General features: G+C 46.1%; 5 protein-coding genes across 6 annotated transcripts; 2 read left to right on the top strand and 3 right to left on the bottom strand.

Annotated features, from left to right (window-relative positions):
• Positions 1-39,094: 39,094 nt before the first annotated feature.
• On the top strand, positions 39,095-93,841 carry Ser (protein serrate). The gene is made up of 6 exons (XM_076426907.1): positions 39,095-40,682; positions 59,325-59,624; positions 79,691-79,982; positions 88,023-88,641; positions 89,038-89,678; positions 89,891-93,841. Exons 1-6 carry the CDS (start codon positions 40,635-40,637, stop codon positions 91,603-91,605), a joined length of 3,615 nt encoding a protein of 1,204 aa, XP_076283022.1. The 5' UTR covers positions 39,095-40,634; the 3' UTR covers positions 91,606-93,841.
• Positions 93,842-94,898: 1,057 nt separating this feature from the next.
• On the top strand, positions 94,899-97,858 carry LOC143210234 (uncharacterized). Its single transcript, XM_076426908.1, has 4 exons — positions 94,899-96,221; positions 96,298-96,805; positions 97,003-97,416; positions 97,501-97,858. Exons 1-4 carry the CDS (start codon positions 96,009-96,011, stop codon positions 97,782-97,784), a joined length of 1,419 nt encoding a protein of 472 aa, XP_076283023.1. The 5' UTR covers positions 94,899-96,008; the 3' UTR covers positions 97,785-97,858.
• On the bottom strand, positions 97,833-98,907 carry Arl2 (ADP ribosylation factor-like 2). Its single transcript, XM_076426912.1, has 2 exons — positions 98,706-98,907; positions 97,833-98,491 (listed from the first exon to the last, which is right to left on the bottom strand). The coding sequence occupies exons 1-2, from the start codon at positions 98,768-98,770 to the stop codon at positions 98,002-98,004; spliced, it is 555 nt and encodes a 184-aa protein (XP_076283027.1). The 5' UTR covers positions 98,771-98,907; the 3' UTR covers positions 97,833-98,001.
• A 252-nt stretch (positions 98,908-99,159) lies between these two features.
• On the bottom strand, positions 99,160-100,958 carry Hspbap1 (HSPB1 associated protein 1). Of its 2 annotated transcripts, none has more exons than XM_076426909.1 (4): positions 100,562-100,958; positions 100,170-100,459; positions 99,591-99,972; positions 99,160-99,509 (listed from the first exon to the last, which is right to left on the bottom strand). In XM_076426909.1, the coding sequence occupies exons 1-4, from the start codon at positions 100,763-100,765 to the stop codon at positions 99,165-99,167; spliced, it is 1,221 nt and encodes a 406-aa protein (XP_076283024.1). In that variant the 5' UTR covers positions 100,766-100,958; the 3' UTR covers positions 99,160-99,164. The 2 variants fall into 2 exon arrangements, with proteins under 2 accessions (XP_076283024.1, XP_076283025.1); XM_076426910.1 differs by having other exon boundaries at positions 100,540-100,680.
• Positions 100,959-101,370: 412 nt separating this feature from the next.
• Rrp46 (exosome complex component Rrp46) lies at positions 101,371-102,601 on the bottom strand. Its single transcript, XM_076426911.1, has 5 exons — positions 102,251-102,601; positions 102,076-102,189; positions 101,870-101,991; positions 101,651-101,794; positions 101,371-101,574 (listed from the first exon to the last, which is right to left on the bottom strand). Exons 1-5 carry the CDS (start codon positions 102,348-102,350, stop codon positions 101,392-101,394), a joined length of 663 nt encoding a protein of 220 aa, XP_076283026.1. The 5' UTR covers positions 102,351-102,601; the 3' UTR covers positions 101,371-101,391.
• Positions 102,602-144,179: the final 41,578 nt, after the last annotated feature.

The following is a 144,179-nucleotide window of genomic DNA, read 5'->3' as shown; positions in this document are numbered from 1 at the left end:
GTTACTTAACACCTTTATCCATCCACCCCTTCAATTATACTGGGTGCTTATTTCCTTTGCACAGTAGTGTATGTTCTTCAAAAAACCATGCAAGAAGTGAGTCTTATGTGAACGATGACAAAATGATCAATGTCATAAATTTTTTTCAAAATGATGGCGCGTCTTACGCTATAACTTTTTTTTGTAATTGATTGAGCTACTTTTCACCTTACCTTTTCTGGGGAATACCCTGCATTTATGAAGATATTTACGTGCTGTGAAAAATGGGCGCAGCTTTGAAATTGACATAAGGTGACTGGTTTACGAGATCGTCTATTTCTGTGTGGTCCAGAAGAAGAGTTCTTCGTTGGGAAATTGGTCCCGGAACCCTCAATTAAGGAGAATGACTAGGAAAGAGAGTTTCTAGTGGTTCCTAATGATGTTTGTTTTCCATTTGATTCTAGTGTCGCTCTCTAGAAAAATGTCCTCTAAGAAATTACTGTTCATAATTCACAAGTGGCCAAGAGTTGAAGAACACTACAGTCCGAGACTCATTTACGGTAGCCAAGCAGACTGTGTCCGATCAATATGCCTTTCACTGCTGGAAAGAGACCCACGTTGTAGTTCACACACAGTAGCATAATTAGATTGACGGTAAGCATTCCGAGCTTTTGTACGATAAAAATACTGATAATATTAACAAATCATAAGGTAAGGTGGTTGATAGTGTTCCATTGTGCATGATAATATCTTCCAGCCATATTACAGTTGCGGATGCTCAAATCCAGCCTCTAATGCCCAAGAAAGCCTCATTCCAGGTTCGTTCCTGAACCTTTGACATTTACCGCGACCAAGAGATCTACCGCGTGACATCCTGCAGAGTATAACGATCGCTATATTAGTTCCAGCGAGAACCTCGTCTCACCAGGTTCCCTAACGTCCTCCACTCCGGAACATGGTGCAGCAGCATAGCAGTTACCTATCTCATTGTTGTGATTCCTCCATCAATAGACGCACACTAGTATCACCAATTTTCAAAAACTATGCTCCGCTTTATTCTCGATACTTCAAGGGCTGTTTTCCCCACCGAGAACATTGCACACGAGTTTAATCAAAATCAGAGATGTCCACTTGGATAACAGGACCGAGCAACACAGGACAGTAGTTCCAGAAAGCCACAATGGTCGCTCACCAGCGCCACCAATTTCGAAAAATTATGCCCTGCTCTATCCTCGATACTTCAGGGGATATTTTCTCCAAGGGGAGAATTACATGCGAGTTTAATAAAAACCAGAGATGTCCACTCGGATAACAGGGCTCAGCGACACAGGACACTGGTCAAGAAGCTCGCCGGTTCGAGAAAGAAAACAAATCAGCGATTCTTCCCGGATAGCGTCCGCGATAAGATACTGCGAAGCGTGGACCGCCGAGCATCCGACTCTGTAATTACAAAATAAGGATTTCACAGGGAGCAGCGACACGAATCTCTAATTGCTTGGTTAGGATGGAAAGAAGGCGCGGTTTTCCATGTGTGTTTATCCGGCTCGTAGGTATGGCGATCGCGTGCAGAGGGGTTACACGGTGAATCTTGGTAGACGGTTGGGCGGACACGGCGGGAAAACGGACGCAATAAAAAGCGGGAACGAACGAGCCACGCGGTCGCAGGAGCGCGGCGCGGGTCCGATCGCGGGCCTGATAACGGGCCCGGCAATGCTCGTGATAAGCGACGCCTTGATAATTAACAGCCCCGAGAAGGGAACCGGCTCCTCCCCTTACGCTGCAACGCCCATACGCGTGTTAATTGTATCGCCGTCGCTCGTTACTCGGCGCTCTGCGCCGCGGGTACGCGTGTTCTCTCGAGCGGGTACGAGCGAGCTCGTTCGTTCTCGCCGTTAGAGCCCGACGCGACAGCCAGAATAATAACGGTACACGATCCCATGGATCAGGGACGTTAAAGGATTCCAGTCGCGGCCTCAACGGGCTCCTCGTTACGAGAGCCTGGATATCTTCTCCACACGTACCGCACGACACAAACTGGGCACCAAAGCGAGCCCGGCACTGCTACTGCTGCTGCTGAAACGTAGGCGTCGATCTCTTCATTTTCACGGTGGCAGCTTCTCCCAGCCACCACGGGACCACGGCTCGGGAACCACAGCCAGTTCGTGGAATACATGAATATTGGATCTGGCCGATGCCCCCTGGAATTGCCGCAAGCGCCCGGACTGCGGAATCGAATTTGTACAGGGATGCATGGGAATTGGGAGGCTCCGAACCCCGTGAGTTGTGGCCGAGAGATGATCGCGGGGATACCGTGCGGACAGCGACAACCTGATGAATGAGAACGGCGCGACGCGACGCCAAGAGACCCTCGTTCGGACGGGTTCTACTCCTCGAATGAATATTGAAATTTCGAGATTGCATCATGTGGAAGGTGTATCGACGGCCACGTCGGCGAGCTTGTACGTTAACTGCTTGGATCGGGATCACGAGAGCGGCAGACCCTTAATCGAGAGCAAATTAAGACACGTTTAGGATGTCTCTTTAGGATTTAATAAATTATCCGTTCGATGATTACGTGTGTCATCTTGAGATATCTCGAGCTCATAACCTTCTGCATTTTAGTTTTTTCTAGCATCGGGCGGCACAGTAATCATCCGGTGAAAGATATAAAACCAACGAAAGAGTATAGACGTTGTAAAACAATGATCGAATCTTAACTCGAGCTCGAAGAAATTTTCAAACAAGAGCACCGGAAATGAACGAATAAAAATCGGTCGAAAAATCAGGTTCGTCCGAACGTGTGATACACGTGACAGAAGCCGAATGAGAAGCCCGCAAAACACTCTCACGGTTCCAACAGGAAGGGAAAGTGAAAACAAGACAGCCTCTGGTCACGTAGCCGGGAAAAAAATCCGCGTAACACAGCCGCACCGCGCGCCGGCAGGGACTCGGCGCGGCGTCTCGCACCCTCTCTCCACCGCAGGCAAGTAAATAAACGTTGTGCGTACGTCCTTTGACAGGACTCTCTCGGATCGATATATTCCATGGTGTATATTAGTCCGCCGGCTCTTAATTGATCGTATCTTGTCCGGTTTACACGTTCCGGAAGCCGAGACGTTTTTTTCGTCTCTTTCCCATCGTCTCGGCTCTCTAGCCTCCAGAGCAACCCCCTGCGGACACTTTCCACCAAAACTGGAAGCAATCACCGGGCGATCCACGGGTGTTGGACGTGGTTGCGCGCAGTTAGCGGCAGGTGTTAAAAATAACTTAATTAATGCGTTAGAGGCCGATGCGATAATTGGTCAGGCGAGCGATACGCTCGGAGGTAGAAACTATGATTAACTCGGCATCCAATTAGCTCGTATTAGGAGTAGCGATCAGTGTTAGCGTGATCGTATATACCTCCTATCTCGCTCTCTGTTTCTCTCTTTCTCCCCCCTCTCTTTTTCTTCTTCTTCTTCTTTGAGCCCTCGTTAATCCAGTCCTCGATCCTCTCCCTCTCTCCGTCTATCTCTCTTTTTCTCTTTCTCGTTAGACCGGAATTATCGGCGGATTGTTCGCGGTCCACGAATGTCCCGATAATGGCGGCGGCCATTACGTATGTATGACGGGATATCGGTCTTCGGTTTCTTGCATTCGGAAAGACCGACTGCGCCCCGAACGCCTCATTACCGTGCCACCGCGTCCCGTGACATTTTCTTTTCTTCATCGCGTTCTCGCTTTCCATCGTCGCGCAACCCTTTTTTTCGCCGCGGCGATTTGTCTCGCGATCGGCCCCGACACGCGGATGCGACCGGTAGCCAAGCTGCTTGGCCGATATCGCCGCTTGTTTCGTTGCACGGCCACCGGTAAGATGTCGGTGCGCGGACCGTACCGTGTAATTGCACAATAAATTGTTTCTTAATTGAGCGGCGAGCGTCTCGTCTCTGATTTACATCGAGCTTTCACTTCTTTCATAAATCGGCCCGATATGTGGCCGCGCTGGGAAGCGATTCGCTGCTCTCTTCCGCCTCCTCGACCGTATCCATTAAACATATTCAGAAAGAAACCAAGTGTCTACTTCACTCCAGACAAAATTATTATTTAAAAAACCTCTGTCTGCGTATAAGTTCACCTGAACTTGAAGGAAACATTTCAATGAAATTATGGATCAGATTCTCGCGGAAGAAATATAAAAATTCCTCTAAACTAAAAAGATATGAGAAGAGACTACGTAAACCGGTCTGTGGTTTAATATAAAACATTGGCGAGAGCGGTAGTCAGCGTTAATTAAAATATATTTACACGAGGCTGAAAGTGCGTCGCGGGAGCACCGGGTTACGCGCAGGAGGATGATACGCAAATAGGTGCCGGCGAAAAAGTCAGCAACAAATTAGCGGTGGATCCGACACTTGCTAAGAGCAGTCGGACAGGCGTGCGAGGCAAATCGCGCGTATACTTTCTACGGGCGAGAGCGCCGCGCCGCCGTCTGGTAACGTTTTTTTCTTCCCGTGACACGCGGCTGACCCCTTTAAGAATGTTGCTCACCGGTCCGAGCTCGGCCTTACCCGTCACGGTTATTACTTATTGCCGATCTCAAGGAGATTCGCCGTGTGCATTGTTTATGGTACACGAGATTGCCGCGCGATGAAGCGATCGTGAAATGCTTGTCGCTCTCGCGATGTCGGCGAGGGACGCGATCCTCCGCGTCGGGTAAATGCACCTCGAGCCGGATGACGAAGTAACTCCACTGCTCGATTGGAAACTTGTCTATTTTTGCTAAGACGGTAATAACGATGACGAGCCAGAGAGAGAGGAAAAGAGAAGGAGAGGGAGAGAACTCTGGTAACTAACGACCGTAGACGCTCGATGATACTTAAAACCCATCGGGCCGATCCGCGCCGCGCTGCGAAGCAGCCGGATTATTTTGGTTGCACGATCGACCGGGAATTATCGCGTTAGCTGCATTGATCCGCCTCTCTCGCGTCTTACCTCTCCGGACGTCGACGGGTTTCAATTAAAGTTTGAAACCAGGTGAACTACTTTGATCCGTTCGGCGAACCTTCTCTTATAAACAACAATTGGATGACGACGATTAGGGACGCTTTTCCCGTAAGTGGTAAGCGGAATTCGATTACCAGGAAACTTTCTGATACGATAGACTCTCGCTACGATCGATAAATTATTTACGGAGACTATATTCACAAACGTTTGTGTTTGCATAAAAAACCCCTCAACATAAGTAGCGCTGGGAAAATTGTTGCAAGATCATCCACTCGAACCGGTGAATCTTAAGTGCCATTAAAACCGTAGACACCGACTACCGAAAAATCGGCAGAAGATAACCAGCAGAAGATTTAGAAGGTCGATGCTTTTGAGTGGCTCGTTGAGACCATCGTCTCAATTGCGTCTACTTGAAGTAAATCATCTGCTTCATATATTCGATCCATTTCATCTGTTCATCGTTTGCTTCGTTTATTCATTACTGTTTCGTCCACTTCACATTTCCTATGTTGTATAATACTTCGTATGCCGCGTACACATACTATTTAAAAGTGTATTGAGAATATACTATTTAAGTAAAAATTGTTTGAGTATACAAAGGTTCGTTATTGTCAATTGACTTCGCAAAAATGAACGAGTCTCGCGTGTATTTCTCGATACCGACCGAGTCCTAACGATAAAATATTTTTCCGAGTAACCGCATCTCGTCTATAGGTATCACTTATATCATTAATTACTGTAACAAGCAGTAGTGACATAATTAACAGGATGAAAGCTTTTAACGACCCGCCACAGCAAGTTATCGTAAACTTTCATATCCCCTCACCGACGACACGGCTACCAACACTGGCCTGCCGGTAACCACCGCTGACATTTAAAAGCCATTTAATAATTGTCATTTACCCGGCGTGCATTTCGCGGCACGGTACAGGGCCCGATTCCCCCGTATATACGATGCCTGTAAACCAGAAAGAATCACGAACTCCGTGCACGTTTGTCTCGATGTGTCGTCCTGATGTTCCATTATCTCCTTCCCCGAACCAACCGCAAGCAATGAAATAACACTGCTCCATTTCTCGATCGCATACCGTCCACCAATTACACTACCCCTCCCCTCACGGTACCCGTGACCGCATCTTAATGAATATTTTCCAGGATTCCCGTTCCGACGATTTCGTGAGAAAAATCTGCCCGCGAACATCTCCGAGACCATTCTACCACGACTCATGCCAAAAAACATTTTCCCCGTGAGCGAACGGCGGGAACCACGCGATCAGAAAAACCCTGCTCCTCTTTCTCCCTCTCTCTTTCTCCCTCTCCCTCTCTTTCTCTCTCTCCCCACGGTACTTATTACCATTATTCCCAAAAACTAATACCAACCGAACCGGCAGCAAGCTCTGCCCATCGGAAATCATACGTTCCCCGACGCTGGGCCCTGGGGCGACACACGAAATTTCGTGAATGAGTCCGCCGACCCTGGGTAGTCCTTCCGATACAGGTTTTGTACTCCAATTTCACCCTTTTGTAGATACATATTCTTCGCTATTGTGCAAATCAAATTCATCCTTTCGCAGATATCAAATTTAATCCTCAGACACTGGAGTGGTGACTCGGAGTCACCACTAAAAATTGTTGTACCATTATTCACAAAATGAATAAATAAAATGAAAAAAATGAAGATGAAGAAGAAAATGAAAGAAATGTTTCATTTTCGAATTAAAATAGCTCCGGCCGCAAAGGGTTAACATTGGTGGGGCCGCCTCATGTAAACGAATCAACAAATCGATTTCGCTTTACCGAAATATATTGCCTTAATTCATTCACATGACAAAGTTCCATGAGAACGAGATAGGTTCGATATTTCTGATTACCATGTGTATTTGACAAGATAATGGTCTAACAGATAATAAACCATTTAGAATTACATAATTACAGAAGACGATCCATGGGAACAGGATCACGTGAATAAAACGAATTCTTATGACGCAATGAAATATTTTTCCTATACCCATAAATACTGTAGATATTTACATAATCCTATTTATGTGATCCCCGTCGTATATATGAGCGAGTAATAAAGCCATAGGAATAATAATGGTACCAACCCCGTCCTATAATCTCCGCTTATCGTGAGAAGCCGGTGAAAGTGGAAATCGACGAAATAAAAAGAAACTGCAAACCGTACATCAATATCGCAAAACGGAAATAATCCAGTAGCCGTGTTCGACAAAATTTTATTTCGCCGTACCTACTCATTCTTTCAATAATCGTTACAAATTTGGATAACCTAATTTAACCTCTTTATCTAAAACTTCGCATTTATTCCTTTTTAAACAAATTATTCTTACACGATAATATATTATAAAAATGTGTAAAACTTGGACAAGTAGAATTTCAATAAAAAAATGAACTTTGCACAGTATTCGCACTATTACCGACTACTTACCCAACATTCCTTCAAGTACACACCTAACCCCTTGCTTTACGATTTATTTTACGGTTTTAGTGACTAGAACTTTTTTTGTAGATCGTAATTTCCTAAAAAAAGAGAGTATTGATATGAATTGTATGCGTATATGTTCTCCAATAGCTGTTCATGAAAAAAACCAAAATAGAATTTTATTTCGATTTAAAGGAAATTATTAACATACATTTTTATCAGAATGTGTTCAGAATCTTCATCACGTGTCAGACACAAAAGGCAAGGAGTTAAAGAAGTTCGCTCCCATCAGAACGCCGAAAATCGGCAGCATTCCAGCGAGAAGTAACGATGACAATAAATATAACTCGCGTGATGGTCCGTAATTCGTGAAAAAACTGGGCAACTGGCTTCTTACCCTTAGCCCATCGTTCGACACTCTTCATCTAGTTAATGAATTTACCCGTCTCTGGATGCGAGTAATAAAACACAGCGCTATGTGTGCACGGCGAAGTTGCGAGTTCTGAAACGCTCGGAATCGAATCGAGTTCGCAATCGGCGCGAGGAGGGCGAACAAGAGCGAAGGAGAGCGGGGACGCAAAGCTCTCGGACAACGGTTGTTGACCGACGAAAGGGCCCGGAGTTGGCATCACGTCGTCGTCGACGTCGTTGTCGTCGTCGGTCAGCTTTCTTCAGTGTGGTGCCGATGGTATTTGATTGCGGGTGACGAGGCGCGGGTTGAATGAGGGACGGCTTGGCTGGAGGGGCGATAATACGGCAGTTAGTATGCAGCGGGTACTGTTACTTAATGTTAATGCCGGGGCCCCCATTGATACTTCTCGTCGGGTACGCGACGGAACGAAGAACAGATTCCAGCTACGAAACGAGAAGGCTTTCCTCCTTCTGGTCGGAGCGGCGAGCCGGGGTGGTGCACGAAGAAGCCGACTCTGGAATGCTACGAGTCCCGATCCGGTGTACAGTCCGCGCCCGTTCCAACCTGTCCGGCGTGTAGCCACGGAGCCAAGAGCCGAGGCTGCTGAGCCGAGGCAAGAAGGAGAGGAACGAGAGGATCGAAAGAGGATCCACGTCGGTGAACGCGGGGGGCACGGGGCAACAGGGCACCGACAACAGGGAAGAAATCGCTTTATCGCGCCACTGGACCCGCGTGCCCCTTTACTTTTGCGACCGCGAGCCAACAACCTGCGAGCTCTTTCGCCGCGGAAAAATTACGCTCCAATCATTTTCTGAACACGCTGTCCACGTGAGCTGCAAATTCAAAGGTCCGGCCGAGTTCCCAACTTCGGCCTTAGCTTCTTTCCTGTGACAGCTCCTCCTCGACGTTTGTACCTCGACCCCGTATGTTTACATTTTACACAGCTTAGTCGACCACAGTGTACTTGTTTTTACCACGTTTTTTATTAGATCATACAGTTACCATTTTCTTAGATTAAATATTTACTGTGTGTCACATTTGACAGACCAGGAAGAATTATATAACATATGTTTGTCATCAACAGTAATTAAATCATGGATACACTCCATCGATTACGATCATTAAGTAATTTTAATGTCAACAAGTTCGTTACCACGATATGTTTGACAACATGTTACGATTTCTGACAGGTAGTAGCTGTACATCTACAGCAACATATTGACGGATACATTCCAAACATGAAAGAGTAAATGACATACGTGTGAAAAAATACAGGATCGGGCTCTTCTTCTTCGAGTAACGAGTTCTTTTTGTTTATTTCATTTAATTCTTTTATCGCATAATGTGGTCGTACTGGATTAAGAAGGAGTCTTTAATTAAACGTGGTTTTGTCGTAAAACTAAATAGGCATCGTTAAATCGTGAGGGGAATTAGTACGAGTATAACCCGAGTGATTTCAATGCGTGGTGATGGTATCGTCTACGGTTTCGACGCGAGAAAAAATTGGACCGACGGGTATGTCGGGTTTGTATCTCGCAGCGTGTTAATTAGTTTGCTTATCTCTTGCCAGAGTATGTATACGCATTTTATTAATTGACTTAACACGGTCGGATTTTATATAATGACATCGAAATTGTAATCACGTACTTGCGCAGTTCGAGTGATTTCAATGCCGGGTTGCGCGTGCTTACGCAACGCGGTTACCGGTTTCGATGTACTCGCAAATTAAAATGACAACGTTGCGAAGCCCTAAAATTTATATTTCTGTATCATGTTTAAAAAAGAATCGAGATCGAGACGAAGCATTTCGACCGCTTTATTCATCCTTAATGAGGTTCCTGTTTCTCAGGGCTTTCGTTAATTCGAGTGCGGAATAAATCCATAATGTCCACAGTCGATTCGCAAGAGATTGCGCTGTTACGGAATAAGGATATTCGTTCTGGAAACTAGTACTTTCAGCAATATGATGAAATGTTTCCGTTTTATATTTATTTTGCTCTTTCTCCGTTTCTCTTTTTCTCTCGTTGCATTTCAATTTAACCGTGTTCAGTATTCCATTACGCAATTCGATAAGGATAACTAACGTGTAAACGTCGATCCCAGCAGACTCTGAGCGTAGCGGCCACTTTTACCGACTATTAACCTGCTCGCCAGTATTTTAATGGGGCCGGGATGTCTTTATTACGGGGACACCTAGGAGCCGCCACAGATCTACGGGTTTCGGTCCGGTCGCCGAGCGCGGCGCATTTGTGTTTCGCGTCACGTAGATCCATTTAATCTACGCAGGTATAAATCAGGTTGATTTCTCTCAAATGAGGCAAACACGGGGCTACATCTTCAAATTAACCTTGCACGCCGTGACATCATCGTGTGTATTTCTCCGTGGCTTTTTAATGGCGTCGAATAATTCACTCGGAAAGGGCGACGAGTGAAAAGAACAACGAAACGACCAGAAGAAACCGCGGTGGTGGGAGAGAAAAAAAAGGGGAGAAAGAACGAGAGACGGAAACGTAACGAGATGAGAACCAGAAAGAGAAATGTCGGGAAGAGAAAGGGAGAGGGAGACGGCGGTAAAAAGAAGAAACAGAGTTTGGTCATACTTCGTCGGAAGAAATTTTTATGGGGCCCCATCTACGAGCTGCGAGCTCTCGGCGAGAACGCCTGGAATTTTTAGATTCATTCCCGGTTACTCGTAAAACGGCACGCCGTAATTAAAAGCCACGGCGATCGCAGGATCTTCGCGTTTAGTGTCGCGGACATTTTCATTACGGCGAGTTACTTTCTCGGACAGATACGGCCGGAACTATAATGGAACCGCCGCGAAACGGGTCGCGCCAAAAGCACCGTGGCGAATTACTTTATCGACCGTGAAACTACTACTTATTGGAGGTCGCACCTGTATAATTGACTAATTATTAAAGAACAAGAACCGGGCCGGTCTGTCGCGAGAACGAAAATTACTAAAATTAACGAATTAGTATCTTAACTGAAACGAGTGTAGCTCGTTGGACAGTCGTTAGGAATTATATTACGTTTAATAACAATCAATTTTCTGAGCAACAAAACTGCTTTTATGTCAGACGCATTTTTCTCCGCGTTTCCACGATTTTGGACCACCGCGAGACGAAACTCGTCCGAGCGCCGAGTTCCAAAAACATTCCCGTCATTTCCGGCGGATCGGACCCCCGATCGGGGCCCAGTTGTCCGTTCGCCGGAAGACAGGGCGCCGCAGCAACGAAAGTAGAGAGAGAGAGAGAGAGAGTGCGTGCGGTGCGGAGCGGCGGTGCCAGAAAAAGTAGAAAGCAAGTCGGAAAAAAGCGAACAACCGGTGAAAGATATCGGAGAAGAAAGACTCGGATCGACGCAGAAAGACAGAAAAAGAACGGCTGGCGAACGGAGCCGAGTGCCGAGGAGTATGGGGGCTCGGGGTGAGGTTTGGAGGGGAGGTAAGGCGAGTGGAAGAAGGACGGACTACCGAAGATTCTCGAAGGATGGAACTATGGAAGCAAAAACAGAAACCAGTCTCACTGACTCAAGGCTGCCTACCCGAGAGTACCTGGCCGGAGCAGAAAGTCGAGAGAGCCGAGAGTCTTGGCTACCTGGTCTCTGGCTGTGAGTACCTGTCTGCCTTTACCTCCGACTCCTCTCTTCCTTCTTCTCTCTGCTGCTCTTCCTCCGACTCGACCACCTCCTCCTCCTCCTGCTCGTACTCCTGGCCGGCTCGCTCGCTGTTCTTCTTCTTCCTCGTCATCGTCGTCCTCTCCGTCTTCCTCGCTGGAGAGTCAGCTTCTCGTCGAAGGGGGTCTCTCCGCTCTGGCTACCACCTTTATCCTTGGTCCGTAACACACCGATACGCGGAGTCGTTTCACGCAAATTCACCGGGAACGCCTTCGTTGAGTGCGGGACCCGAACTCGTTCCCCCGTTAAAACCGTGACGCATCGTTGGACCGGTCGAAGCCGGGCATCGTCCACGCCGCGCCGCGAGTATGTGTGTATCGTCCTCTTTGATCCTTCGACTCGGCGAAAGCACGGGAAAGAGAAAGAGATCCCGCGCGCTTCGATTCTTTCCACGTAATTATACGTGCCACGTACCACGGTGCTCCTCGTCCCCCGATAACGTACCCCGTTGCTAGCTGCTCTCTCCCAACCAGTCGCCGATCCGCCGTTGGATTAGACGGCCCGCGCTCGAACAGAACTAATTAAGAAGGACGCAATAAATCCGGGAAGCGATAGGACCCGGCCGGATAGAATATTAGCCACGGACACGACGGTGATGTAAAGCATCTCTGATGAATCGATTCCGCACGGCACGCCCGGAAACCCGGCCTGGCAATACCGCCGCGAGTAGACACGTCTAGCTATGACACGCGAAACGATAAGCCCGTAATGCGCCGCGGCGAATCGCCGTAATTTTCGAGCGGACGACGACGTTCCAGCGTCGACATCGCCGAAGCGGACCCCGCTGCCAGATTGATAACGCGACGGGACGCCGATCGATTTGTCGCGGAAAATTGCCGCTGCCGCTGTGTTCCCCGTTCGATCAACACCACACGCTAATGCATGACCGTCGAGGAAAACGATCGCGATGACGGACCAACGCACAGTCGGCCGTTTTTATAAAATTGATGGAATTTAAACGAAACTGTTCATGTCATGAAGTACGCTGAAACTAGGTCTTGTCGTAGCTAATACTTTATTGAGATAGACTGAATTGTGTTGGAAGTTTATTGATTTGCTTCTCAGTCTTTTAAAATGAAGGATTACGTTCATCGTAGCTAATAAAGTAACGAGATCATGATAAAAATTACCACTGCTTCTGAAGTTCTCAGCCGTGAATCATAAAGTTTAAAATCTATTAAATATAGTTTCCGGCAAATAATGTGTTAATTCATTTGAATTTGAAAAAAACGAGACATTTATTTATTACGAGACACGACTAGTATTAATCATTTGATCGTTGTTATTAATCATTTTATCCATTTTCGAGGAACGCAGTGCTCGAATGCAATTTCGTGAGGCGTCCAACAGCAGTCTGATTCTATCTTCTAATCTCTATCTTCTAAGTCCGTAATTTTATCAATGTGTTTTTGCTAATTCATTAGTATCGACTTTATTCCGTGCATAAACTAGCCTTGTCGAGGCTCGTAAACCAAGGTCCATTTAGCTGGCAGATGTCCGGGGTGTCGCGGGTGAATGTCCTTCGAAAAATCCATAACATTTACGACGACTAATAATCTCCGTAGAACCGCGTTGGTCGTTTCTATTGACATCTTATTCAGTAGAAAAACGCCGACAGAAGGAATATTTACAAGCATCCTCGAATACATTATCCGAGGAGAATAGAAGCGGCGATTTTACATTGATGATTTTACATCGTTGCATTAGAAGACAGGCCGAGGGCCGTAAAAGCCTCTAACACCTCGTTAAAATGGGGTATCAGAGTAGTGGACGATCGTTACCGGAGGCTAACGAGAGCCATCATGTCGCAAAACTCGCGGGCTCGTAACCGATCTCTCTCTTTCTCCGGTCGAGGACTTGGTCAGGCGTCCCTTACGAAACTGTTGGTGTGACTTCATAACAGAAAAATACCTTTTTCTTCAGCGGCGGCGAAGAATGTGAACTCGTTATTTCAACGAGCGTGGTCGGTGCCCGATCCGCGAGCGCTGTACATACAACACACGAAACACGCACGGCATTCCATCGTGTCCGCGGTTCGATCGCTGCTCGTCTAAACAAACGCAACCCCTTGACCGGTTCGGCGGGCGCGTGAGGGCATAAATCGTAATAACGCGCATATTCTCACGAAACTATTGCCTGTTCGCTTACCGCCCTCCGGGTTTCATCGACAACAACGTCCCACTTAAGCCGATATGCCGGTATAACAAACTGCGACGCTGACAACGCACCGCGTTTACACACAGAGGCAGCTCACCGGTGATCGAGCCTGACCAGTCAGCCAGTCAGGCAGGCGGGCAGTCAGGCAAGCAAGCATGCAGGCAGGCAAGCAAGCAAGTAGGCAGGCAGGCAGTCGCCGGTCGCGTTGTAATCGCGGAATAATTGAATCTGTGCTCGCCGCACGCACCGACCGATATCCCTCTTTCTTTCTATCCTCCAATCTTTTCCCTTGCTCGCCTATCTACCGGCGAGATTCCCCGCCATCCCTCTGTCCGTCTCTCTCTTGCCAGGCTTTATTTATAAGCGCCTCCAGCTACCGGCATAAATGCAGCACCGAGGACCGCCTTCATACAGCCCGGACTCTACGGCCGCGCCGACGCCGCGCCAGCTTTCCTAGACCAGCTCCGGTGTGTTGTTGTTGTCCTCGTCGTCGTTGTGCAGCCGACGCTGCGCTGGTGGCGCTGGCACCGCCGCCGGTGCAACCGACGACCCCGTTTACATCGGCTTCAACGTGCTCCATGGGCCCCCGGGGCACGCTACCTCGCTTACTCGGGGCTCAAACGATCCCCTTTTTGTCCTCTCCCCTTCCACCGGCTCATTCTTTCTCTCTCGACCGTTTCACCGTCTTATACCTTCCACCGTCTCACCTACACACCGTGAATCCTACTCTCGTCCGCCCGCTAAACGCCGACGAGATTATTGCAGCCGCGTCGCTGATCAACTTCCCTCTGGGCGTGCTTCCGTACCCGCTCCCGAAACCTGTATCCAACTGCTGAGGTTGAACATTTTCATAACGTTTATGGTTCAGCAGTTATTCGCGGTAATCAAGTTAGTTGAGACACCCGGTATAGAAAAAGAAGGTATCGTGGGTCATATCTCTTCTAGTTTCCATTTCCATAAATTAATCCCGAATTTGCATACAGATGTTGGGCTTAATCACGAGTTTCATTAGCTTGACGCTAACGTCCGCCTCAATAAAATAAACGATAATGATTCGATAGTGGACCGTAATTTTTTTCCCCGGGAGAAGGCATCCTCTCATAAAAATTCACACGCTTCGAGCGAGCAGTCGGCCGTCTGCGAGACGTTCCGCAAGGTCGTTAAGTAAACGCAAGGAACACGAGACGGGCATGTAACGGTGACCCGGATAAGCAGATCGAACGTGTCGCGACGGGAATACGAAAATGAATCGATGCGGCACGCAAGCCGCGTTCTAAGCTCCGCGTCGTCGTTCCTGGGATCTGACGTTCGTGACGAAGCTTTTAACGCGAGCTCGCGAGGTTGCGACAGAACGGCCTCGTTTGATTTTGTCTCAGTTTTTCCCAGGGATTTATGAGGGGAGGCGCGGAGAACGCGTACGATGGCATTTCGTTCGGCTTTCCGTCGTGCACGATGATCGCGCCGGAATTCAAGTAGGATGGTGCATTGGGAGCCGTCGGGGAAAGGGTAACAAAGGTTAAGAACAGCGTTTATCGAATACAATTCTCCGCACTCCATTCATACTTTTTCCAGATGCTCAAGATTAGGCCAGACGCTTCGAATCGTATAAACGCTTAATTTGCAAGGTGCCGCTTCGGCGACTGTGGGAACTTTCGTTTCGGTTAGAGTTTGATAAAATTATGTATAAACTGTGAATATTAATTCTTCGATACTGTGAAACACGTGATTGCAGTCGACAGCATTCTCTACTTCTTACCGTCGTAGGAATCTTGTCGAACCTTAGGTTAGTTTTAGGTTGAAAGATAACACCCTAAAATTTTAAGTCGCTAACCCTTCGTATAAGGATGATATGAGGGTAAATACCCTTAACTGTATCATTTTTTTCTCGGTTGTTAATTAAGATATTCAGATAAAAAGAAACGAAAATACTCGAACTTACCTCCTTCATATCATACATTTTTTTCACCATCGTGATCACATTATTAAGTGTAGAAAAAAATCATTTAATTTTTTAGGGGTGAGAATTGCAAGCAACCCTTCTAGTGACCACTTCCAAAAAATTCAAGAACAATGTTCTGTTGCTTATCTAACGTATAAAAAAGTTTCAAGATGGTCGGATTGGTGGACCATAGTTAAATATTGAAAAACAAATAAAATTACGTCATAATGGTATAATGTACAGTGCAATGTTTCTTATCAGGATATTAAGTCCCTTCTTGATCAATTATTTCTTTTTAAGTAGTATGTAGTTTTATATGCGGTTATATTATAAAACAATAAAAACAATTTTTACAACAATTTTCTTTGTTCTAAACAATTTTGCGGAAAGTGTCTTTTACAAATGTTCACTGATCCAGAGGTGCAGATTCACCCCTAGAACGGTTACCATTACTTTTTATACACTCTTACTTCCCATTGTCACCAAAAAGTGCGTTCCTACTTCAATCACTATAATTCTTTGTGTCTTCACCATATTCTGTTAAACATATAATCAGTCAATCACGGCAACTGTCCAGTTATAAATTGATCCTCCGACATTCTAGTTGATAGAAACCTGTATCGGTAAATTACAAGTTGTTTCCTTAACAATTACCAAGTTCGATCTGACCGGTACCTATCATTACGATAAATGTATAATCATCGCAGCGGGGTAGCGAATCCAATTCGAAACTACCCCAACGCGTATATGTATTTCCGTGATGATTCCGCAAGAACCGTGGCGCATCCTGATGTCAGCCATTTCCAGGAAGAAACCAAGAAACGTCAAACCGGGACAGAAAGCCTATTACGAGGGTGAGAGCACCCTTCATCCTCGAAATAAATCAGCGTACTTTTCCACACCGCGACATCGGCAGGAATGGCAGCACCTCTCGACTTTATTAGCAATAACAATGGCGCATCGAAGACTCACAGAACACTAATGTATCATTCTGATTTCGAGGCGCAATAAAGGGTATACGAGGATGCGGCACTCGGGGGATAGTAATCCAGACTGTTCGCGAAGCCAGTCGATTTAATGCACCTGAGCAGAAGTTTAAACTCCAGTAAAGAGGATAGGAGCCCGGTGTGTATCCTTGGATGCAGCAGTAAGGCTATTCCCCGGCCTTGGACGTTCGTTCGTTATATGTATAGACGCGAGAGTGTGGAAATACACCTCGCTCGTTATTTTCCCGATGCGTTGTGTAATGAAACACGCTCTCGCCTGCCCTCCTCGGCCGTGCGAGCGTTCATTTCGAAGATTATTAGATCCGGACGAACGTTGTTAGCGCTGCTAGGCAGCGTCGCGGACAGGAAAACGACGTGCTCGCCAGCAATTAAAAAACCGAACGATGCTACCGGGTACGTGGAATTATTTAGCCGCTCTCGCTCGACCGGGGATCTTCGATCATTCCCTCGCCGCGAGGAAAACGAGGCTCTCGCTGGAATCCCGTGGCGGGATCGCGCGAGCCTTTGATTCATCGGACAATGCGGATGTGTCGTCGATTTCCGCCGAGAACCACGACCCTGGCGAATTACCCTGTATCCTTGAAGAAACACTCCCGAGCACGCGGATACGTTCACGTTCTTCGAAGCTCGGATGTTATCGTCCATCAACGGAATATGATGCACGATCCTGCACCCGCGGTGATAAAGGACTCCGGATTTCCTGAAAAACCACAGTGAAGCTGGGAAAAATTTTATTCGGGTAACAGGTAATGAATAAGAGACAATTAAAATTTTATTCCTCACTATTGAGCAAACATTCAATAATAATCGATTCGAAGAAGAAATCAGTCGTATAAAAATTGATTCAGTTTGTATATTTAAGTTGTATCCTGTTTTTACGTGTAGAACTTGTAACTGACTGAAGAGTAATTCATACACTTACTATTCTGCTGCTTGTGATGTATTTATGTCATGCTGTGATGTGACAAAAACACACACAAACAAACAAAACACACACACACACACGAATCGATTCAGTGTCGCCAGATGAAGGGAGGGAGCACGGATTGAGGGGAAAAGTTACCCCCTCTCTGCCAGTATCGGACCCAAAGTGTAAGGAATACTGAATCGACTGAACGTTGATATTGTATATGTACATTTGGTCGATTCGTGTTATGATACAGAAGGACAAAGTCAATTAGCAATAAATACAGTGTCACCCTCATAACACGTGGTAAGAATAGGACTTATTGTGTCCATACGTGACTGAAACTATGCGCACGAAAACGATCCGTGAGCCAGGTCAAGCGTTTAATTCTCACACTCGCACAGCTTCGTAGATTTTTGAGGTTGGATATTTTTTAGCAGTTAAAAGTAACCGCGGCCCATTGGACTGTGTCAGAGTCGAGGCGGTTTCCTAACGATCTTTTAAATCGGAGAGCAACCAGAATCCAGGATGGTCGAAACGATCAGTTGGGTTTTATTGCAGGACTCGATTAAAATCTGCCTTTCTCAAGGATTCCGAGCGCGATTAAATTGCGCGCTGGTGTAAACGCAGCGTGACGTTCGGGTCGCGGCGGCGCATCGATTAAGATCAACGGGATTCCTCGCGCGAAATAATCCTCCGAAGATTTTTGCCGGCTCATTAAGCCGTCTATGAGCGGTGTGTTTGCATTCGTTGGCCGATTGCTTCACCGATCCGCCGGCTAATTACGCGTGAATAATAATATGTCCCATTATCGGCTCGTAAATTGGGCCGTACCGCGCGCGCAAACAATATTCGCGAGACCAGAACCCGTTAACTTTCGTTTGAGTCGGTGCAAAACTGTTTCGCACCCTTTTGCCCCATGCTTCGGCCGGTGATATACGGTCCCATTTTTGCGCGCGGAAAATCGACGAGGCCCCGATAAAGCCGTGATATACTGTACGCGATAGGAAGCGCGAAAGAACACGGCAGCCAATCGGGATTTCATACGGTGTGAGTCACAGACAGAACTTCAGCCGGCAGCCTAATTGAGCCTCGCATAAATAACTAGGCCCCGTCAACGGAGGAAACATCTCCGGACATGTCGGGACCGTAATACCGTTCTCCGGTCACGTGCATGCAAATGGCGGTATTTCGGAGGCTCTCGCGAACTTTTATGTACGATTTTCGGGTTTTTAGTACAGGGCTGGCTGTAACGTTCGGAAATAAATTGAAGCGGCACATGGGAATACACTCTCGGTTGTTGACTGGTTTCTGTCAACGGACCCCTCGGCGTTATTATTATTTGAAATTTATATTCTGCTTCGGGGATCGTAACTTCAATAGGAATGCGATTCCAAATGGATTTAGGCTGGTTTGGTTTCAAAAATTGAATAATAACGATTAATTGAATGGGTGTTCGGAAGAAAGGCCCTATGTCAGGTTTTTAAAATTTTATAGGAGCGCAATTTTGAAGTCAAACGTGAATTACAATAATAGGAACCAGCTGAAAAAGACTGAAAACTAAAAGACTTTGTTACAGTCTGTTTTGTTAAAGCAAAATAAATACCTAATTGCGCTCCTATAAAATTTAAAAAAACTTGACATAGACCCTTCTTCCAGACATAGCCATTCAATCGTCAATTTTTCTTCACTTTGGATGTACAGTATGTACTGTCCGCACAAGGGGCTACATACCAATTATAAACTCGGAAATGAAGCAGGTAATCGAGGCGATAATACGGGACCATGGGTATTTATTTTAAGTGAAAATTGATTCGGGGAAAGCGCGCAACTCGTGATCGATCCTCATTCGCGTGAACTTCGTGCAACTCCGCGCTCGCCGCGTTGGTTTCAGTAGTTGCGTTCCCCGACCCTTTTTCTCCTCAGGCTTTTACAGCGGAATATTATATGGGTGCCGCCGATTTACGAGGAGCATCCGGAGCTGTAAAAACGCTCCGTAAATTCGTGAAAGGACAAAGAAGGTGCCATATAATTTTACTGCTGCCCCGTGCTCTCATTTTCCCCGCCATCCTTACACCTGCGGCTGTGGCTGCCCTACCCCTTTACCTTTACTCGAACGTAACCCGGCCGCCGATATAATTTCCGGTCAACTTTTCGAACGATGTCTATATCAACCGTGGTAATTTTCTCTCGGCCTGTCTTAACTCTTCGTCGTGCAGTTTCGCCACGAAATTGAAGACAGCTGAAAATTGAAACGAAATTACGGCTTTTTGCGGACCAGGTTGATTGGCGAATTTATTGCTTTATATATTACTTGTCCGAAGTACTTCCGCTTTTTTTCGCCGCCGTTAGACCGCCGCCGTGGCGTGCAACGTGTCGTATATCAAGTTAATGAGATTGTGATGCAATTTATATTCCATGTACCTAACCATACTGCCCGAAATGGCGTATAGAACATCGTTGATGTAATTACAGATCTTCCTGGCTTCATCGAAAAGATATTGACTCTGACAGATTCGATTGTCATCGAGTTAATGTTGCATTTTCATCATCGTCGATCGTGTGGGAAACTAGTTTGACACGGATTACCGAATGGTAACGTAGTTACTCCAGAAAAACAGGCCGTTCATCTTTCAAACTGTTTTTTCGGGTCCACGTTAATAGTGTCAATTACAAGACTAAATGTTCATAATAGCGCGGTACTAATGATGACGGTTGATCCAGGCAATTAGGATTTAACGCGTTTTAATACATGCGGCCAGAAGTCCTTCTGAGATCCGACGTGCGGTTCAAAAGCAGTTTTGTAAGGTAGCGGAACGTAAGGTCCGGTGCGCTACTACTTTTTGTGTCAATTAATATTTCGTCACGGATCAGAATCGACTGGGAGCAACGTCTAGAAATCCCCTGCCGGTTCTTATGGGCCATTCAAGACCGTATTCAACTACCAGCTCTCGAAAACGGGAACATCAAGCACCGATTTCTTTATACTTACCTCCCCGACGAGTTTGGCGATCACTAAACTGCTGTTCTTATACGGTAGCAGCAAACACACAATGCTAAACACTGCAAAACGTCCAACGGCGTTCAATAAAAATTTGTTATCTTCGATAAAAATCGAAATCGTTTAACAAAAGAACCATTAAATTCATACTTTTCTCATGATTTTGGAGGTTTTCCTCATTTTCCACCATTTCCATTAACACTAAACCTACCGAGCCTCAAAATTAACTGGTACATACATGTTCCCTTATAAAAATGACTAGATTGATTTTATTTAGACTTCGCGCGGCTCCTATTGTGATACGTGCACTACTACAGATATCTATACAATTGTTTCTTATGAAATCAGTTTTATTACTTTTCTCATTGTAAAATGAAAAACCTAGAACCAGTCATTTTGACCGGAGTTGGTAGGTTTAGTGTTAAGAAGACAAATCGTTCTATAGACTTAAGAAGTGGCATCACGAGAAAAGACAATTTTTCGTCGACACAAATTTTATTAGGATACAAAAATTATTTTATGATTTTTTTATTATTAAAAGAGTTGTTTTAATTTTATGTGGCTTTCATTGGTGTGGCAACCAACGCAATTCAGCAGCACTCCGCCACTGGCTTATTTCACCATTTCCGAGCTCGTCGAAAGCAAAGGAAAAATTCGCGGAGGTCGCACGCGCCTCGTCTAAAAGCACCCTAACAAGCTCGTCGAGTGGGAAGAACGTTGTCACCACACCAAAAGCAGACCAAGAAATTAGCAGCAGGTGGATCGCAAGAGCAGCGAGTCGCGCAGCATGATTTACCCCGGGTTACCCGCGGCGTGTCGCGCCATTTATCGTATTTCGTGATTAGCTTGTCGCGGGCAATTACGTCCGCCTGACAGGCTCTCCCGCAGAAAACTATTTAACGCGCCATTCCCCGAAGCCACGCACGGAATCGAGAGACAGCAGGAGCCAACGCCACTTTCCATCAGGGAATTTCGTGTGCCGCCTTTATTCTCTCCGCGGGCCACGGTGCCGGCGAAAGTCGTAAAGACCTTTCCCGGGCCCGTCCTTTCACCTGTCACACCTTGACACTCGTAGGAGGCCGAAAGGCTAATGCGTTCGAGTAACCGGATTACAGGCTACGGGATTAGGAACGAAGAAACGCTCGAGTTGATTCGCCATCTTGGGGAATTAACCCCGCGGGAATCTTTTAATTCTCACGCGTCGGATAATAACTGTAACGCCTACTCTTTTTCCCTTTTCATTTACTACTTCCCCTGTAATCCGATTTACTTTCACCGACACTATCGACAGGATACGAATCAGCCCTTTAAACATTCATCCATTCTGTACGTTTCGTAGCTTCTTCCTCAAAATTTACAAACCCGTCTTTGCTTTTTCTTTCAATTAAAATATCTACTGAACTAATTATTTGTCAACATTCATGGGTTAATACTTTTTAATAGAGAATAAAAAATCACATTGAGTTCTATTCGAAAAACCGAAACTGACCTTTAAATCTCCTAAACGATTCCACTTATTTGTTGGTACAACGCAGAATTTCGACGTTATTCGAAGTGATCAAGTTACATGTCTCATCCTGTATAATAATTTCTTGTTTGATTAAAATGTTATAAAAATTACAAGGGGACCGCATTACCACCTCTTTCTCTAATAATATAGCAAATAATTGGAAATTACAACCGACATTCGAGCAACATCCGGCCCGGTGTGTTTTTTGCGATAAATCAATTAATTGTCGCCGTTCCGTGTTCCGCCGGATAGAATAATCCAATTACTCCTAGCGGTTTCTAAATGCACCGGGGTTCGAGGAACCAGTCCGTCCATCTTGGACTTATCTTGCGGTCGAATGCGCCGGGGCCTGGAGCGTAATCACGGCCGGTTCTCCCTGTCCGAAAAACCGCTGGATATAGGACATCCTCCACGTTATCTAAATATATCCCGAGGTGGAAACGGACCAGGACGTTTTAATTAACTAATTAACATTCCTCGTGCCGTACCATCCTCGGTTCCGCTATCGTCGATCGAGCCACAATTTGACTAACAAAAGTCCCACCGGATCCTTCCCAGAGCCCCTCTCCTCTCTCTCTCTACCCGGTTTCGTTGACTTTGTCGCTTTTTAGGTGGCCACCGAGATATTTCTGTGGAAAGTTCTGTTTAACCTCTGCCACTGCCGGGATCCTTGGCAACTTTCGTTTATCGGAAGGGGTGACTAAAATGTTGGGCCTGATAGCGGTGAAATTCCTTTCAGCCGTGGCTCCCCTTTATTCCAATCTCCTTAACCTTTATTTATAATATAATAATCACGATCGAGTACCTATGCTCTCTTAAAAAAAAATCCGAGTTTTACTTACTTTATCATATCTCATCGAAATTAGTACCAAACGTAGCGTTCTTCCATTTTCATTTTGTTCTATTTTCCCATTTTTTTGATAACTTAGTTTATGTATTGTGCTGTATAAAAATATCGTGAGCTAGCTCTACGGTTACAAAAGAAGACTAATACAGTGATGAACATGTCAAAAAAAAAAAATATAAAACTATACATTTCATAAAAACATATGACATATGAACATACATATGAAATGTGGATCATGAAAGTATAAAATGACAAAGACGAGATGTATAGGGATCTATTCGAATAAATTAGTGGAAAATTATCAGACTAGATGAGAGCAGGTTCTCGAATGCTCGCATCGATTTGGCATTCGAAGTGACGGGAATACAATCGTGTATTAAAAATGCGAAGACCGAAGAATATGCAGAGATCGTGACCGCGAATATAATGATGCAATGAAGAAGTTCCCGTGGAATGTTAATTGTAATGTGTGACGGTTTAAGTGTGGCCGGACGCTCTCGGGAGGCCCCATGAATATAATATTAAAGTTACAAATTGCATAGGGTTCGTCTCACCTTCGTCGATACGCCCCCGCAAGAATGGCCCCCCTGTGGCAAGCCAGGGGCCCTGTAGAGTCGAGCTAATCGCCGAGGAGCTCTGCGAGCACGCTTCGCCGCCTCGGTTCTGCTCGAGAGGCTTCAGGGTTGGCATTAATAACCGGGCTTTTCGTGTAGATCAGAGGCCCTGCTCCCCTTGTTCCGCGGACTGTATTTAATCCACGTTTCTTTTCGTGTATCATCAACTTTGTCCATTATTATATCGGATGATCCTAAAATAACGTCCAGTATTTGCAAACCCAGGGACGTTCGCTAAAAACTTTCATGATTACTTTGAATGACTTTACTCTTCTACTTGTACTGCATTGATCTTGAAATATCAGTCATACTTTACGGTAGAACATAAACTAAAAATATTCAACATATTTTTAAATGGTACATTCTTTAGGAACATCAAAAATATATAAAAAAACACGAAACTTCTGAGAAATATATAAATAATAACCTAACTACACTGCGGTATTCGAATCGTCGATAAATATTGGTTTAACATTTCAAAGTATATAATTTTATACCTCCATTTTAATATCGCCCTGCACTTCCGCGAAAATTAAAAACACTCTAATCTCGCTGTTTCTCTGTGCGAGAGGTTATCTCTGTTGAAAAGTTATTAAAAAATTCAATGTACAGTTACCGAATAGTCGTATAATAAATTGGTGATGGAACGAGTGTTCTAATCTCAACAAGGAAGCGTAAACAGATTTTACTACTTCGCAATCTCTACGCCTCACCGTTTGCGGTTTAACGCGTTTCTCTTATTTTACATCCGGCAATCGGAGGTACTTGTTCAAATACTTCGAACGTGTACACACAGTTGGTTAGAGCAACAACCACCTACAGCAAATGTTATATTAAACAACGTTTATTGGCTTACTTGCCCGTCGGTGAAACCTCTCGTGCACAAATATTTTCTTATGCCTTAAACAATTATATTGTACACTCGTTCAGGCTGTCTGTTCTTTTTCTGTCTGGAGATGAACGCTTCGTGCAAAGATAGGACGCAGCATTTTAATCCTAACCTTGCGGGACTCGTAATTAACCTGCGGATTTTACTTATTTATAACAAAAATTATAAAGAGATTAGGAAACTTTTGGCTTAATAAAATTATCTAACGAAGAAATTAATTTGCCGACCAAGTGACCGACTTCGATTTTGATAATCTTTTGTGAGACGATGGTATATGGATCCCAAATGATGTCAGCAAAATATTAGGTGTAGTTACTCAATAGTTTTAAAGATTTTATATAAACAATTGAACTTTCACGCAACCTGCTTACCCAGCTAATGGAACTTCGAAGACTTGAGCTGCAAATCATGGTATATCAACAAGGTATGAAAGTTTTAAAATTAAACAATTGTCTATATATTTAAACCTATTGAGTAACTACACCTAATATTTTGCAGACATCATTAGGGATCCGTATACCATCGTCTCATACAAAAGATTATCAAAATCGAAATCGGACACTTGGGGTCTTTCCCTCGTTAATCTGTTTACAAGTAATATTTCTTGCCTGAAAAGATTATCGCAGCGTCATCCAAATTTTTTGAACAAAGTAGTACATATTAAATAAATATCGGCCGGAGCCGGCATTCCATGGCCGATTTCTGGCGATCGATTTGAAAATGTCACTCGGCGAGATCATGGTCTCTCAAAATCACGGTCCGGATCGACCGGTCGCGAGGCGATCGATCACCTTCTCGATATCTCCTCGCGACAGGAGAAGAGATGTAACCGTCGAACGGTTGAAAAATCCTCTCGAGCCGAGCGTGTCGACGTAAACAAAGTTTGCGTCGTCCTGTATCGCGACCGAAGAAACCGAGATGACCGTCGCGCCGGTTTTCACCGTCCGGAATGCTCTCGACAGCGACGCTGGATCTAGGGGACGTCCGGTAGAAACTAATGATCGATGATAGAGACCGCGCGCCGTCCGCCGTTATCTGCGATCAATGTCAAGATTGTAATCACCGACGGACCGTTCACCAACGCGATTTTCAATAACGACCGGGCCCCGATCCGGCCAATAATGCAACCCGCCACGGCTACGTAATAAGCACGCATAATACTCGGCCTTGTAATCATATTATCTGCACGCCAGGAAAGCAGAAAGTGTGTCTCGGTGCACGGCTCGTCGTGTGCAGTAGTGTGCACGCTTCTCAGCCTGGAGCCGACAGATCTCGCCGGTCTCACATCGCATTGGCTCGATCTTCGCTATCGACGCCGATCGGCTCTGGAAACAGATGTGGGGAAATGGCACGAGGTCATCGGTACCATTCACGATCGTTCTAATATACGGAGTCCCACAATATTAGGTCGTTCAATAAATTCAGGCGGTTTTACAGCTTATAACTCGCGGACCTCGAACAAGAAAAACTTCTGTTGCCGTGATTCAATAAGACTGGCATTACCGAGTTACCCTTTCGACGATTTCGACATGGCAACGCTGACGCAAAAGCAATATTCGATTTAATTGCATGTACTTTATTTCCTACCGTGCTTCTTAGAAATGCATTTCATAGAAATTGAGTACCGTTCAACCAATTCTCTGGACGAATTCTCAGTAAAGTACGTGACAGCAAAGGTTAATCAAATAATCAGCGACACGAAATACCTGCTGTAAGAAACATTCTAGATATCAGAAACATTCTAAATATCAAATATTCTAAACAAGTTATAAAAACTTGATATTCACAATTATCCTGCAGTAGCGAAAATTAGTGCACAAACATTTTGTTGGCCTCGTGAGAGTACACCGAAGAATTTTTTAAAGAAACCCTCTTGCGTTACGTAGTGAAACCCGAGACATCGACGATGTTATTGTTGCATCCGAGTCTCTCACAGCGACCATTACAACGACGGGAAGCGTGGCCCGACACCTTGTCGGTGGGTCCGCAAACAGTCAATTTCAGGTTCGAGGCTCCCGGTGGCCTCCCCAGGGAGGACAAAGACCAGATTTGCGTGGGCCAATGCACCGTGTCCCGTGCTGCACCGAAGCAATTACTCGTCGATCCTGTCCGGAGCACGGAGGAATCTTCATCGGTCATCGGCGATCCGGATGCCCGTCACGTGGCAGCGTTTTGCGTGAGTACCACCGTAAGAGCCTGAAGAGAGCGGTCCATTGAATGGAGGAACCGCCGAGGAGAGGACGCCAGAAGAAAGAGACGGAGAACGAGTCGTACAGATCCTGACGACTGTCGCGTCAATGCAAACGTCTAGACGTTCGCGAATAATACTCCGTTCGATTGCTTTATTTTTAATTCGGCTCCCGCAAGTACAAAAGCTCTGTCGAATTTGTAAAAGGCGGCTGGAAACGACGCCAACTCGCTCGCTCGAGAGGAAGTTTTATCAACCGCCGCCGCTGACATCCGTGTCTTCGACCGGCAACTTTTTCCCCCTCGCGCTTCATTCTTTGATGTCCTTGATCGCATGAACTCCAGGGATGCGATCAAGAATTGTAACACCGACTCGCAATGGCGAGCTTCGACGAAATCCTGGCCGAAAATAATATTTTTATACTTGCGGTAAATTATTGGAATAAATTGCAATATCGTCACTACACAAAACAACAATGTGCTTCTTCGATGATATAAGCATAAAAATAATTTTGTTTAAATATAACCATGATGTTACTTACTTATAAGCGTGTAAAATTGTATATTTAGCTGTTTATGTAGTGGATTCTTAAAGTTCATCGTATACAATGAATTAATCATATTCTTCTTCGTCGTCTCCATTCTTGATTCTCAACCAGTTTCTATAATCACAGTTGTAAAAGGTGAAACAAAGCAATGAAACCAAAATACATGTACATACAAGGAACAATTAACTAACAAACGTCAAATATTTAGACACAATTTCGCTACATACACACAGTGTCCAGACAATTGCATTGTATCAACCTGGCCCTGCATCAACTTGCCCCGGTCGCTCCTACGATTGTTACCGCTAACGATCGGTCCAGATCTGCTAGAATGCGAGCCTAGGATTCGCGAAAAAAATTCGTGGAATCCGCAGCAGCGGATCGACGGAACTAGTCCGCACGTGGAAAGTCGGTGGTGACACCATCTTGGTTCCAGGTAATGCAGGCCCCCCTAGGCTGTTTTTCCACGGCGATTCCCAGCTCGCGAGGATGCGTCCTTGTAATTAAATACTCGTGCTTAACGCATTGAACGCGCGGCTCCTCCGGTATCGGTTCTCTGTCATCGGCCATTATAAAAATAATCGCAGCTAGGCTACGAACGGATGCGAAGAACTGCGAGCCTCGACTTTATTACGTAGGAGCATTCGGGTAAAATACCGACGACACTGATGACGGGGACGGTTCCCGACGCGACTGGAACGAGGCGCAAGAATTTTTAGCGTTCCGCGCGGTTTAATCGGCCGCGGCATGGCATCCAGGCGAGGCGCGCAACACTGTGCGACCATTTTGCCGCATGGGAAGCCGATAACGTTGATGCGTCCGTTTTATCTTTATTAACGACGATCCTTGTTAACTCCTCAGGGTTAAAGGACGACCGATTGGGCCTCCCTTCCCACCAGCCCCTTTATTCCGTCGTTATCCTACATCCGATACCTTTTTTCCGCGCGGGGATCGACTTCGAAAAACTCCTCAGTGTATATGTACTTGTGGAAATAATATGTCCGGTGGCGAACGGGTGTGTGTACGCGAAAGCGAGCCAGCGAATGGAAGAGAGAAGGAGAGAACACACGCGGCCACTACGGGTCCTGCAGCCAATGCAACCGATCGAGAAAGAGCGGGGGAGAGAGAAGGAGAAGAGAGGAGCCGGTTGGCAAGAAATTCCTGCAATTTAATGGGATTCTTTGATTGGTACTTGATGCCAGTCGCCATTGGCCCGATACATACGCCACTCACGTACCCCAAAGGCATTTATAAGAATCGCAGTTTCTGTGCGCGACAAGGGATTCGGGCGTCACCGGTACCAACCGATTTTTCCTGCTTTCGGGGAACTTCACCGCCGTCTGGGAAATATCGTGGTCCTCGTCAGCTCCTCGTATTCCGTTCATACACTACTCGCTGATAATTACATACAAGATCTTCCGGTGTAATAATTAATCACAAAATTTTGATCATTAAGACCTAAAGTTCTGAATTTATTTAAATGTCAATTTCTAAGCAACGCAGATCCTTTACAATTCAATCTTCACCTGATTCTATCGATTATACAGAGTTAGCAGTTCTTTGCGCGTATCAAGCTGGAATGATGGCGCTAGATCGTCTTGGTGGAATAACTTAACGCTGCTCTGATCACGGTTTTTATATACCACTGCAGAGAGGATTTTCCATATTTTTTTTTTATCCTCGGCGCAGTACATAAAGCTTTCAAGAACGAGGGCATTGAGTCGATATTGACAACCATAAAAGTCGGACCGGCTCGCATTAAAATAGTCCACAAGGAATATTCTCGCGGCGCAGCAATGCATAATTCACAACAAGAAGAGAACGAGTGCTCGGTGAGGCTAACGCGTCACAGAAGAACACCGAGAGGATCGGTGGCACGATAAAAACCAAATTGAGCCGATCGCAAGCACAATAACACGCCGGTTCGACCGTGCCGCATTCCAAGTTTTACCTCGCCGTGAAACTTCGGTGTGCTCACCCGAGTGATCGAGCGACCGAACGATTTCAATCTGAAAACACTAACAATCCGTCGGCTCGTTATTTACCGAACCGCTTCCCCCCGTCGTCGTTATAAGTTATAGTTTACCGAAGCTGTTCCACCGAGATCCCGTTGAAAGCACCCAGCGTCGTTATCCGGCATTATTAATCCCGGAATCGAAACTCCCCGGGGAAAATTGAGCAACGAACAGGCACCCGCTATCGCCCTTATAAATTACGTTATAGATGACGCGTAACTACGCCGGGACACATCGGTGGCTACTTGCTAGTCCCTAGCATTCCCCCTCCCTCCCAGATTCCCCGTGGAATTAGCTTGTAACGTATCTGGACGGTACCAGAAATCGTTCGCCGATCTCGAGGATTCCGAGGGTGGCGCCTATGTCGCAGGATGCATGCGCGATTAACCGCAGCTCCAGACCGCGTGTGAAAATCGGGCCTGCGACTAGAAATTCCTCCCGATATGCAGTGAGTCACTTTAATATTCGGAACAGAATTTTCACAATAATCATTCTCATAACAATAAATATTTAGTTGCGTATACAATGTGTCTCCAGTTAACAATAGTAGGAGTTTCCCTAAAGCAAATCCTACCAATTGCAATTTTATTCAAATTTTTTTGCATTTCATTTAGTGGATCAATGCTTCTAATTATTAGAGAAACATTAAGTGGTTTGGTCTAATTTTAAAAGCACATTTAAAATAATATATCCTTGGCCAAAGAATTTTTCCACAAAATTGAAATCAATGGAGACAACTGGCACGGCATGGTCATTTTCCATACTCGTTCCACTGTGGCCGCAGGCACGAGAGGATTTTCCAGTGATCACCACTTTCTCTCGGATATTCGAAATATTTTCGATATTTATGGTCCGTGGCAGGCTCTCACGCGTGATAACGGATCATCGGTGGACGGCGAAACCTGGAAGTTACCTGGAAAATTCTTTCTAAGCTTACCGAGGGCACAGGTGCTCTCTTCAGTTTCACGGCTAATCTAACATCTACGCGTCGTCGCGTCATCGAACTCCGAAATCCTGGAGCCCGGGCTTTATCGAGTACGATCTTTACCTCTGTCCTCTTAACGAAGAACGGGCGCTAGTCGTTAATAACCGACTGCGCGCCACCTAAGAGGCCGTCTCCCAATTTCCACCGGGATCCGCCGCTTTTCGGGGGTGAACGCTCAATTTACTGCGGGGATAAGTATCGGGTTCAAGGATCCGGCTGGTAATTGATAGGTCACTCGCTTTGATGTGCTCGAGCGGACGGCATGAATGCCCTTAAAAGTGGAAATCTCTCGATCTTGGTCGCTAAAGGTGTCCGGACTTTCTTTAACCCCTCACGATGTCGCATTATCCATGCTATCTTGCGGACTATTATTCGAGTGGTATCAGATCCTACATTTTCGTGGTTGTAATGATCCGAACGTGTAAGCCGAGTTCTTTAAACAATCTAAGATCACATTTTTAACCCCTTTGCATTCTATTAACATCGCTGAGGCGCCATTCATAATCAGCTAATAGTAACAGATATTAGCTATGTTCTTATTACAATAATTCACATTCACATCTTTACCCTTACATTCATCAACCTTCAGACATTGGTTACTTGTCCCGTAATTCAATGAATAATTACTTCACTTAATTATACCATACTACCCATGTTGGTATAAACAACATTGTATTCACATTGATCACGATAAGATCTTTTTTACCTGTATTTTACTTACATTTCGTTACGTCTTTTCGTATGCGTTCATGATTGCAAAATGACTTGGTTAGAAGGCTAATAAAAACAAACGAGTTCGATAAGTGAAACAGGTTTAACACGTTCGCTACCATCGTCATACACGTACACAACGTTAATTATCGCAATTCACTCAAAGATAGTCAAATTAATGTTACACAGCGGAACAAGTGGTGGTAGCGAACGTTTTAAGCAAATATTTCTGAGGTACCTACATATGCACGATACAGAAAGGGACACCATTAACAAAAATTAGTGACATGTAGAAAGATAGCCGAGCATACAATCTCTCCGATAATAGATTATTCGAGAGCGACAGGGTTCTAAAGAGAAATTCTCCTGCAACAAAAGAAAGAGATTTTAATCGGTAAAATGGGTTTTTTCTCCAGTACTCGTGCGTCTGATTCGGGTCTAGTAGTTAAACAAAGCTCGATGAATGCGAGGAACGTGGCGGCAGGTAGAGGAGACACCTGTTGATTCGAACGAGACCGAAAATCGTCTCCCACGAGGCGCGACACTCGAGGGGCTCGTTAAAAAGCCCAGCTCGCTCGCTCCCAATATATCACGTCGGTGGCATCTACACGGCTGACACGGACGGACGGGTCCTCCAGAAAACCGGGATCTCGCCGGGACTAATGGGATTTTAACTAACGATCGCCGGAGAAGAAGCGGACACCGCTGGCGACGAGCTGGTCCGGCCGATCGATCGATCGCTGCCCCGATGGAATTAACGACGCTGCTCTCCCCCGAGCTGAATCCTACCGGCCTCCGTTAAATTGGATTCTTTTGTGCCTCCTCGAATCGATCGGCCCGTGCTCCTTGCCAGAGTTCAACGTAGCACCGTCCCAGCTTTGTTTCGAATCGTCGAATGTTATCCACTCGATTCCGAACGAGTTTCGGCCGACATCGGATCGACAAGCGACGAATTATACGGTGATCAACACTTGCGCCTCAATAAGCCGGTTCTGTATAATACAAAATAGGTGGAATTAATTAACAAAATATTCAATCCATGAAATAGGTTAAAACTGGGTCTTTTGTAAGCTCTGTAAGACAGAAAGAGGCAATGTGTCTCCGTTTGAAAGTTCAGATTCTTTAATGTCTTTCGAGAAAGCGGAGAAATTAATTATCGACACAATCGAGATCTCGAGCTCCTTGTTTTCCCCAGTATAGGGGCACGAGAGACATAAAGTTCCTCGAAAATGAACATCATCGGAAATGACTTCGATTACTACATATCACGAAAATCACTATCGAGCCGGGTCGGTTGATCTCGATGTCCGTCGAGATCTCCGCTCGTTAAATCTTTAATTAGAAACCTCTGATCGACTTCCTCTCCTGTTATCTGGCTCCCTTCTCTTCCAATATACAAGAGGGGTGACAAAGAGGAGGGGGTAAGAGGAAAGGAGAAGAGGTGGTCGCATCGGCGCGGCGGAGAGGCACAGATAACGAAGAATATCTCGGTGAGACACGCAGGCTGGGCCTACTAATGATCGAACCACGGGGCCCGTCGTTCCTGGATGCGCCGCCACGGCTACGGAAGATTAGATAGGTTCTTACTCGAATTTTTACTTTGATGCACGCGCGATTATTTCGTTTAACGAGCACAATATGTATTCAGAGGGAGGCTTGGAATGGAGAGGGGGGAAGCACCATGAAGAAAGCACGGAGGAGGTCCGGTACATCACGCGAAATCACGCACGCACCGCCCGAGCCCCCTGCTAGCCCTTATCTCGCCCCCCTTTTCTCCGCCATTAATTAACCCGGGGCTCGGCGTGGGGCCCCTTATCGCGGGGCCCCCTCGCGACCCGCGGGTACGTGGACGCGCGCAGAAACGGTGACTCGTCGCGATTCGCCGCTGAAAATTGAACGATCACCCGGCATGGACCGAGAGGGGAAGGGGGCTGGGCCCCGAACGTCATCGACGTGATTCGATTATTACGGAGCAAACGTCCCGGTCCCCGCCCCTTTTAACGACGAAACGGGAAGAACCCGGACCCCGTGTAATTACAAATTTTTTTGCTGCCCCCGAAAAGCAGCTTCGTTGCGCGCCCCGGGCGGTCCCCGCTCCGAATACTCGTAATGCGAGCCACCATGCAAGAACTTCACTACCTAGGGTTGCGAGAACCTTTTTCTTCGCAGATTATTGCTCGAAATTGGACTCGTTCGATGCCTCCGCGCGCAACAATCTCTCTTTCTTGCTTTGATGCTGTATCTTCAACGGGCTACCAGGAACTACCTAGACAGGCGGCCCCCGAAAACTTTTCGAGTTATCTCTCTGTTCTATTAGGCACTGATGGGGACCAGCATTTGAAGTCACCGCCGAGGGGTCCAAGATGGCGGCGCCTGGTGCCGAGGACCGCGCCGGCTCCCAGTGTTCGAGACAACGCTAAACATTCCAATTTTTAAAGTACGAATACTAAAAAAATTTTGTCCTGAAACAAAAAGCAATTTTTATTAAATAATTTAATAAAAATCTCTGTAAACGGCAGCAAATCCTCCTCTTGAATGCCTTCTGTAGACTGAACTCGATCATTTAGACCCTGTCCGTTCGCGCGCGCGCGCGGTCGCTTGTCACTCTGTGTTTAAAAAACACTGCGAAGAGTACAAACATATCCGCGGTACGAACTTCTGGGCCGACCTAATGCCTTCGCGTAGGGCACACAGAGCGTTTCTTTCGGGGCGGCGAGCATCGACATCCACCTGTTGAGTTTTTTTTGGCTTGCTTGTGCGCGGGGCCCTGGGTAAATGTGGCCCGCGTTCGGCCCGGGCCGTCGATAAATCTCCCTCCTTTATCCGGCCATCAATCTATACATCTCCGTCCGATCGTTATTGACAACGTCACTGAATTAACGGTACGACATGCGTCTTTCCACATTTCCCTCTGCCCCCTTCCCCTCCGATGCTCTTGAACGGCCTGAAAGGCCACGGGGGGACCGCGCGTCTTTTCAAAGAACGAATTAGAGGCTCGTATTCCTATACGCGTCAAGCTTGATTCCACCGGCCGTTTCTTGTCCCGGGATGAATACAATTACGAATCGACGCGCTCCGTGTCCGATTCCGAGGCGCGTTAGCGCGAGCCACGGCGACGACGAAGACGAAGACGAAGACGAAGACGGCCGCATAGGAAGAACGTGTAATTTGCTGAATAATACGTTTTGCCGGGACGCATTATTAATTCATGAAATCGCGGTGTGTCCTCGCGTGAGCACCGATGCAAAGGTGTTCTCCGACCTAGGGTCCCAAAAATTACACATTGTTACGGAAAGGGGGTGGATGACGGGGGCGAGGCTCCTTTTTCCCCGGCTGTTCCTTCAGGGGGACGGTCAACGTGTTATTAGAGGTTAATGAATCGTCGTCACTCTTGAAGAACCCTCTCTAACTTCTCCCTTCGTGCCTCATGTACGTACGGCGAATCGATCGGTTTATGTAAATAACGTTTTTCGCGGCATTTTCTCCGGGTTGAAACGAATTTACGGCACAACACAGCGGGACGGGCAATTCGTTGGACCGAGGTGATGCTAATGCCCGTGGTTTTATACATTCAGCGAGAGTCGACACGGTTTAAAGACGAGCCGAGCAATGGCACGGAATGCGGTTTTTAATTCGCGGGTTTGCGTAACGGGCACGCGATTTCAGCGGAGCAATTAGCGTGCCGTGTCAAAAGGACATCTGACGTGTATTCGCGGTTAACGGAACCGGGGGAACCGAGTTCCTCCTCGCCAGTTTCGTGATATGCATGCGAAACAGAGCCGCTTCACGATCGGCGAGATCCTTCTTCTTAACTTTCCTCCTTTCAAGTGTAGGTACAAGTCCTTACACGGCTAAATTTTTACCAATTTTTAGGAATTTGTTGCAAAGACACTAATGCGCTAATGAGTTTGAAACATTTTTTGATGATAACATTATGATAAATAGCCAAGTCTAGAATATTGAAGGGTTAAATAAGAATGATACAAAATTTTCTACGCTCCAACTGCATTTACGATTTATGGATCATCGTATATGTTCTAGGTATTTGGAAAATAAACATACCAACGTGTACCGTCTTTCTTCCAGTGCAAGAATAAAATCCGATTCACGAACAAAAAATTTATCTTTACTTACCATTGGCGATTGTTCATGTCAGTATCATAACTCACGTTAATAACATGTTCACAGTAGGCTCAAAGCATTTCCATCAGAATAAGAAAGTGCAAAGCAAGAAATAGCCGAAAAAGTTTGAAGCAGTGGCCAAAGACGAGTAGAAAGTTGCGTGTTGTCACAGGTGACGAGGTCAGTGTTGGCCCAAGTCGGTGAAACGACGAGCAACAAAGGCCCAAGCGGTTGCCAAACAGGGTCAAAGTAGGAGAATTTCCTTCAATTCCATTTGCCTTCTTCAATCTTTAATCGACATTCGTCGTGGCTTCCGAACCGTGAGCTACCAAAGCTGCATTGTTGTACGCCATTCATCCGCTTTGAAAAGAGATGTTCGTTGTAGCGAGTCCTTCATCTTCCTAAAAGCTTTCCTCTTCACAGACACCAATTTCTTGACAAGCTATCAGACACAGAAGCTTCTTCGTCCGGCAAGAAGCCGCGAGCAGCGGTTCATTTCCATGAAGAGGCCCAGGTGGAATCTGGTATCTATGGCTACCCGACGAATACCTGAAGAAAGATCATTAAAATCCTTCTGCGTATGCGCCCGCGCGGTTTGTATCCCGTCGCGTATCCATTACGCCTTAATTTCGCGAAGGCCTTTCGGTAAACCAGCTGACGGATAATGCCTGCGGGAATAATCGGAATGGAAATGAGCGGGAAACGTTTCAAGACGAAGGCGTCCTGGAACGTCGATGCGAAGGAAAAGAAAACTCTGAGCTCGGTGGATAGCTTCCGAAAATATCGAAAACGGTGCCAAACATTCTGGATGAAAGAAGGGGCACGGGCACGCACACACGCATCGGTAACATAAAGACTGAACCGGGCAACCGTGCGAGAGGCGAGCGAATGCAAAGTAGAAAATTCTGTAAGCGATTCAGAAGTCCGACGAGGGAAGCGGTGAGGAGGAGACCGCTTATCGGGGTACGAGTGGAATATCAAATTCCTGAAAGGGATCATCCGGTAGAACATCCTCGTTCCGCAACAGTTTCTCCCATTTGGCCACGTCCGAGGGACGTAAAAAGTCCGGGAACTCCCTGGACGAATTCGAAACGATCTCACGACACGAGGGGAGACAACGAAGACAAGGCGGATGAGCACGGCAGCAAGCAACGGGCAAGATATCAGGCAGCACAGGTGGAATCTGGTATCTGACTCTCTCGGCGAGAGCCGGTGGGACAGCCAGAGCGATGAGAAGGATGAGAAAGAAGGAGAGGAAGATGGTGGCGAAGAGAGCGAGAGAAGAAGAAACGAGCGAGCCGCGGAGCGAGGCAAACAATCGAGAGAGGAAAGTGAGAAGGGAATAGGGCGTAGAGGGGTGAAGGGCGATTGGACTACGGGCGTAGGGAGGGGGGAAGGGGTTGGCGCGGATGGTGGATTCACCTAAACACCCTTGCGTGTACGCTCGCGCGCTTTCTCCGTCCGCCCAGAAGCGCGTGTGCGTTTCGCCTCGACTTTAGCCCCCTTCCGTAGGCCCTGGGGGCCCCGGGGCCCCTAGCTGGAACCCTCTCCTCGGCTGGGTAGCCTCTGTTGCGCTTGTAATAACGTGCTCACATATTGGAGTACCTAAGGAGTCCTAAGAGGAGAGAAAACAGCCCGAGGAGGAGGACGAACGGGGCGGAGGAGGGCCCGGAGGGGTCGAAGGAGACTGACGGGCCTCTGAGTTGGACCAACGCGTACCGTCGTGCATCTACATGTATACAGACACACACACATATACAGGCTTGCGAACTCGTTGGTCAACGTGTGCGCTTGGCCGAGCTCGCGAGCGCGTTAAGCGTGGCCACATGCTCAGCAGCGGTAATAAGAGAAAATAAGTAAAACCCTAAGGTACGAACCGGAGGGGGCATAGGGCGGCTCAAGGTGGAAGCGAGGTAGAGGGGAATCTCGATGGAGGGAGAGGAGGAGGTGAACCTGTTCCCGAGGGAGTTCCTTGACCCTCGGGGGGGAGGGGGCACACTCTCTTGCGAGTCTTCGAGAGACGCGAGAAGCCAGCCAGCGGTGTAGCCACCATGATGCCCGCCGGCTAACTCTGGCCCCTCGAGTAGTAAGCCAGTCCTCGGTGGTAGACGGAGATGGCAAGGAGAGATGGAGCGGGATACTGGGCTGCGGTAGGCAGACGGAAGAAGATGAAGGATGAGCGGCCGCGGTAGAAAGAGACGACACAACGAGCGGCATGGAGGAACATGCGGGGAGAGAAGACGAGAGGGAACGAAGAAGAGAAAGATGGACCAGGCGGCGGCAACAGCAGCATCCACCGCGCAGTATCCCACTACCGATGTCCGTCCGTCCGTCCATCCGTCCCGTGGACCACAGTGCACCATACCGCCACGCTACCACGGGCAACGTTGGGGCACGATACTCGCGGATCCGCTCGACAGACAGAGAGGGAACCGGCGACGGACTTACAGACGCCGAGGCGAGCCGCACCGCGCGGCGCATCGTCTCGGTAGGTACAGGTTCTTTCAGGGGATGCTGACCTCGGTGTTGTAACGAGTGGATGATCAGGGCTGCCGGGAGGATCGCGAAAATTTAATTTCGATCGCCGCGGGGTTCGTTAAATGGCCGCTCGTTTTTGCTCGGGCAGAGATAGATGTCTGCAATCGGCCGTGGGTGATTGCCGGACACATATACAGCCCGGGCCCGGTAAAACGAATTTGATCGTCTGTAACGCTAAACGGACCCGCGGATATCGATGATCGGGTTCACCTTGAACGTGTCGAGGAACTTTTCGACCCGGTGGCGCGGCGTCGCATCGGTTGAAAATGTCCGCGAGGTTGTTTACTGATTCCCGCGCGGTTCGATTCGCGGAATAACCTCGCTACAGGAACGCGACTAGAATCGAGTCCAGCCAAGACGGTGCCCGGTTAGCGACGCGATAATTTATTGCCGTTTAACCGGCCGTGTCCCTTAGGTTCACGCGATAACTCGACACGCGAATTACGTGGAACGTCGTATACGGGGGCAGAAATTCAATGACGATCCGCGCCGATGGCATTTCTCGCGAGAGCCGATTACCGTGTCCCGATAGCCGGTTAATGACGGTGGACACGCGACAGGACTTATCCATTATTCATCGGCCGAAATCATTCTTCCGGAATATACATAATTTCTCCTCGACCTGGTCTACCGAGAATCTCTCTCCCACGGGACCGTGTACATCTCACTCCCTCTGTTTCTCTCGTCATTTTTTCTCTCTCCTCTCTTTCCGGCCACATATCATTATCGTCGACGTAACCGTACATTTAATAACTCGAATTCCCGTGGCTTGGATCACCGGGGACGAAAATTGGATGTTTCCTCGGGAACGCTCCGATCTCGATGGCCCTCCGAGGACCGTTTCCGCGCACGTAACACGGCCATGGGAACCCGTTGTCCACCGATCCACGAAATCCGTATCAATGCCTCCCCTCTTCCCCTCCTCCGATCTGCCCCCCTCCCTACCACGGGGTTCCGTTTCCTGGCCCCGGTGTGTGTCGTGCAAACGACTCGATCGGAGGCCCCGGTCCGAGGTGAGAATACACAACGCGATGAAACCGATCGTAAGATATACAGGCGGTCTCGCGGGTACCTCTCGAGAGAGCGAGGGACCCAGCATCCACGGACCAAGCGGGCCACAAGTGTACCATCGTGTAATGCCTTCTAGAAAGGCGAACATCGTTGGTTGGCACTGGGTTGAACAGAGAAGGAGACAATCCTCTCCTCGTGCACCAACACATCATTACCGGCAATTCCCCTTTACACAATCGTATACACACCGGCGTTGCACGAAGACGCGGATATATGGGGGCCCCGGAGAGCTCTCGGTTGTCTTTAGGTGTACGCGCGGACGGACATACATAGAAAGAGAAAGAGAGAGAGGGACACGGACACGAACGGATGGGAGCAAGAGGCACGCTGGACATACGAGAGAGGCCAAGCAAATGTGTATAAAGAGGCAACGATGAGGAGAACGGATCCATGGGTCGGTCGGGGCGAAGAGTAGTTCCCCGTTTGACGGTGGGAGTCGTTGATGCTCCCGGAGGAGAAGGTGGGGAAGGTTAGGCGGGGGAAGGGAGGATCACGGGGGTAGGGGACTCGCGCGCGGGAGAGAGAGAGAGAGTGAGAGGGAGGGAGTAAGACCGAGTGAGAGAGCGGCCGAGAGCAAAGAAGACATGGGGTAGGGAGAGAGAGCGAACGAGAGTGTGGTCGAGCAAGGGGGTGGGGGAGGCCCGGAGGCCGGCCTGCGGCTCCGACTCAGTATCCCCGGAGCGACCGACTCGTGTACCCCGCGGAGGTGCTGTGTTTCCGTGCTCCAGCGTGCGCAACACACACTCACACACACACGCACACGCACCCGACTGTACAGACGTGTTTGCGCGACCGTACACGCACGCGTGCACCACGCACACACGAATCACAGGACAGAAAGGTGCGCGTACGTACACGGGCCACGCGCGCGCGTGTGCACACACCTGTTCTCCCGAGAGGGAGACACGCTGACACACCGGGATCCCGAAGCCGGACAGTTTAGCGACGCGTGTTTATCGCGACTGTTTGTGCTGCGCATGTGACAGGGGTGAATTCTCGAGGCAACATTCATCCCTCTGCTAGTCCCCTAACCGGAGAATTTCGCACTGTGCCTTACGCAGTGGTTCGTCGTGGATCGACTCGGTGGCTCGGTGGATTAACCGTGTGATCCATGATCAGATTCGTCGAAGTGTGACCCGAACACTGTGACCGTTGGATTTTAGGGGTTGTCGTTCGATTCTCGTTCGATGCTCCCAGTGCTTGTGTTGTTACGTCGATTCGAGTAGTCCGAACACAGTGACCGCTGACCAAGCGACCCTGTCGAGAGTTTGTGGTCCCGCCGGAGAACTCTGATCTTTTCATCCCCTCGAGAGAACGCGGGTTTCGAAGCGTGTTGTTCGGTGTATAGAGAGATCTTTCGCACGACCACGTGTTAGCTCCGCGAGCCTCGAAGTGGGTTACAGGATCCGAGAAGAGGGGACATGGTAAACAACCGCGACGCACGGTGCAATTAATCGCCGGGGCCCCGAAGTGAAACGATCGGGAGAAAGGGGGAGCACGAGAAGAGGATCCGCGACGATATCGCTCGATCGCGCGCGAGGGAAAGGTACCTGTCTTGTCGCTTCTTAGCGCGTAAACATCTCGGAGCGCCGCTGCTCTTCGTTTGGAAAGCGAGCCTAAGTGGAGGCGAACCGCGGAGAGAAACCGTGGACAGTACACGAACACCGGGTCGTGGTGCGCGTCAGGAACCGACACCGGCTCTAGAAGTGTTAAACGAGTGTATAACAGTGTCGTCGGCAGGATCGAGAACACCGCGGTGCGGCGAAGCGTCCCGAGTCGGTACAACAAAGTGGAGAACCGTGAGACCAAGTGGATCGCATATATATATATATATATAATACGGTGTGTGCGTGGACCGGAAGTAGCGTCGGATAGAAGTGTATAGTGTGCCGATCGCGGCGGGCGGATCTCTGGCCGATCGAGATCGTGGATACGGGTGTGACGAGTGTTGCAACGATCGATTCAGGAATACCAAGTCGGAACACAGATCCTACGTTGTTAATAAATCATTCGCGGCTGGAGTGGCTGAGGAAGACCGCAGGTGACCCACGGGGAATGGTGATGCGGTAGTCGAGGGATTCCTCGAGGGAAGACATGAGGGCGGCCGCCGCCTACGTCCTGTTCCTTGCCCACCTCATACAGGTACGTGTACGCTTTATCTGCCCTATTCGCGACAACCAAGTCGCTCTTCTCTTCCGTATTCGACTCATACGGGCATGTACGCTGTCACGCGACTAATGAGTCCGACGCTGGGTACCACCACTCGTCGAGTTTTCAATTTCGAAGCATGTCGATAATAACCTTACAAATTCTTGACCCTTTGCGGTTCGAAGTTTTTGCTCCATCTCATCTCAGAACTCGCTTCAACATCGTATAGATCAATTATAATCCATGCGTTGCTCTGCTAGTCTATATGTACAGGATAGCTGAGAAATACAACAATCGTGGTTACGTACCATCTAGCTGTGGAATTATCGATAAATGTACTATATGTCAGTTGAACAACTAACTACCGGTGCAGAAGTTAATGTCGAATCAACGAAATGGAAATACACTGTTTTTGCACCCAAAGAATCGTAGATCACCGAGAACAAGATCGGAGTCACAAATTTTCAAACTGGTCCGAGCGGCGTAGTTCTTCTTTTATGTTGTTGGTATTCTTCTAGGGAAAAGAAAACATCGTATGCATTGTTGCTCTCGGATGAAGGGTTTAGCCAGAAAATAAAGTTCTCCGGCAGAATTTAAAGGGTCGACGGCCACTGCCGCGCGTCATAGCGACTAAAGTGGAAGCGTGTATGTAGGGTGGGATTCAACCGTTTCCCTAAACTGATAACCTTAAAGCCAATAAAAGCAAGATCTCTTCAAGATTTGTATCGAAATACTCGATTTAAAAAGCGAATGTGTACTTTGAAAGTCTGATAATCATTGACATCGGTCGTCCTTTGCGTCTCTTACGGTATCGCAAGATCGGAAAGTCGATGAAAACAGGATGGAAAAGTAGGTGAGGAATTGAAATGTCCACCGATCGGATTAGCATAATATGTGGAAGCTGTGCAGCTGGAAGTATTTAGAACGTAGAAAGCGCATCGGATCAGGTTCGAGCGGATTGCGATAAATGCCGATAGGACGGAAGAAGCGCGGCCGCCCGGCGCGGTGCGGCGTTTCTCATGCACCTGAAGCCCACGCAACGCAGCGAAGGTGTGCTCGCGTAATAACATCCTACCGTCATCTACGATCGAGCAAATTACTCGAGCAAAAGTCCAGTTAGACGCGACGCGTTCGCGCCGGAGACAGAGCAATTACTCGCCGATGCTTAATGATAACGTCGAGGGCCGTGATAAACCGTAATTACCGGCCGCGTACGCTCCTGTCAGCCGTATACATATATCGATCTTGCCCGCGGAAAAATGCTACATATTAATTACATGCATCAGGGTGAACGAAGCGCAAACTGTCGCAAAGTGGAACGATTAGATAAGTAGCGGCGAGCAGCGATGAATCACTCGATGCCGGTTTATTAACTTATCTTAGACACTAATTTGATGAATGCTTGAAGATGCCCGCCCAGCACAGCTGCTCCCAGCCTTTACCTCTACGACTGAACATTATCTTAATCAGCCTCCTTCAATTTTCACAAATTATAACGAATTTAGCTAACGTTTAGTTCTCGTTATCGTTAAAACGTGCCGTCCTAATTTACAGATCAAATTGTTTTAATTGGTTGTATAAGGTAACTGTGCCCGATTTCGGCTTGTGACCATTGTAATCAAAGTTGCCGAGTAAGGTTTTGTCCCAGAGTTGGAAATGACGTGTCACACACGTTGGAAATTTGTTTTCTCAGAATTTTTAGTTTCTTTATTTCTTATTTGTTTGAATCTCTCTGTTTTTCTTTAAAACATACATATATTGTTTTACTGTGCACGGTTGGGTCGCGAAACAATTACCAGCGCAAGAGGTTAAGATGGCTGACTACTGGAACGGAGTCTCCTGTGTTTCGATTTCGCGGCGTATCCGCGCGATAACGTCAACACGCGAGCGTCGTCGTTGAATCGGCGATCGTATACACCTCTTTTGTCGGACAATTTCGCGACGCGAGTTACGCGACAGCCGCCGGAGCAAATACCTTGAAAAGCGGTGAACTTCCAGCTGCGTCGCATTTGCTCGCGCTGGTGTACATCGAGATTGCGATACGCGCCGCGCCGGTGTCCCACGACGGTTTTGCGTGTTTCCTCCTTCTCTCCGTTTCTCCGGCGTCTTTCGTCGCTTGCACAAGGATAGGAGGGCGGCGCGCCGCGCGTCCTTTCCTCCTTGTTCTCATCAAGGAGATACATACTTACGGTGTAACTACGGGCTTTTTTCCTCGGGATGTTGCCTCGTCACCCACACTTATCATCTGGCCTCTCTCGCCGGTACACGCCGCGTATTGTGCGCCTCTCGGCCCCATCCACGTATCCCCATTGTCCGCGGCCGCCCCGATACACCGTCGAAAAATGTATAACACGTTGCATCGGTGTAATGGGACGGTCTTATTTGTATCTTCCTGCGGTTATTACACGCTCTCGTGAACGCGTTGTGTTTGTTCAGGAAGTGTGCGCGCTCCGGACACGCAGCAATGGAGACGCTCGGACGGAAATCTTCGCGCCGGGACGAATCGGACGGTGAAATGTGAATTATCTGATCGCCGGAAGAATAACACTGATTTTTCGCCGCTGATACGAGAAACGGACTTGATTACGAGGCAATTTTTATGGACTGACTGGCACCCGTAATCCATTCAATCGTCTGGATCTAGCATCATACAGATCTCGTATAAATCCGTTTTCTCGCGGACGGCGCTCTTCCTGAAACTACAATTTGATATTTCTCCGAGTACTTCCACTGTTCAATAATCTTCCATGTTTAGTAGTCGTTTGACATTTACGGAAAGTTTTCCTTATTTTCTACCGTACGGTTTCTGTGTCACGGATCTTTTTAATCTCTACAACATTCTAATCGTTTGATTAATGACACGAATACTTCAAATATCTTCGTGAATAAAGCGATGTGTGCCACTTTACGTTATGAAAGTTAAAAATCGCTTGTCGAACAAAATTCTCGAGCTTGTTCACAATTTAGGAACCACAGATACTAGAAACCGCAAACCAATTTTCTTTAACTAAACAGTATTCGTAGAAAGCGTTCTGACCATCAATTTTGATATTGGAGTAAAAGCATCGGAAGTACGAATTAGTGAAAACACCGGGCAATATTTTATGGGACAGACTGCACCCTTCAGTCGAAACTTCAGAGAACCTAGGCGTCTAATTTATTTTCGCGACCGATGAAATGGTTCGCGGCAGACCGTCGACTTAAGAACAACTTCGGAGCGTAATCTCGTTGACGGATAAACACAGCCTCTATGTCAGTCGGAAACCTCGAAACGGTCATCGGTGAGACGATCTTCGATTTAAGCAACCCCGTGCTGGAATAATTGGAGCTTAGGAGCGAAAAGCTGCCCGTAACGGTCGAGGGTTATGGGCGGGGGGGGGGGGAGAGAGGACCGGTGGTCTGCTACAAATGACTTTCGAAGAAGAAGAAGGAGAGGACTGCAACGTCCGTCGTTCCCTCGATTATTTCGACCTAGTGCAATTAAGCGTCGCTGCTGCTGCTGCTCTCTTTCAATTACAGTCCGAACGGAATTACCGTTATAACGCTCGGTGGTTGGCGGCCGAAAAAACACGACCGAAAGTATTCCGGGAACCCGAGGTGTTTCGGCTGCTGAAACTTCTGTCACTTTAGAACACTCCCCCTAGGCTCGGCTTTAACCCCTCCACCACCCCCGCCCAAGACATATGGATCTTCTTCGCAATTGTAACCTTGCACCGGGTTCTTGTAATTATATCGACTAATAATATTCGAATGCTTTCTACAGAATTTTTGCATGTACTCTATACGATTTTTCTGCTGCCCAAACTTACATTAAGGGGGTGAAATCGACCCCTCACTCCCAAAACACATATATGGGATAAGGAAAAATTTCCAGACAAAAGTAGTTCTTTTATAACGAGAACTATCGTCCGATAAAACATTTATCAATTGTTTACACAATTAGAAAAAATAACCGAATTTTCAAGGCTCATTCAGAATGAAAGGGGGGCAAGACCGAGGGGATGAATCGTATGATGGCCGCAGAAACGATGGGGATCGATCATAGGGGAGACGTGTATGTGACCGGTGAACCCGGTCTGCCGGTGTTTTTCGTGTCGGTAGCCGTGGTCGATCCATCTCGAGAGCACGTTCGAAGCGGGTAATTAAGACGCGCCGATGGAGGCACGATGAATTATAATCGGGTGCCTGGTCCCTGATAAAAGTTGCCCGAGTGAATCCTTCTCCGGGCTCCGTTCGTCTCGCGGCCCGACTCGCATGTGCATTCGCGTCCGTCGAGAGATCGATCTCCCCGCATGAGCCTCCATAACGGAGGTTTACGATAATTGCTGGAAGCATCCTGCAATTTCAAGCTTAATGGACCGTCCGTTCGTTCGTTCGGTTCGCATAGTGGCCGTGCATAGAAATTCCATCGCATCGAAACGAGCCGGGGGTTTGGGGGATGAAGGGCGAGTGCCGCGGAAAATCGCGACGCGGAACCGCTTCGGGGTTGTATCAACAACTCCGCGAACCGCCGTAAAATTGCTTTTTAATCGGCTCGCTCTCCGAGATCGAGAGCCCGCTCTGCGAACGTGAAAGAGTCCTTCGCGGATCTGTTTGAACACCGTTCAATCCGATTATTTTATAGCCCTACTCTCGTTTGAACTCGTAAATCTCGGGCCAACTGGATACTTCGTTCACGGTGTAATTCAGCCCCCGACACACTCCTTGTCGTTCGCCGGCCGACGATGATCGCGAGACACAATACACAGTTTTCAGTTTATTGCTCTGCCTTGTCTTTTATGGGCAAGCACAGGAAAAAGATACTCAGGCGACCGGAAGGAGCAGCTATAACACCGTTGGATTCGCTACGTATTGGCGTTGCGCTTTCCTTAATGCGTGTTTGTTCTTCCCTTATTTTGCGCGTATTCTTTAGATAGACACTGCTGTGCGTTAGATGGAAATACAAGTATACACGACGAACTGCAAAGACTTTCGTTTACAGACGTGTTGAAGACTAGTTTGTTTACGATAGGATTATCAACCACTTACGACACTGTTCTTGGCATAACCGCAGCGTATTGGTTCTTCTTGTACTTTTCCATCTACCATTCATTTATTTTCGAATTATTATATAGTCTATCCAGTATGTGGTGTATCAGAATGTAATGTGAATCGGTAAAATAAGGCGCGAAAGTTAATGTCGAGAGTCTGGCTCGACATAGGACCGGAAAAAGTACACAATCAGCAAATCGGAATGAAAATGGCTAGCCAGCATGGCCGAGAGAGATCAATGACGAGAGACCTTGAAAAAGGCCCGGCACAAGCTCTGCGACACAGAATAGGCTGGCTGAAAAGGTCCGGGAGGCGTTCAATTCTTTTTCAATCGGCCTGTAACAGAGTCCCTGGTGGATCAAGGATGGCCGACTAGATGGGGTTGAGAAAAAGACGCTCGTATGCCCCGCGGCGTTCGATGACGACCCGTTTAGCGCATTAGCGAGCCGCTTCCGCTTTTGCCCTGGGAACCGATCCCTGTCTACCCGCTCGTCGGTAGCCTCGTGGTCCGCGCGTTCTTCTTCTTCCTCCTCTTCTTTCGCCTGGTATCACCGCGGCCAATTATCAGCGGCTGGACGGCCCGTAGGCTGTGTCGGCCGTGGACGGGCGCGAGATCGTGCATACGCGCGTGTGCAATAGTGTGCATACGTCGTCGGCGTGGCGTGACGCGAATTGGACGAAAAGGGGGGACGAGCCGATAGCTAGCGTGACGAAAATGATAAACGCCCCTGGGGGTTGGCGAGGAGGGAACAGGTGGAAGTACAAGGACGAAACGGGCGTAACACAGGTGCGGAAGTACCGTTGAGGAAAACCGCGATGCCTGAACCAGGATAAGGGAAATGCAAATGGTACCCGACGGTGTTCGATATTAGAAAAACCATGGACGTCTCAATAAATCGTTGGAACGAGATGCCAGCTATCCGATGAAATCGAACGCAGAAGACGAGAAGGAAGCGAGCCTCCTCGAACCACGTGAACGCCAGAAGGGGATCGCTCGCAGAAATGGTACATCGTGCGAGAGAAGGAGAGAGAGAAAACGACGACGTGGAATACCGGGAAGAAGGTGAAAACGGGGAGAAAGAGAGAGAGAGAGAGAGAAGGAGACAGCCGGTCCAGCGACTGCGGAGTTGGGCGGGTTAAAACGAAGCGTTTAGCTAGCGGTCACGCGAACCTCCTATAAAAATCAGCCCCAAGGCTCGCTTCGGCGGACGCGCTTCGCAGATAGACAGATAATGCTGTCTGCCCGCGTTGATGCTGGTGGTGGTGTGATGTGGTGTGGAGCTGCGCGAACCTGCGTGACGCTGTGTGTTGCGTTTCAGGCCCGCGTTTTCTACCTTATGGACCGTGGCGCACAGGTGCGTGCCTGCCAGTCCTTTTCGCCATGATGGCGAGCCAGTCTCCGACGGTGCCGCACCGACCAGGAACCCGAGCCACGGTTTTATGAGTTCGCGGAAAGGGAACGCGAACAGTTCGGCGTCTTTCGGGTAATGCAAGATAAATGAGGGCGTCGATGATCGCGATCGCTCACTCGGCAAAGTCTTTTTGCGACACAGTGGCTGCGCGGTTCCCATTGCTTCCTGGATTCTCACGCAAATAATGTAACATTTTAGTAAAACCAAATCTTTTTATCTACTTCTGTCTGGTCCACGCTCTGACAAGTCGATAGGCTAACAATATTTTTAATGTTTAATTTGACCGTATTATAAAATCCGCAGTCTAACTTATGAACAACAAAGTAGTTCTAATCACTGTAACCAAAAAATGAATTGTTGTACAAGGGGTTAACGATATTATCGACATAAGAAAGTATTGGTAGTATATCAATATTATCAATATTTATCGACAACAGTATCGATAGTCACACCTCTACCTCCGGAACGTTTAAAGATTTTATCAGAAACATGTTGTCTATAGTTTCGTTGCTGGCACCAGTGATTTCAGCTGGACCAGCTTTCCCCAGCACGTCGAGTATCGATTATCGGGCGCAACATGTCGTCGTTTTTCGTGTTCAATGAACTTGGGCCGGACCTGATTTGAGCGTGCACCTTACGGACTGCACGGAATCGTGTCTCGGGCCCGGGCGGGACGGGGCCCCAAAATTTGTCTTTTTTCGTTTATTGTCGCGCCGAGCCGATTTAATGGGTTCGGGCCACTGTCACGCGTGCTTACGCAACGTGTAATCGGGAGTAATCACCTCCGGGATCTATAGTCAGTTGATTAGAGGCTCGGCGAGCCGCTTTTTTCACCTTTGAAGGTAGGGATCGTCGGTGCTCCCGGCTGATCAGATTGATTGTTTTTCGCGATCCTGCGCACCGCCACGAATAAGCTGCAAAAAGGGCAACGAACGTGGCCAAATAGCCGCGAAATTTACACCTGAGGAGAAGAGAGAGTACGGAGCGCATCGATTACCGAACGCGACACCACCCTTCTTCGTCATGCTCGTTAAATTAATTCAGTCCGGCCCGTAAAAAGATGATTGAGCAGTCCCGCGCCGTTACGGTTCGAACGAATATAACAGGGCTGATTTGAATGCGTTTAAACCGCGAATCTTCCCGCTGTCACGACAAATTTTAACGTGTCCAGACTTAATAGGGCGGCGGAGGAAAATAACAGCAGCCGTTAATTGCGAGAGTTTCATTCTGTAACTTTATAAACGTGTTACACCGGCGAAAAGCTTTGCATATACATTGCGAGCGGACTGCGAACCGTTCAATTATTTCGACAGTCGCGAATCGTCAAACTTTTATTTTTCATTTTGCATTTTGTTATTGGGTTGTTCGGAGTCTATTTGCTGGTGCAGTAGAACTTCGATTATTGCACGGAATCCCCGTTCGTTGCATACCGGCGACTCCCACCACCGCGGTACTAGAAGTTCTGGAACTCGCGGTAGGAATTATGCTGGCATAATATCTCGAGCGGAGATATTATGGACTGGATGCACCTCTTGCGTTGCGCAACCTTGATGTTTGCACGCATTCTCGGCCTGTTCCGTGCAACGAGCGAGGTTCTACCGTAGTCTAAGGAGATCGGATCTTCCCACGAATTTGGTAACTCGTCAGAGAAAAAAGGAGATCAAGCCTACAGGTCAGCAACCCTATGCTCGGGGAGTTGGAAGAGAGTCGGTGGCTGTCAATCAGGTGATTCGCATGTTAATGGACGACACGCAGGAAAAGAAGCCCAATAAAGGCGAATAAAGTTGGCGAGGAGAGAGGTCGGTCCGCGTCAGGCAGCGTGGTCGTTTGCATCCGAAGCACCCTCATAAATCACTATTTCCCGATCGACAAAAGGAGGTAGCCGGCTACGAGGAGAACAGGTTGTTACTGAGACTCGGAAGTTTTCGGATACCATGTATGTTGGTTAATAGAGCGAGACCAGCGTCTGCATTCTATCGGCGCGGAGCTGGAGCGGGCGAACACGGTCTCGGCGGTGCGGAGCGGAGGCCGCAAAATGGTCTTGACTCACACCTGTTCTTCTTGTTTCGAGTGTTCGATTCCCCCGGCAGGCAGGTAGACGGATCAGGTTAAAGAAACTGGATGATCCTCGGAGACCCGAGGTTCGATCGTGTTTCATCCACCCTTGACCGAGCTAACAAAAGCTCATCGATAACGGCCTGCCGTTTCTGCGCCGGCGACAAGTTCCCATGGCTCTTCCCACGTGGAACACGATACACCCACGCAACGATTACTCCTTAAATCGCATGAGAAAACGACGATCGGCCTCGTAAAAATTTCATCCTGCCGACGGAATGGTAGCTGCGCCGAGGATTGCGTCCGCCTCGCTCCAAGCTACTCCAACACACGCCGGCGATCATGCCCTTTAACTCTCGCGCGATAGTTACTATAAGTGGATCCTAAAGGTATAATTGCTGATTATCCATAAATAGTCGATATTTCAATTGTTCGCATCGCACAAGTCTTGTCCATCTCACTGGTACAAATGATCAGAGTTATTAATAATTGTTACCAGTTGATAATGAAGTTTGCACCTTGCATTATAATTCACTTAACTTCAGATCGTATAAATTAATACTCGATCATTGTTATGCAAGTTAATAGATTACATATTGGAATTACAATGGAATGATCGAATCTCCTGTGTCTGATCATGATGACATAATCTACTGTGAATTCGTGAAACGCTCGGATATATCAGCCTCGTGACTTTAGAAAGTGGAATCTACAAATCACAAAAAAATGAGTGCTGATAATTAAGATTAGCAAGCTCTCGCTATTAAAAAGAATAATTATATGAAAGTTACTCAACAACGTGAAATGCCTGCGAAACATGTCGATAGAAATCGCATGTTGAACACAAGTAGGTATAATACATACTTAAACAGCCCATAAATCACAATTTACTCGCGAACATAAATTCTTACGCTTCTCCGACTAAACGCCGCGTGTCGTACGGATCAAAATATTATTAATTAATTAGAAACAGGCCAAAACTGTTATTCGGTCGAAAAAGAAATGATTTCTACATAATCTCCCGACGGATCAAATTTAAAGCCGTCCACTCTTAATTAACATCGTCGGATGAAAACCCGGCTTTCAGCTCTCCATTATTCCGGCTGATGAAAACTTTCACCGAAAAGGCACTAAATTCTCGCGTTCAGCCCCCTCCGAGAAGAAAGAAACGAAACGAAACTAAACGAAACCGAAATGAAACCGAAACGAGTCCCGGACGTCTCCAGCTTCCCGAGAAGCGGCCGCCAAAGGGAAAGAAACGAATCGAATTAATTTATTCCGTCCGTGTCTCTCCACCCACCGTGAAATAATCCCGAGTCGGCCGGGGAACTAGAAGACCGGGTAACTTCGCAGCGGATTCGCAATCCTGTTGTCGGGGACGGCGACGTGGACCCTGTTCAAGAGGAGGAGGAGAAGGAGGATGAAGAGAAGATGAGGACTTCCAGGACTTCCCACGCGCGCTCTAACAGTTTTTAATTATTTCGGTAATTTGTGGTCGATCGACGGGTCAGCCGGGCAGCCTCGACGGAATCGAGTGGGTAGCAAATAATATTAAGTATAGGCCTCACCGCGGAGAGAGAGAGAGATATATATATGATCGATGGCTGGCCTCACACAGCTCCACGGTACGCGAATATCCTGCGCACAACAACGAGGATACGTGTCCGTATAGGTCCGTGAGGATAAATCCATGAGGATAGGTCCGTGAGGATAGGTCCGTGAGTATCCGTCCGGTGTAAAATTAAATGGTGTTCGGTAGGTCTATTTCACCGGGGCAGGTAGCGGCCACCGGTAATTACTACCTACGACTTAGGAACTCTCAAAGATAAAATGAAAGGCTCCGGACGATTTTCGAAGGCGAATTCGCGTCAGTTGTGCTGTGTTGTTGTTGCCGTTCGACCGACGGAGAACGCTTCCTCGCACTCAGGGTCCCTGCTCCTCCTCGTTTTGCTCGTTTTCCGGTCCAGCATAGGTCGCGTGAGCAACCAATCGTGATTTCGAGAGAGCCCGGCGACGACGGGACTGCTCTCGATGCTGATCGGTAAACAATGATGATCGGTGATCGTGAATTACGGGATAGGTACTGACGGAAACGCTCAGTCCGCTGTTCATTTCAGAACTACCATCCGCCCTTGTGTCGGTACGAAATTAATAGCCGATCGAAGTATCCGCAAGTCGTTACCATTCGTGAACGAGTTTCATCCCGTTCGAGGTAAAGCGACTTTGAAACTGTCAAGGGTACCGGTTAGCGACACGCGATTTTCTGGATCCTCGTCGACCAGTTTGTTCAACAATAGTGTCTGATACGTTGCCCAATTTGCGCTCTAATTGGAGCAGATCGACGCTCGGAGATTGCCGTGTTTACGATCAAATCATCGGCTTTTTATTCTACGTTTAGTGAGATTATACAGATTGGATACATTTCATCATTCCAGTACAATTACTTCAAACACTGTGTACTATACACATCGTACAATCGAAACTGGGTATTGGTGAAGAATCATGATTCGGTCATTTCTCAATCAAATGTAATCATTTTAAAATGGAGAAAAAGTTTTGTTCACCTTTGGTCAGAATTTTGGCGCAACTTGCCTCCATGCGACGTCTCAAGGCGGGGATTAACACGTATTCTAAAGAGAGTGTTACAATTTGAATTAGTAGAGCGCCAATTCGCAAGGAGGAATCGTACCTGGAAATCCCGTATAGTGCATAAATTGTGCTAGAAATAGCAACGGGGTCTCTTTGGTCGGTTCGATTTCCTTATCCCCGAGCTTCCTGTTTTCAAACGTGCCATAACGATCCTGTGAACTCGGTAATTCGAGAGAAAGAGAGAAGAGAGGCTTCCGAGTGTTTTTATTTTCATTGTAATTTTTCGTTCGCCGAATGCGAGCAGAATTCGCTAATTGGCATGGTTGCGCGCCGATAAAGTCTGCCTTCATTGATCCATCCGCGGCGAACTAGCCGGTTAACAGGTTCTCAATTAAGATATTGAGAACGCACCTTCCGCGGCTTTTACATAATTACATCCAGCTCTAATTAAGCATTTACATAATTACACGTATCCCGTTCATAGGTTCCCCGCCCCCGTTTTACGCGCGCTAATGAGATCGTCGATAACAATTAACCCGCGTAACTGGACAGTGCGCGCACACCGCCGCGCCGCGCGCTGTATTGCCTTCATTTATACCGGACGATCCACGCCGTTTTCGAGGAGTCATCTTGTTATTAAGTCGTCCAGAACCGCTTCGCTAGATGGAAATAAAATTTTATCGGCGATCCGTTTCCTCCGATCGCTCTCCTGATGACCCTATTTACTCCGAACGATCTACCCTTGGTCTCCTCTGGCAAATTATATACTTAACCAGGCAATTATGTTCGTACATCTTCTTTCCTTCATACCAATTACATGGTGTATGTCCCTAAACTTCGTTCCCCGGTCGGCCCAGAAAGGGATACAAACCCCCCTTCAAATAAGAACAATACAAAACTGACCTTAAATCTGTTCTTAGAACAGAAATTTCACGGGGAGACAATTTCACGAGAACACTCCGCTATTCTTAATCGTAGCATAATGCTTTCGGATTTCTTTCTCGGAGAAACTCGATTCGAAATTACGAGAAACGATTTTAACCTAATTTCTTTCTTAATGCAGGCAGATGCAATCTCGCGAGCTGATCAAATTGCAGGTTCTCTCGATGCGGTGTCCTTTGTATTTAAATCACGTTAACAAGCATCCATACTTCGACTGAATAAACGTAGCATACATTCTAATACCACCGTTTCAAAAAAGATCGGACTGCTAATAACAGAGTGATCTCTACTGATCACAATTCGTGATTCACCCTGTATAATGTCTTCGACAAGAGCTTCCAAAAGTTGTTCGTAAAGAAGCATGTTTAGAATTTAGAGAATTGGCAAAACTTTTATTGGAAATTACAGTACGATCTTTCACAATGTCTTTCATTTACATGCGACTTCCGGAAGTTCTTGAAAGACCCTGTAAAATGAGACTCTCGCGGCCTACAATGTCTTCGCGATCGCGCACGCATAAATATGCGCGACCAGGTACGTCACACTTTTTAGCGCGAGTTAATCAGCTCGGCAAGATCAGCGGCGCGATCTAGGAGTCGTTTAAAAAACGCGGGGTTCCACGTCAAGCGCTTGTCCCGCGAGGAAGCGAGATTAAAACGCGGTAAGAGCGGGCCGGGGAGTGGTGTACAACAAAGAACGCCGGATTCCTTCGATATCCTCCGGGAAGGAGGATCCCACGAGAAATAGCAGAAAGGATACGGTAGGCTCGTTCCTCAGTATGCGTTCGCCGGGTCGTTTTTTCGCTCGAATGAGTTATTCGTATTAACTCCCGCGAGCTTCGACGTGTATAAAACTAAGAGCAACTTCTCTCTCTCTTGGGGTATGGCTGGCTGCACCTTGGCTATGCGGAAAGGAGAGGCTGTTTCTCCTGCGAATCGGCACGCAGACAGAGGAAAACGTGTGGCTCATCCTCGTGCACGTATACGCTTCTCTGCCAAGACTCGTAACAAGTCACGAACGATGTATACGCGCCGACGGCCACGGTAATTCTCGTGCCCGGGGTTTAAAACGCGCGTAAAACGCTCCGCTCTGCTCGCCGACTCCGTGCACCAGGTGTCCAGAAATCAATCTCGCGACAGCCTGCGTGCCCCTTTGTTTCTCCTCTCGCGAACGATCCGCTCGGTTTTCTTTTTTGTGCAGGAACAGGGGAGAACCTTGGTGGTCCAAGGGCTCGTGGGGTGAAATCGACGCTTTTCGTCACGGAGGATCCTCTGACCGTGGGATTCTCACGATCGACCGATTTTCGGACACCTTCTGCACGCGTCGCTCAGTAGGCGGTTTCTCTAAAATAGGTGGAATTGACCATAAAATTCCCGTCTCATGATTAGACTGCGGATTTTATGCATTCATTGAAATTTAAAACAATGAAGAAATTACAAGAATTTTAGAATATGAATATATTATTTTCAACTGCGTGCAATTTTTAAAGGATGGAAGATATTTGTATTTGACTTCTGTTTCTTACAATCTACAATTACAACTACGTATTTTTATAAGCTTCATTGTGATCGACTGAAAATCAGCTCATTTGTTAAATAAATAATGGTCAAGTTTTTAAATCTCTCGACGCAACGTATATATCAGTTAATTGTCTAATATTTTCTTGCCAATGGATTTTTATAGTACAGGCCTATATTTGTGTTTCTACTAAAAAAAAATATTTTAAAACATTTTTATCTCCTACTAACGTCCTAATTCACTATTATGTTTACTATCACACAAAATAATATTCATATGAAAATGTATTTATTTTTAAGGCCGAGTGTGTCTGTAACTCTTGATTTTCCACCACGTAGAAAATATTCTGTAACGATGGTCGATGCAGTCCACGACCTAGGTGTGAGGGATTGAACCTTTTTGTATGCACTCGCAGGCAAGGATTTTCTTTGAATAATTAATGGAGAAATTCTTTTTAGCATCGATGTCGAGCCGTGTTCTTCTTATTAACATGCGCTAATGGGAACAGATTCCAACGTGCAACATTTTCTTCGAGCACGAACGCCGGAGACGAAGCTTCGCACAGCATGATGGATAAAGAAATCAGCGGGAGAAACGTTTTTTCATTTTCACCGCATCTGACGCGCGGAGGTCGTTCGATGAGATTAGCTTTCGTATAAACCTGAATTAAGAACGAGGAGGCGAGAAGAAGTTTCGAGAGATCGAGAGAGAGAGAGAGAGAGAGAGAGAGAGAGAGAGAGAGAGAGAGAGAGAGAGAGAGAGAGAGAGAGAGAGAGAGAGAGAGCGTGAGGATTTCTTGAGGAAAATTAAAAGATGTTTCTTGTAGTGTACCAGAAAGCGATAAAAAGCAAGCGGTCCACGGACGAAGCGGAATGCATCGCTGAGTGGTCGGAGGTAGTTGACACTTTAATGACTGATGCAGCGAGAGCCCCGTTCGTCGTTTTCTTACGCATTTAACCGGTTGCCGCGTTAATGCCTGTTTATATTACGGTACTATCGCCGGCGATCGCGCGTGTGTTCACACGGATCGAAAACGAAAAATTATGAGTCGGTTCATTGCAGTGCTCATCACGTTGCGCAGGTTTCTCGGGGACTTCCGACATGAGCTGATAGTTCCCAACCGTTCTCAGTGACAACTGATCCTAGTAATAAACTACGGAACATTCCGAAAGACGTTCAATTAATTAGATACCACAGCATACTCGTTTCGTTTCGACTTTCGCTTCATAATGTTCCATAAGCGTCTTGCGGGACACATATTTTTCTGCTCAACAAGGTAAACGCCATGACCGCCATATTAGTTAAGAATGATTTCCATCCTATTCAAATTCTGTTCCCACAATTCTACATAATTTTTTTCATTTTATGTGTATGTGAAATTTACTTGAATGTTAGTAATTTCCTAAATACAAACAAATTTAATAATGTCAACACCATCTTGAATAATAATTCAAAATTGAGTAAAAATTAAAATCTGTAGAGTATGACGCAATGAACTGTGATATTTGTAACATTTTCGAAGATACAAGTGGAGAAGACAATTGCGCAACACGAACAAAAGGAAGAAAACAATCGAGTGTACGCAAGGGGGCGCCTCACGAGAAAAATAAGCTTTCGCACAATTGACCTAATAACCGTGAAAGCGGGCGACGCGGACGCAGTGATTGTTCCGAGGTTGGAAGGTGCGGTTCACGTCGGGAAGAGGTCGCTAATACGGGGTGTCCATGTTTATTACACCTCTCGACAGCTCGAATAGACGCTAATTATCGCTGGGTGGCAGCTGAACCCCCAGCCATGTGGGAAAGTGTCGTGTCATGCCTTCTTTCAATGCTCGGTGTGATCGAGTCGCGCGGAAAATGGGGATAATTTTCTCCTTAGTCATGCTACGCTAATTTAGGAATTAACAACAGTTCGACTGCTGTCGATTGAAGCTCGTATCGTTTAAAAAAAAACACACAAATTGATTACAACTCTTCTTTCACACGGTGTAGAAAAAGATACGTATGTACACAGTGGTCCAAAAAGTATGCGAACACTAAATTTCCAATGTGGGATGATTCTGCGAGAAAGGCAGAAAGGATAGAAGTGAACGAGTTGGAAAGTCGACGAAAGAGGGAACAATTCTAGACATTTCCAATTCCAATCGACTCCACGGGTAAAAACGTGGAGCCAGTGGCCGGCTGCCGCGTGAGAAAGAGATCGGCGCGGTCGCGGCGAGATCGGCTGCTCAAAATTCCCGGCTCGTGTTACGCCCGATACCCATCCGTCGTATCATCGAAACGACCGATCCCAGTTTTCGAAAAGTCCTCTTCCGTGTCGGCGTGCTGGCTTTCAAGCGGGCCCCTGGTCCGCCGGCAATTTCACGTCCGCACGTGATCGGACTGTGCAAACCCGATGGGGCCCGCGCGCAAACGGTTTCGCAGTTCGCGCTTGTCCTCTGCTCCGCTTCCTCTCTCGCGCGAGAGCAATTCTCAACTTCTTTCGGGAGGCAACGGGTTACCGAGAGAGGGAGAGAGAGAGAGAGAGAGAGAGAGAGAGAGACCGACCTCTAGAATAAGTATGCATGGCCAATAAAACGGTCGACGGTCGTTACACCGCGTCGTCTCTCCTCAAACATGCGCTCCCCAACAGCGAAAACCATCCTCCGTCTCCGGGATTTTAGCGTCCTCAGCCTCTCTAACCTCGTCGCACCTTTACGACGAGCCATCCGCGATTCTCAGAGAGTCTGGTTTGCGAATACACGCCGGGACGTGCCATTTTACGGTCACGACGATTCCTCTCCATCTCCGCTGATGTACAAGGAGCTGCGGAACATCTGGCGACAAACTCGGGAACAAATTAGGCGCACGAATACATTTCTGGGACTCCGTACCTGCCTCTTTTTGTCGGACCCTTGCGCTCTAGAGGCAGCTGTGGGTAGAGACACTGTTATCGATAAATATCGACGATATTCATGATGTATTTTACGTTCTACATTTAAACTAGAAATTACAATTAGTATATGTTCATCCACTAGCTCCTCAATTATAAGAATAAGTAATGATGATACGGATAGGATGCCGCGTCGTTTCCCGCGACGTTCGTCCGCGAAACCGCAGAAGCCGAGAGAGGTGAGGAGCTCTCTCGGTTCACCAGCGAAAATGTCATTCGCGGCACGGGGTTATATAACGTAGTAGGAAGCGCGTCGTGGAAAGCAAAGGCCAGCAGACGATCCTCCGCGCTTTCTACCTTCGATCTTACTCTTACGGTAATTACCGAGGGCCGCGCGCGGGGTACGCGAGGCAGCGTGTGCACGATCACACACCGATTCCTCGCCTACACATATACACACATGGACGTGCGCGCGCGCCGTCATGCCACCGGCCAATGCACGTGCTCCCCCTGCGATATATGTATGTATGCAGTTGCGATGCAGTCGTCGCGTCGCCTCGGCCGATGCATTCGAAACCGATAGGTGTAGGTGAAGTGTACGTAGCCCGTGGGGTTTCGTAACCGGACGATGAAAGGAAGACTCTCTCGAGTTGAGCGTCGAAAGCAGACGATTTCGAGCGGAGCGGCGCGTTCTCGCTTTTATTATTAATCGAACTCTCCAACCGGCGAAACAAATTCGTTCCACAATGGCTCGCCAGCTCGGAATCAATGTACAGGGTGGTCAAAGATTTAGCGATTAAATATCTGCGTTGTTTTTGGAGATAAAAACAGACTTTATTAGCAAACGCTGTTCAGGTCACCTTCACTTTTTAAAAATGGAATCATACTTTTTTTTATACACTGCCTGATGCATCTCGACATTTTCTATATAAATATTTTAACCTATATCTGGCGAAAAATTATTAATTTATAGGAGATACTGCAAGTTCCTCGTTGTAGAATTTACTCCACCTCAAATTGTTCTTGGCATCGGATGGCAGCGACTCTGAAGACAATAAAGACAACTCGAGCACTTAAAGTAATTCTCTATATCTAATTTATCAAAAAAAAATGAAAGCGTCCGTGGTACGGTAATAAATTGTTCAGAGTGGACGAGCAAATGTTAAAGTTCACGGAGGTTTTACCGCCCGGTGTGCGCCTGTAGAATTGCCGTACTTGAAAGAATGGGACTAAACAAAACTGTTGCTGTCGTGCCGGAGCGCATCGATCAGAAATGCTAATATGTCGTTTGACGAGGAAAGTAGCAGATCTTCAAATGTCAATGCGCGGGGTTTCTCACCAGGCCGATAGGAAAGTACACCTCGGCAATTTAATGTCGGAAGGAGAGTCAATTTGCAGGAACGCACGCGGTAAATTTCAATCATCGTATGTAATACGGTGATCCAGAGGGCTCTTCGAGAAATTGCCAGTTACATGTTGAAACTGCTCGGTTTCTTTCACCGAATCGGCTAGGCTAAGCTGGCGGCGTGCTCGTAACAGACACTCGAGAGGCCTTTCGCCTCCTGGGGCCGCGTGTCCAGTCTTCCGTTTTCACGAGGCCAGCTGGAAAATCCCGCTGTTTTATTATGCTCATTAGAAAGAACCGACTGAAATCGTGCTGTTTAACGAAGCGCGCTGTAATGAACTCGATAAATTCCATTCCATTCCAATTCCATTCTACAATCTACCCTGGAACGAGAGAGGCTCGGCAGAGGGAGAGGAACGCAAAACCAGCGGCAAAAACCGATCCGATTAGTTGATAAATAATTTACTTTCGAAAGAAGTCTCTGTGGAAATCGGAGCAACGCGGAAAACGGACTAATCAATCGTAAAATAAGCTACTCCGTGAATCTGGAAACCTCTATAACTGTACACTTTGGTGTAAAAACCGTCCACTTTTTAATAAAATTGTAGGGGGTGTGCGGGTACCTGAAATGTCGGGTCCTGAAATTGTAGCCGACTCGGGTCGAGTCGGGATCAAAAGTTAAAATGTAAAATTGAATTGGTTATGTGATTACAAATTTTTGAGGAATCCTCAAACTTGACTCCACTCCACCCGAAATTTCAGATTTTGCTCCAGTTTATGGCAATGGACTCAGCGAATTTTTATTTTTCATAATTGTAACCAATATCATCAATATCATAAGTGTATTATAACGAGGTGTTGTTGATTGTGCAGGCGACACACGCGAGCGGATTCTTCGAGGTGCAGATCCTCTCGCTGACGAACAACAGGGGCACCCTGGTAGACGGTAGGTGTTGCGGCGGGGGAGGCGATGGCGGAGGTAAAGGAGGATTACCACCCTGCACGACGCCGTGTTCGACGGCATTCTGGCTCTGTCTGAAAGAGTATCAATCGAATGTCACTGCCATCGGCTCGTGTAGCTTCGGCAACGTATCTAGTCACGCCCTCGGCCAGAACACCTTCACCCTCACCGAACCAGTCACCCTGCAACTTCACTTCACGTTTCGATGGACGGTGAGTACACACAACAACTATCAGAATCAGAGACTGCAAAGATTCTGAAAATAACTATTTCAAACAGGGCGAGTCTTGTAACATGACGACCTCGTATAACTCGTACGTTATTTCTCAATTCATTTAATCAGTATCGTTGCAAGCTAGTAAAACAGTATTTACGAGTTACCGCGGTGATCCTCCAACAAATCTTTATCGCTCATTCAGGAACGTTAATTGACGCGCAAACGCAGACAGGGCGCAGTTTATAAAATTAATTATTCCTCCGGGAAGGAAATAGAATTTGTACGAATAATTCCCGGGTGAATCACCCGGGATAGTTCCTCGAACTCCGAGGATTCAGCGGCCAACCGAGGAAATATTTATTCACCATTACGCGTTAAACAAACACGGGCTCCTCTCTTTCGTGGCGTTCAAATCGTCGTAAACGGCGTTAACGATATTTTCTCAGTCAGCTCGAAAGACGAAGCACAGTTGCGAAACCGCGAAACGATCCTCGAAAAACCGATTCGCGCGGGCGTTGCACAATCGTCGGAACCGACCATGCGTTTTCGATTATCGCAATGAATCGACAGAAGGTCCCCGCAAGCCCATTCGACGAGTGATAATCCGCGACTATGTACTTTTTTTCTAATTTAGAGGGCCAGATGGCAGCGCCGCCCCTGACTCCATTACGGGGTACGGCCACCATAACATCAGTAAATTCAACAATTCTTTTCAGTGCAGTAGACTCCTGTATAACGCGATCACAAAATTGTTTAAAAGTACTGTATGCATATGTATATGTATCTCTTGTGTCAGTAAGTGTACAGTCGTTTTAGACAGTTTTCGTATATGTAAATTTACTGTCACATAAAAAATATATAAATACGCAGTCTTTTTAAACAATTTTTTGATCGCGTTACACGGGAGTCTACTGTATGGTAAAATAATATGAAACCGAATTTAAGGTACTTCTTAACACGTTCAATGCGGGTCAGTTCTGGAACTGACAAACGGACCTAGCGATTTGCGCTGAAATTTTTTGAGAAAAAATGTATTTATCTCATAAAAGTGATTTCCGGAGAGGTATTATTTAGATTTCACAAAAAAATCAAAATTAAAGCAATTTGTGTTGGGGCGAGTTTTAAATCGTCAAAAACGCATTGAATTGTTAAGGTAGTTAAAAAGTTGGTTGAATGAATTCCACCTATTTGGTAGAAACGGCCCACTGTGCCCCATTCTCATTCTCGAAATCGTTGAGAGCCAGTCGAGTGAATCTCGGCGTCGCGTTTCGCAACAATACAGGAGGGATGGGAGGGGGGCCCACCGTCGAAGACTTCCACGGGGCCCATTGTATCGCGGCGCCGATCGCGAATTTCTAGGCCCGATTCCTTTGTCGATGGCCGGGCGCGCGAGAGAGCCATCGAATCCAAAGGATTTCCGGTCTGTTGCTCCTCTATCCGTGAGCTGTTACGCAGAATTCCAATTCGGTTCCAGTCGCTTGGTAACACACCACTTCTGTTCCTCTAGCTCTCCTTCTCAGCCGCACAGCCGACCCGACCCCATCGACCACGAAATCTCCGTCGTACTCCGTTCGCCTCCGCTGGATTTACAAATCGCGGTATTGTAAAGCAAAGATTGAGGCTGCGCGATTGAAGAAACATCCGCGATCGCCTCGGCACCTATAGCCGGCCGAGGTAACCGCGCATTGAATTTCAAATTCACCCTCCGTCTGTGCCACCATTCGATACGGTACACAACCCCTACCCGTCCGGTCAGGTATCCCGATTTGAAGCTCGACAGTTGCGCGACATCGGGGAATGAAGATGCACGACTTCGGGGGATGAAGATGCACGGCATTGGGGATGAAGATGCACGCGAGGATTAGGGGTCACGCAATTGTCGTCGCCTGTTTCCGATCCTAATCCATTAGCAGGTCTTAATCCACCCTGATCCAACCCTAATCCAATCACCGCCGATTTGTTACGCGTCGCCGACAGCCGCGGGGGTGGATTTCGCTATTATGACAGTTGACGCAGTCGGGATCTTCTTTCGAATAATAAGACTTCCCACTTCTTGTTACGGTTTCGACCAGACTAATCCCCGATTCCAACCCTGCTATTCGTTTTCACTTGGTCTCTTCATAATGGAATGGTTGTCTACAGAAACGGTGTATGTTGCACTTCATCAAATTTATAGAATTCATAATGGATGAAAGTGTATCGTACCTAACAGTCAAAGTCATAGACTCCTAAAGATTGAAGAGTTAGGATGGCTACTTGGCTCCATTGAAGGGAAACTTGGTGGAAAAGTGTTCACAGTCGACGGTGGCTCAAGGTAGCGACGTTAGTGGAAGTTTGTCCAATTATTGCCGGGTGTCCTCGAGAGGCTCTCTAGTCATCGAGCAACTCGAAACACGCTGGAGCGATATATCTTCGAGTAATTAAAAAGACCGTGCGTCCTCGAGTTAACCGGTGGGACCGAGGGGGTCAGCTTCTAGAGTAGCGATTGCTGGTATATACTATACATTTTTTTTTTTTTTTTGTGCCACCCATGTGACGTGTCACCAGGGCCTCGGTCAGCCCTGTCGAGCGTAATTACGTCGAGACGAACGGCCGATTTCGAGGGGATCCTCGGGAGGATCCTCGAGCCGAGCATGACGACGTGTTTCCTCGCCGAGAGGTATACACAGTGACGGGTACACGTCAAGGGCCCTCCTTCGCTACGTAACGGACCGAATCGAGGAGAAGAGTCTTTGGGCCAACAGTGGATTATTTGAAGAGCACTGGCCGTGTTTGTATATTTCATAACTCGCTCGCGAGGCTCTAAGAGGGGACCAACGCCGGGGTCCGTTCTTCGACGGGCGACAAAGGGTGTGGGGCCCCGGCGTGTCTCCTTTCTTTCCTCGTGCCCTCTTGAGGGGGGGGGGGGAGGGGCATAAACAGAGACCCTTGAATTGCTTCCTTTCCGTGAGGGATCGTTTTTTTTTTCTATCCACCCCGCTCCTTCGGTGGCTTTCTCTTTCTTTTCCCGTCGTGGTACGCTTCCTCCGGGCATTTAGCGGCTCTCCGAGCTAATTCAATTATGGGGCCATGGAACAGTAATAAAAAAATATCTATGGAAAGTAAACACACCGCGCGTAGACCGCCGGGTTTTCGAGGGTACGCTAAGCAGACACGCTGGATATTTCTCCCCTGTGTAACATCGACGGGAACAGGGCACAGAGGGGGGGCCTTACGATGAAAGCCGCGCGAAGGCATCCACGGTTGCCACGACCATGGCTGCTGGCTGGTTGGCTAGCTGGTTGGCTGGCTTGGTAATAACTTTAAGATGATTTTCGCGGCGCCCCGCTCTCGAAAAACGGTACAGCCTGACTTTCATCACTTCGCCGGATAATTCCGTCATTACCGTCTCCGGTGATTGAATACGGTATACATAATCTTTTCCGAGCGGACAACGCGAGCGTTCCGCGAACCTGCCACCTGCATTTACCGGGCCCCCTGGGAATCATTGCCTTCTGACTCGTGAATTCTCATCACCGGAGGTTGAGACGACTCGATACGCCAATAACGGAAACGTTCCCCATGAAATATGTATAGCCCCGTTCGAAATCGTTGCCACGAAATTTAAAGGTCCGTCGAGATCTTTCACCTTGGAAATGAGAATAAGTCGCGGTACTCCTCCGTTACTCGAATTTTTGCGGTGAAACAATTTATGGGAAGATGCAAAAATAAAAGAGATAAAGCCGTAGTACTCCTCTGTCGTTCGAATGTCTGTGCGACAAGGTAATGTCTGAGGAAATGCGAAAAATGAGCATAAATAGAAGAGAAATTTCGTGCGTAAGGCTCCAAACAGTAGTAACAAATCATTTGTTTTGAAGATACTTTCACTTTGCGTTAGAGCATGAATTATGGTCTGTGCGCGTGTGTGTTACAATGACTTAAGGTTAGATTTAATAGCAGGCTCTCGGCGGTGCCGCGCCTTTTGCACGTTTATTTATGGATATTCATTACACCATTTGCATTTGCATCTTTCTTTAATCAATTCCGCGTGATTAAGCGAGTCGATTGACTGATCGATCAACCGACTTTGGAACATCCGATATTACTGTATTACCAACTATTTCGCTGCTGGGGGTCCGAAAGAATGTTCAAGTGCAGTTAGTTCCGCCGGAGAGACGCCCGTATTGTAACCCATTACCTCGCAATCATCATGTACATTTATCTGTGTCAATGTTACGACGAGAGCCTTTCCTCCGCCGTTTCTTAAATCTTTATTCCCAAGGACAAACGACCGCAATATTTTAACATTAAATGTTACATAAACCGCGATGTTTGAAATTGTAAAAGTTTTCGATGCGTTGGAAAAAACTTTATATCAGAACCATCGAGGACCATTACGTCTTACAAAAATGAAATGATATTAAGTACACGGAACGAGAGATACACGCCACCTTTCGAAACGATTATTCAGAAGGTTTAATGACAGTCGTGTTCTGAAACGGAGTCCGAAAGTTCCATTACATCATTATAAAATCAGATTATCCCCCCTCGTTGATCAGGAGGGTCTGGGTCCCATGCTTTCCAGCGACGCACGCACAGTCGGGCTATCTTATAGTATGTTGGACATTTTTTTTTGGCTACGAACCTCCCTCGCGATTATGTTCTTTCGAGATATTTAATCGTGAACGCGCGTCTCAAATGTACGAATGTCCAATCGTCCTATACGTTCGCGCCACTGAGTGGAGCGCGTTTGCTCGCTGATAATATAATTAAAGTCGCCGAAACTCGCGTGCTGCGGTTGATTCCCGAAAAGAAAAATGGCCCTCCTGGTCGGGCGTCCTTCGACTTTCTCCGTTTGCAATTTCAATAGCGGCGTAAAGAGCCTAAGGAGGGAATAACCGCCTTGGCAGCAACGGTAGCATAATGGCACAGGAAACGATCAGCGAGATGAGAGTAGTACGGCGAGCTTTTGCACAATCCTGTTCTATGTGTGTCTTCAGCCAGACGATACGTTTCTTTCCTTTCTCTGGCCACGTGTGGACCTCTCTCTTGTTCTCGCGGGTCCTATCTCGGTCCCGCGACTGCGAAACACCACCGCGCATAAATTCGCTTCGTGTTCCTCGGGGCATCTTTGTCTTCGTTTCGAGCCTCGATAATTTCCCCGCTCTTTTCATCGCCGAGAGACTTCTTCACTGTTTCCCACATCGCGAAAGGCTCCTCCGAGCCGCCATCGCATAGTCGTCGCCGAGGATACTCCGCGCGAATCTACACGTACACGATCGCACACACGTTGCAAACCCAGCGAATCGCGTCGAAACGAATAGGTAGAGGCGTCTATTCTCGGCACACAATATCCGCGGCCGGTGGAGGCCTCTGATGATGTGGGCGCCTCTATCAATGATGTGACGTCACGGCTGCCGGGCCCACGTGGACGTTACCGTTGCCCTCATTCGCGTATTGTGTCGGGCAAATTAGCAAGACGCTACACTCGCCGAGACGAGTACGCTTCGGGGGAGGCTCGATTGGAAACTGCTCTCGCTGATTCAATCTCTCTTTGATGACGGCTAATGGACGCGTTAATATAATAGCCCGCAGAGTATCGGGTCGAACGTCTCCAATCGAATCGGTTTAACCCCTCGCCCGAAGGAACGCCACACCCCGCGCTTAAGCGTAACACGTAGATACCTTGCCCAAAGCCCCGATTTCATACTACAATTTTATACATAAACTTAATTATAGTTAAATCATACTGAATAATTAAGAACGATCATTAAGAACGACCAATATGCTTGCACGTGGGGTGTCCAACCGTTTGAGCTCACTTCTTTCAACGTAACATCTCGGAATGATTTCCGTGTCGCGCAATTACGATGCCAGCATATCAAAAAATTGCACGAACGTCTCTCACCCGGGCGCATTTAACATCCCGAAGATAATTTCTTCGAACATTTCGCGTACTTTCCAAGCAGCTGCGCGGTTCTCCCGGTCAAACGAGTTGAAAAAGGAACTGCAAAGCACACGAGCTAATGGGCGACACTAAATTGAATCTCGCCTCGAATATGAATCGTATAATGTTTCCAGCCGCCGGGTGGATCAATCAGCCGACATTAATTACGTCGGCAGACTTTCTCACGTTCGTCCGCTAGAAATTTAATGGGTAAACATTGATCGACGTAACTGGAACCGGACCAACGGAACTTCGCCGACCCACTCTCGCGTAATAGAGAGAACCAACGCGACACGGTGCAAATAATTCCGAGGCGTGAAGTTTCCCAGGTGGCAGAGAGAAAGAGAGAGAGAACGCTATCGGCGGTGCAATTAGCACGACCGTATTAAACGAGTTGATATCGCGGCCGAAATAAGAAAAGAGAAAATGAAGTTCACGACGTCAGGTCAGGTCGGGTCGGGTCGGGCCGCGGAGCTAGAGAAACGGCGCGGCGCTGTTACCCTCCTTTCTCCCAGGGCCCGTGATAAATTTCGATAATTATAGGCCCGATAATAGTCCGTGTAATGATAAACGACACCGGTGTTAACGGTGGACGGATAAAAAGCTCGGGGAACGAAAATGAAGGAGTCGGCTGGCACGCCTCGTATCCCCGCAGGGGATCATGAGTCAGGAACCAACAGGTGTATTCCAGCGTCTCGGGCGACTACTCGGCCCGGTCTCTTCTGCATACTTTTCGGCTTATTCGCTGACCCTTTTGTCGAGCCTCTCGTTTCTCTCTTTTCAATGTTCCGCCGCGCCGAGCCGCTTTCGCTCGCTTCGCTCGGTGGATAGAACGAGTTCGGCGGATGGAACCTCCCGGACCCCATGCGGACGACGCTGGTCCCAAAGAATGAACGACCCTTATTCACCGACTTTGTATCCTCGACCGTAAAACATCCCGAAATTGTTTATGGATTGCTTCTTGCGCGAGATAAGACTCCGGCTGGAGCCTTTGTTAATTTCGACCACACTGGAGCGTCTACATCGATCCACCGATAAAACGGACACCGTCGCCCGGAGATTTGTCTGACAAGGCTACTTAGCCGCCGGTTTGAATACCCTCTCTTCACCGATGGCGGGTTTTTCGGAATCTTTTTGCAATCGGCGCATTGCAACCCTTGTGCACTTCTCAGAAATGATTGCACATAAGAGCCTAGGACAATATTCTATCTATTATTGTGTTACGCTTTGAAACAAGAAATTATGTTTCATTTGTAAAGTCAACTTTTCAGAGATCTAAGGTGATATCCTAGAATCGCAACAGGAAGAAAGTATTCTTGTGACACAACAATCTCGTAAACATTCCGAAGAACGTACACCGTCGGAATTGTTTTATTTCTTCAGTGTTCCATGCGATTCAGCGGGTTTTCCTATCTCCATTCTCTTCTAGTTGGTCGCGTAGAACACCCTGAAAAAAGTAAGAAGCTTACGTAATTAACTCCGTGATTAATTATCCATTGGGACGCGGTCGAGGGGGAATTTAATGGCGAGCGATGTACGCAGGCTCAATAACGAAGCAGCTACGAGCCGAGAGCCGGGGTTCCAGATAGCGATCCGGCGCGGAGCAAAAGTCGCAGTCGTCGCGCGGACGCCACTCAGTCTCCCAGTTCGTGTATCAGATACGCACTGCTTTACATATTTAAATGAAGACAACGATTCGAAGCTCGCGGTATGTTGTCCGGATAGAGATATTCGTGGCGCATCATTTATATTTCCGAGCGGCCCGGAGCGGGCCGATTCTAGGCGCGCGCTGGCATAAATCACCCTGAGCCGTGCCGAGCGAAGCCGCGGCGCAGATACGGAAGCAGAATCGATTTGTCAAAAAGACGGGCAAGTAGGCAAACCGGTCGTTAATCGGCGAAACAGCGCCAAAATCGATTCTGCGGTGCCGGTGTGCCGCCACAGTGCGTTGAAAAGCCCGTTTTCTGAAGAAAACCCCATTTCGTAAATCAATTCTTCTAATTGCTGAAGAGAGTCGGGTCATTTGTTCCAATTTTTTAAAAGTTATTCGACATTACATGATGTAACAGGTGTTATATTAGGTTGTAACTTAGCTATCTTCAAATTTTAGAGAGCGAACAATAAAGCACGAGCTGTAATCAATTTAAAAATATTTCTCAGAGTCAGTACAGCATACTGACGTGGGGTCCGAGGGGTTAAACAGCGTTTGAAAATAAATGTGAGTAACTGTATCTAGAAACATTTCTATAAAGGTTTTAAATACCAACACGAAAGATGCTTGTTTCATTTTCGTCCATTGCCAGCTCAGTGTTTGCCCCGAGCAATCGAGCCATCGAGCAATCAGAGAGCCGGTGGCTCGATCGTCGGTCGACCGTAAGATTTACGTTCCCCGGCCTTGAAAAAACCGCGCCATCCACTTTTTAACGGAATTTACGCGCGTTTCAGGTGTCCGGCTAACGAGTGTGCTCTCGTGGTTACAAGGGGGGAGAGGGGGCAGAGGAGGAAGGCAGCACAGCTATAAAACGTGCAATTAGCGTACGAAATTTTGAGATCAGCACGGAGCGATTCGCTTCCTCGAAGGAACCGGTTGATTTATCGACGATGTGCCGCGACGATTACGAGCGGCGCGGTGCGCGGCGTGCGGCGGCCGCGGTCCGGTCGCCCTGAACGGAAGCGTCATCGATTTGTCAACACTTCCGCGCTCGTTTTCGACCCGGTCCCTCGTCGACCGGGAAGATATCTGGCCGCGGGGACAGGGCAATTACGAAACCGACACGCAACAGAGAGAGAGAGAGACCCTCCCCTTCCGCTCCCGTCGGAGATTTATCGGTTTCGCGGTGGATTAATGCGTTTCCGCGTTCCCGATTCAAATTCAATCGCGGATTTTTCTGCGGCTCGTTAATTACGCCCGGCGTCCCCATAACTCCCGGGGTCCGTGATTATTAATTATCCCCGTGACTCGTCCCCCTCCCCATCTCCCTCCAGGAACGAACGGAGAGACTGGCCTCGTGAGGTACGCCCAGAAACTCATCGATTACACGAAACAGCCGAGCTATGCCCTCGTTGACGCGGCAGGGGTCCCGGAATATCCGCGCTCACGTTCCAGATTTACGCTCGGCCGCGGACTTATTGGTCAGGTGGTGCGGCCTACGCCGCGGACACGACACGCACCGTATCCTCTCACACAGGTGTACCGTCGCGTATGCAAATGAACGGGGCAGGGGGAGACTGTCTCCCCGGTTTGGGCAATGCCTCTGACCAACATAGCTTGTCCAGCGGACTCCCTTCTCCACCTGGCCCCGCGGATCGCTCGCTTTGGGCCCGTCTCTCTTTCGGTCCCGTGTGTGAACCCGCTGCGCGGACCGCATACCAAACTCCTCGTCCGAACCCTACTACCCGTCCTCATCGTCTTGTCCTCATCCTCTCGTCCTTCTTCTCCTCCTCTCTCTCTCTCTCTCTCTCTCTCTCTCTCTCTCTCTCTCTCTCTCTCTCTCTCTCCTCTTCTCTGCTAGTTAGCCGACGTGTTTCCCGAACCACGTTTTCTGCTGCCTCCATAGGCCTTGACTCTCTGCCGAGGATGTGTGCGCGAACCCAACGTGGCACTCGAAGGGACTTACAAATACCCTGGCCAAGATTTTTGCGTTCATTCTGCCCGATTGCTCCCTGGAATTCGCGTATCGCCGACTGCGAATACGTGTACACCGTTCGATGTTTCGGCTACTGCTAGAATCTCGAATCTCTTGCCGATGTACGCGAAGGTATTTCGGGGACCCCGGCGAATCGGAATCCGATTTTCTGTATTGATTCCTTTGGGTTTTTAACGCGTTCTACGTTATTGTTCTACGATATTTTATATAAAGATTCGCAGTCTAGTTATATCGTTTCCCTTACCTAGGGTTTTATAAGTTCACAAGGATAGAAAGGACGTGTGTAGAGTCCATAGACAAACAATAATAGTTCTTTAACAAATCTGAGACAGTTTAAGATTTCATGGACCAACAGAAAGCAGAAAAGTTGCCATTTCATCAACTTTCAAAGTCATGCGAGCGGCACCATGACGCACGTTGATTTAATAATCCACCGACTTTATAGAGGATTATTCGCGTTCACCAGTCATACATCAAGTCCCGACAAAAATATTCGAGACAGTTTTTCTACCCACATTGTTGGCTTGTCTCGCCAAGGAGCGACTAATATTTTAAGGAATGATTGATCGGTTCCGATTTAATCGCCTTATCGAACGATTCGATCAACGAGGTCAACCCGAAGCACGCCTTCTAGATCCACCACTCTGGATCCCAACGTTTCTGTAAACGTACAAACATCCAGACACTGGAGTCTAGCAACTACAGCGTCGTCAATTTTTATTAACACTTCGAGCGCCCGTATACCGGCCTAAAAAATTCCATGAAAGCAAAGTAAATCGAATGGAATGGAAAACGAAACGTACGAGAACTATTTTCGAGATCAGGTTGAGCTCTCGAAAACTTTGATTTACGATCATTCGCGAATGCTGAAATTGTCGAGAGCCCATCTCGATCCCGAATCAAATTTTCGGGTTCTCGCAAACCTCTAGGAAAATCTAAATTTCCCGAGCTAGCATTCTGCTTGTTTCCTTCGCGTTTCTTCGGAAATGCGCGGCGTGATTATTCTCATAAACTAATTCAGGTTCCATCGATCAACGTCGTGCGGTTTCCCCAGCGAGATCCGCGGCAGGATTCATTGAGAGGCTCATCGTTCTATCCATAAAGCGTCGATGAGCACATGGAGGCTCCGCGAGAGCTCGAGGGTCGGCGAGGCATTTAATACGAGGAATGCCGGTGTGTTCCGTGGGCCTCAGCCACGATGCAGGTAGAGGCCACCAGCACACACTGGCACTGGCACTGGCACTGGCAACGGCAAACGGACACCACCGCACCGTCAGAACCGCGCGCTGCGCGCGGGCCCAACTGGCTGACTCCTCCTTCGGGCTTGGAGGAGCCGCGACATCGTATACGAAGGAGGCTTCTTGGCCTTGTGCCCCTGTGAATAGTGGCCGGCAACGGCGGATTCTCCTCGTCCCCTGTCGCTCGAGAATCCCCTTCGTTCTTTCGTCCCTTTCTGCTCGTCCAGCGTGTCCGCTTCCTCCTCGGAGACTGCGCTTTTTTCCTGGAGTCGCGGTCCACCACCATGGCCTTTCTACGGGTTCCGGGGACACCGCGAGATTTATTAGCCGGCCGGCTAATTGGGAAGCGAGGACGGAGGGAAAGGATTCCAGAACGAACCAAGCGTTCGCCGCCCCCTCTCTTTCTTTCTCTCTCTCTCCCTCTCTCTCGGCGAATCGTCGGAATTTCCAAGGAACGAACAACAACCCTGACTCCTCGAGCTGTGCTGGATCCCCTTCTCTCTGGATCTTCTTCTCAAGGGAGGAACGCGACTGCGGATTTATCGCATCGCGACACGCTCTGTCTGACCTCCATGTTCCTCAGAGACGTGCCCGGAGATTTAGGGTCAAGCGGGGGAAGCACCTCTTTCGTACACGATCGGGAGCCAGCTCCTGACGGCATTCACACTTTGTCGAGAATCAGGATTCCATCGTATCCCAGTCTTTTGAAAACGATCAGAGCGAAGAATCCTAAGACGAAACGCTGAAAACTGTCCGCTCGTTGTATATTATGCTACCGCTCGTAATTATTCGGACAAGTCCGGAGGGAAGATAGAGCGCTGCTCTTGGGAAGCGAAATCGCTTCGCGTGAAAAATAGCTGCTCGGTTCGTAAATTAGGATTGAGTAATTTCCTTTGTGCGTCGGTTGAATCTGTAGAGCCAATTTGGTGGAATTGTAAGAATGTCGACGGACTATTTGTTGTAATGTATTTAACTTTGCGAGTATGCATCCTGTTTCTTGTGGGAAGTATCTATGATCTAATTCGTCTTGTGAAGTTTTAATGGAATCAGAAATTGTGATCCAGGGTACGTGTAATTAAGAGAGCATTGTATAATGGGTGTTAGCGATTCTAATAGTCTTTTATGCTGATATGGGACACTTGTCGTTAATTTTCAAGAGACGCACGAAATATGTAATCGTCATTGTTCCAGTACAGTACTGTATCCTCCATAAATATTTATACGTTTGATCAGGAGCTCGTAATTATCGTGACATAAATGCTTTGACACGTTCTCGAATCTTATGTTCCTAATAGTCGTGTTTCTACCGCTACTACTTAATTAAGCGACATTTTAAATATAAAAGCAAATGTAGGTTGGGAACACTTCAAATAATCCTGTACATGTTTAAAACATTTGTTTCCATTTAATGAAAGAACAGGACATTCCGTACAATTTCCATTACCCATAATTTCAGTTCAATTAGCGTGCTTGTACAATACACACTCTTTAGAAACCACGCGAGGTATACTCTCAAATTCTCGGTGGTAGTTCGAAAGGAACGATACATACCTTGGAACGACTTTCAATGAACACGGTTCCCACCTCGGTGTCTTTTGCAAACGATCGAGAGCAACTTTTTGGATCGCGTTGCGTTTAATTGAGGTATTACGGCAGACGGGCGAACGCGGTGAAATAATGCAGTGGCCCGATGAATAATGCATCGCGCGGTGATTTTACGTAAGGCGCTTTCACGAAATAAATTGGCGTAATCGCCGCGTAAATCTCGGTCGAAATTCGGCCGGGGACAGGGTACAGGTCTCCCTCGTTTTGACGGAGAAAGGTGAAAGATGAAAAACGATCGAGGCCGGCGTGGTCCACCGTGGAAAGCCAATCTTCGGCATAACTCTCGGCGGAAGCGTGTCCGCCTAATTAAGCCGGGGAATATTTCCGAAATTCCTGGGAAGCCGACGAAATCGAATTTCCGAGATTTTATTACTTCCTAATCTTCCTTTCACATAGCCACGCAATTTTTTTTCATAACCCCAAATCTGCCAGATACCAAAAGTGACTGAATTGTGACACCTTATAAAAATGGCTAATATTTATTTAAATACTGTGCGACCTTTTTATTACAATTTGTGCTTGGATAAAGAAACTTATTGAATCACTTCCTATGGCAATATCTTTATATAATTTCAATAATAATGATATAAAAAAAATGAAACCGATCATTTAACGGGTAACTTCAGTGTTAAAAAACTAGGTTGAATTTGCAACCTAATAGTAAAGACATTACACGAGGTTCAATCCAATAATTTCTTGCTGGCGAGGATTCTACCCGGTGATCTGCTCAGGCTAGTTTGCGAAGAGGGACGCTGAAAACGATGGAAGAAATCGAAGGAAACCGTGCACTCTCATTCAAGGTTCCCCGATCGGCGCTGCGCGGCGGGCCTCGGACGTTCTCCTCTGCTTAGTACGCGTCCTCACGTTCCACTCGTTCGATCTTTTCCGCGAAACCAAAGACACGTCGCCTGACATAGAGAAGGAGACGCGTTCTATTCGGCGTACGTAAGTACCTACGTGCACTTACCGGACAAACACACACACAACCGAGGGATCGGTACGTGGACGCGTCCATCGTCGCCACGATAGAACGACAGCCGAGCCGAGCCGAGCTGATAGAGCCTCCTCGTGCTCTACGTGCTCGCCTCGCTTCCGTCGATACCTTTCGATCACGATTTTCAAGGTACCCACGCTCCTACAGCCCACAATTCTTCTTCGAAATTCTCGAAAATGTCTCCCTCTCGATCTACGTTTGTTTGTTTAATTACAACTTTCAGCCTCTACAAAATACGTCTGTCCGAAAACTATACTTTTTCTATGTTATAGCGTATAATACATTCAATACGACATTCTAAAATTCTATTAACCCTTCACTGCATGATTTTTTTAATGGGGATGAAAAAATTGAAAGAAGGTCAGTTTTCGTGTTTTATTTAAGGGAAAAATATTTTAAACAATTAAAAAAACATTTTATCAAATGAGATAAAATGTGTAGAATAGTAAGAAAACACATTCTTAGTTTACTATATGTATACCAGATTTGTTAACTGTATCAGATACGATACAATATGCAGCGAAGGGTTAAACAAATTCTATTTAACACTAAACTTACACCATCACCGGTCAAAATAACCAGTTCCAGATTTTTTTTATCTTACGATTATTGAAATAATAAAAATAATTTCATTAAAAATGTGGAGCACATATTGCAATAGGAGCTACACAAAGTCTAAATAAAATCAATCTTGTCATTTTTATAAGGGAACATGTATCAGTTACTTTTAAGGCTCGGTAGGTTTAGTGTTAACATTCTAAGAAAATATATTTAGCATCGAAAGGATTAATAATTTACAAAAGAAGAAAATATTATATTCTAGATAGGTAGACTGGGTTTTTATGAATAATAACTCGGAAATTGTTTGGTCAGATAGATATCACGAAAAATTTAATGTATGCCAGCTCCATTGATTAGTTGTTGTTCGAATTAAATATAGCTCGACTCTCCCGGTGTATTGTAATAAGGGAAATCAGGCAAATCTTGTCAGGTTAATTTTGACAACAAAATTGATGATTGACGTCGTGATTCATATGGAAGCACACAAGCCATCAATCACTGGTATGAATAAATTGTAATGTGTCTGTATGATATATATGATTTTGATTAATCACGATTTTATACTCGCCTATTACTGCTTTCATATTCTACCGGATACGATCGGAAAGTGGATCTGAACGTGATTCGATTATGCATATAACTTTTGATAAATGATTAGGCTGTACAAATACACTGTAAATGTGAGATTCTTCGGGATGACAATAAAAGTCACTCGTTAAACTGAAGCGTAAACAGTTCCATTAACATTTATTGAATATACAATTATTAAGATTGTAAAGATGCATCCATGAGTATGTGTATATTATCAACAGATTGGCTAACAATTTCGATAGATACATATTTATTGTTTGTATAAAGTCATGTAAAATAGCGTTATAAGTGTTACACAAGTGTGAACATTTGAGCCGGACAAACAGTATCAGAAGTGACAGTGGCCGATTACGTTCCGATAGAGAAACTGATCTCCAGCTGACCGGGGACAGGAAATTAATTAATTAGTCCTCGTGTATCGACATCTCGAGGAATAATATTCGAGTTAATGAATTTCCTACGCCCACGGGCGGAGACGGCCCACGTCGACAGCAGATCGATCGATGATCGAGAAGCCCGGTGGTCGAGTCATGACTTTTACCGGTACTTCTCGATAATTTATCGGTCGCTCCAGGGACGAGGCCGGTTTTCAGTGATATTTTGCCAGTGAAAGGGGAAATTCGCGGAGCCGTGCAGCGGTTTTCTGCGGAACGTTCTGCGAACCACCTACACGAATTCCTAGATCCACGGTTATAGGTCTCTCTTCACGTGCTTGGATCACGGTTGCTTGCACTTCAACCGTTTATTCTTCTTCTTCAAACAGTGAAAGATGGTTTGACGTGCAATCAAAAGGTCTTCAGACCCAACGGGATGCTTAAACACACTGTCCCTCGACAATTTGGAGCACTCTTCATCTTCAGCATCGCATTCTATTATTTTCATTAACAAAGACTTAAGCTTCAAGAGGGATTCTCGTACAACTGGCCCAAAAAATCGATTTATCTTTTATTGTATTTTTCAAATGCACAGAACCTTAGAAATGCTTCCCCAAAATTCTATACTGAAATTCAGTGAAATTGACTAATCATCTTCAACCATCGCTTATTTTATTCATTATACATTCCTTTAGACATTGCACTACAGATTTTGACTTAATTTTTCATTCATAATATTTTTTCAATTCATGTAAACCCAATGTTTCGATTGATAAAGTGAAGTTTTATATAAAAAAACGTGAAGCTATTCACATGGCGTATTTATACGGGATACCTTTTTCGCCTTTTGAAGTCGATCGACCCGCTTTCTATTCACCCTGTTCGCATTCCAGGGACCGACCGATGCCGATTCAATCAGAAATCGTCGGAATAATAGAAATTTTATCTGATCGTAATTCCGACGCTGACTCATATCGATTAAGACATCCCGACAAAAGGGAACGTCCACGGTCAGAAAAGAGTGCCTGTACAAAGAACGGCTCCTTCTCCCGGAGCAAGGAAGCGACCGCGACAGGCGGACGAATTAGAATATATATACGAGGTGTAACGAAAAAGAAGAGTGGAAAAAAAATGCGAGCATGAAAGTCGCGGGCGTGGGAACGCCGGGCCCCAAGCGAGCCACCAATTAACACCAATTAGCGCTCATCTGCTCTAGGTAGTGGCAGCGACGAGAACCGACTTTACATTTAGCACGAGACGTCTGACTCGCCACGGATTGGCCACAACGTGGCTCTTTGTGTCGGGCCAGATCGAGACCCGAGAAATTTTGCACTTCCGCGAGACCGCCGCCTGGAAAAAATGAAATTGGATCGCTAGCCGCCAAACGAACGTGCCGCCAAAAAGTTTTTCTCGGTTGAACGCTGCTGAAACGTGCGAATTATTTAGCTTCCGTTACACACGGGAACAAGAAACAATCGACAAATCACGTTTTTCTCCCTGTGTATATTTTTTACATTCTTTCCATTCATATTTTTCTTATTTTCTTTGTTCAATTTATCGTTTGGTATCAAACAGATACGATGATTTTCCCTCGGGATTGCTACCACAGCGACTTCGTGTTTGCAAGCGATAACATTTTGTCACGTAAGGTGTAACAGATTAAAGCGATTCTAATCACGGTGTCACGTGGGAAGCACGCTTTCAATGTGTTCAAACGAGCAAAATTTTCACAGGTCTTTAGCGAAGGTGGGCAAGAGCTACAAGAAAGACACGTGGTTGAAAGGTATATGGGAACGAGTACCTTAAGTGCATAATATGAAAGGAAACAAAGCAAACAAGATTCCCCTTTACCGCCTCTCCACCGTACCCAAAGAAAACATTTGGAATCACAAACTGGTGAACAACATTTCTCTCGTAACCATTTGATCTCCATTAAAACATTTCCCACGGCGATTAATAATAATGACGTAATTCAAGGTGGCATTATCTGATGTGACATCTTGTATATACAGTGTCCAGATAATTTCATTCTATCAACCTGCCCCTGTATCGACTTTCCCTGGTCGTTCCTACGGGTGACGCATTCGATGATTCTCGATCGAGATTCGCCTTGATCCAGCCGATCAAAAAATCCGATTCCCACATTCGTTACGTCCTCGTGGGCTGCGGTTGCGAGTCCCTCGAGTCGGGACGAGAAAACGAGGTAAAACAAATGTCCCATCAAAACGTGGTCGGCGCATCCGCCATAATTACTGGTCCGCGTGTAATCGAGCCCACCCCCGCAATTTTTCACGGGACCCATCGATGTCCGTCGGCTGGGTCGTCCCGCCACAAATCAGAATAATTACAGCGGGTCTGTGAGAGGCTCTTTCTCTCTCTCTCTCCCTTTCTCGATGCATGGCGTGGTTCCCCGGTGGTTCCGTTCCTCCATCGTGCGTCCACGGATCGGCGGAGAAGCGTCTCCGCTCGTCGCAACGTCGGACCTGATTGGTACCACCAATCAAGGCCCGTGAGTGACGGTCGGCTAATGCAATAAATAAATTCCAATCGCGGCTGCCGCGGAAGACAGGAGCTATCTGTTCGTCCGTGCAGCCGCACCAACAGCAACAGCAGCATCAGCAGCAGCGAGCGGATCCCAAAGGGGTGTCCGGGAGTCCGGAGCCCGACGATAGAAAGCTGGAAGTGTTCCCGATGGAACCGGTCCCGCTCCGAGAAAAAAAGGATCACGCCGCGCTACGGTGCATCGGTGCATCGGCGCATCGGTGTCCCGCGCGCTCGACCGTGTGCGCGCCCGGTTTAATGAACTTGAAGATCCTCGCCGGTAGACAATGAGAGGAGGGACTTTCGAACCCACCAGCCACCACCTCGATTTTTTAATTAGAACCGCAGGTGTTTCGCGTGCTCGGGGACCGCGCGGGGGGCCTGCCATCCAACGAAAGTGAAAAATAAACGTACCTACCGATGAAATGTTACAAACGATCCTGGCCAACAGGTTTTCCATGATTTTTCGGAATACGATATTCTCCCTCTGCGCCTTTCGATATGTCCGCACCTTACCACTTTCTCTACCGGAAGCCTATTACTGCAATTTTCAATACTTACAAATTTTATTTTGCATTCGAATCCCCTCAGTCTAATCATTAGTTGACAAGAGTGATATATATCCAGAAAGATGAACAGGTGTATTCTATCATTAGCGAATAAATTAAATTTTTCTGATTTTTATACCACTTGCCACTTGGAAAAATTTGAGGGTATCGAAACAATGTTTCATTGTACGTCTCCAAATCGAACGGTTCTCCTGGCGATATGTGGGAACGGATTACTCCTGGTTGATCGATTCCTTTTCTGCTTTCGGAGTCATGTTCACTCGGCTAACTGCCTGATCGTGACTGAACTACCGATCTCGAATTAGCGAAAACATTCCCCCCTGCTGGCAACCCAAATGCTTAGATAACGCGGCTAATGTCGCCGGTTGCGGGACCGTTTCTTACCTGCGAATTGCTTCCTTAAGCGGCACGACACTTCCACGATTGGAAGTCGCGTTAGCCTTACGCGCGCACCGGGTTTTTGCTGCTGGCACCGATTTGGGAGCGAACGATTCTGCTAAGTGTTCGATAATTTTCAGCAATTTTCAGACCTCCGCAAAAAAACGCCGCGATAGTGTATAACATTATCTTTTAAGATAGACCGCTCTATCTGGGGCGAAAGTTCAGCCCGAGTTCACGTCAATTTATAAGCAACGCTCCTGCTACAAAAGCCGGCGTAAATTCCCGTCTTGACGAATTATTTTATGGGAAACATGGTAGTTAGTAGTCCTGGTCCTGGTCCTGGTAATTAGTAGACTGTCCATCTTTATTTAAATTAAGTAAAATGTTCTTCCTTTCTTTAATCGTTTTTCTCGGTTGAAAATAATAAATCGAAATAGAAATAGCTGCATAAATCTAGTAAATCGAAGAGAAATACATTTTCTACAAATTCTGTTCCCTGCAATTCCCGTGGAAAGTTTTATTTTTGCATAAATGTTCACGTCAAGTCGGAAACAAAATAAGTTTGATGATCCGAGTGAAAAATACACTAAGCTATCCGACGCTCCGTCGAGGAAAGATTAATCGTCATTATTAACGTACAGCGATAAATCATAAAGAAAATGGCTCGCGTAAAAAGCGGGTGTATAACGACGCAGAACGCATGTCCCATAATTTATCATCAATGTTTTAATATTTTACCATAGTCAATCCATGGTGCCAGAGCGTCGCGTCGCGTCGGTCGTAGAAGAAAAATGGTAATTTTATTCAAGCGTGTTACGCGTCAGCCGCGAAGGGTCAGGGAACGCTGTATAAATTTGCGAAAGTTCATCTCGGAAGGTTCCACTTAGGGCCACGGTCGCTAAGGAATTATTCAAGCTGGGCAAGGGTTAATTGCTGGCTTCATCAAACCATCTCCTTTCCTCTGTCAAAGCAGCCCTAGACGAGGGTGACGTCACCCGTTCCGTATTCGATTCGCCTTTACCGGAACAGAGCAATTCCAGACAGTAACATTAACGTCTGCTCCAGTACTCGCGACAACAAAGACATTTTCCAAGCGTCTATTAATACCAGCATTTACGGCATAGTTCCTCCTTAATTCAACCATTTTCTTCTCTACATACGTCGTCTTTGCTCTGCGGAGAGAGAGAACACCAAATTATATCTAATATATGTCCAAGTGAACGGTGGACTGTCATTTGTCGACTTTATAATACAAAATTATTTGTAACGAAATGCTATTGCTTCCGGTTTCCTTATAAATATTCGCTAATGCAGGCAAGAAATCCGTTTATGCTCGCAAACAATAAATTTAAATTCATTGGAATAAATTCTTTTAAGAAATATGGGTTTTCAGTTTACCATCTGCTACATCATTTAAAAATATCTTTCAAACAAATGGACAATGTACTGTATCTGTTTCTGTTGCTTTACACTGCACTTATTAATTTTTGCCATAAGTGTATAAAATATCCGCTGTCTGCTTATTATTTTTGGGAGAGTATGCGGCTCTCGTGAATCTTCTTTCAATTAAAATTGAATTGTTTGCCTTGCGTGCAAGGGGTTCCGGTTTAATTATTGAAATCGTGGTTTCGCAGAGGCAATTCACGCTGATCCTGCAAGCGAGGGACGAGGCGAGCGCAGGCGTGATCGAGGAAGCGAGTTACAGCGGCATTGTCTTGCCAGGACCCACGTGGCACACTCTCAATCATCAAGGAAGAAACGCTCATTTAGCCTATCGCGTTCGGGTCCAGTGCGCGGATCATTACTACAACGCGACCTGCACGAAGTTCTGCCGGCCACGGAACGACATATTCGGCCATTACACCTGCGACGAGAATGGCGACAAGGTGTGCATACAGGGATGGAAGGGATCCGACTGTGAAACAGGTGAGTTCTTATTCTCTTACTTATTCACCTAGTTTCTTCGTCTCCGGGAACGCTGGACGTGTCGAACGATTTTACATTGGATATTCTAGACTCTAGACAAACAACGTTCGCAGCCTTCCTATAAATTACTCTTAAGAACCTTCGCGCAAGTCAACTGTTCTTTGTTATGTAAAGTTTCGACGAAATCGGCGTGTAACACTTGAGTAATGTTTCTATAATCCATTAATCTGAATCCATACTGATCAGCGAATCGATCTTACCAGACGCATTTGCATATATGTACTTCGAATCTGCAATTGAGATGAATAGTGTACACGATGTTGCAGAAGTCTTTTTGCGAACGTTCCTTGCTGGAGAACTGACCACGCCTGATTAACAAAAATTCCGGAAATTGATTTATCGATATTAGACTGCAGATTTTTATGCATTTATGAAAAAATTGACCAAATAAAAAACAGTAAAAAAATCTAAGAATATTGTTACGTGGTTTCATAATCGATGCAAAACATTTTTATTTTGCATGAAGGTCCGCAGTCTATTGATTAAAGTGACGCTCACATCCACCCATAAAATTATTTAGAAAAAGGTTAAAAAGGCTCTTTTAACGTTACTATTAAAAATTGGACATATGCAACAACCCGATGGTATTATCGCGGAGTAATCAGCTTCCAGCAAGTAACGTGTTAATGGACGGGGCATCTTTCCGCGTGATTTATCGAACGGTTCGATTTCGAACGGAAATCGGTCGCTTCGCGTCGTGAGATCGTGAAAAAGGACACGGTTCCATGGAAGTAAAAACGACGGTAAAAAGGTGAAACACGGCAAGGCTGCGCCGCCGCCGTCTCGTGAGCAAGGCAGGAACGAACGCCGCTTTTGTCGTTGTCGTTGCTGTCTCGTTATGCATGCAACGAAGCGTCGCGCGAGGAGGGCCCGCGGCGATATTGGCGACTAAACGACTACCCGGGTTTTTTGCTCACCTGGCCGGAGGAATAATTAATCGATCTCCGAAGCGTGAAATCTCGCGTCGCGCGTAATCGCACTTGCGCGACTTGCGGCCGTCCCGTTTCGCTCGCGTTTCTCACGGACCGGTGCTCCCGAAGCTAACGAGAGTAACGAGCTGCCATGCAATCGATCGACCGGACTTTTCTACTTACGCGACCGGTGTGTCCCCCCTTTCCTTCTCGCAAAAAAATCGATTCGATCAATGAAAAGAAGTCGCCGAGTAATCGGTGACCTAAGCCTTGCCACGTCGCAACACGTTCCCGACGAAGCGGTGAAATTGGATCCGGCGAAACCAAAATGGCCGGTGACGGTGCCCAATGTTGCTCGATCGGCTCGATTTTGTCCATTGATCGACTGAATTCTGCAAGGAGATTGCCCCTTTTCCGGCCGTTTGATCAACTCCAGCAGGTTTACAAGTGGATCCGAGATCTTCGCGATCGTTTCCGGTGAATTACGGATAAGTAGTTCGTTAGCGAAGCGGCGGCTATAAAGTTGTAATTAAAAACTCAATTGTGTTCTAGTGGAGAATACTAATAGGTGTAAAAAACCAGTCGGGTACTAGGTATCAATCAAGTCGCTGAAATTACAGCATTAAGTATCAGACTTTATTTCCCGGAGTGTTAAGTGTTCCGCTTTTTAGTGGGAGACCTCACGATTGAGTATCCGCCGGACGTCGAAGGGGAATTTCGCGACTTCGGTAAAATCTTCCAGGCTACTTGAACTATAACCCTTGATTAATTGTTTGCGTAACAACGCCGCCTGAAGCGCGCAATAAATAATCGCGAGAGGTCTTTGCAACCGCAGCGCACTTTGCAACTGGCAACCGAAAAAACAATCAACCGGGACCATAAACGTCAGCGGGATTCCTGCGCGGACGTGTGATGGGACGTTTCTCGCGAGTCGCTTATCCAGTCAGAAGGAGGAAAGTGAAAATCGGCTGGATACTCGTTAGAAGCATAAAACCCCATAGACAGAGACGAGGTGTCGTGCATCTGCGTTCGGTAAATCGTTTCCACCGTGAAGCTGTTACGGGCTTCCGTGTGCACGACGTGGCGTCGCGTCGCCGTGGGACTCTCCTGGAAAACAGTAAAGTCCCGTGGGCACGTCGTCGTCGGCACAGTGAAACACACGAATTATCTCGAAGCGTGCCTCAATGAACGGACGTTAGACGCATGTCGTACGATCATATAAAGGTAGCAACATCACGCCAGATCCCATCGCACAATGCTGGCCCGATTAATATGGCGGCTCTTTCTTCGCTGCTTAATCGTTACTTCCGCCTCCCCGCGTTAGCAACTCATCCGACTGGCGGTATGTATTACACTTTATCCCTCTGCTCGCCGACATTTTCAAGGTGTCTCTCTGCGTCGAGAAAGTTTCCACTGATCTACGTCGGTAACCCGTCAATAACACGCCGTTTGCACTTGAAGCTGTGTACATACAGTCAGTTGCATAATTGACTGCACACACTCCGAGGGGCATGGCCACAGTAACGGGCCGCATAACATCAATAACAATTTTTCAGTATCAGAAAAAAATAAGGCACTTAAAAACATTTTTTGTATCTTTGCGATCCGAAATGAAGTTCACATTTTTTTTTATTCGAGCTCTCGCTACAATAAAAATCACACAAGTCCTAAATAAAACCAACCTGGTCGTGTTTATAAGATGCCAGTTTTTATACGAAGCACTGAAGGATCTTTCGAATCGTTTGTGACGGTTCGCCTTGGAAAAGACACATCCTTCCTCGTGATTCCGAAAGCAAAAGTTCAGAACATTGGAAAACACGTAACGACGAGTTAATGATGGGAACAGTATGTAAATACAAGTGCGTCTGGTTTTTCTCTTAATTGCTGTTTTTCTTGGCGCAAGCGGCCCAGTAAACTAATTTGCTCTCCGACTGAATAACATGAATAGATATCATCAATGGCGTACACGTTTATGCAGAATTTCATTGACTTCCTTCTTTTTTTCCGCATCGGTGTTGCGTGCATCCTACGATCGATTATTATTCAATGGGGGTATAAATAGAATCGGCACATCAGCAAACATCAGATGCTAGTGTCTTGTTTAAGTGGATAATTACATCCTTCGATTCATTGTTGAAAATTGATCTCGCACTTTGTAAAATCATAAAAATTTTCAGTCGAGAATTACACGCCTCAAGGGATTCTGTAAACATTATAATCCTTTTGCAGCCATATACGCATGAATTACGATTATCTCGAAAGTTATTGCTCAAGTTTATTACTCAAGAGTTATTTAAAGATGCATCCCGACTTCAAAGTTGCTTGCGGGTAAGTAGCAATTTATAATAATGAAGACTCAAAGGAAAACCGACGTCCTCGACGCAGCCGGTTTCCCTTGACACTGTGAACTTTAAGATTTTCTTGGTTCGCACGAAAGCGTGAGCTTCCTCCTGAAACTCCGACCGATTGGAACCTCGTAATAATAAGCGGTCGTTGGTATACAATACTCTGTGTGACAAAAAGATCTTGCATTTATCTAAACTTTTGTAGTCGAATCTGGTAAAAATAGCTTTTTCATGTTATTGCTAGTTTTTGGTATGCCTGCATGTGTAACATACTCAATATTATGCAGAATGTTCATTTATATTAGTTAAAAAAGGCAATAGATTGATAAAAGTAGTTTGTGAAAAACAGTACAAATGTTATTTTTGTCAACCAGGTTGGTAAAATCCAATTTGATTTTATTTATTGAAAGAAATTTCAGTTTTAATGTGGAGATGAATTAAAATCAAGTAAATCTTAATGTGTGCTATCATTTTGTCGCACAGCGTAATCAGAATGGTTGGAGAGAACATGGCTCCCAACTAGCATCGTCGAACGGAACGGTCCATGTACGGATCCTAACAATGGTCGAGGAATAATCGTTCACATAGAAAGTGTCCCTAAGGTAACGAACGAGGTCGCATCCCCTTGACACCGGAATATTCAACAGTTTTACGATGCGGGAAGATCATATTATCGTCCCACAATTAGACACGCTCCACTTTCGTCGGCGCCGATGGTGGAAGAAGGACGGGACGACCCCAATTAGGGACTATCGGTGGAAATCGTGTACTCGTGAGACGATGAAGCAGCCGGTCGGTTGGTTACGAGAAGGAGAGAACTGGCTCCGGCATTTTTGTCGCGCTGTGAAAGGTCAATACGAGAATTTCACTCGTGCATCGTCTTCACACGAGCTCCCCAAGCATCGCCGGCAACACCGTTCGCGGAGAGAAGCGTTATCCCGGCTCTCGGACGTGGCACACGTTCGTTTGCATTTGACCCCTTTTCGCCGTAAACCGCGATCGTAAAACGACTCTCGATGCATCTCGTAAAATCGACGCTACTCGCGAACCAACCAGACACGCTCGCAAAAACTCGTCCACTTCCGAAATGATCGTTAAGGGAGTACTCTATTTTTCGAGTCGGCATTTGCACGAATCTTTGGAGATTTTTTTCCGGAATTCTTTTCCACACATTTTCATTGGTATTTGATTTAAAACGATTTACGTTTATTAAAAATTCGCAGTCCGATTGTAAATCGAAATCATATTATCATTATATTGGAAAATATCTTTACCAGGTCGTTCGAGGATCATAGTATCCGCTATTTTGCTTAGATATCGGACTCGCTCGCTAGAAAGCGAAGCCTATGTTTGGAGCGATGAGTTTTCAGAAGTCTCGATTTATAATAAAATATGACGTCAGATGGAGCAAACGTGATCCTTTTGCATTAATGCTACGTCCTCGGATCCGCCGGTGCAGTTTCACCGAGCGCAGTTTATGGCTACGCAGCGGGTAAATCGTAAAATGTCGCAGTTAATAGCGGCGGATAAGTAAACGTTCGCTTTTCCATGGCAAGAGAAAGAGAGAGAGAGAGAGATTATCGCTTCTGCCCGTGGCCAAAGGTAAACGTTACGACGTGAAAGTCGTGAACCTTCACCTGTAATTCGATTCTTCTCGCGGCAGCGTCCGTTCCACCGTTCGCCAGGATCGGTGGAACGGGTAGAGGAAATAAAGAAGCCGGCGTACGAAGACGAATCGCGCGAGTTTAATTTCCTCGGTGTCGGCGAATTGACAAAAAACTCATAGACGTGTAACTGTAGACGCTCGGTGCTGGATTTATAGATCCTGAACAACTGGGCAACGGTACTCTATACTAGGTGTTAATCAAATATGAATAATCTCCGGGGCCATTAGCTCGTCCGTGACTTTGCCTCAATTATATCTCTCGCGCTCGATCTACTTTGTTCGATTCGGTTCGGAGAAAAATCCGTGACCGCTTCTTCATCCTTGTATCCGCTGTGCTGATTGCAACGTGGCATAATCAACCTAACAAAAAGAAACCGCGATTCGATGCAACCGAAGAATACACTTTATAAATACATTATAATATAATCGTGGAAAGGATACGCGAATCTACGTATCTGTAATTTACCTATCGTTGCATCAACAGTTCTTCTGACGTGCAATTAACGTAAGGAGTAAGCGTATATACATGGTCGCTAGATTCCGGATCTTTATGCAAAATAAAAATTGTCTGTATCAATTACAAAGAAGGGGACCGACATAAAAATTGGGCATTTCTCTTAATAATTTTAATAGGTGTATCTTCTTCTAGGTAGATCTTCTTCCAGTTCGTGTTTCGACTGCTCATTTTTCCAATAAATGCATCAAATTCGTTGTCTAGTGATCCAAGAGGAAATGTTCCATTTTTACAATGGCGTGTTCAGCAATCAAATTTGTTCTATATAAACTTGATGATCAATGTTCTTCACGTTCTTTATTTATAAGATTGTCATATCCATTTTATACGACAGTCTGCTTATAACATTATTTCGGTTCTTCATGACTGTTCCGATCAGAACAGATACATAACAGTTTGGAAAAATAGGAAGAACAAATCTTGGTGTACACAGAGGATTGTCCGCGCAGCGAAATATAAATTTCGTTTTCGCGAGATTCGTACTACCGACCCCTAATCCGGCGCGTTCCCAGACAGCCCACATACTCGATTTACACGATTTCACGCGTAGACAACTGCAATTAACCCTGGCGTTGGTAGCCGCTCGATCGGGCAGCATCTCGAGCAGGCAGTCGACCGGTAATCGACTTTCCTAAACGAACCGCGAATCGCCGGTCACGAAACGACGATTCCTCGTCTGCTGGGTAATTCCCGCGCGCACCTGTTGCGTCCTCGACGAGGGAAAACGTGAGAGGAAAAAAGAAAGAGTGAGGCCGAGTCTAGTTCGCCGGAGAGCAAAATGCGAGAGAGTTCGTCCAACCAGGAGACGATCGAGCACGCTTATTCCCGGCGCTTCCAGGACCCGTAATTGCCCGCCTGATAGCCGCGAGGGAAATCTAGATCCTCGCAATCCACGCAACAATCGGGAACCGAACCGTCTCGATGCCCCTTGAGGATGCGAACCAGCAGAACGAGATAGAGAAAGAGAGAACGAAGGACCGTCTTTGTTTAGGGCCTCGGGTGTCACTCCCGCAGTCGCATAAATATCCACGAACCGGCGTTTGTCCGCGCGAACGAGAAAGCAGGACTATTAATCATTAAAGATCCCGTGACTGGCTGTGTCCTTCGCGCTTACACGTCGCTGAAAATATGCAGCCGATAGATACACATATATTCAGGCATTAAGGCTGAAAAATAGCTGGGACTTAGCCGTGTGTAAATACGCTGTCCTAGATTCGAGTGGACAGATCGTGACGGCGGGTTTCTGTGATCTTTTTGAAGAAGTGTCCGCCGGGAGTCTGAACACCGGCCAGGCCGCGTCTTAATCAACAGTTTTGTAATAACTGGTTTTACGTGGATAGTCGTGGAAAAGTTCTTTCTCCTGCGTTGATAGGAATTATAATATAGAAGAGATTATTGGAATACCAGATACGCATTTCATTTTTTAATCAAGAAATTCTCAGACGAGATATAAATGAAAAATCTAATGTAGGAATTTAAGGAATTACATATCGAACGTGCAAACCTGTAAATACAGATATTGTGAATCATACAGAGCTTTTGATTCTCTGACTTTTCTTAAATGAAGGCAAATGACGCTAGATGCTAGCAAATGTTGCTTGGATTGCCCTGTATGCAGTTCCGTCGTTCTCTTCGCGAACATAGCGGTAAAGAGTTCGTACGACGATTAAAAGTTTGAGGGATTCGTGCACGCGTGTCGCGCGACGTGAATTTTCGTTTCACGGTCAGAGGGATAATCCTTCTCTCTGTCACTTCTCATCCGTCTTTCTGTCCCCTCGACTAATTGAGTTGCTCGGCCCCGACCGGAGATCCCCGTCACGTTCCTTTTTCTTCTTCCAGCTGAGGGAACGAAAGCGTCGTTTCCACAGATACGGTACCTTGCCCGCACGAAATTGGATTTCGTCATCCTGCCACCTGTAAGAAGCATCGCGTTCCTGTTGCCCCCACCATCCCGACTTCTCCTCTTCCACTGTAAGATGCGACGAAGATGGAGAAAGCGAGACATATACATATACATACACGCACGGTCACGCGAACCCCGAGCCGTGATCGTTATAATCCTCCGTGGACGTGGACGCGAAAAATAATCCGACACTTATGCTTTCGTGGCCATGGTCGGATTAATCGTTTGTGTTTTAACTTCCATTCACACGGCTGACTTTTGTACCGCTTGCGGTCCGCTGGCCATTGTTAACGGAGGAGGATTATTCGGTCGGAAAGCCGGCTGAGTTATGGCTGACCGTGGTTCTTCTTCTTGTTTCGTCGCTCGACCAGGCGATTGAAAAGGAAACGAAGAAATGGAAGAATGGAAGGATCGCTTTGTGATAGCTGGCTCGAGGACCTTGATCTGTGTGACTCGGCTTTCTGAGAACTTGAAAAGAGTCGTTCTTAATTGTCCGGATTTTGAAATGAAAAATAAAAATTCTGACCCCCACCTATTACTCAACTTTACATTTGTTTACATTCCTACATGCCTATAAATACCTGAATGAAACTTTTCCTATAAAAATACACTCTAACGAGAACATTCTTCCATTGTTTCAGCGGTGTGCAAAGAGGGTTGCCACCCAGTCCACGGCCACTGCAACGTGAGCGGCGAGTGCAAGTGCCGTCACGGTTGGCGCGGCGAGCTCTGCGACCAATGCACCCCGTATCCGGGCTGCAAGCATGGCTACTGCAACGGTTCGAGCTGGCAGTGCATCTGCGACACGAACTGGGGCGGTATCCTCTGCGACCAGGACCTGAACTATTGCGGGACCCACGAACCCTGCCAAAACGGGGGTACCTGCGAGAACACAGCGCCGGATCAGTACAAGTGTACCTGTCCCGAGGGATTCTCGGGACCAACCTGCGAGAAGGTCGACAACCCCTGCGCCTCCAACCCCTGTCAAAACGGAGCGACTTGCAGGGAGCTCGGGGAGAGCGCTCATTGCGAGTGCGCGGCCGGTTTTAGCGGACCTTATTGCGCGACGGACATCGACGAGTGCGCCTCGCAGCCCTGCCAAAATGGCGGCACCTGCGTCGACGGGAAGAACGGGTTCGTCTGCAACTGCCCCTCCGCCTGGCAAGGTGTTCTATGCCAATTCGACGTCGACGAGTGCAACCTGAAGGAATTCCCCTGCAAGAACTCGCTGACCTGCACGAACCTCGCCGGCGACTACAAGTACGTCTCTACTGGCTACCTTTTACTCGAAACTTTCGCGGTTTCGTAACTGGTTCACCTTAAAGTCTCTAGCCTTCCGAAGTCGGCTGCCAGCCGCGGATCCATTAACGCCGGCTGAATTAGAACGTCTTTATCCGCGCGGCACCCGTTAAATATCGCGGGATGAAGGTAAACGGCGATCGGTTTCAGACGCTGATCTTTCAGCCGGTGCCCGACGCACTAATTAATCCGTAGCGGAGTAGAGCGTAACTGCCTGACGCAATTCTCTGGCAAATATTTTGTTAATCGCATCTCTCCATATGAACTTGACGCGTGACGTAAAAACATATTTGAATTTCCCAGAAGAAGAGTGATCTCGGTTTCCCGCGTTTGTGACCGTTCTTCTTCTTTCTTTAGGTGTCGCTGCACGAGCGGGTTCGAGGGTAAGAACTGCACGAAAAACATCAACGACTGCGTGGGACAGTGCCAGCACGGGGCGCTCTGCATCGATCTGGTCAATGATTATCACTGCAGCTGCACCGCGGGCTACTCAGGCAAGGACTGTGACGTCGACATCGACGAGTGCGCCTCGAAGCCATGTCAGAATGGCGGCGAGTGCAGGGACTTGGTGAACGCGTACGAGTGCGTCTGCCCGGTCGGTTTCACCGGTTATCAATGCGAGATCGACAGGGACCATTGCAGCCCGAACCCTTGCAGGAACTCCGCGCCCTGCTTCAACACGCAGACCGATTACTATTGTCACTGCCCGGTACAATGGCAGGGGAAGAATTGCTCCGAGCCAGCCTCTCACAATCCGCAGCTCGGCATCATGGACGAGGAAAGCGGCTGCGGAAGCGAGGGTACACCGTGCGCTGGCAGAGGCAGATGCAACGGTGGTAGATGCATCTGCGACCCCGGCTACACCGGGATGCACTGCCACGAGAACATTAACGACTGCAGGGGCGGCCCTTGCATGAACGGCGGTACCTGCGTCGATCTGGTCAATTCGTTCCAGTGCATTTGCAGGGAGGGCTGGACCGGGGATCTGTGCGATCAGGGTAAGTGAAAACATGCTTTAAAGATACAATATGTATTCTTTTGAATTCTGTAACCAGACATTACACATTAAGAATCGACGCACTTATAGTACAGAATCTTATTTCATAATTGTAAGAAAATTGGACAACAGGGTTGAGAAATTGAACTTGACGATAGAACCATTCAAACTCTTAAAGCAGCTGACAATAATAAAACAATGATTGTATTGCAGACGTGGACGAGTGCATGAACTCCCCATGCCGCAATAACGGCACCTGTGTGGACGGAGTCGCGGACTTCACCTGCGTCTGCAGAGGCGGTTGGAAGGGCAAGACCTGCGCCCTCCGTGGTGGTCACTGCGAGCCGGGAACATGTCGTCACGGAGGGACTTGTCAGGATCGGGGGGACGGGTTCACTTGCCATTGTCCTCCGGATTGGGAGGGCGCAGCTTGTCACATAGCTTCGCCGTCGTGCGCGAGCAATCCTTGCGAGAATGGTGCGACCTGCGTGAATACCGCCGATGGGAATTACCGTTGCGTCTGCAGAGAAGGCTTCGAAGGACCTAACTGTCGGCGAGACGTCGACGACTGCCAGCCGTTGCCCTGCCTGAACGGTGGCAAATGCGTAGACGGGATCAACTGGTTCAGATGCGAGTGCGCCCCAGGATTCACTGGTCCCGACTGCCGCATCAACGTGAACGAATGCGCCAGTGATCCGTGCACCGGCGGCTCCACCTGTGTGGATGGTATAGCGAGTTACTCTTGCATCTGCCCACCAGGCAGAAGCGGTGCTCGCTGTGAGATCCGCACCGCCGGGGGTCCAGGATGCATGGTTGCCAGCTGGGACGACGACTGCAACATCTGCGAGTGTAGGAACGGGAAGAACCAGTGCAGCAATATCTGGTGCGGGCCCGGCAACTGTCTGAACGGCACTTCCTGCCTGGCCCACGAAGTCTGCGTACCCAGCCCCAGCGAGAGCTGTCTCTCGCCACCCTGCCCGGCCTGGGGTGAATGCAGACCGGTGGAGACCGGCAGAAGAGTCGGTCCCCCTGCTCTACCAGCGCCACCATCGTGCTGGCCTGGACAAGCTACCCCGGGTCCAACCTGCTCCAGGCTCACTATCTTGTTGAGAAGAGATAATCTAGCCGCGGGTACCTCGGTGGAAATTCTCTGTAGACGCCTGAGGAAGCTGCTGGCCGATCCCAGGAGGCCGCAATCGATCGTCCTTCTATGCGATCTGAAGCCAGGAGACAACGATACGGTGGAGGTGACTATTTTCTCCGAAGCCGCTGCGGACGCAGCCAGAGATCTCGGCGAAGCTCTCAGCAGACCCCTGGGCAGACCTCTCGCTCTGGCCTCCGTGTTGGAGGTCAAGGTGGAGACGGCCTTGCTCAGCGAGCCGAGCTCTGTGAACGCCAGCAGCGCTGGTAGTTACGTAGCCGTACTCGGCGGTGCTCTAGCCACTGTGCTAGTGTTGGCCCTGTTCGGCGGGCTGTGGTACCTCCGGTCTGTCAGGCAACGCTCCAGCCTGACGGCGACGACGAGCAGCGAGACCTCGTTGCACAGACATCGTAGCGACTTGGATGAGAAGTCGAATAATCTTCAAAACGAGGAAAACCTGAGGAGATACGCAAATCCTTTGAAGGAACAGGATCAAGGCGAGCCGAGAGTCTCCGTAGTGAGGCCACTGTCGGGAACCTCGTTGGGCGCTCTCGCCGCAACGGAAGAGAGCTTGGAGATGGTCTCCGAAGAGGGTAGGCATCGTCTGCCACCTCTTTACAAGGCGCCAAGCGCAGAGGCGAGGAACAACACGGCTAGCTTCAGCTACGAGGAGGGACTCCACAAACCGTACAGCAAACCTAGACTACAGGAACCATCGTATTCTCATCAGCAGCCGGGAACCAGCCAGACGTCGGTGCCCCATCAAGTGTTGACTGTACACGTGTAACTTTATGCCGACATCGCGGATGTCGATGACGATTTAAGGACAATAAGAGCGTTGCGAGAAAGAAGCCATCGGAATCACTAGTACTGTACAACGTAAAATGTTTGAACTTCGAACATTCGAACGGACGTTCTCGGAGATTCTTGCGAGACGAGACGGCTCCAAGATCTATATAGAATCGCGTACTCAAAGCGTTAACAAAGTTCGAAGGGATGTGGAAGTCTGTTGTGCAATGTTATTGATCGATGCGAATCGTTTCTGTGCGTAGCAATCGTACTATGTATTTCTAAGCGCGAATCCGGTAGGGTATCGGTAGATCATGTTCTGCCAGAGTTCGCAGACGGTAAACGAAACAGATGTAGGTAGATCGAGAACTGAAACGGTCTGAAGAATTTTCGTCTTTTCAAATTAGACTTCCTACAAATCGAATAACATTCATCTCTACACCCTATGTTTCGAGGTGCAACCGGCTTAACGTTCTCCGTCTACCTGTTCCCTGTACTTCCAGCGGTTCCATGATACACGACAATAACCGATCGACGATACATAATTATACCGATAACGCCGAGTCGTTCTATCGTTGTACATATGTACATAACTCGTACTTATTAATTTCGCTAAGCTTGTATCTCCTAAACCCCGTTCACACCACACACAACACACACTCCCGCTCCCCACTCTAATCACCGGAACTGTCTTAAAGTGTAAGATTCGACGTTGTATCCGCGTTAATCGTAGACCATGATAGATCATGGTCCCTTTCCCTTCTCCGAAGCTGAGATGTCCGAGTGATGCGGGCATTCGTAGAGATGTAGGCAAACTATTCTGCGCGAACGCAGGCTTCGGACGTTCCGTCGGACGATATTATTGTGATACTCGTAGAGAGAAGATATCGTGCGTAAGACTTTCTCATTCTCGCTCCCTATCACCGGTCCCCGTCCCATCCCTTTGGTCCCCCGATAAAACTAACGACTAGACTGCAGATTTTCTCCGAAAAATGAGTAGACCAAATGCAAAACAGCATAAATTTTGAACAATTTAAATTGTTTTCAGCTCATTAAAATTGTTTAGAAGAGAAATCGTCGATCATCGATACTGTGTGTAGCTTCTCGCGAGCAAATTCATTCTCAATTGTAAATCGCGATCAAGTTTCTCTTATATTTCGTGGATCAAGAACGATCCATTTGACCGACGCCATCCAGAACTCCAATATGGCGTCGTCGGTGTAAATAGAGCCCCAACGTACATAGTTCCACGTCCCCGCCTTTTTACCAAGCTCCCTTGAACCTTCCTCTTGTCCTACGTTCTTCCTCGAACTCTCCCAACCCCCCCCCCCCTTAGATGTGCAATTTTTATGTATCTATCCTTCTTCTTTTAGTATCGTTCCAGCGTGTCGCGATCAGCTGGTCGCAAGAAATCGCGCGTACACTAGACTTTAAACGAAGAGGAAGGCGCATAACTCGTATTAGGCGCGGTACCCGTAAGTTCTAACGGAAGGAAAAAAATTTTTTATAACAGATACTTTATTTTATAAAGAAATCTATATTATTATACAAAAATATATATATAGAACCGATGAAAAAAAATATATATATTATATTATTTTATATTATATTATTTTTATTTTATTGTCTTGTATTAATTATTAAGAGGCCACGGACAATAGTTCCTCGAACGTTCCTTCTTCCACGCGCCCAGTCGCTCGATGAGACACGATCGACAACGAGCGCACAATTTCTATCGCACCCGAGGAATTAGTGCCCTAGGTCCACCGTAGATAGCTAATGGATAATCGAATAGATGTGATCAGCCCCCGTGTCAGATACCGAAGGAAAAAGATGTGTACGAGTAAGTGCGTGTAAATAAATAAGCTCCTTCCGAACGCCCGCGCCCCTCCCCCCTCCGCGCCAAGTTTTTCTCACCTAAGGTTACGAAGATTGAAAAAGTTTCAATAAAAAGTACAACCCTTCGAGACCGTGTGTCGCCTTTTTATTGTTGCCGTGAACCCACGAACGAATTCTCTCACGTGGAGCTCTACGCTCGACGCCCGCGCCGGTTGCATTCAAATCACCGGGAACGCAGAATCGATGATAAACGTGCCTTCCGGGAGCAGCTGCAGTTCGGCCTGCAACAGGACGCTTCTACTTGCCGAATGATTTATGCAATCTTAGCGCGCATCCAAGGCTGCGGACAGGTCGCGATGACGAGAGAAAAGATGACGTCAAAATGACGGGCCTAATATTTTCAATTTACGATTATTTCGAGTGTAAAGTTTAAATTTATTTCACTGGGTAAATATTAAGTATAAAAAACGTGGCTAAACATTTGAATAACAAGTAATGTAAATAGCCAGTTTAAGTGGTTCGTAATTCCGATCCGCACCCCTGTTTTCAATCTTACTTTCTCATGACAATGCTCCAACGTACTTGCGTCATCGTCGACATGATACAGCGCAGAGCAACCCGAGGATAGAAGCTCACCGAAAATTCACGGGGCCTTTTCCGTTTGAAATATATGTATAATAGGAGCGTGAAATGGTCGGAAAGCTGACGGTGAACAACCTCGTGACACACGGATCCGGATTTCGTCGCGCCACAGATTTCAATAGATCGTTTCATTGAGGATAATGCTGTTCATTATCATCGAAAGCGCGTCTGCGATCAACAAAGGGCCTGTGTGGGCAATTTCGTGGCCGAGACAACGGTGGGCATCAGGCGCTCTTGACCACGAGCCGCGGACGCCCGCGTGACCACCGTTGAATGAACGATCTGTCGAAATTACAATACAATGGCCCAGAAGAGCCACTTGACGAATACCCGGTAAATGAGTCAGCCCTGCCGGTAGCCGAATAAGGCCCGTGTGAACCGCGTGTTCCGAGATCGACGCCGCGCGCCGCGGCGTAAATCACGCGCCTTGAGAAAGCGCACGTCCAAGGCTGCGAATCAGCCGCGACAACCAGAGAAAAAATACGGCGACTTTAACGGGGTCATTACAGTAGTACATGGTTAAAGGGATAACCAGATAAGGTGCCTACAAACCAAATTGATCTTTCTTCATACCATAGGGCCCTCCAAAAGAGAACCTTCCATGGCAAGTTTCAAATCGGTACCCCCACCACGAGGGTGGTAGTTATAGGGTGAGCTATTTCTTCTGTTCTGCTTAACAAACTATTACGAAAGAATTCATGAACGTTCTACCTAATAGCACACGCAACTGAGAAATGTCTATGTCTTATCATGATTATTAATATGCATTTTCTCAGATTTTTCGGATTAGGCAAACATATACATTTTTTTCGCTGCTTTTTTTCTTCTTTGTAGGTATATTATTTAGTATACATAATTAAAAATTGAATTCAAAATCATAGAATTTTTGATTAGTCGTTAAATGCGAATATAGCATACGTAACCCTCAATAATCCCGATTAGCGTAGACTGTAAAGTGTCCGACTCTTTTTTGAGCAGGATCGATCGCATGATTATACAAAAGTTTTTTGTAATCAATTAGTTATGGCGGCTCCAAGCTTTCACCCCCATGACGTCGCGTGATTTCTTAAAAGCAACCGTTTATCAATAACAAAACAGTAAATATAACCTGAATTTTATTTTCTAAATGTTTTTCTAGACTCCATAAACTTCGCTTGAGTTTCTATCAACTCATTTTATTACTACGTGTCACTCGAAAAAGAACAGAATCTCGTTAACAAACCAACGAGGTGAAATGAAACTTCATTTAGACGAAGATTTATCGATTTAGACGGGCTTAAAAAATGGAAATTGAGGTATACGTGACAATATAACGATTTTGCTTTTTACCGAATCTTGATCGCGATGTAATGAAATCGTTTTTTAGGATGACCGTTTTACCGAAGTATCAGACTACTCCGATTACCAAATATGGCCGTCGTATTACGAGGAGGTGGCCGAGCATTACGAATACGAAGCAGAGGGCAAAGAGTTCGAAGAAGAAATTGAAGAAAAGGAAGAAAAGAGAACGAAGTTGAAGCCAACAGAGCTGATAGACATATTCGCGGATCTGGTGTCGAAATTTCGTGACAAAACCGCCGAGAGAATCGCGTCTAAGACTGAAGAAAGAAAGGAGAAACTGCGCCAGCTGATTGGTGTAATTTTATATTCTAACTTCTGAGACGACAAACGCGTAGCTTATATATAAAAACTTCTACATCCGCATGGAACTTTTAGCTGAAGGAACAGACCGAAGGATCCGAAGAAACGTTGATCACGCCCGAAGATGAACTCTCTGAGGGTAGTGAGGTCACCTCGGTGGGCTCTCGCGACAATTGTCTCAGAGATATCGAGATCAGCAACTCTCAGCTGAAACTGCGCAATCTTTACACCTCATTTCCGGTGCCTGATGACCCTGGCATAATACCTGCATTTTGGATCATGCGGGAGCGTATGGATAGCTACATGAACGACAGCGTAAAGTTATTTCAACACCTGGTGAGGAAGACCAAGCTGCAGCCGATGAAGGCAATAGAAAAGATGTTGCTGTCAGACAAAATCAGTCTGCAGTACTACGGAATTAATCCGAGAATAGTTAGACCCCTCTGTGAGGCTCTGATGTATAATCATACGGTGGAAGTGGTTAATCTTACGGTAACATTTCTTCTACTTTTTATCTTCTTCAACCATTTTGGTCGCTGATGTCTATCACCATTGGTTTTCGTTTCAGGGAAACTGGCTATCAGAGGATTCTTGCTACCACCTCAACGAGTTACTCGAAACGAGCAACACCATCCGTATCTTGCTGTTAGCAGGATGTCGAATAGGGGCAATAGGCGCTTGGAGACTGCAAGACGGAATCTCACAAAGCCAAACGTTAACCGAATTGGATCTCTCCGGGTGCAACCTTGGCGCCGAGGGCCTCCAATACATTGGAATAGCAGTTTGCCAAAGCAATCACCTAAAGAAACTTTTTTTGAACGACAATCATTTAGATGAATCTTGCGTGAACGATCTGCAACGTTTAGTCGCATCCTCCGATACGCTGACGCATCTGGGATTGTCATGGAATTCCTTGTACACTGTAGAAACCTGGAAGAAATTGGGCAAAGCGATTGAGGCCAACGACACGTTGATAGAGCTTGATCTATCGTGGAACGCATTGGGCTACGAGTGCGTAAACCAACTTCGATTATTATTGTCCCGGTCTACACCCTTAAAGAAGCTAGACCTGACCGGTAACATCTTACTCGTCGGATTGAGTTTTCGAACTTTACTTTTTTTCTATGCTTCTCTCCGAAGATCCCACAGTACGTTGAGTCAACGGGAATTGAGCTTATTAGAGGAACAGGAACTCTGATCTTTGTCCATTGAACAACGCACTGTGGATCGTGGTGAAGTCAATTTAAAATAGTATAACAATGCCTCATTCTAGGAAACAGGTTCAACGAGGCGGACGCTGTACCCATCGCCAGAGGTCTATCGAGAAACGTGGTGCTAGAGGAGCTGTATTTAGGTAACAACCCGTTAAAAGCAGAGGGTGCGTTCGAACTTATCCGAGCAGTCACCCCGCTCGTGTCTCCGGAAAGTAAGCTACGAGTATTGGACCTCACGAATATCTGGGCGAATAAAAACGCACTACCCGAACTACAAGCGATCGAAGAGGGTAAACCCTGGCTTCAAGTTAAATTAGGAGGTATACTTAGCAATCACAAAATCGTGGGACCGGATGTGACGGAGCTGCTTTTCAAGAGGGCGAACTATGAGGCAATGAGACCGAAAAAGAAAAGGATGCGTAGGAATTTCGGGCACTTTGTACTTTCCCTCGAGGACGGCGTTATCCGTAGACGTGCGTAAAGTTTTTTTTTACGATTGTGAAGTTAGAGAAGCAGTACATAAATGATTAATTAATTTTATAAACTTTCGTTTACAGCACACTTCCTGGAACTAGTGAAAAACTTTAAGCTAAAGCTGTCTTCAACTTTGGTAGACGCGATAACCAAGGCATTTGAGGGTCCAAAAAAAACTGTAAATCTAGCTCTATTAAAATCAGTTTACATGGTTCAATATCCTAATACAGAACCTCCGCCGGAAAAGCCTGAGAGGAAAAAAAAGAAGGCTACAGGCACTGAATTAAAGAAAAAGAAGAAGACTAAAGACACTGAATCAAAGGCGACAAAAACGGCGACGACAAAGAAAGCGAAGATGAAAAAGTAACAGGAGAAATAACATTTAATTTGAAGAGAAGGAAATGAAACTATTAAGAAAAATTATACATGAGTTTATTAAGTTATTCTGACATTGTGTAAACAGTTTGTCAAGTAAAAAGGCAATAATCTCGTAGCTCCTCTTTTCGACAGACGAGAAATAAATAAAGTAAAAATTTACAATACTAGCTACATTGCATCACATATACTGGGTCACTTTTGCAGTGTTAGTCTATATAAAATATTCTCGCAGAGATGTCGTCCACAATCCAGTTTATTCCCTCTACCAGATTTTCTCCAGTGACTGCTGAACATTTAAATATTTGCCAATGATGTGTTTTAATATTAGGCAACTCCAGAAGTTCAGCGATATCTGATGCGGACATTGCTCCAGACATGTCTTGCTTATTCGCTAGTATTAAGAGACTTGCACCCTCCAATCTTTCCTCTTTTAAGAGTTTATACAATTCGATTTTGCAATCTTCCAGTCTCCTTCTATCTGCACTGTCAATTACCCAAATAAGTCCATCAGTGGATTCAAAGTAATTTCTCCAATAGGAACGCAAAGATTTCTGACCACCAACGTCCCATATATTTAGCTTATATCCACGATGATCTAAAGTTTTGATGTTGAAACCGAGGGTTGGAGATATTGTATCAATTGGTTCTCCATTGATCCTTTTTAACACTGTTGTTTTACCAGCATTGTCCAAGCCTCTAAAAAAACAAATACTCTCATAGGTTATGGAACATTTTATATTTTTGATGAATGCTCTTTATTCAATTCCAAATATAAGTCTTTACAAAAAATGTCAACGATTCGGTTCGAATAAAATTATGTTATCACTAAACAAACACTTTCGGTGAAAGTGACAGCAAACGTTTAGATAACCTTAAAATTACTAAAACGTAGCAAAACATAGATACGTACAACATTAGAATACGCATTTCTTTTTCCTTTTGCTTCAATTTTTTAAGAACAGTTAATAAACCCATTGTAATTTACATGGACACCAATGATTTCAATACTAGATAAACACACAATGATTATTTAGATGAGGAACACCTCTGACATGTCAAACAGTGTTAACCTATTTATGTATATCGATCAACAATGATAATATCGTGGGCAAAACAACATTCATTTGTAATAAAACTTTTCTAATAAAACGAAGTATAGTTATATTTGCAAAATAACAAGTCAATTAGAAATATAAACAAACCAAGAATTTTGTTTATGTGTGGTATATAATTAAAGAATAGATGCAATTTAGAATGTAAAAATTAAAGGAGTTCAAAAACATCAATATATTATTTTCAACTTATAAAAATATTAATTTACAGAAAGATCTGCAATCTAATAATTAATAATTTCGAGATATGTGTAAATTTAAGAAGTTAGAAGCAAGTTTGTCACTTTATTAATAACATCAGGATGACATAATGCATTTACAATATCTTTAGACAAGGCATCTTTAGAGTTAGAGTCAGAATTAGATTCAGATTCAGATTCAGAATTGCTGACTCTTATCGATTGAACATTAAATGCAGGAAATCTTTCTCTTTTCATTCTTAAAAGATCTTCCAATTCTGATGTTTTAAGTTCATGTAGGAGTTTCACACAATGTGGGTACTGCATTGCAAACTCATCAGCTGTCCATTTAGTATGGTTCATCTTTTCACAACTTGGTTCTACATATTCTGTATTTTTACATTCTCCAAGAGCAAGGTCCAACTGTTGAAAATATTTTAATTACAAAATGAAAGAATTTTAGAATGTATAATAAAATTTTTGTACATTTTCATCATATATTACCAATTTCATGCAATCCGGTAATGAACATTGAGCCTCTTTAGAATCCTTGCAAACATTTTTACCAACTGTGGCTACTATCAATTTCACAAGAGCTTCTTTGACCCTTGATATATTGTCTGTTGCAATTGGTAGCCATATATTAACACTAATAGATAATTCCAATGATTCCACATAATGCCACCAACCAGCAGGAACAAATAAGACATCTCCTGGTTCGAGAGTAACTAATTTTGGCTTAGCCTCTATTTTTAATATGTTTCTCTCATCTTCTTCGGTTGGGCAAAAGAAATTGAATTTGCTATACACCGTTGATTCTTCATATGGAATCCTTGTTACATGAAAATCATTGGTGGAACTTGGAGGAAACAACAACCACTGTTTTCTAAAATAATTTTTCCAATAATAATAATGAATAATTACTATATGTAGATGTACAAGAACCTGAAAATGTTAGGTACCCTATAGTCAGTATGTATCTGGTCAAAGTAAATAAAATTCTCTACAAGTTCCGATCCAACATTTTCGGATCCTCGCAAACCTTTAATAATTATATAAGAATACAATTTAAACTCAATTAACCTTCCATGAATCTGTGCTATTAAGTTGCAACCATAAGAATCTTGGTGACAATTTGTATGTGCACCTTTGCTTCCTATCCAAAGAGTAGAGTCACTTCCTGTTTTCTCAAAACCAAACCTATTCCACATTACAGATTCTAATATCTCAGGTTTATCTTTGAACCATTCATTCATATATTTATAGTCGAAATAGTACCATTCTTCGTAGTCATCATCCACAAATTCTATGTGTTTAATAAACTGTGACAATGTCATTTCTTTCAAAGGGCAGGTCATCTCCCATTGTGGACTCTAAAACCAAAGGATCTTAAAATAACATTTGCACTATACATAACACATGAAAAAAGATACATGTATATAAATAGAGGTACTTAGAAGATGTTAATAATGTACCCTAGATCGACAGTTAAAACCAATTCGGAATAGCAGCTTGGTATTCCCAAACTTTTCGATCAACTCGGATAATTTCCAATCTAATAATTTCCAGGTGTATGCACCTGTTTCATCTTGCAACATTTGTTTAAATAATAATGGTTCTTCAATTTCTGTAATGGCTTGTTTTAAAGTTTTTTCTGATGGAAAATTTAATTTCTCCATCTGGTTTCTACCGTTAGATACAATATTTAACTTTTGTTTACTAATCGTTGCAAGAGGTATAAATCACGGTCCGTGATTTAAATAAAACGGAATGTTATATTTACAAGGATAAAACCGTCGAAGATGATCGAAACAATGAAACAATTCCACCGTTCAGAACTTCAGATAAAAACTGTCAGAGATTAGCGCCACAATAATATTTACGGATTTATTATGAACTACTACAAAATGCTCAATATGTTTCGATGGGTAAGTATATAATGCTGTTATATTAATAAATCTATTTATATAAGTAATTGCTTCAATACTAAACCATTTTAGTTCGAAACTTTTAGATTCACTTCTTGCTTTAATTTCAGTATGATATTTTATAATAAATTAGATAAGTCTCTACTTTTTATCCAAGATTGTAATCGTTTATAAGGATAAATTTCTTGCATGATGTACTGCAAATACATAAATTCAATACAAATTGTTAGTAATAGAGAATAGATACGTCACAGACGAGGCTCCTGTACGAGAGTTACTATGAATAAAAAATTCATGATCATCATGATCTAGCTTTCAATAAACTTAAAAAATGTATGGGGCTACTAAAAGTCACGTTTCAGAAAAATACAGAAATGTTATATTGCTTTTGCATACTTTTTTACAAGGTTTCTATAAAAATCAAATACATATTGACTGGCTTGTTTACACTTATCCATTGCTTCAAAAAACTCTGATTGTGTAAAACGACCTACTGTATGACAGCATACTACATCCTTTTTCATGCTATCAAATCCAAATGTGAATTCAGCCCTTGCATTCTACAAGTAAGAGGGAATACATGTATTACAGCAATGTTATTTGTAAGTATGTGTATATTTATCTTGATGATCGTACCTGCAATTGAGCATTGTCAGGATCCAAAATAATATTCCCAGTATCTTTCTCTATCATGCAACCAACTGCCCCGAAGGTAAATTTCATCGGAATTCCAGCATTAATAAGTGCTAAGCAAGCTGCATTCAATATACAACATAATAACTGAAAGATGTATGTATATTTGGCATTATAAACTTTAAATATTCATTTATTGTAATACATGAAGACGTGCCATACCCCACCAGAATCTTCCAATTCTTGTACATTAATACATATGGATGTTGCTGGATGAAATGTTGTAATAATTGCAGCTTCGCATGTCTCTTTTATGTACATTTCTGTTATTCTATCATCAACCTCTTAAACAGTTAGAAAAATACAATTAGTACTTCATTGTAGTGTTGCGGTATGTTGCAATGTTTAGACGTTAGCTTCATACGTACTAGCTGGACCCTTTATAGGAGCATACGACACTTCCACAGCTGCTTTGTCATACATCATTTTTTGTGCTTTGGCCTCTATTGGTCCATAGACACCAGCAGTAACCGTTGTATCTCCTAAAATACAAATTATTCAAAGATTTCTCAAAACTTAGAACCTCAATATTAATCTATTTACCTTGCATCAACATCGCCGATCCATCCGGCATAGATAGTTGATTGAATTCACAAATCATTGGCCTTAGTACGAATACATTTTCATTTGTTTCTTCAGTCATTTTTTACAATATAATTAAAATATAAGTTGCTTAGAAATGTTTGGCGGGAAATAGAGGTTTTAGAGGTTAAACCATGAAAACACTTGGATAAGAACGAAACCTTCCGAAAATATCTTTATCGATAGAGAACTAAATAAAATTTGAACTTAGTACCTCCAGAGAGGAAACGAGGGCGAAACTACCGAAAACTGGTAAATCCTGATTGGGCCACAGACAAGGTATACCTCACCAGAGCAGAGACCAGCAGAGACATAGACCAGAGAGTATATGAGAGTGCTCATTTCCGGTTTTTGGCCGTGGCCATTGCAGTGCTGTCACCTACTCTTGTGTTTAGCCTGGATCAGCTCCTACATCATCTTTAGCATGGACAAGATCCTACCACCGACGAGGTTATGGGGGTTCGTGTCGCCCGAATATTTCAGTGTTTCTTACGCCCGCGCCCTCTAGGATATATTCTGGCTCCATCCAGAGAAACAGAAGGCCACCGACGTCATTTTGTCGGTGAAGAAGACCACTGAGGAGATTCTCGTCGCGATGCATCGGTGAGAATGCGAATTATCACGAAACCATATCGATTATTATTAAATGTTACATTCTCTGCCATATTTCAGACGATGTTTTGGCACTATTTTGGCACTATGTATTTAGAACATTTAGCGATGTGGTATTTCAGATCACTGTAAGTTCCACGTTATCCCCGTGCCCACTTGCCTGTCCGCTGAATAGCACAGTTGCCAATGTGAGGCCACAGACGAGGTCATCTCGTCGGTGGTGAGGCTCTTAGAGCCTCCTGAAGCGTAGACAAAAAGTCAATAAGATGCAATGTCTTCAGATTTAAGTCTGTGATGATAACGTCGTTACACGTCAACTTGTATTTGTTTCAACGAGAGTTTTATAGATGTCGCTGGAATGTGTCTGAGCGCTGCTGCCCTCTTTCATCAATATTATCAACTACTGTAGATTCAAAGGCAGCGAAGATAAGCCGATGTAACATTCACAAGAATATTTATTGAAATGCATTTCACATTTTATCTGACCGGAAAATAGTTAATAACATTCATAAACAGATACGAATGGCTATTATACTGTATATATCTGATTGGTATTATAAATTAGTTGCAACAATAACATTATTTATTTGAATACAGTCGAAAATATAAAAGTGTAGTCAAATCAATACATCGATAAGTCAAATGCTCGTAAGTAATAAACTTGAGCCATAAAGCCATATATTCGTTCTCATATACACAACATAGGTTTATTTTGTAATTTCATTTATATCATGTAAGTCTTTCTTCCAGGTGGCTGGTAATTTTTCTAGATGGCATTTCTCAATTTTTTCCCCCAATACCGTTAAACTGCAAAAAAAAAAATCGCAAAATATAAGCGTCTCTGCAGGATATCTGTTGGCGGGGCCACGCCTGGTCGCCAATCACAGCCAGTACCAAGGTTCGACGTGTATCCTTTGTGTCCTCCGGACCCTTTTAGTCCCTCTTTCTGGCTCTCGGGAGCCCAGGGACTCGGTGGCCATCTCTGGGCGTCCATTAAATACAGAAATGAGCCTTCCAAGAGCGTCTCGAACGGGTCGGACCAGATCCTTCGGTCGGGCCCAACCATGGTGGAAGAGGGTAGACCAACGGTGAACGAGAGCGAAGGAGAGAAAGATAGAGGCCGGGTCAGACCGGGCCACGTTTAGCTGAGGTCGCCCCGGGCCCCCAGACCATTAACAAGGAGCGGAGCAATTTATGGACCGGCTCGCTCATTTCCACTTTATTATTATTTTCTCATCTCATAGATGGTCTTCTGCATCGTTTTGTTCTCCTTGTACCTCCTCGCCTCCCGCCCCTCTACGGTCGAACGCGGCCGCGCCGCGTCGCTCCTTGTTCGCTTTCTGTTTTTCTCTTTCTCTCCCGGAATTAATACCCACGGCGCACCACGAGTCGCCGATGAGCCCCGAATGGAACTCTTCGCCGGGCAAAAAATTGCGGAACGCGAAATATTATTGCCCGGCACCGCCTTCTTCCCTTCGGCCCGGCCAACCGTCGATAATACTTCCAGCGTGCCCTTCCTCTCCCTAATTTCGCCAGCTTACGGTCCGGAAGTCGTCCATTCTTGCTCTGGCCAGACGTGATTCTACTTTCGCATGAACACCGTACCATTTCGGAAAGCTTGCAAAAATTCTGAATCGTTATCTGCTTTCTAGCACGTCATTTTAGTATCATGACCACTGATAGACGTTCGAAATGGTTTGATCAGCGTATACACCAGCTGAAGTTCATTCACTAGCTGGAGTCACTCTTTGCAGTACGTTCACATAATAATTCTGTAAGAGGTCAAGCCATCGGGCTCTCATTAAAGATTCGTTGATATAAATGAAGTTCCACTGTATTAAAGGATTAACGTTACGGCAGAGATCCAGCGTGAAGGATCTCGGTCTATCGAAACCGTCGAACATTTATCAACCCCGGGAACGGTTGATCGACGGTCGTGTAAGTGATTAAGCGTTTTCATTTCTGTCGAGCAGGTTCGAGAATAGATGAAACAACGGGGGTCAATCCACGGGCTGGCGTGCACGATTGTCGAACACCGTGGTTGGCGAGGAACACTTCAGTTGTGCGGACTCGTAAGTAACATTTCTCCCTGATATAAGCTCGCGTGACGATGGGGACCGGGGACCGGCCCGATAAATCCTCGGTACGCGAGTTAATTTTAAACGTTCACGACTCCCAGCCGCGATGACAACGCGTACCCTAACCGGCAAGCTTACCCTAACCGAGCAGCCCCGCCACCCTCGCTGGCGGCCGTCTAACGATCGGGTACCACCTCGAGATGAGCTCTCCATTTTACGACTCGCCTACATACACACGCGTGGACGCTCCACGGCTGCCGAACAGAATAGGCGGCTTTCATTGCCTCTTCACCGTAGCCGTGGCCGGGTAGGTGGACCCTTTTTCGTTTCTTTTTATTTGGTCGTTCGAGTCCCTCGCGGCTGGCCGTGGCCAAGCCAGGCTGGCTGGCTGGCTGTCGTTTTCGCTCTTTTCTAAGCCCGGCTCGCCCATTGGCGCAAGGGTAGTTGTTATGAAATTAGCATGAGCGATCGGGACCCAAGCTACGTAGGTAATCGCTTCGAGGGCACCAGCCGGGATTGGACAAGCTGGTCGGAGCCGGATGCTTTGCCCGGTGCCGCCAATCGTGAACGCGAGACGGTACCATCGCCACGTCCTATTGGCCTGCTACGATTTACGAGCCTTTTGCCCCGAATGTCTTTGCCCCGTCGATGAAGAAGATCTTCCACTATACCCGTTCGCCACCCTGACTACACCCTCGGCCGGAGCCCGTGCGGCTTGCAATTAAGAGTTCCGATGTCTCAATGGAAGCTGCAGCGAGATTGCGCGGACACGGCCGAGCTATGCATCTTTGAACGGTCAACTCGCCCGTGGAACTAATTGCGTTCATTAGGGGATGTCACGGGGAGATCGATTCTTTCGATCGGCGAGGGCCCGGGACTTTGCGCCGAGCGCCGGTAATCGAAGTAGATCCGATCGATTTGTCGTTTGTCGGCCCGCTCGCCTTTTCGGGAATCAGATCCGCAGGAATTTCGAGAGACAATCTTCCTTCCAGAATATATTTTTTATCGCTTCGTACATAATATACGGCAATAACGTCGTTCATGATGATTTTCGTTATCGTTCACTTTTAGAATCAGAAGTTTCGCAGGATAGATCTGGTAACACTCGGACAGAGGAGCATTTTTATAATTCTATAATTGACGATGTTTAACACAATTAGCACTGCTTCATTTATCCACTTTTTTAAATATATTTTTGGTGGTACTTCTTGACTTCTCCACTTAATTTAATCGCTAAAAGCTGAGTAATTATATTTCGATTTTCATACTTTGGGTAAAAATAGATCCAGGCTCCGGCGTCGGAGGATTCATCGCTTGAAATCATCTATACATATATTAATTTTACATTTAATTCGAATAAAACGACATTTTTGATTTTCTTTTATCAGTCTACATCATAAAGTCTACGTTAAAAAGAAAAATTTCACGTTTCACGACGTCCCTCCTTCGTAATTAATTACTGATCCGGTTGTATTGTATGATTCTAAAGTCACGTGGTCGCTAAGAATTTCGCAGCTAATGCAACCGCGTTAAAACGAACTATAAGTAAATCTGTTTCCGTCGATCTACCAGGCATCAAGGACCATGAAGCAGCCATCAACCTGTGCTCCCATCGGCGCTTCGCATTGTTCGTGAATAACGAACGGTTAATCACGGGCAGACTTAACCGCGTCTATTCGACCCGCGCCGTCCGTATTTAATTACACATATCAATAATTACAGGGCCCGTGAGCTCCGCGACGCTGGGTATCGGCCGCGGATCGCCTCCATCGTCCGATATTATCGTTCAACGAAACTAATTACACGCGCCGCGGCCCGCAATTAATACGTGTCGCGGGGACTCGCGGATCCTCCCGTCGGATTGAGTCGTCGGCTGTGTTGCGGATTCGTTCCAGCGGTCTCGCTGGATCGTTCGCCGTTCGTTACAGCTGCGGGGCGGTCTTTTTTGCGTGGTACCAGGCGGGGGTAGGGAGAGGGGTCAGTAGAAGATGGCCCGGGGGAACGGGAGGGGGACGGGACTGGTGAAATTCGTCTGGAGGCCTGCCGATGGAATCCAGGCCCTCGAATCCGGGCGACGACGGTAGCGACGGAGCGACAGAGACCTTAGCCTCGGATCCGGGCGAAAGTCGTTTGACGTTTGACATGACTCGAATTGACAGCCGTCCTGTGTAAGACAGGAATCGTGCGTCGTGAGGCGGCCGAACACTCCTCTTTGGGCCCTCCTCCGGCTCTGGGTCCGTCAAGCGTACCTCCGATACGATTTCGGGTCCGTCAGGGATGATGGATTCGCGTCACGTGTCCTTGCCTCTTCGATCGAGCGGAAAGTCTCTCTCGATCCTCGCGTTCAGGTGTCTACGAATCCGTTTCGATCTTTTATCCTTCGTTTAGCTTGTTTCATTCTTTTTTTTTTTATTATTTGTTTTGTTCTGCAACGGGAGCACGATTCCCAGCGAAACCGGGATTCTGCATCGCGTGACTGTGCTATCTGAGCCGTAGATCGATTAATTTCATGGTGCGAGTGCTACGTTTGACAGGTGACACGAGTAGAAGTGACACCGACCCGTAGCCCTGTGTATACGATACGCGTGTAGGAAACCGGGGAACGTTTTTTCGGTCTGTTTGGGGCCCGGCCGTCGTACGGGCCCCGCCGCGGATGATAGATTCCTGTCACGTAGCGAGATCGCTAAACGTTTCGGACGTCCCCCGAGAAATTCCCTCGGCTACATGTGTACGTGCCGGTGTAAACGATGCTATTATCGATAATCGCCGGTGTAACTTCGTGACGAGTTATTGAACAGTGTTGCGTCTACCTCCGACACCGTTTGCAATATCTTTTTGGAACAGTTTGAAAATAGCACCGAGTGGAACTGCAATTGAGACGCTCGTGTACAATTAAAAGATATACTGGAAGTGTCTTTCAATAACAGCGATACATCTCTCAATTGTACCAGTCGCCATGTTACTTGTTCAACTGTCAATGTCACGTGATATTGATATTCCGTATTGCTTGACAAGCCATCATCATCAACAAGAAGCCATACCACATGTCACACTGCTGTTGAAACTATCGCTTTATTGAGATCAAAGTTCAACAACAAGATTATTTCGAGAAATGCAGCTGTCAACTGGCCATCAAGATCTTGTGACTTGACACCATTAGACTTTTTCTTCTGGGGCCGTGTTAAGTTCCTCGTTTATTCCAACAAACCACAAACTATTGATGGTCTCGAAGTAAACATTACTCGTGTTATCGATGAGATATGATCTGATTTATGTGCCAGACTTATCGAGAAAAGGGTTTGTCGTGTTCACTCCACCAAACGCGATCGTGGTGGTCGTTTGAATGATATTGTATTTCATATGTAATGTCATCGAACGTACGATACTTCAAAAAGAAACGGTCGTACATTACCTTTTGTATTTTCGGTTATATTTCAATCCACTCAAGTGATCTTTCAAAATGGACATAAAAAATGCAACAACTCCATTAGTATATTTAATATTCATTTCTACCGAGTTGGTAAATGAATATCGATTATTTTACTCTGCAGCGGCGAAGTAATAAAAATCTATATTTAAGTGATTAAATATTTAGGTCAATACTAATTGAATAATTATCACAATAATTCTTCCTTGGATAGATCTTATAAACAAAAATACTAGAAATTTCGATGGATACATTCTTCTTATTTTTAGAAAGTAATATAAAGTGGTCACTTTTAGTGCTCCGTAAACCGTAAGGTCGTAAAACTTGGGAAATAAACGATTAAATTCTTGTTTAAGAGAAACGTACTACTACGCCGCTCACAGTGTTTGTTTTTCAAGAGACGTGCTACTACATCAAAGAATTAAATCTGAAAGAGGATTATCTGGACGAGAATTTGTAACAGCATAAAATCTGAAGTAACGAAAACTGCAGAAACGAATCCGAAAGAAACTCTCGAATCGGCTAGTCAAAACTCATCGTTAGGATCAAATTCAACGTTCGAACGTCAGCGACGGCCCTAGTGTCAGCAGAAACGCGCGAAAGAGCGAGTCAGCAGGGACGTTGTAGGTAGAGGAAATATCCCGATCGGTCGTGTCGGCGATGAAAAACCATGTCGTTCGCGTGTAATGCGCATTGCGACCACCCGTAGCGCGACGTTGCGCCGATCGTTTTGCCGGGTTTTCTCGGTTATTAAGAAACCATCAATCTTGCTCGTCGATTGGATCGAGCGGCACTGCACCGCGGGGTTCTGATCGTGTTCCTCCGTCCGTTGCCCTTTCCGCTTGGTTCCGAGCATTATACTTGCGCGTACAGAGATGCCGTCGGTAGCCATCGAGGATTTGGCCTGGCCGCGTTTTATCTTTCCAAAAGAGGCAGTCCGTTGCCCCCGTTCAGCCCCTCTTTCTCTATCCTCTCCATCCCCTTCCTCCTCGCCGATCTTCTTTCCCTTTTTACCAACCGGATCTTCATCCGAAAACGATCAGCTCGTCGATCGGATCACGAGAGAGACCGGTTAATCATTCCAGGGGAAGGTTATGGGCTTGTAACCGTGTCTGACAGATCGACAACGAAACTGTAACGTCATCATTGTGGCCGAGCTTTTTGTCCCCTGTGTAAACATCGGATCCTACGGAGCCGTGTCCTGTCCGAGGATCAACGGGGATCCTCAGGCGGATCTGTCGAGTGGTGTCGAGATAGATGTTCGTTCTCGACTTCCGGAAACGGAGCTGTGGAACGATTCGCCGAGGTGGTCTTGTAGAATCCTTCAAAATAAACCTCGTCCTCTAGGTGCGTCGAAATAATGCGAAATGCATCCGATCATGGGTAAGTACGTGGGCTTTATACATATAGGACAAAATTGATCTGAAAATGGTGGTGGGGGTGTGCGTACATCTTGTGAGTTGAAATCCCGGAATTTCTCTAGCCTGCCGCACCCCCGTAAATAGGGGACCCCGTTGACTAGCATATGGCTTCAAGGAGAAAACAAAACAGTCATGGAGGAAAAGTGTCTCTGTACATAATAATGAATTGATTCGTATCGTTGAAATTAAGTGTCGATGCTGTCGATTCCCCGGAGGATCAGATGTGCGACACACGGGAGACCGTCTCGATCTTTTCTTGGACCGGTAGCGAGGGGACTAAGAAGAACAGGCAATTTCGGCACGAAAGCCGCCTACATCGGTGCACGGGACGAGCGGGACAGCGAAGTCAGTTTAGTTCTTGTCACATTCTTGTCAACTGGGACAACGTGCCACGTCAATCTCTCGAGCTCGCTACGCTCCGCCGAGCTGTGTCTCCCTTCTACGTCCACGGCCGGTGCCGCTGAAGAGAGAGGCTGCCGGACCACGAAGACGTTGGACGGATGGATGGACGGACAGTTGGACAAGCGCTCGATGCGTCAAAGAAAAATATAACCGGCGCCCCTGACGCAGCCAAACTGCCTCATTAGCCCGGTTTACCCGCAAAAGCGTAACCCGGGCCGCAGCTGGACGCCGCACCCCCGGATCCACTCGTTTCTTTCGTAGGCTCCCGAAAACGGCGATGCTAATTCTCCTCGCTGCGTTGGAGGGGACAAAAAGCTTTAGGTGATGTTTCGAAATGGTTAGCTTAATTTTATTAGATGTGCACGGAGCTACGTCTTCTTGTCCGAGCTCATCAGCGACGCTTAACACGCGCACAAGATAGTGGCACAGAGAATCCTCTGTTAATATTCATCCAGATTCGTTTATGTTGTATTCATAATTCAATTCAATTCAATTCATAATTCATAATAACTCAAAATTTTACGGTAGGATAATTGTTCTATTGTGAGTGAGGAGTAGAGACTGATCATTTTGCTCATTCAAATGTATAATAATTTGTTAGTAGACATCTATTTTTAAAAAACTTGTTTTCAGGAAGACTGTGGAGTCGGGACGGGTCGAAAATTTTGTTTACGATCTGAACGTATTCTTGAATAATCGTAATCCCCTAGAATATTCGAGATTCCTGAAATTTTCGAGAACTCGACTCGTCTAAACCTGTCTTCGCCATCAGGTACCCGACATTTTCGGGTTCTCGCACACCTCTGGAAGGGCCGCGTCCGGCTAGCCGAATGGGACAACGTTCGTCGTGTGGAACGGTCTGCAGAGAAGAGGTCGCCGAAAAATACGGCGGCGACGGGGCCCAATTCATCGCGGGGTCCGCGGCCATCGATCAATCTACGGGGGCCAGGAAAGGGGGTCTGGAAGGCGGCACAAGAGGGAAGCGACGCGGCGAAGAAGGTAGCCGCGCAACGTTGTACGCGGAGGGACATTAATTGACACGAGCCGAAGGCGGGGGCCGGGAGAACAGGGCCCCGAATGCTGTTCGAGAGAAAGGGGGACTAGCCTGTTGAAGAGGGGAAAGGTAAGAAGAACGAAAACAACGGGTGGCGGCTGTCGGATCGTGCTGCCGTCTCCGGTCAACAGCATGCGGGAACAGCTAGCAGCAGCAGCGGTAGGAACAACAACAACAGCAACAACGAGAGAAGGCAGGGAAACGGGAAGGATGAGCAACGGGGGCCACGTAGGCGGAGCTCGAGCTTTGTGGATCGGTTTCGCCGCTCCCGTTCGCATTGGTCGGCGAAGAGGACTTCCGAGACCGAGATCGTCTTCCGTCAGCCACGTGATCGCCGATTGTTTCCTCTTCGATCCTCTTCTCCTCGTGATTCCCCTTGCTGCCTCACGTGAAATCCTCGGCTGTCGTAGCCGCCGCCACATCGTGTCTCTCTCTCTCACTCTCTCCCCCTCTCACTCTCCCCCCCCCTCTCTCTCTCTCTCTCTCTCTCTTTCTGGTCATGAACCCTCTCGATGTTCCTTTTCGTTCATCCTCCTCCTCGTCGTTGTTGTCGTCGTTCTCCTCCTCGTCCTCGTCCTCGTCGTCGTCGTCTTCCTACCCGCTGCTTCTCAGACCTCAGCTCCTCCACCGCGGAACCAAGATTTATGCCTGCCGCCAGTTGAGATGTTTGCGCGAAGAGATTGGACGAGATACAGGGGAGGGCTGCTACGCCGTGTGCACAGAAGAGACACCGCCGGTAACTGGACGATGATAGTGAAATATGTACGGGCTCTCTCCGCCGGGGAATCGCTCCTGTACACCTGTAACGCTTTGTAATCGAAGCAGAAGCTGAGTTTTCGTGTCGTATCCTACCGCTGATGAAGGACCTGCAGTAGGGGAGAGGTGGCATTAAAGAGCATCGATGAATAAAATGTAAAGAAAGGAGACAAAGAAGGTTGCTCGCGAGAATTGAACTGCTGACTTCCAATCTGATGTCAATTTAACCGAACACTATCGTAAATGCATAATGTACAGATCTTATGGAATGTCACATGGAAAATTTAAAATGATTAAATTCGTTAAAATAGTTCTTTACCGTCTTAAAAAGCTGATAGCGAGCAGTAATTAATAATAGGATGGTTTTGAAAAAGTTTAGCTCGGAAAAGTGTGAAGCACGTCGGGGAACGACAGCTGAGAAAGATTAATGATTAATTGGTAGATCTACATGGTGGTCTAGTCTCTTTCCAGCGTAGATCGTTATTAATTTACGTATGAGATGTGCAATCGCGCTAATGATATCATTACTAGAGAAAATTGTGTCAGGAACGATTAAGGTAAAGGTGAATTTAATCCGATGCCGGAACGATACCCCGATACCTTAGCTCTGTCTTTCTCGGGTTGCCGTCATCTTCTGACGCGAGGGCTACTAGAAAATATTAAAGGATTATGTACGATCGGCCTCGGGCGACGCGTTTCCGTTTAATTTCACTTTACTACTGTAAAATTGCCCGGCAATAACGAAAATGAAACCGTTCCGGCGAACCCACTAATAACGGTGATTTGTCTCGTTTCTTTGCGGCACTGCGAAACCTTTCTGACCGGTTGTCGGTTTCTGAATTCCATCCTTCGGTAGGAACTGTTTCCTCCTCGATAAACGCCTTCCAGCGAAGAGCCCTTTATTAAAAGCCATATCTCCGAGTGACTTTTACTGAACATCATCGTTTCATCAATAGAATTGAAATTTTTAAAGTTCGAAATCACGTCATAATTTTCCAGTTACTTCACGCGCTGAAGTTACTCGGTAATCATTTACAACCCAACCATTAACAGCCAAGAATTTCGTGATTAAGTAAATTCATGAAATTTTAATCGTGAACCAACGAGTGTCAAGTAACAATCTCTTCACGAATTATTACACTCGTATGTATGTGTACAACTAACATAGATCTACAAAATGCATATTTTATATTTTCATTACGGGCTTAAATCAAAAAGTTCTAAATCATGTAGATCCTACCAATTTTTTGCATGTCATGTAGTAAACCAAAGCCTTTAATTGCTAAAAAATTGTCGTTGCCTCGAATATTAAACGTAGCTGTACTTACACCACTTCTGCACTAGATAGGTTTCTGATAGATACGTAGATCCTGCACTGGAATGTAACGTTAAACGTGTCAGCAACAATGGCGCTCGATGAAAAGCGAGCAGGGCCGATGTATAACGAGTTTGCGGCGCGGAGACCGGCGAAGATCCATCAGCGTTCGCCTCTCGTCACACGAAACGGACACCATTTTCATTAAGATCGGCCCCCCGGTTACCACTTTTCCTCTCTGTGCTCGCGTAACGAGCTGCCCGTTACTCGAGAGCGGATATTAAATCAGTTTCGCGGTAAATAACGCGCGTCCTCCACCCTTCGTTTTCCTTTCCCCGTGCGCTCTGCCAGTCTCTCTATCCGTTCATCGATCTCTTTCTCTTTCAGTATCTGTATCTATAATCGGCTCGGTAAGCTCGGTCTCGTTCGTTTCGTCGCTAATTATTTTAATTGGCCGGCGCACATTCAAAAGAGATACCCAGAACGAAGGTGGAAGGTTCCCCAGCGGCGAGTCCGCTTCGATTACCGATCGACTCTCTTCTTTCCGTTCGGTCTCCCCTGTTTTATTCCTACGCTGTCCTCTCTTCTTCTCTTCTCTCTTTCTCTCTCTTGCTCTCTTTCTATCTCTCTTTCTCTCACTCTCTTTCTGTTCACCACGAAATCGCTCGTTAGCATATTGATTGGCGATGACGGGATCGCGCTGCGGTGGTCCCCAGGGAGAAAATTAAATGGAATCGCGAATTAATATCGCCGTTCGAGACTACGCAGCCCCGATAACCGATCGGGTCAGATGTACGCCTTCGTGGAGCTGGATGGAACGATCGGAACGAGCTCGGACACCCTCGGAAAGTAGACACAGACAATATTTAACCCTCATCCGTCCCTCGTGTCAATTTGGCAGATTTTTCACAGGGATGATGCTATTCTTCGATTTGTAGAACAATTGATTAGGAACTTTGATAACAAAGTATGCGACAAAAAATGTGATAACTTTATAGCGGATCTTTATGCAAAATAAACATTTTCTACCCGAATTACAATAAACAGGAGTGAAATAGAAATTTATTTTTCTTCTTAATATGTTTAATGGGGTGAAAATGATATAGCAGTATTTTAAAATTCTTCTAATATTTTTACTGTTTTAAATTGCACCTACACATTATTGTCGTAAATGCATAAAATCCGCTGTCTAGTGATAACATTTGTTCCAAGAAGGGCCCTGTGTACATCAATCAAACATAAAAATATTATTTTATTGTTCCGAATTCCATGCAATTATTCACACAAGAAACAGAAAGGAGCGAAAAGCTTATGAGAAATGTGATGAAAATCGAGTGCACTCTCCGAGAAGATAGTTTTCATGTTACACTCGTTTACAAAATGGCCCAGGTCGGTTTCACTGAAAAATCCGGGGACAGGTCCGGCGTAATCTGAAAGTCTCGATCAACGCACGAGCTTGAATCCTAATTACTCGTCCCGATGTCAGAGATTGCCTCGTCGGATCTAAATCAGCGGTGGTCGATTAAAGACGACTCGGAGTCGCGCAGGGGACGACGCGACGGGGCAAAGAAATAGGAAGACGGCGAGAAGGGTATGCGGAGACGTGGACGAAGGCGAGAGGGACGGGTGAAAACCGGCGAACCACCTTTAGGCTTCGTTAGTCAGCCAGTGACTTATCAAAGGGCAGCCCTCGGCCGATACAATGGCTGAAAATCCTGCGCGTTGTTGCATGTAAAAGATGGCCCCGGCTGTCTCGTAATTTACGAAGGACTGGCACAGTCTGTTTCTACTTTGACAGGCAGGCTGCTCTATACGTAAATCTGGCGCTGCGAACTTCGACGCTCTTACGTTTCGACAGGGACCGCTGGACAGTAATCGATTACAAAAGGGCGGGACACGAGTGCCTTCGTCGCGTCGTCTCCTTCTTTTAAACTTCATCGTACGCTATCCACGTAGAACGTGTCGATTCTTCGCGAGAAAATCGTGACAATTATTACAACCGATTCCTCTTTACTCAATTTTTAACTATGATAAAAAGAAAGATACGCATGTATATACAGTCTATCTTAGGAAATTGTCGATGCTTGAACAGTGATGATTTCGTTGAAACAAACTGACTTCTATTTTTATTAACCAGCATCCATTCTTGCCCTAGATAATTTCGCACGACGTGAGTGTAGTAGGAAGGATTGGTTTCTTCTCTCTATGTTATTAGCTAATCCAGCTTCACAAGATATTATTTTTCTAGACTCTCATCCAATTCGCTGTGGTTTTATCAAAGAATACATTTTAGAGGAAATTATTGTACTAGTACAGAACACGTTAATCTGACCTGTGAAAAGCTCGAATATCGCCAAGTTTTAACAAATTCGCAATAAACGGGCATGGAACCGGCCATTGTCCAAGAAAAACGCACTTGACCGTCCATCGCGTGATTATTACTTGCACCGCGTAGAGCGTATCTGGGATCCGTCGACCTGGTAATAGCTAGTTATTAGTGATATCTGTGTACGATCTATCCCACGCAACCTCGACCGAAAATTTGCCCGCGGACAGTCCATGTATCCAGGCCAGAACGACAGGAACTGCTGTCACCGGGCGAGGGCCGCGATTTCCAGATCGGTCCCAGCGACATTAGGGTATCCTAGACCTGAGAACGACGTTGACAGGCCAGAAACTGGCCAGGGATCGGAGCGGAGCGATCGCGACGCGTCGTCGTTTATTTTGGCGAACGCTTAAAACATTGTCCTGTTGAAGGACTGCTGCCGCTCTCCCGGCGAAACCTGACTCGCGTTCGGAACGGCGGTCGGGGACGGCGTTTCATTTATTCAAAGTAAGTTATTGCGATCGCCACGGCCACTATATTACCAACCAAAGACTCCTCCCTCCTCCCCCGTCCATTTCTCTTTCGCCGTTTCCGTCTCCGTCTCCGTCTTCGTCTCTGATCCGGGCGTCCTCCTCTTTTGCACCGGCCTCTCTCGGTCCCGATTTCCAGGTAAGATATTCATCTAATTCCCCCCGATTAGCTGGCCGCGGACGACCGAATGGCAATCCGGAGTGCCTATATAAGCTTTTCAACCGTTCGGACAGCTACCACTAACTTCTACCCGGCCAGACAATCCGTTATACAGCGCGCGCGAGCGAGCGAGCACACACCGACACCGTGGCGACGCGTTCTAGGACGAAGGACCCTTGCCTCGACGATGGATGCTCGTCTCTCTGGACACGCTTCGTTAAAAGAACCACCTCCGACTCGCTTTCTCCCTCGTTGATCGACTGCCGACTGATTTGTCCTCGCAGCTTGTAATTTCTCTTGCCCACTGGTCCACGATGCTGCGACGATTGTCTCTAGACAAGACTCGCGTTGAACGGTGTTCGGAATTTCGAGATGTCGCTGATAATGTGCTGTTCTGGTCCATTCACTTTATTTGTTAGACACGATGCAGCCAACCCGAAAATGCGTTGGCAATGTTCATCGGTTTGGGTTTATTGTGCTAAGCCACTTGTTAACCCACTTGCAGTCCTCTTGTGAGGATCGATCTATTCGTATATGTATGTAGGATTTCGCGACCTCAAGATTCGTGGCTGATTAGCTCCTGACATCACCCACAGAACCCTTCAACTTTCCTAGTTTCCAGATGTTGTTTTTCACACTTTTGATTTCTCTAATGTTTTCATTGACAAATATCCAAATTATCGTGTCACAGATTAATTTACATTTAACATTTGACATAAGGGTTAATCTGAGGAGCTAACTTCCTAATCGACGGTGCCAGACGCGACAGGGTCGGTGGTGTAAATAGAGACGCGATACGCGGCGCCGGACAGAAGATAGTCGCCTTACCTAAGGCGGAACCTCGCGGATCCGGTCGCTCAGTATGCCAGTGCGCGTCGGAGGAGGGCCCCTGGGAAATTTCTTGACAACGGCTGCCTTGGCGCGGCGCACAACGTGGGAACAATTTGCAAGCCCGCGCCACGGTTCCGAGCCACGGTTCGTAACATTCCTAAGCTGAACGGTAAACGGTTATTCGGGACGCGTCCTCGTACGTGCATGTACGGGGGGAGCCGGCCCCCGGGCTCCGTATCCCGTGACGCCGAAGACGCCGGCTGGAATTCCGGAATTCGTCGCTGCGGAATTCCATTCCCTCTTAGCCGTCTCCACGTTCCTTTTCGCCTCCCGCCGCGACGCGGAGGATGACGCTCAGCTCTTTTGTCCGCGCCTCGACTTACGGAACTACGCTGACGTACTCGGAAGAAGAATTTTCGGTCCTTTCTCCTCGGAACCACCGTGAAAACCCTGCGTCATTTCATTGGGAATTTTGCGCGATCCCGCGGCCATTTATGTGTCATGCTTCTCGTTAAGAGGTTGTCCTAAGCTAGAACTTTCGAGAAACCCGGGTTTCGCTTCCTTCCCACCTTTTCAACCCTTGAGCGCGACATACTGAGTCTGGTGAATATTTAAAAATTGATTACAGAAGTGTTTTCATGCTTTCGTGAATCTCTCTCATTCACAAAAATGTCCACGTCCAATCAGGTCCAAAATTGGCCTATTTCTATCATTGTCCTTCAACGGGGGTTCGCTGTGGAGGATACGATCTTTCATTTATCTGGATTCGAAAAAGAGGAGACCAGGGTTCGCGTTTAGTCGTACAAACATAAGGGAAACGGGTAGCAGAACTGAGACGTCGTCGTTCCCGAGGCGGAGAATTGTAAACGTCTACGGGAGTGACACGCGTATTTCGAGTACGCGGCAACAAAATCCCGTCGGCTCTATTTGCGGGGTGCCACGGTGATGTTTCACATTGACGGGTCGACGAGTCTCTCGTCGCTCCGCGCGGTGAATCTTCATAGCCACGAAAACTTGAGCCCCTTTTTTGCGATCGGCCCGCCCCTGCTAGAGATTCGCGCGATGTACCGCCCGTGGATCCTCGTAAATTCTCGACCCGTCGTAAAAGGTACGGCACTCTGTTGCCACGAGGTCCCTGTTAGACCGGGAGATGAAGAAAGTACCTTTTTCGTTGTTGCAATTCCTGCCGAACAAAAACTGGCCTCATTGATCCGATAAATTGTCCTCAACTTCGGGAATGTAGCCTCGAACCGTCGAGCAAGAAAATGTATTGGAAAGACCCCGTTCATTAACCCTTTAAGGACGAATGACGCCATATTGGTAACAGGCTCTGTGATAGGTTCTAGGTTTCGCCCCTCAAATTGCAACTTTCCTCTCTTTCATATCAGTACTTGCTACAAAATGATATAACCCAATATTGTTAAAAATTGTTTACATTATTAATGACACAGCGTCTAAGACAGGATCTGCTATTGGATCGGCCGGACTTTTTCTTCTTTTTTTGAACGAACAAAGGAAGTTCTTCGTAATGTCTCAACTTATCAAGAGTGTAATTTATTCGTTGTGTGATTGAAGTAATAGGGATTAAAAGGGTAGGATTGGCCGTACGGTTTCGCTAAGAGGTCACGTGCATGCAGGTTACAATCACAGAGAGATCCGGGGTCCCATCACCTGGCGACGAATCGAAAAGGGGGTGTAGACTCGGTTCGCCCCGAGGGGGTTGGGGCCGATTATTTCGAGAGAACCGACCAACCAAGGCAATCATAGGCTCGTTATGGGGCTCGCGCGGGAAGCCATGGTGAACTCACGGTTCTGTGCATCCACTGGTGTGAGTGACAGATAATGCACACCACCTGCGCGGCCATCGTTTACCTCTGTGTACGCGGTTAGTTCGGTCAAGATGGCGATCGTCAGGGCTCTCGTGCCCGGCCCGTGTCCATTATAGCTGCGTGTAACTGTCTTGTTACGCGAAAAGTAACGCACAAATAATCATGTTTTATCGTGACCCCGCGCTGCCCCCTTGAACTTTAATTAAAAGACGGTCTTGGTCGGTGAACGGCCGATCAATTAAATTTAATCCGTCGTAAGCCTAGGAATTTACGATGATGGAAGGAGAAAGTATGGAGCATTGTTCGTCGACGATCATTCTCATTACTGGACTGGCTAATCGAGTTTGTGCATTCGAATGCAAGGAATTGAGGAGCAGGTATTGTATTGTGGGGATAGAACATTGAAAAATTTGGATGAATTTATTTTGATTTCTACTTGTGGGTGGCTTTATTCTAATGTAAATAAACATTTTTATATTCTCAAGGAAACATGAAATTTTTCAGATGTGTCGAATGGTACATGAACACTACATAACAGTAATATAACACATCTATTCAAACTAAATGTTTGCTGTCTCTTACTTGTAATAATATTATTATACTTTCACCTGTTCGTTCAGTTTTAGAATGTCTTAAAGTCCTGTAAAAATTGATTTGCGATATGCAGGCTTTAAAAATGTGTACACGTTTGCTAGGTATGCAAGGAACAACTTCGTGAGAAGTTTTTCAACCGCTTTCCAAGGCGACGAGCTGAATGGTTGGACCTATATCGATCACGCGACCAGTCACGCGAACATTGGGTGGGGTTCTCGAGAAAAGTGCGCTTTGTACCCGACGCGTCGTTACCGTGCTTCGAATTGTTCCTTTAACCCCGCAATCATTATGGCGGCTGCGCGAGGTGAAACCGATGTCGATGGAAACGACAGACTCTTGGTATCGCGACGCCCACGCGGTTGAACGTTCGCAGATTGGAATGATCATGGTGACCCAGTCAGAAACTCCTGGGAACGATGACTGGACGAATACTCGTGGAAAAGAGAGAGGAGAGGGACATCACAAAACGATCAGACGAGGAAGAGCATGCTGTTTTATTGTATTCTTTTATTGCGTCTAAATTTATTCGCTTCTGAAACGCAGAACTCATTGGGGACGAAATTTTTATAAATCTCTACAGCGTTAAAAGCAGATGAAACATTATTATAGACTGTGGACTTTTATGAAAAATGAAACTTGTCTGCATTAATTGCAAAATATAGAAGCCACATAGATATTCGTTTCTTTCTTTAAATAAGTTTAGTGAACTGGAAACTGTACAACCATTTTGTATTCTATTAAATGTTCTTTTTACTGTTCTTTCAAACAATTTTAAAAAATTCTGGAATACGTATTAGAATCCTTATTTTAATAACAGTTGTAACGCCAAATGTTGATAGCATTAATGAGAAAAAATAAATATCGAGAAGAAAGAAATTCAATAGTGAAATTTCGACATAAACAACCCTTTCCGACGGAGGGTTAGTATCCAAAATGCACGCCTCCGACAAACGGAGAATTCCTCTGTATGTTGGGACACCATCAACGGTAATTTTGGATCGTGGAGTTGCAAGATGAATCGCAAAGCAGTTTTCGATCCAACAGCGTTAGCCGAGTCGACTGCGAGGAAGAAGTGCCGAGGGTCCTTCTACGCTTGAAAAATCGAGGCTGCCCTTTCATTCCGCTTCCACTTGCCCCGTCCACGGCTTACAAACCAACGGATCGATCTCTTCGCGAGGAGGATAATCCTGTAAAGAAGCATCCGAGCGGTAGGAAGCAGAAAAAGGCGGAGAGGAAGAAGCGAGAAAGACTTGCGGCCGCGTCGAGCCAAGGGCTGCGCCCTTCCACGTAGAAGAGGAGCCGTTCTCGAGCCTAGCGTTAATTAGTTTCGCCTGAGTTAATGACTTTTTCCCTCCTAATCAGGTAATTCCGTATCTCTTTAAAATAATCTCGCCGCCCGTCCGCTAATGAAATTCTGAACTCGTTACTTACGCTCGCGGCCCCCCACTCCTCCCCCCATTCCATCCCGCTCGCTGTGTTCTTTTCCCTTTCACCTCTCCTTCCCCATGCTCCTCTCTCTCGTTCTCCGTGTCTCTTTCTTCGTCGATCAGACCCCGCGAACGCGACGGGCCGCGAACGAGCATCTGCCGAAATTTTTCTTCTCGCCGATTTGCTGGGCTTCTCTCTCTTATTCGGACCCACGAAATTACGCCGGCCCGGATACTGATGAAAAAGCGACGGATTTATGAAGCAATGCCGGACCATTAAGTGTTACTTTCTACGGGCACGCACGTGCCGCGATAAGTCATGGAACGTCGGTGATAAAGTTCTTTAACGGCTGGACAGCGGTCACTGTCGGCTACTGACAGCGGAGGGGTTGTTGTGCGATGGTTATTGTCAGTCAGCACTTCGCGAACGGCTACGTTTGAATTTTAGGCGCTCCTAGCCGTAGGTAAATTCACACGAGACTGTCCGATTACTTTTTGAAATCGTAGCGTCGCTAATCTATAGTCAAATTATGGATCAATATGGATATTATAAGGTTTACCACTGCAGCTCTCGCTGAAAACAAAGCACTACGTACATATATCAAAAGAGAATATCAAGATGGATCGAAGGAACTAAATAAGCAACGCAGGTTTATGCTTTTCATCTTCATTTATTTCTACAGTGCTTTTTCTAATTAGCGAGGATGAAATCGATAACTGAAAATCGACTCATCTGAACTTATAAAGAAACCAACGAGAGAATTGATAGAACCGATGAAAAATGGGATTACATGCGGAATGTAATCTCTCCACGTTAATAAGACAAAAACATTACCGGTTGTTTATTAATTGAGCCGTTCAGATTCACGATCTACGGAACAGTATTTGTAACGAGTTTATCGATACATTCTCTATTTGTTACCACACATTATCGCAAATTCGACGCCTATCGCATTAATATTCCACGGGAGTGTAATATGCGTGTCTGCATCTCAGAAAGCACAGAAATGATTTCCATTTTTTTGCAATTCCTTGCGCCTCGCCGGGGAGGTACAACGCTTAAAAGGCTCCTTAATGAACGCGGACGTTAGGAATGTGGGTGGAGCTTCGAAGCAAATCTAGAATGCTCGCAGCCACTCCCAACAAAATTGCAAGCAGAAAATACACACGGCCGGAAGTGTACAAGTTTATTAACTTCAACAGCAGTGCGGCCGCGGCGCGATAAGATCGCGGCCGATCTCTGTAGCCTTACATTCTCGAACAGGAACGAGAAGGAGATTGGCGTTCCAGCCGAAGTAGCAAGCCGCGCCGTGGCGGCGAGTCACGCGTGGATGTCCAAGTTGTACACATTTCGCATAAAAATCATTTGGTACACCATCATCAAACCTCGGGCTAGGCGGCCGGCACTGTTTTATTACTTCCCGATTAGTTAGATAATCGAAAATTAACCGGCTCTAAGACCACCGCTCGACGATCCAATTAGCAACAAAACAAACACGTTCCGCCGCCGTTCGCAATTAGCGTATCAACGGCAGCGGGCAGACACACACAGCTTTTGGTCTGCTTCTGCATGATTTTCAATTAACTCTGCCATATGACACTGTCATATACATATGCACAGTGTTGGGCAATAAATAAATTTATTTAGATAAAAAATTATTTAAATAAAAATTTGAATAACAAGTAATTGGTTATTTGGATATTCAAATAAAAAGCAAAAATAATTATTTATTATTTGAGCAAGTCTAAATGAATTATTTAACATAATACAGTTAATTGTTATTTACAAATACAATTTCAATTATTATTTTTATTGACAAATAACCACCATAATTTCCGATCGATGGTTCCTTTTCCACTTTTTGTTCGTATACGATGCAATAAAAAAAATCTTGACAAATTCATGGACAAAGTTAATTTTGCAGAACCTTTCTGAATACATCTCGGAGCTTTTACAGTTATATTTTCATTACTTTTTAGCATGCTTTTGAGAAACACATCCACCGCGTAAAAAAATTTCTCAATCGAGATCTACCGTATTTCCTTTGTGCCGGGACAATGCACCGACACGCTTAGGTATCCTAATGCAACACAGCTGCAAAGACGGAAGCCGCTCGTGCGATTTACCTAATTATTGCTTCCGCGGCGATGGAAAAGTTTCCGCGGGGGTATCGCGAACGTATTAACGCCTGAGAAAGACTTCATCGGTGCCGGGCGACGAGGTGAGAATATAATTAACCCGCCGCGGAGTAGACAGCGTTATCCTGAGCACGCCGATTCATAACCGTAACAAGATTACCGACGTGCAACCCTCCCGTCCGGCTTTTATTGTTTACACTTCCCTTCTTATCCTGCTCCGGCGATCCAGCCACTTCCTTTTGTCTTCGGCACACGCTCCACGCCTTGTCTTTCCTCCAGCAGGTCCTGGAATCGAGGTGTGAATTAAGAGATACGATCGTGGGATCATGTGTTCCATTTATGAATCTAATAGCTGCATACGCTTATCTAACTTTCACGCGTAAACGAGGGAGGCATAAGCACTAATTGTAAATTAAACGGATTACAGATAATTTATGACGATCGCAAATATTTCGTATACGTGAGCAAACCTTTGTATTAACGCCGACGATATTTTTACCTTATCTTTGTAAAACAATCGAACATCGTCAGAATTTTTATAGATACGCACAATGTGGTTCACGTAACTAACCTTATCTCGTAGTCATACTGTCTAAGGATGTCTTAATACATTTTTCAACTCTAGCAAATTTGTTCGTTATCCGCTGTTTTGGATAATACAGTCGAATAATTTCTTCGAGAATTGTTGTGCAAATGGAATCACAGGAGAATACGAATTTAAGAAGTTTGGATAAACTAAACGAGTCGGCTCGAGCTGATGGAAAATTGCAAGAAACTTTTGTAGCGATGATTTTGATTTAGTCTGCGACATTGAGCCGGGGAAAATTGATCGGGATCGATTGTGTTCTCCAACAGGCCGCGATACGGATATAAAGGGGCGTCGAAAGAGTTAACTGCGCATTAAAGTCCATATATTTTTGCCAACAATACAGTTATTAACTCGACGATTTCGTTGGTGTCGGCGTCGCGTTTTCACGCTGTTCCAAGGACGAGCCAATAAAACCCGACTCCGTGAACAATATAAGGCACGCATTGCAACAAGTATGTCATCGTTAAACATTTATTCGACGGTTCGCTGGAGGAATCGTGGACGTGAATGCGGAGAAGGCAGCCACCCTTTCATAATCCTTCGACCAGTCGCATCCGTTTCAAATAAATATCTGCTATCTGATCGAAAAATGACTGCTACCATTGCTACGGGACGCGTGTAATTCGCTAATTAAATAAAGATACGGGCCACCGATGCAGCCGGCGCGGCACACGGTTGTTCATCGCTCGTTCGAGCCGGGAACGAACCACGTCCAACAGCCACCGATAGTGTTGTAACTGGCTGCCATGACACGTACCCGGCCGCCATGATTTGCCTACTCCCGGAAGCACCGGCTTACGTCCATTTACAACGTAAATGGGCTTCAGGCCTGTAATTAGATCGATACTGCGAGCATCTCGTTAAAAAGTGGTCTAGACTGTTGCGCCTGATGGACTGACAAGCCGCGCTGGCAGCCAACATTACCGACCAATTACATAAATGCGGCTTAGGATTGAATTAGTACTTTCTAATTGGTCCGGTCGTAACTGGTTTTATTCTATCAAATTAATGCTCGCATTATAATAATTGTCTACATGTGTACGTTCTACAAAATTCTCGACGTGTAAAACGTCCTATCCATTACGAATCAGATTCTAATCGTCAGTTTTTTTCAGTACTTACGTCAAAATACTATAACTTTTTATTTAATTGAAAAATTAGTTCTCTTATAGTCGATCAAATTTTCTAATCACTTCCTTCTCAAGTTAAACTGGTATTAATTCGTGCGACCTCTTTGTGTTAGAATATTGTAACGTTTTGTTCAATTAAAGAAATAAGCACTCCGATAATAATCGATCGAATGTTTCCGTTGTGCGTATCTTGAACGAATGAAATCATCGGGGAAAGGACTTTTTGCAGCACGAAGGCAGCTGGACGGTCCGGTACGGTGTTCGATGTCCGGGGATACATAGTGCAATCATTGGCTTGTTCACCGAACTTTATGGCGCTGAAAAAGCAGTAATGATTTTGTCGTTCTTATCGCGATCAGCTGGCCGTATTTTCCTCGTCGGGGATCCGCACGACGGACGCTAATTGTACAAAGACATAATGAACCGAGAGGCCGGGGCCCCGCGTATCGCAGCGCGTTCGTTAACGCCACGAAAAAGAACGGCTTTACGAGAGGCAATTATTGCGTTAATAATTTACCGCGGTTGAAATATTCATAGAACGATGCCAGGCTCGACGTAGACACCGTGTACAGATCCCTGGGAAGGCACGATGGAGGTGCGTGAAAGGGGATGGTCTTGCTTTCGCGTATCACCTTGTGTTACAGACTTTACGCCCCTTTCAGCTTATTATGCCGCGTAGATTATATTTTTCTAGTCAGACTTTCATCGCGGCCGGAACGTACCGCCCGTGTTTTGAAAGGATATAGTGGTTACAAGGATCCGGTAATACATCAGGGAACGATTTATTTTCCTGCCGGTCTCAGAAAATTTGATCCTCGAGGTCCGTCGTAGATCCGAGCTTAAAAAATTGGATTCAAAATCACCCGCGATGTACCGAAGTCATATATTTATTAAAACCCGTAGGTTGTGTGATTAGAATATAATTCGCACGACATCTGTTGAAAGGAAACTCGAATTACAAAAGCTTCTCCTCGATAATTAGAAGCGAAACTCTAAATAAAAGTAAATAAGTCACATCGATTAACCGCTTTTTAAATGATCTTACATTTCTCTGCTGGAGTAAACACTTGATTTAAATATTTAAAAAATTTTTTCGATGACCTGGCTCAATACCAGTGAATGACAAATGAATAAAATAATGCACAAAAATCGTACATTATCTTTTAAGGCGGTAGATTCGTTTCCAGGATTGCAAGAACGCGGGATTCGCTTTATTATTTCTCGATAACACAAAGACGGGGTTTTTCAGTAGTCAAAAATGCTAGATAAAAGATCGATCTAGGACGCTATCTGCTTCAGAAGTCCTATTTTTTCGTTTACAAGGCGTACTTTGCATAATTCTGCAGCGTGTAGCTATGAAAATAGCACGGCGAATCCCGCACCCTTGCAATCCTGGAAAAAGGAGTCTACCCCCTTAAGGTGTCGTTGTAAAAGTGAACACTTTTTAGAGTTGGGTATATTTATTATTGCCAACTACAACACCGGGATTTTTTTCGAAAGAAATTCATTCAGTGCTGAAACAAAATCTCACTCTGGCCCCTGAGCCGGCTACTGATCATCAGCTGCGCGTGTCCGCTAAGCGGGAAAATTTTCAGAATCTCTTCAGCTACACCCCCATAAAGTTGGCCCGACTAAAGCCGGCGACAAAAATCCTCGGAGTTATGGGTGCACCGTTTTAACGCGCGAGCATGCACCGCGTTTTTAGCCGTTCGTGAAAGCTCGAGAGGGTTGTTCTCTCCCGACACCCCTGCCCCCGCTCGCTTTTTCTTTGTTCCTGTCTATTCCGCGCCTCCCATTTTCCTACGGCACTCATCCCCGTGCTCTCACACTACACACCCCCTGTGCACGCTATTCCCATGCATATTTGCGCGGTTTTTTACGAGATACATTTTTCCCCACCGTCATCGTCGTCTTGCTGGATATTCGGCCAGAGATACACCGTCGCCGAGACCAGCGCCCTGCTACCCTTAACACCCTCAATTGCATTATCGCCCCGTGGATCACTCCCGAAGAATGGAGGATCATAAGACAATAACCGTCGTCTGGATGCTTTAACGTTCTCCGATGATTTATTCATTTTTCTGGAGCGCCACGTTTTCTCGCGGATTTTCGAACCGGAATATAACTTTCGCGACGCTCTCCGCTATCTCGGACAATGGCTTTTCTACTTGTACTCTTGCAGGAAATTTAACGTAGATTTTACATTATAAAGCATATGGAAATGCCGAGATTCTTCTCTATTTTAAAGTCTTTCGCCGAGGATATCAGAGAACGTGCGATTTTCATTTAGATGGTCCACGAGTATCGAATAAAAGTTAAAAGACTCTGTTTATCAAAGCCACTTCGGAGTTTACATTTTAGATTCACTTTAATATTTAGATTAGTATTCTTGTACGAAAATATGAAGGAAGTGAATTCTCTGAAAGAATGATGGCATTATCATCGATGCAACGTGGTTCTTTCAAACGAATAAAGATAGTTGACTTCTAAAAAAATATACGATATTGCCTACCAACGCTAAAGACACTCGGCGATCGTTCAAGAAACGTTCCAACTATCGAGTACGGGATTACTCGGCTCGCTCTTTGCGCAATATCGGCAGCATGAGAAATGCCGACGATTTCATCCCGATTACCGGCCGATTTTTCCGGGATGGCTATCACGCTTGTCGAATAGAAGAGCTCGAGCCGGCGAGGCGCGGTAATTTCATCGTACAACGCACGGGAAATTACCTTATTTATAACGCGCATAACGAACCGTGCGATTCTAAATGAGCCCATTAGCATCTACAAGGGTGCAACGATCATATACAGAAAATAGAAATCCGCCGTTCGGTAGCCGGTCAAAAACCAACGTTCAATCGCAAGGCGTTTCTTTAGCGCGTGATCCCCGGCGATCTCGGTTAATTCGTTTTTAATTAATCCTCGGATTATAGAGCGACCCCGTTCTCGAGAATCCGAACGAAATTGTTTATTCAAATAGGTCCCGTTCCTCTCCGTCTTTCCCCACCCTTCGTCGCCGAATATTGGCGATTTTCAACGATCGGTCGAACGTTTTTATTAATTAGAGGGAACGCGGGCTCGCAACAAATTGCCACGATTAAAAGGCCGTTTCGCGCGGGAACGATCGTGGAAGCTCGCCCCGGCGGTCGAAGAATAATCGTTCCTTCGGTAGCGAACAGATTTGTTTATCAGCTTATCGACCGTTCGTTTCTACCGTCGTAAGTTATATTGTAAAGCGAAACCGGTTCGGTACGCGGGCCCCGGAATGCACAAGCTGCCAGCCCCGGCCACGGGATGAAGTTGCATTCTCCGGTTCATCGATGCATAACGCTGACTGAACCTCGATCATCGTTACGTCGAGTATCGAGCCTCTCGTATAAATGAACGCCGACCGGGACAGCTTGGAAAGGTCTTCTTCCATCTGCGACCCGGTTTCGCCGGGCCAGAGACCGGAAATCGATTAATACCCCGGTGAACCAACATGGCTGCCGGCATGTTTATTGCCGCCCGGTTATTAATGATTAGTTATGCACCCTGGCCTGTCAATAGCGATTCAGCTGCAACTCTGTGCACCAACTTTTCCACTTGGACTGCAAAGAAGAGAAAAGCTGCCGTGGATAATAGGACAGGCACAGTGAATGGACAACTCCAATATATTGACACTAGTTCCAATGGATTCGTATTAACTTGACCCTCCGGTGCATCGGTCAAAAGTATCCACTTTTTTGTTGACGTTTCTTGTTTTACTTAATTTCGATTTAAAGTGTGCGAAATACTTGAAACCTTTTTTATTTACGATTTTTTATGAAAAAATTGCCATTTTTACCAAAATCAATAGTTTGCACGGTGGAAATGTGGAACGAGGTTCGAGGTGCATGACGAAGAACGAATATCGAGTCCCGGAAGTCTGAAGACGTTGGATGGAGGCATCGCGGGGGATGGTGTTGGGGAAAGGTTTTGAACGAGGTAGCTCGGGTCTGGATATCGGCGTCAGGCCTCTCGCTCGGCCATAAGAACGCGAATCGTACGGCTCCAGATCGATACAGAGAGGGTTGCCTCGAAGAAACTCGTTACCGAAGGGTACCACAAAAATACAGAAAAATCCCGGGCGACGAAAGCCGACTACGTCTGGCGGACGGTTAGGGGGTACTAAATATCCGGCCGCGTCGGCTGCACGGAACACGATGCAAGTTTACGCCCGGTCATATACGAGCCGGCGCGTGTAACAGGAAACTTACCTTAACCTCTTCACCCTGCCACACTTATTTCGTGGCCGCAGCCGTTCTCATGGTCTGGCTAGTAAGCGATTTCGAGAGACTACCGGAAGGTATATACGGGAGCAGGAACGGCAGCTTAGGGAGCCACGTGAGCACTCAGAAATAGAAGGCCGGCTCTCTCCTCTCCTCTCCTCGCCGCGCTGTCACTGTCAACGCCTAATGAACAATATATATAAGGCGGCGAACAGCCGGCTAAGAATCCAACATGGCCACCTGCATCCCGAAGGATCGCAAGGGAATCCTGTGATTACATTCCTGGCTCTTCCCACTTGCCGCCCCGGCCGCTCCCAGCCTTCCTTCGAACCATCCCCCGGCACGGCTACCATCTTCCCCGGGACGTTATTTCAAGGAAGCCTCCGGCGTGTCTTGAATAGTTTTAGAACATCCTCCGGTGACAGGCCGAAAGACTTTTTAGAGACCAGTTTAATAACGCCCAGTTTGATTTTATATCATGCCCCGGTCTTTCGCCCCTTCGAACGGGGTGGATTCCAATTTATAATTGCTTGCTTGGCTTCGAGGGTATACAGTAGGATCTCCATTATCCGAACATCCGGTGACTGAAGTGTTGGGTATCGCAAAATGCTTCAGATGAAAGAGGTCAATCTAAAGGTGGGATCTCCTTTGCGCGTCTGGACGCAGCGTTTTGTTATCCCAGCGCATTTTATACTCCATTCGTCATAGTTCATCAGAACTGCTTCTAGACGCGTGCGTCTACGCCAAGGAACAATATCGCATTAACCTGTCGAGGAATATTCTAGTATATTATTGGTAATCGTGGCTTCCCAAATGTTGCAATTTACCGACACATGCGTATCCGCGTTCAAGCAAGCGTGTACCGGGTGACGCAAATCCATTGCAATATGGTCATTCCTCACGAAAACGGACACTTTCTGGAGTAAAATTTCGGATTTTGTTAAAATTGAAACATGTTGTAGTCTTTAGTCACCTATGAACGAATTTCAAAGGATTTTTCGGTACCTTAAAAATTGTTGATTTTACAGAGGTGTAAAAAAACGTGTCAACCTTTCTCCATTAAATTGTAAGACTAGAACTGACAAACCGATAGAAATGAGTTTTTAAGAGGTTATAGTGAAAACATAAGAGTATCCACTCAAAATGTTGTTATTTGAAAAAAATGTTTTTTTCACCATTTATTTTGCAATTGTTTTAAACAGATGCCGTGTTCTCATAGTAGGCCACTTTTTAAAACATTGATATAGATATAAAGAGATATAGCCCCAAGTGTCCCCTTTATGGACCTCTTTCTAAAAAGATGGAATTTGAAAAATGAAGAAATTAAAATTATCTGAAGCGAACGCTTCACCGCGATATATTCTACAATCTCGGACGGTCGAAGAACACGGTGGGCTGGATCGTAACATTTTACTATAACTCTTCAACCATAAAAAATATCGGGATGAAATTCCCCCTAAAATTCATTAAAAAATTATTCCTACCTACTGATAATTATCGTAAAAAATATATTTTTTGTAATCATTTTTTAAGTAAATCTTTGAATTTTGTTGTCGTAAAATAAAATTAAAAATTGTTCATTTGTTACTCATATAGTAGTTTTTCAGATAATTTAAATCACCGACGTCTTTGGTTATAAATTTCTCTGTATTTCTGTATATGAATAGTTCAATATTCATAATACGAAGGATAAATGTTGAGTGGCAATGAATAAATTTTTTGAGTAGTTACTCTTATGTTTTCACTATAAGCTCCAAAAAACTCATTTTCCTCGGTTTGCTAGTTCAACTATCATAATTTAATGGAACAAATGTTGACGCTTTATTTTACACGTCCGTAAAACCAACTCTTTCGCTTTTCTTCGCAAGTGAAATACAAGGAAAGATATACCAAATCGCATCATACGAACGCAAACTTGTGCGTCCCTCTGGACGCACAGCAGAGAGCTACGACGAATGGAGTATGGATAACAAAACGCTGCGTCCAGACGCGCGGTCCGTTTGCAAGGGCATTTATTGTACAAATTCATATAATAATTGGAGGTTCCACTGTACTTTGTTATATACATAAATTGTATTTTAATAATAGTGATATTAATAGGGACAGTCTGAGGGAATTAAACGAGAAAAGATTTAAACAAGCGAAGAAAGGGTTGGGAAAATTTGCTCTAACTCCGCAGGCCACTTTCGTCGTGCAGTTCCACCGAATTATATCTCTGTCACAAGTGTTCGCGAGAAATCGTGCGCACGCGATAGAAACCTCTTGCAAGGAGTTCGCGGCAGTGTTGGTATTCAAGGATCCATCGATCATCGTGGCATTACGATCATTTGGACGTTTCCGTCCCACGTTATATACACCGACACGCGGGATAATTTATCCCCTTGCACCTTACTCGGCCGCGGCTCTCGTCGATCGTATTTCGCTCTTAATTTTGAAACGATTCGACACGGTTTGCCGCCGGTGTGTTTTTAACGACGTTGCATTGTTGTGATCCGAAACGTCGATCCTATATTTGGAAGGACTAAAATTACCAGCTTCGTCGTTTTGGGTATAGTCCTACCATCACGTTGTAATTATTGGACTGCGGATGTTATGTGTCCCTGGTAAAAATCGATTAAATTGTAAAGACATTGGTAGAAAATTCCATGATATTATTTAAATTAATTATTTATGGACGCATCAACCACTTGAATGAATTGTACTCGACGCGGATCTTTGTGCAACATAAAATTTGTTCACACCAATTACAAAGAACAGAAGCCAAATAGAAGGCTTCATTATTATTTTCACAATTTTAATAAACTGGGCCTAATGATGTTCTCAAATTTTCTAAATTTCCCTACTGTGTCAAATCGCATCTACGCGTTTTCAAATGCATGAAATCCGCATTTAAAGAAAATTCTAAACCAACGTTCTCACTAACAAAAACTTGAGGAATTAAAAGTTCACAGTATTTAATTTTATACATACAGTGGAGCTAGTGGAATCGGATTATACTCTTAGTCTAGAAGCATAAGATATACAGTCACGGATCATAAAATGCAATAATATACTGATATAATCGGACTGATTGATGAAATCTTCACTTCTTATATCCTACGGGAAATTGACCCGCGCGACTCGATCCTCGTCAAATATTTAAGTTACGGTATCGTAAAAGCACCGCTAAAAATATTGCATTAATGTCCATAGTCGTCAATCGTCGACTAAATGGCTCAAAGGTCTGATCGAAGTTTTACGACCGCGAAAGAAATTGATTACGAGCGTCTTATTCGTTCACGGGCCGATACACGAGAAGCTTGGGACGCTTAATGAACAACTCTTTCCAGCCGCTCGATAAATTTTCATGCACTATTGAACGCGATGGCTGTACGGGCGCAATTAACCTCGCCAGGTTCGTATGTTTGTCCAAGTGAAGGAATACCAGCGACTCAAAAAACGACATAATCGCGAGAACGGATTGATAAGCGGTCACGTGAGAACGATCACAGCTACGAAGATCGTTTATCGACGAGAGTAGCATTTAATACATTCGCGTGAATCGAACAATAATAATTCATCTCCATTGCGCGGGCAATCGCGGAAATTATTAAAAAATCTATCATGGATAGTACTAAAGATAATTATTTTGATCTCATATTCTTCTATTTTTCTAGATAAATCTTTGTTTATTTTAAATGCATAAAGAAGTTTCAGTCTGTCTTCAATTTTGTTTTATTTATACACTATATGAGATATATTTAATAGCAAACGAACAATTGCACGAAGAAGACTATAATCGTCATAAATGTAAGTCATTACTAGACTGCGAATTTTCACGCAAAATTAGAATGTGCAGAATGTTAAATCTTCGAGCGGACGCGTAGGAGGACGTGTTAAGATGAGCGAAAACGCATTTCCGAGCTGTTTTTTCGATATGAAACCGATCGATTTCCATTTCCCGTTGAAAAGCACGGGAAAGAAGCGTTGTCGTTGCCGTAATTTAAGTCGTATCTATTTCGCGTTTATTGACACCGTGCCGCTTGCACACCGTGTAAGATTTAATTTAATAAACTGTCAATAACGAGGCGGGATCGACAGGCGGCTCTTTTTTCCCCCGGCCAACGAAATCTGCAAGCGTAAATGTCGCTTGTATCGCCGACGATCGATTATGTTCCTAATGGAAAAAAATATTCGATACGGCGAATCGGGTATCGGCAGACAATTACCTGCTGTCGAGAGGATGCTCGATTAGGCTCTGGTCGATAATCGCATTAATCTTTCGTGCTTTTTTCTAGCTTTTCACCGAATGCTATTTAAAATAAAAAGAAAAAAGTATGTATATACAGTGGATCCAAAAAGTATGTAACTACTCTCTTCTATTTAGCAGTGATGTTCGCGTTTTAATGGAGTGCCTCGATATTTAATCGCACAAATATAATAATAAATACAGGTTCGCGACGCGGTTTCGCGTCACCGGTACACCACCGTCGCGCATGATGAAGCTTTTCAATTTCACTCAACAGATAACACCGCCATAAATACTTCGCGTTGATTAAAAAAAAAGCGGGGAGAAAGGAAAACTGCGAGCGGAGAAAAAAAATATATACCGCGGCACGGATAAAATAAAAAAGCATTACTCATTATAATCGGGGCGCGTATCGACGCACCACTTTGCAAATTGCGTTCATAAATATTCATCGATAACGCCGGCCCGGTAACGAAAGCGGGAACCGTCGAAAGCATTCGAAATTTATCGATCGATCGGGGCCCGATCCCTCGGATCGACCGGGATCCTTCCCGGTGCTCTTCTTCGGGGTCTCTCGTTTTAAATGCGTCCCAAAATCCGAACGTATTTCTTCCCTCCGATTCAGCTTCGTTCGAATCAAATTATTCCGGGACGGTCATAGAATCGGTCTCCCAATTTTCTTTTTTTCAATCGAGAGATTTTATCCGAACTGCTTTTGCGGCTAATTTGCGTAATGAATATTTGCAACGGAATTAAATATGCCGGAACGTCCGGATGTTCGAGTTGCTCGGTGGCAGTGTCTATATTCCGTTGATCGATCGATCGCTCGAAATTTATAACGACGGATATTATCGCGGTTGGCACATTTGCATATCTGCCTTATTTAACAGTTAACAGGTGTCGCACGATTTTAATGAGATATTTTTTTTCGGGATCCAATTAACGCGACATTACTTTTTACTTATCTATTACCGTGCTTAATGATACGGCGAGATGTATTTATGCACCCGCGATCCAATTATCATTTCACACCAGCTCCCCGGCTATCGGGTACACACCGTGTGCTGCACAAATACTGTTCCATGTCGTCGGAATACAGAATTACCAGGTGGCATGATAAGACATAATTTGTTAACAGTCCGCGCACTTAATACTTCAGGGGGGAGAGACGGGTGTAATCGATTTCGGTTTCAATTTATTTGTACATACCCGTGCAATCGCATCGATGATTCGAGAAATATCATCTGGCGACACGCGCCGGTGGTTTGCAATTTTCTTGAATTAACAAATGCCGTTGCGACGTTCAAAAGATTATCAATTTAAGAATATATTCTAGAATCATGGTCTTAAAAATTTTTTCATACCGTGGTTAGGAGATAGACTAAAACTGAAATCTGTAATCTACTATTCTTTAATTGCCGTTCTACCATTTCTGTTCAGCTATATGAGCCGTTTCATGAAAAGATGGTGCACGCTAAAATATTAGTTCACATCATTTTTGCATTAAACGGTTCATATGTTAAATGTAACTGTGGTCCCAGAAGATAATTTCTTTTCTCGACCTTATCATTATCATTTTTGTTGCAAAAATACACACAGAATTTTAGTAGAACGGTTTTAAATTTGCATCAATTTTGCTCCGCCGGGTATAAATTAATTCTCGTCGCGGAGAAATCAGCGAAATGAGTTGAAGAGACCACACCGTGCAACAGGAGGACGATTCTCATCCCCAATTTGAATCATCAATGGCAGTAAACCCGAGCGAGGCCGGTTAATATAAAATGTTCGGTTGCGCAAGGAATCTGTTTCTCCGAGTCGAGGCACCGCATCAGCTGCATGCGAAACGGTCGAATAGTCCGCATGTGTGTGCGTGCGCGCGTGCGTTTTACGCAATACTAATTATGCAAACGAGAAAGGAACTTGCCGGAAAAATTCACGCCGGGAATAATAATGCTGTCGATCATGCTAATGGCGGAAGTGAGGCCGAAGATAATCGTGGAGGTAATAACAATGGCGTATGCGGCCGCTGACTGAGAGCGGAGAGGTGATAAGGTTGACGTTAATTCATCGAGATCGGGACGTGTACATGGTTTTCGTCGTCTTTCCTCTGGCAACAGACCATTTCGTAATTTTAGGAACCTGACGTTAACCGCGACCACGAGCCGATAGTGACGCCATTACGTTGTCATGAATACACGCCGACACTAAATCATGGAAACATCGTCGGAGCAATTAATCGTTCATCGCTTGGACCGTTGCTTCTTGATAATTTTGTTTGTTAGCCTTTTGACCGCAGACGTCTACATCTTCAAGCCGTAAGTTCATCGTCCCTTGTCGGGTATGCCTACAATGGAGGAGCTATTCGCTTTTCTTAGATCGTACAATTCGCGTTTTCCGAGATCGAATGATTACTGTACTTCGCGTTTTCCTCGTTGGAAAAAATCTTCGTGAAAAGCACATACATTTGCACCGGAATATCCAATCTGCCATTGATATAACTTTTACTTTGGTTTTTCGACTTCATCTCGGTCCAGAAGTGTCACAATTAATATCAATTCCGCGAGTAATCTCAATCATTATTAAGTTCAATAACTGTTACTCGAGTCATGTATTCCTGTCATTAATTAATTAAGCAATGCTTTTTCCAAGTCCGCGTGCGATGTGATTTACGACTCGCTCCGATAACATCCTTGAATATTCACGCAATGTCAGTCGGTCGCGTAAAATTCCATTCTCGAAACTCGCGGAAAATAGAGAAACAGCTGAAATATTCCTCGCGTTATTTGTACGAACAGCCGTGAAAATAAATTGCTAGACCGGTCGTCCTTGTGTTCGTATCGGAACAACTAAACAGTTCAAAACAACACATTTCCTGTTTCATAACTCATTCGTCATCAGTGTGAGACGTTCATTCATTTTCTTAATTATTGAATTAGGAACATCATACATTTTTAAATGTTTTGATTCTATGCATGCACGATTACTTTCAGATCACTGACATATTTGAGAACTTATTTAGTTAAGTTTCCATTACATTTTTTGAGGCACAGTCTCTCATGTAAAAAGAGAACTGTATTTTTAACACAGTTGGCACTATTTTATATTTGGTGATATTAATTCGTGCCAAGGCCGCGAGAGCGTTCACGGTTGATTCGCGAGGATATTTGCTGCAGGGTGAGGATCGCGGGGTGTGTCGAGGGTTGCAGAGACCGGCGGTAAAAATCGTGAATTCAGCGAATGACGGAAAGCTCGACGGCGTTAATGTAATTGCGCGTTGAAGTTTTACGCCCGAATAAATTTGAATCGCGGCGGGCGCGTTTCATTCGCGTTTCATTCGCGTTTAATTCCCGTCCCGCGAGATTCTGCGCGGCCTGTTTTTACTTATTCGGCGGAGAGTGAAAGAGAGAGAGAGAGAGATAAAGGGAGAGAGAGCGTTATTAGAAAATTCCGGGCGGTGCGTAACTACGCGAAATAACGCGAACAATTGGCCGGCGTCGTTTTTGCCCCTCGCCAGATTAAACTCGACTTTACGAGCGAGCTTGCGAGGCAAAACGCGCGGCGGGCTCCGGCGAAGTTCATCATCATCAAGCCGGGAGAGCCGCGCTGCGTGACTCGGCCGAGGCTCGAACCTAAAGCGAATTTATACCTTTTACGGCTACCGCTCGTTAGGTCCGCGATTCAATGACCTTTGTACCCCGTTTCTCTCGCCTGAGCTTCGCCACCTTTCACCACGGAAAGCCCTCGCTATCTCTTTCCTACACTTCACGTTCCTCTTCTTCCCTCCGCGAAACCCTCTAATTAGAATATCGAAAATCTTTATTGTTTCGCCCGGGCGATACGTACCTCGTCGCATTCGCTTCGAATTGATCCCGAACGGCGCGCATAATGGCTGACATTAATTCTTCAAACCCGATGTTATCGATCCTACCTACGACCCGCGGTTAACGAGTACCTACCCCCCGAATTCGCTTCGCGGTTCACGTTTCTGCAAAGACTTTATTAAATCTGCCGCAGCCTGTCCGGCAGCTTCAACGACAACCTGTCTTTTTCCTTCGGGGAATTATCCCCGGATAAACAGTGCTTTGACAAATTGGAAATCGGAGGAGTACGAAACCCCGCGACACTATTCCGTGTTCGAAATAGAATTCACCGCGAATACTGTATCGTTTACCTCTGTCGCGCGAAGGGATCGAATAATACGGCATTTTTGCTAGCAGAGTATAAAACAGTAAATATTTCTAAATATTTCACATGCAGTTTGACAAATTCTTTATCCGCGTGCACTTGTCCTATTGAATAGCGAAGGTAATTACCTCATCCGATCATGGAGACTCTAAAAATATCTATATTAATTTAAAGTTCTCCATTAATTTCGGCTTACTGAATTACTTACATGTCTTTTTTAGAAAAGAAGCGCGTCTAGGATTCTTGATTCCACACGCTCTGGACGCGAATCCTTTCCCATTTCTCTCCCAGCTGACGATTCAACGTCACGAAGAGGCCCCGGTAAAAATACACGCGGGAAACTGTTAACAACCGCTTGTCGAAAATATTTCACCGTCTAGAAGGCCGCCGCCTTCCGCTACGCGTCCCATAACCGAGTTTCTTCGGGTTCGTTCTTTTTCAACGTCCACAGGTGATTTCCTCTAGCGTGAGCGGCAGCCATCGCGATCGCGGCGCGGGCGAGGGTTGCAATTTTTGTATTTGCTGGAATATTTATAGCGGCACCGGCGGATTACCATAAACAACACGCCGAAGAAACCCAGAGATTACTGTATTTAAAGCGCGAGGGGGAATAATTACCGCTACCATCCGAGACGAAAAAAGGAAGTCCAAGAGGGCGCCTCCGGAATCTCATAGAAAGGCACGGCGGCGATCCTTTTGTATAAAACGAGTCTGGTTCATTTATACGAACGATGATGGATCCGTCCCCATGAATCAAGATGCATAACTTGTGATCAAATTACGAGTGTCCCTTCTTTCGCAATTCTTATACCCGGATTGCCTACCATGATTATTAATGTTAAGTTGTGCTAGGAGCCATCGATTGTGGCGTTAAAAAAGTTTCAGCACAATTCACCCAACATCTATCATTTCATTGATGCAATAAAACTGACGAGTAACAGTTACATAACCCCTTTTCAAGTTACACTAATTCAACTTAAATAATTAATATTACCAATATATAGTAAGGTAAGTGTGAGCTCTTGCATGTTTTTATACACGGTATGTTCAACAAGTTCTCAGTTGGTTTTTTTACGGACGTGTTAGTACATAGTTTACGTTAAAATTTTAAAGTGTAATAAACGGAATAATAAATTATCCAATAAAGAAGAGTGTGTCTATACTATTTTCCAATCACTTCATATGATTTTTCAAAAACTTGTTGAACATACCATGTATGCTGTTACAAGATAGAAATAAAATTATTCTGCATTATTTTTTGAATAAATACTATTTCTGCGATAAAGTAGATCGTTAACGGAGTGGAAAGGGGGGTGAGAATTTAATGAAACCCGGTCGGAATGGAACGATTCTTCTCGAGCGGCATCGGTACGCGTGACTCTTAAATTAATCAAAAAGGACGAGCACGGGGAGCGCGGCGGTGCGGCTGCGGCGCGGTGGTCGGCTTGGTGCACGGGCAATGCAAATTGCAATCCTCCTTTCATTCGTTCCAGGCACCAACCGATCGTCATTTCGCTTTCCCATTTCGCCCCGGCGCGGATTCGAACTCACGACTCCAATCCGAGACGTCGGTAAACACGTTCGTGCTCGCACGATATTTGCGATAGACAGTCCCTAACGAACAGCCGGCCCCGGGAAGACAAACGAGTTATCCAGTCGATTATTGTCTCCGCCCACGCCGTGGGCTCGGTCCTCTCTATCCGGCGTTAGCGACGTGCGCTGTCCTCGCCTGGTTTCCTTTCCTCTTTCGGGTAGCATGCCGGGGCCGTTATCGACCAGCAATGTTCATGTTAGATGAGCGGGGGCACCTGGCGCTCTCGCGTTGTAGTTATTGTCACGAGTCGCTGAAACTTTAATCGGCTTCTTCACCTGGCTTCCTTTCATCTATTTCTCTTCGCGCAAGCTGCGCCGGAACGAGAGAAGAGTCAATCTCTCCGGGGCCCCGGACAAGAACATTTTTCAGCGGGGCGGCTGACCACCGGCCACCGGTGTCCATTAAAGTGATCACGATAATGAAACAGTTTCTCCGCGGACGAAATCGTGAACACGATCGCTCACCTTGCTGCTTGTATTCGCCGTCGACCGATTCTCTACCGAGCCCGATCGCGAGCCGCGAAGCTAGTTTGAATTTGTTAGCAGCCTCGTTAGCATAGAACCTAGACGGCTGCGCCAACAACATCGACACGTTTCGCAGACCAATTTTCATAGCGATCGAATATTTTACCGTCAACCGGCGTGTTTAGTAATTGCCGTTCCCGAGGCTTTAATGATGAGAATAATTATATAGAAATGAATGCTGTTCCGTGACATGAACATTTTAATTACGACGCAGCGGGAATGTCAGTGCTGGTTGCCACTAATCAACGTGGCGGCGAACACACGACGATAACAATCTTTACTTTCTGCTCGCCACTTTTCGTGAACAAGCGTTCCTCTTCGTCCATTGCCACGCTAATTTCTCCATCGTTTGTACTCCCGTATACGCGGGGTCGACTGTTGTCCATCGAACGCTGATTTAATCGAACTGGTCCGTGTCTGGCGATTCTATTGGGTTGGAAAGTACGTTCGTTTCTATTCTAAATACATTCGAAATAATCATACGTTCCATTTCCGAAAGATGTCGCGCCGCTTTTATTTTCTTAACGATTCCCCGGTTCAAGGTCTCATCAGAATGATTACTCTTTCGGTCGGCGCGGCAACACGGCGCGTTGCACTTTCGGTTATTAAAACGCGGCGCGCAATTTAACCAAAGAATACTCACTCACGCCCTATTCACTATTCATCGGTATAACTGGCTGCTCATTTTCTTAAGAGCATCCGCTATAGCAAGAGACACCGTCAAACCGATTATAATTTAGAACACAGCGACCAGCTCGGCGGTAGTACCAGCAGCAGCAGAAGAGCGGTGGCTTCAGAAGTATCGCAGGGCCGCATTAAAAGGCACCGAGTGCATTATTCAAATTATATTGCCCGGGCATTACGAATTCACGTGGTGCTACAATGGACCCATAAACTACCCGTAAAATCTCGCAGCAGATTGCGATCCGATTCGATCCCGGGCCGCCTTAGAATTATCAGATCTAACGTGGTCCCTCGTAACCGATTCGATTTCATTCGCGCATCTTGTCCGCGGCGCGCGGCGCGACTCGGCTTCGCGCAGCGTGCATTCCTATCAATTCGTAATGTGTCCTGATCCGCCGCGTAATCGAGTAACGGATCTAAGAAACGCGTTGTGCGTCGGACGATAATTACTCGACGGGGATGTCGCGCATTCCAATCCAATTACCTACCAGGAGACGGTCGACAATCGTCCTCGGTCTCGGTTAAGTAATCACACGTATTACCAGTAATTACTGGCCGCGGTATCGTCAATTTATCGACAACGTTCCAGACGCAGCGCTTAAATTAGCCTTTCGCATAATGAGATATCTCGCCGCTATCATTTATCTCGATCGCGGAACCGCACCGCGCCGCACCGCACCGCATCGTCGCGATGCAATCATCCGCGAGCAAGCTTATCGCCACTATCGTGTAGTGAGTCGTTATTGGATCATCGTTCTTCGCCGCTTCTTTTATTCACGGTGATTAATCGCCTCTCTCAGCGAGAATTATTCTGTTACGTTCCGCAGAGACCGGAGCCATTGTTGCGAGTTCATCGGAGAGTTCCGAGGTGACGGGATCGAACTGTGATTCCACAGTCCATAGACATTTAATATTCGTTTAACACCCGTACGGCCGTCGGCTGGTCTTCCTACACCCAGAAAGCACAGTTTTGCTGTAAACGTTTTTCTATGATTTTCTACAATAACTTTTAGTAAAGTAGAGAATAGGGTATTCGCGACAGAGTCACATTATAAAATGACTGCATTCCGCTTCTTCTGGTTCGGACGGAGCGGTGGGTGAGCGCGATGGTTAGAAGCGACAGTGAGGTTCTGCGTCCGAAAAAGTAATCGGGCCGCGCGACAGCGGCGTAATTAAAGCTTCCATGAAAGGAAACAGGGTAGAAAAATAACCGGCCGATTGCGCGGGCCTGTCAGAGAACAAAGCTGACATCGACCCGGTTCCAGCGGTCCCCGGACTGCTCGTCGAACGAGCGCGAGATGCGGACGGTCGCGCGGGTCGTCCGCGTTTCAACCGGAGCGGAATACGAACGAAAAGGCACGTCGAAACGGGTAGTCACGTCCGTCGCGAATCCCTCTCGCCGGCAAATAAAAGCGGCGTTCTAATAACGTCCACGAAAAGTAAGCTGGCGCGCACGTATGTCACATTTTTCCGCTTAATCGCGGCACGTACGCGGCAAAGTGGGTTCGCAATGGGGGCGCGATCCAACGTATCTTGTGATACGGAGGCGCGCGCGCGAGCGCGAGAAAGCATGATAAAGAGAGAGAGAGAGAGAGTGTGAGATAGATAGAGAGAAGGAAAGAGGGAGAGAGAGAGAGGAAGCAGAAGGCGGGAGGGGGTGGGTCTCCTCGAGCTGGCGAGAATGTAATTATGAAGCGGAGATCTACGGGAGGAGATAAGGCCCCGCGAGCGTGATGGATGTTTTCAGCGTCTGCTCCGCGTCTGCTCCGCATTACTGACTTACGAGCTCGCAACTATAGACACGTCGTCCCTTTCTGCCCTCTCCGCCTTGTCCTTCTCCGCGGTCTACCTCTCTCTCCCCTTTCTTCTTCTTCCTCTTCTTCTTCATCCGCGTCTCCGTCTCCTTACGGACTCTAATGCCGCCGATATACGCCCGAGCAGTCGGCCATTCTATGTAAATCACATCGTAAAAGACCCGACACCACCGCCGGACCTTGAGGAGGCCCTACACGTCCTACGGTCCTCCTCCAAAGGACAACGTCGCGGCCCGACATTAAAACGGACGACCACTTTGATCGCGGGGGAAATTAGAGTGCCGCGCGGCCCGATGGCGGACCATGTACTTTGAATATCGATTCCTTTTTTCCCCCCTCTCTTCCCTTTATTTTTTATTTTCTCCCGTTGCCCTCGCCTCCACTCTTTTTTCTTTTGCTCTGTTTATCCCATTCATCCCCTCTTCCTCTTCCTCTTCCTTCTCCTCCTGCCACCCCTCTATCGCCCATTCGGCATTGTTGGCCGCTTGATGGTATTGATATTGCCGTCGGAGCGCGAGCGGCGAAAACGTTTGTATGGCCCTGTTATTGATAAGGCCGAACGGTCCGTGAAACCGGCGGAAGATTTATGGAAATTGGATATTAATGTTGCATCGAGGGTCTCGTTAGCTCTTGAGGCGCGGTCCGAGGCGTCTCCACGCGGAAAACCTGTCGCCGAGATCATTTATTATTTCCTCCCGCGGAAATTCATCGCATTTCTTGGACCGGGTTTTTGCAATATCGGTAATTAGTGGATTGCGGACTTTATGCTTTTTGTGACTACAATTAATGGATGAAATATGAAACCGTGAAGGCGTCAGTAGAATTGAAGAACTTATTGAAATTATTAGAAGACCTACGTCATTTTTATTTTGAATAGATTCTTGTCTTATCGAGACTAGGCTGGAGAGAAGAGCTTATTTTCTAACGGGTTCTGTGCATTCGAAATCCCACATGCAAATGTCCATTTTTTAGTGAAATTCTACGCGTTAAAGTTTTACGTTTTTTTTTATATATTCCTAATTGTTTGGTGCAATTGTTTATTGATATGAGGGTTACATGAAAATCTCGCGTCACCTCGCTGCCGAGCAGAGGAGCAAAAAGGCGAACAAGCTCGAGCAAGAACTGGAAACATCTGTGGCTCTCGAACGCTATTATCTCCATTATGGCGTCGAACGCTCGTACTAAATCACGTCAAAGGCGTCAGGTTTACCAGAAAATCAACACCGGTCTGCGTTCGTCATCGGCGTGCCGGCGGGACACGTGTTTCCTCGCGAGAAAACGGAAGACGAAAACAAGCCCCGAGTCGCTCTATCCTAGGCGTGTTTCATCCCCATGGGAGATCGTCCGATGGGGAACCGTGGCGGAGTCAAGGGAACTCGCTTGAAAGCCGAGCTCTCTGCCCCACATACGCGTCAGTGTGTGCACCGGACAAGTTCTGCTGGGTCCCGCCCAGGTCTGCCGGCCAATAGTCATTAGCTGGGCCCATTAAACCCCCGGACGTGCACGCACGCACTGACGCACTCTCCGCGAACCCGCATACAAGCGCGTTTGCACGCGGCCGGGCCTCGCACGAAGGCGGTTTCGAGGAAGCCCGACGAGGATCGCGCGAGCTCGCGTCACCTGCGTGCGAGTGAGACGATCGCCAAGGGCTCGCCGAGGAGGGAAAGGTGCAAACGGAACGGAGGGGTGGAAAGGGTAGAAGCCGACCGGGAGAGGGAACTTGATGGAGGAAGGGCGGCGAAGGTGGAGGAACCGTCTCGAGCGAATTTCGTATGAATTTGGAGGAAGTGCACCGGGATACGAGATATCATCTTTCTGCCTTCTATCGGAGTCCAAGTAGATTGACAACCTTTTGCAACGGGGCTAGTTTGCTAGGTGCACCCGCGTCCAGAGCCTTAGTAGTCTTTTTGAATGCGCGACACAGCTTTTGGATAATTCGGAGATCGAACACCACGAGATTTTCCAATCTTATTTCTGACGTACATACTT

Source organism: Lasioglossum baleicum, chromosome 7 (assembly GCF_051020765.1).
Source record: "Lasioglossum baleicum chromosome 7, iyLasBale1, whole genome shotgun sequence".
Taxonomy (NCBI): Eukaryota; Metazoa; Arthropoda; class Insecta; order Hymenoptera; family Halictidae; genus Lasioglossum; species Lasioglossum baleicum.
The sequence above is the reverse complement of the archived record's forward strand: the minus strand, read 5'-3'. Positions and strand labels throughout refer to the sequence as shown.

Bases quoted from the DNA above. Each gene is read 5' to 3' on its own strand.
- Ser (XM_076426907.1), top strand. From the start codon at position 40,635: ATGAGGGCGGCCGCCGCCTACGTCCTGTTCCTTGCCCACCTCATACAG. The intron at 40,683-59,324 runs GTACGTGTACGC...TTGATTGTGCAG, and splicing joins TCCTTGCCCACCTCATACAG to GCGACACACGCGAGCGGATT. The intron at 88,642-89,037 runs GTACGTCTCTAC...TTCTTTCTTTAG, and splicing joins AACCTCGCCGGCGACTACAA to GTGTCGCTGCACGAGCGGGT.
- LOC143210234 (XM_076426908.1), top strand. From the start codon at position 96,009: ATGCGGGAGCGTATGGATAGCTACATGAACGACAGCGTAAAGTTATTT. The intron at 96,806-97,002 runs GTAACATCTTAC...GCCTCATTCTAG, and splicing joins AAAGAAGCTAGACCTGACCG to GAAACAGGTTCAACGAGGCG. The intron at 97,417-97,500 runs GTGCGTAAAGTT...TTTCGTTTACAG, and splicing joins GGACGGCGTTATCCGTAGAC to CACACTTCCTGGAACTAGTG.
- Arl2 (XM_076426912.1), bottom strand. From the start codon at position 98,770: ATGGGTTTATTAACTGTTCTTAAAAAATTGAAGCAAAAGGAAAAAGAA. The intron at 98,492-98,705 runs GTACGTATCTAT...TTGTTTTTTTAG, and splicing joins GAAATGCGTATTCTAATGTT to AGGCTTGGACAATGCTGGTA.
- Hspbap1 (XM_076426909.1), bottom strand. From the start codon at position 100,765: ATGGAGAAATTAAATTTTCCATCAGAAAAAACTTTAAAACAAGCCATT. The intron at 100,460-100,561 runs GTACATTATTAA...CTTTGGTTTTAG, and splicing joins GTTTTAACTGTCGATCTAGG to AGTCCACAATGGGAGATGAC. The intron at 99,510-99,590 runs GTAATATATGAT...TATTTTCAACAG, and splicing joins TACCGGATTGCATGAAATTG to TTGGACCTTGCTCTTGGAGA.
- Rrp46 (XM_076426911.1), bottom strand. From the start codon at position 102,350: ATGACTGAAGAAACAAATGAAAATGTATTCGTACTAAGGCCAATGATT. The intron at 102,190-102,250 runs GTAAATAGATTA...TTTGTATTTTAG, and splicing joins ATCGGCGATGTTGATGCAAG to GAGATACAACGGTTACTGCT. The intron at 101,575-101,650 runs GTACGATCATCA...TCTTACTTGTAG, and splicing joins CTGACAATGCTCAATTGCAG to AATGCAAGGGCTGAATTCAC.